The 119,332-nt window shown below is 48.4% G+C and overlaps 2 protein-coding genes across 2 annotated transcripts in view; one reads left to right on the top strand and one right to left on the bottom strand.

The window, feature by feature from the left end:
• The first annotated feature begins 28,092 nt into the window (after window positions 1-28,092).
• On the top strand, window positions 28,093-97,524 carry CLCN1 (chloride voltage-gated channel 1). Its single transcript, XM_024211805.1, is given in 24 exon segments — window positions 28,093-28,219; window positions 32,135-32,188; window positions 33,193-33,211; window positions 35,290-35,315; window positions 51,412-51,483; window positions 53,233-53,364; window positions 55,005-55,133; window positions 55,244-55,377; window positions 57,413-57,490; window positions 62,016-62,094; window positions 62,411-62,536; window positions 66,762-66,846; window positions 71,463-71,564; window positions 74,747-74,831; window positions 75,322-75,471; window positions 77,578-77,647; window positions 79,157-79,267; window positions 79,363-79,576; window positions 79,986-80,119; window positions 81,123-81,349; window positions 94,689-94,727; window positions 95,223-95,327; window positions 96,486-96,572; window positions 97,132-97,524. Coding segments are annotated over 24 exon segments (2,778 nt in total).
• An 18,772-nt stretch (window positions 97,525-116,296) lies between these two features.
• FAM131B (family with sequence similarity 131 member B) overlaps window positions 116,297-119,332 on the bottom strand; it is a 64,257-nt gene continuing 61,221 nt past the window's right edge. Inside the window, exons 4-7 of the mRNA XM_024211811.1 lie at window positions 118,855-118,948; window positions 117,840-118,037; window positions 117,407-117,550; window positions 116,297-116,896 (exon numbers count right to left, since the gene is read on the bottom strand). Coding sequence (XP_024067579.1) covers window positions 116,352-116,896; window positions 117,407-117,550; window positions 117,840-118,037; window positions 118,855-118,948 — 981 coding nt within the window. The 3' untranslated portion in view covers window positions 116,297-116,351. The remainder of the gene's footprint in view (window positions 116,897-117,406; window positions 117,551-117,839; window positions 118,038-118,854; window positions 118,949-119,332) is intronic.

Below are 119,332 nucleotides of genomic sequence, written 5' to 3'. Positions count from 1 at the left end.
CCCTCGAGTGCCGCCCTGCGAACAAAAACAAAAATACTGCGAGCGCCCCCCGCCACCCCAACATTGGCTGCCCCTTATAAGGTGCCGCCCCAAGCACGTGCTTGGTTGGCTGGTGCCTGGAGCTGGCCCTGGCTCCATGACCTTTTGAACAATCCCTTGATTTTTTTTTCTGTCCCACCTTTCTATTTCTCTCCACTCCCTGCATTCCCTTTTTTCTGATTCAGAGGATTGCAGCACTTCCTGGAACATGTCCTCCTTGCTCCGCCTTGGTCGCTTTCTTATCTGGTGGAGGTACTCTGCCAGTGTGTAGGGGGTTCCCCTGAAGGCCACACCTGCAGAAGCACGAGAAACAATGCACAGAAGCATGACTGTTAGTTCATGAACAGCATTGAATCATTACAGTAAAATACACCTCTTGTAACATACCAATCACTTTGTCACTGACCCTTAGAAGCACACATCTTGGCTAACACCCTAAACATGGTGAGTTCTGCCCAAGTGGGTAGAGGACATTTAAGCTGAGGTAAACAGCGATGATGATGATTCAAGGGTAGCAGTATAGGTGACTAGGGACAAAATTGTAAATTCTGATGCCATTTTCCACAGGCAGGGTCATTGAAGTAGATGCCTCACTGCTGAGGGTAAGCAAGGATGCAAGGGTGCATCTACTGCATGCATCTGGCTTCAGACCCAGTCCCTATGCTGCTTGCCTGTGTGCTGCTTTGGTCCCTGCACAAGTGATTGCCGAATAGCATGGGAAAGCAGCTCTGCCAAGAAAGCTTCGGCAGAGAATTACTAAGTGTGACGGGTTGGATCACAGAAACCCCCTTGGGGCTGCCAACTGATGTGCCAAGACTACTTCTGCCCCTGCTTTCCCTGCCAACTTGGGACTCTAGCACTCTGTCTTGTTCAGCCAGACACGCCAGTCTGCTCCAACACAGACCCAGGGTCTGAACCACGTGCCCCAAAGCTGCAGACTTAAGAAGTGTTCCTGTCTTTAACACTCAGATGCTTAACTCCCAATGGGATCCAAACCCCAAATAAATCCGTTTTACCCTGTATAAAGCTTATACAGGGTAAATTCATAAATTGTTCGCCCTCTATAACACTGATAGAGAGATATGCACAGCTGTTTGCCCCCCCAGGTATTAATACATACTCTGGGTTAATTAATAAGTAAAAAGTGATTTTATTAAATACAGAAAGTAGGATTTGAGTGGTTCCAAGTAATAGCAGACAGAACAAAGTGAATTACCAAGTAAAATAACATAAAACACGCAAGTCTGAGTCTAATACAGTAAGAAAACTGAATACAGAAAAAACCTCACCAGTTCCAGTAAGCTTCCTTTTACAGACTAGTCTCCTTCTTGTCTGGGTCCAGCAATCACTCACACCCCCTGTAGTTACTGTCCTTTGTTCCAGTTTCTTTCAGGTATCCTTGGGGGTGGAGAGGCTATCTCTATAGCCAGCTGAAGACAAAATGGAGGGGTCTCCTAGGGGTTTAAGTAGACTTTCTCTTGTGGGTGGAGACCCCCTCCTCTCTCCTATGCAAAGTCCAGCTCCAAGATGGAGTTTTGGAGTCACTTGGGCAAGTCACATGTCCATGCATGACTCAGTTTTTACAGGAAGCAGCCATTGCTCACCTGCTACCTTGAACGTCCTCATGTAGACTTCTTATGTGGATTGGAGCCTTCCAAGATCCATTGTCCCTTAAGTGCTTCTTGATTGGGCACTTAATTTGCACATTGCTTTCTCAAGAAGCTGACCAAATGCTTTACAAAAGCTACTTAAAAAATCAAGTAAGTACACAGCCAATATTCATAACTTCGAATACAAAAATGATACATGCATACAAATAGGATTAATAGATTCAGTAGATCATAACCTTTACAGAGATATGTTACATGGCATATGTAGCATAAAACATATTCTAGTTATGTCATATATACATTCATAAGCATATTTCCATAAAGCCTTATGGGGAACACCGTCACACTAAGTACCTCCAGGAAAGTTTCCTAGAGATCTCTCTGGAGGATTCCGTGAAATCTTGGTGTGCGTCAACAAACTGTTCCACCGCACTGCTCAACTGCACAGGGGACTTTGTAGCACAATGAAACACAGCCAGTCATGTAAACTTCTTGCCCTTCATCCACTTCCACATTACACAAAATAAAGGAAAGTTAAACGTCATATAACTGAGCAGCATCAACTCAAAAAGATCACTTACCGGGGTCTCCTCTCTGGCTTCTTGCTCACCAGAGACGTACTGCTGGGACTGACTAGACATCTCCAAAGTGGAGAAAAGTTCCTGACTAGCTGCCCCACCAGGCAACCCTGCCATGGGCTGCACATCATCCTCCAACTCCACCTCCTCATCCACGACTTCGTCCTCTGGGTTAGGCCAACTTTCTGCCACCTGTAGCAAAAGTATGTACGGGGCTCTTGGTGGGGGTTGCTGCCGAGGATAGCGTCCAGCTCCTTATGGAAGTGGCAAGTCTTTGGTGCAGCTTCGGAGTGATGGTTTGCCTACCTTGCCTTCTGGTATGCCTGCCTCAGCTCCTTTATCTTCGCTCTGCTCTGCACCGTCTCATTCGTAGCTCTTTTCACACAAGACACATGAAATCTGCCTGAAAGTATCGAAATTCCTATGGCTGGAGCGCAGCTGGGACTGCACAGCCTCCTCTCCCCATATACTCGCAGATCCAACAGCTCCGCAGAGGTCCAAGTGGGAGAATGTTTGTTGCATGGCGCCGCCATGGTCAGCTGGGAAGTTCCGATGTGAGCTCTCCACACCAAGCAAACGGGAAGTGGAATTTCAAAAATTCCTGGGGCTTTAAATGGGGAGGGGCAGATGCTTGTTTACCTGGCTGCAGGGCAGCGGAGTTCGAACTGCTGACCAGAGCAGTCATATGGGCATTGTGGGACACCTCCTGGAGACCATTTACAGTGACAAAACCAAGCATGGTGTCTACACTGACACTTTGTCAATAAAGCTTTGCTGAAAAAAAGCCCAATGTCTCTTGTTGAGGTGGTTTTATTTTGTTGCCAAAACAGGAGAGTTTTGTCGCCAAAAGTTGCATTGTAGTGTGTACACCTCCACTGTTTTGTTGGAAAAAAACCTGCCATTTGCTGGCAAAACAGTGTAGTGTAGACAAGGCCTGTGTCTACACTAGAAACCTTACAGCAGCACAACTGTACCGATGCAGCGGCTCCACAGTATGCTGATGTGAGAGTGCCCCACATCCCTTAGCGACCTAGTTATACTGACATGAGTTTGTAATGTAGACCAGGGCTCAGGCTCCAGTCCTCTTTCTCCCATTACACTTTAATTATCTATAAACAGTGGAACAGATTCAACAGGGGAGACTGACATCAGAATAGCTGATAGTTCAGTGGTTAGAGCATTCTCCTGAGAAGTAGGAGACCCCTCTACTTTCCTCAGGCAGAGGGGGAGATTGATGCCTGTGCTCTAGTCACTGGGCTCAAAGAATTAACTCCTCACTTAAAGTCGTCCTGGTTAACGTTGTTTCGTTGTTACGTTGCTGATCAATTAGGGAACATGCTCGTTTAAAGTTGTGCAATGCTCCCTTCTAACGTCATTTGGCAGCCGCCTGCTTTGTCCACTGCCTGCAGGAAGAGCAGCCAGTTGCAGCTAGCTGGTGGGGGCTTGTAACCAGGGTGGACTGGCAGGCCCCCATCAGCTCCCCCATCAGCTCCCCGCTCCTTTAAGTTCCCTGTGCTGCAGTGGCCCAGCAGGCTATCAAGGCAGTTCAGCTGTCCCTCCCCCCACTGCCATGTGCTGCTCCTGCCCTCTGCCTTGGAGCTGCTCCCAGAGACTCCTGCTTGCTGTGCAGGGGGGGTAAGAGGAGGGCTAATGTCAGGGTGTCCCCCTGCTCCTGCACCCCACTTACCCCTTCTCCATATAGAGCAGGGAGGGGACACGGAGGGAGAGAGACAGAGAGAGCTTGGGGCAGCAGCTGCTGTCTCAATTTCCTGATCCACTTAAAAAGACAATGCACTTAAGAGTGGGTCAGCTTACTTAAAGGGGCATTGTGCATCTCTCTCTCTCTCTCTCTCTCTCTCCCATACCCAAAGTGTGTGTCTGTCTCTGTCTGCTATGCTGTCTCCCCTCCCTCCTGTTCATGCTGCCTTGTGTGAGAGGCTACATTAACAACAATGTATTAACTCCTGAGGGCTCAGCCCAGTTCTAGTTCATCATTTAGCAGCAAGGCATTCCCTGGGAAATATCCCTCCCTCTTCCACCCTCTTCCAACCATCATAGCTGTGAACAGTATTAAATTGTTTAAAATGTATACTGTGTGTATATCTATATAATATATCCTTTTTTGTCTGGTAAAAAAAAATTCCCTGGAACTTAACCCCCCCATTTACATTAATTCTTATGGGGAAATTGGATTCGCTTAACATCGTTTTGCTTAAAGTCACATTTTTCAGGAACATAACTACAACATTAAGCGAGGAGTTACTGTATAAAGTAGGCAGCACCCCCACCATTATGTATTGTGCCTCACTCATTCTTACAAGAAATGCCGTAGGTACCTAAGCTGCCTGACTTCAGCAGAGGAGTTCCCAGTTGTGGATCAGAAGTTGAGACAGTGGGGAGGGATAGCTTAGTGGTTTGAGCATTGGCCTGCTAAACCCAGGGTTGTGAGTTCAACTCTTGAGAGGGGCCATTTAGGGATCTGGGTCAAAAATCTGTCTGGGGATTGGTCCTGCTTTGAGCAGGGGGTTGGACTAGATGATCTCCTGAAGTCCCTTCCAACTGTGATATTCTATGATAGACATCTCCCTGCAGCCTGTACTTAGGCACCTATCTCCAAGAGAGGGGTGGTGCTTAGGACACTCTCATTGCCATTTCCTATTGGCTAACCTAGGCAGGAAGTCATCTAGAGTGCTGGCTTTTGCGCATTCTAAGCTGCCTTTCTCTTCCCATTCATTGTACAGGGAGTCTAACTCAGGCTTTGTGGAACACAGTGGCATTCCAGTGATTTTCTAGGTGCCTAGGATACTGAGCATTGCAACGCCTAAGTCCCTTTGTGGATCTGGGCCAAAATGATTCGGCTGTGAGCCAGATAAAGGACTTTTCAGTCATACTATATCATTCCATACATACAGCCCAGTTCTGCCTTTAATCTCACAAGTGCAGTGCCTAGAGAAGTCCGTGTGAGCTGCAGAAGCTCAGCATCTCTGAAAACAAAGTTACCGATTTAGGTGCCTAAATGTGGATATAAACTTTAAGAACCTATGTCCTAGTCTATGCTACAGAATTAGATCGACATAAGGCAGCTTACTTTAACCGAACTCTGTAAGTGTCTACACTAAAATGTTGCTCCCACCGATGTAACTCGCCCAGTCCACTGACTTAAAAACTTCACCTCCGCGAGAGTCCTAAAAGTTAGTGTCGATGTAGTTAGGCTGATGCTGTGTTAGGCTGATCGACTGTTGCTGCCTTTCAGATGCCATCCCACAATGTCCCCCACTGACAGTTAAATCGGTGCAAGCTCTCCTGGTGAGGACATGCATCGCTGACACAAGAAGCATAGTGTGGACATGCAAAAGTGATTTAATTACTGCAGTGGCTGTATGTCGCCGTAACTTAGGTTAACATAATTTTGTAGTGTAGACATACCCTAATTGAACTAACCTCGTTATCTCTAGACTGATTCTTGCCTGCATATTTATACCTGCCCCTGAAAATTTCCACCACATGCGTCTGACAAACTGGGTATTCACCCACGAAAGCTTATGCTCCAATACGTCTGTTAGTCTATAAGGCGCCACAGGACTCTTTCTCACTTTTTACATACCCTAAGTTGAAAATGGTGGTCCTGTTGTTAAGTGTATTGAATATCTAGTTTCAGAGTAGCAACCGTGTTAGTCTGTATCTGCAAAAAGAACAGGAGTACTTGTGGCACCTTAGAGACTAACAAATTTATTAGAGCATAAGCCTTCATGGGCTAAAACCCACTTCATCGGATGCATGCAGTGGAAAATACTTTGGCCTGTGTGCGTATTTTTGAAAAATCAGGTTTGGATCAGTGTTGTAAGTTGTGAGGGGTGAGCGTGAATGGTTAAGGATTATATGGCCATGAAAACACAGTCTCTACACAAAAGAATAATTGGACACAAATCAGACGTCAAGAATTATAACATTCAAAAACCAGTTGGAGAACACTTCAACCTCCCTCATCACTCAATTACAGACCTAAAAGTCGCAATTCTTCAACAAAAAAACTTCAAAAACAGACTCCAACAAGAAACTGCAGAACTGGAATTTGCAAACTGGACACCATTAAATTAGGCTTCAATAAAGACTGGGAGTGGATAGGTCATTACATGAAGTAAAAACTATTTCCCCAAGCTAATTTTCCCCCTACTGTTACTCACACCTTCTTGTCAACTGTTTGAAATGGGCCATCCTGATTATCACTACAAAAGTTTTTTTTTCTCCTGCTGATAATAGCCCACCTTAATTGAATAGTCTAATTAGAGTTGGTATGGCAACACCCATTGTTTCATGTTCTCTGTGTATATATATCTTCCTACTGTATTTTCCACTGCATGCATCCGATGAAGTGGGTTTTAGCCCATGAAAGCTTATGCTCTAATAAATTTGTAAGTCTCTAAGGTGCCACAAGTACTCCTGTTCTTTTTGAATATCTAGTGAAATTCTCAGCCATATCAAGCTGAGGCATGTTTAGGTTCAACTTCCTTCCTTTGATGATTCCCTCTTTTATAAACTTGGCTTTATTTGAGATCCCAGAATTGGGCTGAGTGACTGTACCAGGGACAAACACTGGTGGGCGCTGTAGGGAAAATTTTATCTTAAGAAAGCAAAATTAGGCAGACTAACGACTTGGTAAAAGGCAAGATCACCTTGCTCCCCACCCCAGAAAATACTGTGAAGAAGATGATTACAGTCACCGGGGGCACAGGGAAGGCTGTAAGAGCTAAGGAGCTCCAAGCCTGGTTACCATACAGCATTTAGCAGTAAGCCTGTGTTGTGGTGTCTGGGTCTGACTCTGAATGTTCTCAGATTTAAGGGGATGATGTTGATGTTCTAATTTGATGTTCAGTTGCTACAATTATAATAACATTCACAGGTGTGGAAAGTCAAATGCAGCATTTCACAAGGCTCATTTGTTGCTCTCATCTCACAGCCTGGAGCGAGAGGGAGAGAAGTGCCTAAGGGCTTGTCTACACTACAGGTTGTATCAGTATAACTTATGTGGCTCAGGGCTGAGAATAAGCCACCCTCCTGAGCAAGGTAAGTTCTTCTTTGAGTGATTGTTCACGTCCATTCCAATTAGGTGTGCATGTGCCGTGTGCACAGATGTCGGAAACTTTTTCCCTTAGTAGCTCCCATCAGGATGGCAGGGGAGCCCCCTAGAGTGGTGCCCTTATGGTGGTGTATACAGTACCTTGCCGGCCCAACCCCCCTTCAGTTCCTTCTTTCCGTTCGTGGCGGCGTTGGAACGTTCTCTTTCTCGCGCTTGTGAGTGATCCCTTAGCATTCCAGTCTTCTAGTTAGAGTTGTTCTTAGATAGTTATCAGATAGTTAAATACCATTGTATTCAGGTGTCTGGAAGCTATTTCCAGCACCAGCCATGGGCTGCCGGGCATGCCGCAAGCCCAGGGTTTCAAAGCTTGTGCCACGTGCCGCAAGTCTATGCCTAACAGTGACCCCCACGACTCCTGTCTCTAGTGTTTGGAAGAGGCTCATCAGGCAGAGCTCATCAGCAAGGCCTTCAAGCTGCGCACTAAGAAAGAAAGAAACTTTCGCCTTAAGCAGTTGCTCATGGAGGCTGCGTTACAACCACCGGCCTCAGACTGACCAGCACTGGCATCGGCACTGGCACTGGCACTAGCTTCCTCGGTGCGAAGTACCCCGGCATCCGTGTGCGAACTGGCACCACCCAGGCACAGTAAATCGCTGGCACCGAGACTGGACGACCAACCTCAGCACCGGTCGACCTCTCCGGCACCGACTAAGCGTCCCAAGAAAGGGGAAAGAGGGCGCTCTCCCCAAAGAGCTGCTGAGCAGCTCAAAGAAGCTCCCGGCATACAAAGACAGATTGCAGGCCCGAGCCAAGAACTGGCACCATCAACTCCGGTGCCACATGCCCCATTGAGTCCAGTACTCAGCAAATTCAGTGCCAACGAATGTCTGGAGGAGGTCCTGTAACACCCCTTCATGCCCGACACTTTCGAAGCAGCGAAAGACCTCATTGAGCTGTCAGTGCCAAACCCCCTCCCATGCAGGGAGAAGCCTCCGGCACCGCCCAAGAGGGTGCCATCCAGAGGGAAGCCGGCAATGGTGCTCTACTTGAGGTGACTGTCCTGGCACCGCTCACGGCACTGTTCCCATTTGAGCTCGGTGTCCCGCTACTCCCCGGCACCCGTGATCCAGCACGAGGTTATGGCACTGGAGGCGAACCTACCACCGGTACCTGCGGCGACTACACACCGGTCCATAATGCCATTGGTCGCCTGGCACCGGAGCACAGCACCAACAACCTCACCGGCAACAAGTGAGAGGCAATAGTCCCGAGACTCCTGGTACAGTTCGCAGACCTGATCAGCCAGGCATTGCTCCCCGGCCCGCACCTCACGGCACCCTACGGACGCTCAACGTTCGGCACCACCCTGGTCCTCTCCATCGGCATCCTCCGGTTCCGAGGCCAACTCCCGTCGCTCCAGCTATAGCAGGCATCGGACAGTGGCCAGCAGAGAATCCCACTCAGCATGGCAGCCACAGTGGCCTCCTCTGGGTCAGTGGCCCTTCTGGACCCAATGGGCCTACCATCAACAGCAGGGCACCATCTCCAGAGCCTCCAGGTCCAGGCAGTCCATGCAACACCATTCCAGGTCGCCACACAGACACGCATCAATGACAAGGGAGGCCGCTCTCTCCAGGCCACCCCCGGATCCCCAAGAGCAACCGGCAATGCCAGGCCCAATGCCTGAGGCGGTGCCAAGCACTGTGACAGCCCCGTCGGGCCCTGAAGTGACCCAGGCCTATGGGGACATAGAGGAGGGTCTAGATGAGGGCAATCAGCAGCAACTCACTTCCTCCTCTTCCCCAGACGAGACGGGGTGGGTACATCAGTCTCAGGACCGCCACCAATCGACCAAAGAGCTCACCAGGAGCTACTCCGCAGGATCACCCTCAACATGGGCCTCCAGGCGGAAGAAACAGGTGAGAAATGGTGGACATCCTGGCTCCCAAGACCATACAGACAAATTACAACACTATATGGCAAACCCCAGCCTCCATCACGCCAACGGCCTGGGGGTAGAAAGGAAATACTTCACCCGTTCCAAGGGCTATGAGTTCCTGTTCTGCCATCTGACTCCCTGTTCCCTGGTCGTTTCAGCAGTCAATGAGAAGGAACGACAGGGCCAACAAGCCTCGACCCCAAAGGCCAAGGAGGCCAAGCGTTTGGACCTCTTCGGTAGGAAGGTCTACTCCTCCGGGGGCCTCCAGCTACGCATAGCCAACCAGCAGGCGATCCTTAATAGACATAACTTCAACTCTTGGACGGCCATGTCCAAGTTTAAGGATCGCCTGCCCCAGGCCTCGCACTCTGAGTGTGCTGCGTTAATTGAGGAAGGAAAGGCGGTGGCTAAGACTTCACTACAAGCCTCCCTCGATTCAGCTGACTCTGCGGCCAGAACCATTGCCTCGGGGGTAGTCATGCAACGCTCAGCGTGGCTCCAGGCATTGGGCCTCCCTCCAGAGGTCCAGAACACCCTCCAAGACCTCCACTTCAAGGGCTTGGGCCGTTTCTCGGAGCAAACAGACTCCAGGCTGTATGGCCTTAAGGATTTTAGGGCCACCCAGAAGTCGCTAGGGATGCAACCCAGAGAAAGCCCTTCAGGCCTCAACCTCCACAGCAGAGGCAGTATCAACCCCACCCCAGACAGGAGCCGTATTGCAGGCGGGGCAGAAATAACAGGCGTAGACAGCAGAATAATGTGCCTAACCAAGGCCAGAATAAACCCCAGCCCAGAAACAAGCAAGAGTTTTGAAGGCGTGCTCGAGGACAGTGTACCAACCCAGTACCCAGATCCATCCCCTCAGTTTTTAAACCAGCTATCCCACTTCTAATAACTTGCTAAAAAAATTTGTTGTTCATATTGTCAGGGGGGAGGGGATAGCTCAGTGGTTTGAGCATTGGCCTGCTAAACCCAGGGTTGTGAGTTCAATCCTTGAAGGGGCCACTTAGGGATCTGTGGCAAAATCAGTACTTGGTCCTGCTAGTGAAGGCAGGGGGCTGGACTCAATGACCTTTCAAGGTCTCTTCCAGTTCTAGCAGATAGGATAGGATATCTCACCTACACAATCCCGCAAAGACTGTTAAGCTGTTGAAATATGCATATATTTATAGGGGCACAGAACAAAGAGCAGCGGTATTCAGAGATAAATTAGCTTTGGGCACACAACAAACACCCACCTGAAAGTAAAGTTTAAGAACTTTTTCCCCACCCCAAATCTTGTGTACCCCTTCTGCTAGGTGGTGTCAGCAGCAACAAGGACGCCTCTTAACAGCACAAAACAGAACTGGCTCTAGGCCCCATCCAGAAATCTGGGAAAACTAACCACCCCCCCTGTAAAAAGCAACAGAGGGTCCTGTGGCACCTTTAAGACTAACAGAAGTATTGGGAGCATAAGCTTTCGTGGGTAAGAACCTCACTTCTTCAGATGAAGAACCTCACTTCACCCCCCCTGAGCATCTTCAAGGCAATACTTCCCCTCTTGCAAGCACTGAGCCTGTGTACAACAAAATAAAACTTCTATTAAACCCAGCATTAATTTGTGAAGCCACCACAATCACAATTCAAAAGCATGTAATCCTCAGCAAACACCCACCTCACAGTACATTGGACAGTGTCCCTTGCTTCAGTTTCCCACCATGTGGTGTGAAAGTCCAAGGAATGGATATCCCTTTTGTGACGTTGCACCCCATAATGCTTTCTAGAAATATGCTTATGAATGTAAATATGACATAACTGGAATATGTTTTATGCTACATATGCCATGTAACATATCTCTGCAAAGGTTATATCTATGATTCATTAATCACAAGAGGTATTTCTCAATGGTTCTCCAGGCGCTTGTGGATCACCATGGGTGTTTCACAGATATGAACGCGGGCCGGTCTGGAAAGGTGTATGATGCACACATCTTTCGGAACATCACCTGTTCAGGAAGCTGCAAGCCGGGACTTTCTTCCCGGACCAGAAGATCACTGTAGGGGAAGTCAAAATGCTCGTTGTGATCCTGGGAGACACCACCTACCCCTTAATGCCGTGGATCATGACAGCAGCAAGGAGCGATTCAACAACAAGCTGAGCAAGTGCAGAATGACTGTTGAGTGTGCTTTTGGTCATTTAAAAGCCCGCTGGTGCTGCCTATATGGGAAGCTGGACCTGGCCGATGACAATATTCCTGTGCTTATAGCCGCATGATGTACACTCCATAATATTTGTGACGTGAAGGATGAAAGCTTCACTCAGGGCTGGACCGCAGAGGCACAGCGCCTGGAGGCTGAGTTTGAACAGCCAGAGACCAGGGCCATTAGAGGGGCCATAAGGATTGAGGCAGCGATTTGAAGCTGAAAGACACTAATATTTCTTGCTATGCTCGGGAGTGCAGTGCTTGTAATGCTAGGAGGTGATTGGTGCAGATGATGCAATATGAAGGTTTAACATAATTGTATGTTGCTTTGCAGGGCTCTTTTTGCTTTCAATTAATAGAATAAAGATTGCTTTCAAACCAACACAATTATTTTATTAAAAAACACCAACCGGAGGAGATAGTCAAACCAAAAAAAATATCAGCAGTGAGGGGGATGGGGGATGGGGGAAGGGACAGTCCCAGGAGGAAGAGGAGTCCTGGGACAGCTAAAGATTTGTGTATGTCCAGGGATCATATCCAACCTTCTCCTTTGGAGTACAATGCAGCGGGTACTGTACTTCAGCAGGGCCAAATTTCAGAGGGATGGGTGTTGAGTGCGGTGGGTAGTGGAAGTCCACAGTGCTGGACTGTGAGTGGGGAGGAGTAGAATGCCATGGGTATAGACTGGAGTCAGGAGGTTAATAAGAGTGTGTTGGTGGTGTCTGGGGGGAGCATGGGAAAGAGTTTTGAGACAGCAGCTGCAGGGGAGGGCGGGTGTGGAGCTGCTCGGTTTGAAGAGCTAGTATCGCCTGGAGCATGTCTGCTTGGTGCTCCATAACCTTTAAGAGCTGCTCCTTGGCTTCATTCTGGCATGCCACGTTCCCCTTTTGGTCCCTCTTCTCACTGTCCCGCCACTCCTTCAATTCCTGTTTTTCAATGGCGGAGGGCATCATAACATCATGCAGAAAGTCCTCCTTAGTTCTCCTTGGCCGCTTTCTAATTCTGTGCAGCCGTTCAGCTGCCAATAACAAAGAGGGAGGCTGGGCTCCCAAGGTCATCTCTGCGAAGTTTAAACGCAACATTTTACAGAAGCAGTATTGTTTGCAACACAGAGAACACTGATTCAGTGATTTAAAACACAGCCAGTACTCACACACCTGTCACTAACTGGCTGACCCCAGGCAAGCAAACATGAGCCACAAGACCCCCAAAATGGTGAGTAGCCACAGGATCAGGGTAAATCAGTCTTCCTGGACTCTGCTGTACACTGGGCACGTAGCTCTTGGGGAAAGTCAGCACTGTAAGGGGGCCTGATAATCATTCCTCTCCCCACACTTTCCACAGGCTGTGTTCATTATGGAAGATATCTTGCTGCTACGGGTGAGCAGAGAATCAAGGGAGGGTCTTCTCCAAGCCTGCGGCTTCCACCCTGGCCCTTATGCAGCTCGCCTGTGTGCAGCAATGGTGTCCCCCCCTCCCTCCCTGTGATGGCAGAGTGGCACGGGAAAGTTACCGTTAATGGAACAAGAAAAAAAGCAGCTCTGCCAAAGAACTTGCTGCAGCGGATTGCCCAGTATCTCCATGAGAGTTTCCTGGAGATCTGTGAGGGAGATTACCATGAAGTGAGGGAGTCAATCAACAGCCTGTTCCACCGCTCAGACTAGGCATGCGGTGAGACAAGCCTGCTTTCTCAAACCCTTCTGTCCCCAACAACTTGCTTCAGTGATTCCCAAAATCAAATCCATTTACCAGGGGTGTCTCCTCTCTTGTTTGCGCTTTGCCAACATCCGGCATCTGTGACTGGCTAACCTCCTCCGGGGTAGAAAGGAGTTCCTGGCTGCATGCATCTCTGACCTCCAAGTCATCCTCTGCCTCTGGGTCCCCCTCCCACTCCACATCCTCATCCAAGATTTCCTCCTCCTGGCTTGGTCCACTCTCGACTGGCACACAAGCCACCGAAGTATCCACAGTGGTCTTGGCAGTGGAGGTGGGGTCACCGCCGAGTATCATGTCCAGCTCTTTGTAGAACCAGCAGCTTACCTCCCGTGCCTTGTGGTAGGCGTACCACAGCTCCTTCACTTTGAACCTGCACTGCAATGTGTCCCGGTCATGGCCCCCTTCTGTCATGCATTGTGAAATCTGTCCATAGGTATCATAATTCCTACGGCTGAAGTGTAACTGGGACTGGACAGCCTCCTCTTCCCAAATGCTGATGAGGTCCGGCAGCTCGGCATTGGTTCAAGCAGGGGATTACCTGGTGCGTTGAGCAGGCATGGCCACCTGGAAAGATGTGCTGAGAACACTGCACGCATCACTGAGCAAACAGGAAGGGGACTTTCAAAATTCCAAAGGAATTTACGGGGTGGGGATGACAGTTGGTCACCTGAGGGCAGAGCAGTAGAGGTCAAATCGATGACCACAGAGGCGAGAACAGGCATTGTGGGACACCTCCCGGAGGCCAACTGCAGCGCTGTAATTGACCACGGTGCCTACACGGGCACCGCAGCACTGTAGCCCCGGCACAGAAAGCTGTACGCCTCTTGTTGGGGTGGGTTTTTTAAAGCACTACAACTGTGCAGTTTCTGCACACTAAGCGGCTTGACACTCTGCAAAGTGTCCATGTCCTCATCACTCTCATCACCACGCTGCTGTCGCCTCCTCGCCTTCTTTTGCAGTTTCTGGTGCTGCATACACTGCAGGATAATGCGTGTGGTGTTTACAGTGCTCATAACTGCTGCGGCGATCTGAGCGGGCTCCATGCTTGCCGTGGTATGGCGTCTGCGCAGAAAAAAGGCACGAAACGATTCTCAGCCGTTGCTCTCACTGAGGGAGGGGCGATTGATGACATGGCTTACAGGTTTGGCTTACTGTACTCTTCCCACAGTCTCTGCCACCCATTGGAATTCTGGGTTGCGGTCCCAATGCCTGATGGGGCAAAAACATTGTCGCGGCTGGTTCTGGGTACATGTCGTCAGGCCCCCCCCCCTCCGTGAAAGCAACGGCAAAAAATCCTTTCTCGCCTTTTTTCCTGGGTTACCCGTGCAGACAACATACCACGGCAAGCATGGAGCCCGCTCAGGTCACTATCACCGTATGTCTCCTGGGTGCTGCTGGCAGACGCGGTACTGCAGTGCTACACAGCAGCATCCCCTTGCCTTGCCGTGCGGACAGCAGACAGTACAATACGACTGCTGGCCATCGTCGTCATCCCGCGGGTGCTCCTGGCCAACCTCGGTTAGGTTGGTCGGGGGCGCCTGGACAAAAATGGGAATGACTCCAGGTCATTCTCTTCTTTAAGTTTCATCTAATGGAGATTCAGTCCTGCCTGGAATATCATGCCAGCTGGAGGCTTCTGCCTCAGGCTGCTCTCCCAGATCATTGGGCTCAACGGGTGATCAATGGCTCCATGTCTAGTTGGCAGCCGGTATCAAGCAGAGTGCCCCAAGTGTCAGTCGTGGGGCCGGTTTTGTTCAATATATTCATTAATGATCTGAAGGATGTCATGGATTGCACCCTCAGCAAATTTGCAGATGACACTAAACTGGGAGGAGTGGTAGATACACTAGAGGGTAGGGATAGGATACAGAGGGACCTAGACAAATTAGAGGATTGGGCCAAAATAAATCTGATGAGGTTCAACAAGGACAAGTGCAGAGTCCTGCACTTAGGACGGAAGAATCCCATGCACTGCTACAGACTAGGGACTGGATGGCTAGGCAGCAGTTCTGCAGAAAAGGACCTAGGGGTTACAGTGGACGAGAAGCTGGATATGAGTCAACAGTGTGCCCTTGTTGCCAAGAAGGCTAACGGCATTTTGGGCTGTATCCGTAGGAGCATTGCCAGCAGATCGAGGGACGTGATCATTCCCCTCTATTCAGCATTGGTGAGGCCTCATCTGGAGTACTGTGTCCAGTTTTGGACCCCACACTACAAGAAGGATGTGGACAAATTGGAAAGAGTCCAGCAGAGGGCAACAAAAATGATTAGGGGGCTGCAGCACATGACTTATGAGGAGAGGCTGAGGGAACTGTGATTGTTTAGTCTGCAGAAGAGAAGAATGAGGGGGGATTTGATAGCTGCTTTCAACTACCTGAGGGGGGGTTCCAAAGAGGATGGAGCTTGGCTGTTCTCAGTGGTGGCAGATGACAGAACAAGGAGCAATGGTCTCAAGTTGCAGTGGGGGAGGTCTAGGTTGGATATTAGGAAACACTATTTCACTAGGAGGGTAGTGAAGCACTGGAATGCGTTACCTAGGGAGGTGGTGAAATCTCCTTCCTTAGAGGTTTTTAAGGCCCGGCTTGACAAAGCCCTGGCTGGGATGATTTAGTTGAGAATTGGTCCTGCTTTGAGCAGGGGGTTGGACTAGATGACCTCCTGAGGTCCCTTCCAACCCTGATAGTCTATGATTCTATGATTCTATGAACCAAGCTGTTAACATTACGTAGCATGTGTGCTTTCTTTACAAGGTCGCATTTTGCCTCTTATATTAAGGGCCTGCCGGTTTGGTGTGAGAGATCACACACGCAGGGCCGGCGGGCAGCAGAATTCAGCTTACAGGCAGACATGGTAAGCCCCAGTCTTTTGGCTTCTTTAACCTTCATAACATGTGGGAATGGTTTCAAACAGCAGCACCCTCATGTCCCATACCAAGCACCCGTTGGGTTGGCCATTTAAAAGGAGAGGCTGGGGTTTTCATGTTAACATGCAGCACAAACCCAATTAAACCCCTCCACCCCACCCTATTCTCTGGGATGATCGCTTCACCGCTGCCCGCACTGCGTGGCACACAGCGGGGATAATTTCTGTTCAGCCACAGGCAAACAGCCCAGCAGGAACGGCCACCTCTGAATGTCCCTTTAATAAAATTCCCCTATTTCAACCAGGTGACCATGAATGATATCACTCTCCTGAGGATAACACAGAGAGATAAAGAAAGGATGTTGCTTGAATGCCAGCAAACACCGGGACCATACGCTGCCATGCTTTGTTATGCAATGATTCCAGACTACGTGCTACTGGCCTGGCGTGGTAATGGAGGATGTAATAAGGCTGCCCTCCCCAGAAACCGTTTGCAAAGGCTTTGGGAGTACATCCAGGAAAGCTTCATTGAGATGTCCCTGGAGGATTTACTCTCCATCCCCATACATGTTAACAGACTTTTCCAGTAGCTGTACTGGCCGCGAGTGCATCCCAAGTCTTCAGGGCAAATTAATCATTAAACATGCTTGCTTTTAAACCATGTACAATATTTACAAAGGTACACTCACCAGAGGTCCCTTCTCCGCCTTCTAGGCCTGGGAGCCCATCTTCAGTCGGTTGGGAGGGTACTAGATCCAGGGTGAAAAACAGTTCCTGGCTGTCGGGGAAAATGGTTTCTCTGCTTGCCTGCTGTGCGCTATCTTCAACCTCCTCCTCCTCATCATCTTCCTCGTCCCCAAAATCCTCATCCCTGTTGCGTGACAATCCATTGATGGAGTCCACACACAGGGCTGGGGTAGTTGTAGGGGCACCCCCTAGAATGGCATGCAGCTCATCATAGAAGGGGCATGTCTGGGGCTCTGACCCGGAGTGGCTGTTTGCCTCTCTGTTTTTTTGGTAGGCTTGCCTGAGCTCCTTAAGTTTCACGCGGCACTGCTATGGGTCCCTGTTATAGCCTATGTCCTCCATGCCCTTGGAGATTTTTTCAAATGTTTTGGCATTTCGTCTTTTGGAACGGAGTTCTGATAGCATGGATTCATCTCCCCATATAGCGATCAGATCCAGTACCTCCCGTTCGGTCCATGCTGGAGCTCTTTTGAGATTCTGGGACTCCATGGTCACCTGTGCTGATCAGCTCGCCACGGTGGCCAAACAGGAAATGAAATTCAAAAGTTCACGGGGCTTTTCCTGTCTACCTGGCCAGTGCATCTGAGTTGAGAGTGCTGTCCAGAGCGGTCACAATGGAGCACTCTGGGATAGCTCCCGGAGGCCAATACTGTTGAATTGCGTCCACACTACCCCAAATTCGACCCAGCAGGGTCGATTTCAGCGCTAATCCCCTCGTCAGGGAGGAGTACAGAAATCGATTTTAAGACCCCTTTAAGTCGACAAAAATGGCTTCGTCGTGTGGACGGGTGCAGGGTTAAATCGATCTAACGCTGCTAAATTCGACCTAAACTTGTAGTGTAGACCAGGGCCAAGTCTCTGTTATTGCCACAAACAATCTCGTGTCGTAGCTACTACGCTTGGCAAGATCAATGTCGCACTCCTCTGGCATTTGTAGTTTAAGGAATAACTCCACTGCCACTCGTGACGTGTTGGTCAGAGCGAGCGGCATACTGATCAACAGTTCGGGATCCATTCCTGCAGCCCAAAGAGGCAGGGCGCACAGTACACAAACTGTTGAAAGATGGTGCCAAATGCGGACGGAAGCACAGGGGTTGCTGGGATGTGAAGCAATGCATCATGGGGCATTGGGACAGGACCCAGGATGCCCCGTGACCCCCTCCGCCTTCCCACAACTCTTAGCAGCAGAAGAGAAAGAAGTGCTCTTTGGGCTAGCTGCCCAGAGTGCACTGCTTCGAATACCACTGCAAGTGCCGCAAGTGTGAACATGCTATTGCGCAGGCAGCTGACAGTGTGAACACACAACAGTGGTTTCCCTTCAACGTTCTCTGAGCAGCACTGCAACTCCCGGCGCTGTAACTCTGCCAGTGTAGACATGCCCACATTCTCTGAATCTTGAGAAGTGAAAAAGCAAGATGCCCATCCCAACCTGTAGGCTTCTATTCATCAGCTGTCCTTGAATATAGGGTGTATGAGTCACACTGAAATGGTGATTAAACACCCCCTTACCTCAGCCCCTCATTTGTATCAGATATCAGCTCTTCTGCCAGCTACAGCCCTTGCCCAGAAGTTTTTATCTAGCCTTATCAAGCCCTTTGATAACTGTGTGGATTAGTTCCAAGGTTACAGCTCACTCCACACATACTGTGGGTTCCAGAACATTATGGTTTTGCTTCCCCTTCTTTAAAAAAAAAAGAAGGATTTATGCTTTTATTTGTCTGTTTTCCCTCACTAGTGGGAAGGTTACACAAAAGAGAGACGTGGGGGGTTGCTCACAACTATGGTAATGGATCACAGGGAAAACTTCCTGCTTAGAATATGAATTCAAATCTATTCTTCATGCATGGAAGGGTATGAACCCCTGGACTGAAAGAACATAAAGATCCTTCTAGAATAAGATTGGGAACCCATTAGAAGATTGGGGAGCAGTGGGTAGAAGAGGTCTAACTGTCTCTGCTGCCCCATCCTTTTTCTCTTTGTTCTCTCCCACCCACCACACACATACTTGTTTCTTTATTTTCCCTGCATCTCCTCAAAGGATTGGCTCCCTCAGGGATACACTTGGTGGATTTGAGAGAATTTCTTCAGGAGCATGTCTGCTCTAATCCTTTTCTGACTGGTTCCTGTTGAAATGTGCCACAGACTGACAGCGTGGTAACTGCCCCTGGCATATGTCCCTGAGGTGGATGGGAAGACTCTGAATTGAAGCCAGGAACACATGGCTGGCTCCCAAACACCAGGTTAAAAGCACCCTGACTGATTTTGCTGACCCCTAAGACCAAGTTGATTTGTGAGCTATAAGCAATGTCACTTGAGGTAAACACTCCAACAGGACTTCCAAATCCAGTCTGTTCTCATGTCTGAACTGAGTTTAATAAGTCCAAGCTCTCAATTGCCAAGATAAATGAGACAGAGACAGTTCCCATCACCGTTATTTGCTCTCTGCATTTCCATTTCTGTAGTTCATCCCCGTTCCTCCACCCCTGCCCACACACAGCTCTGCCAATGCCCCTCAATCCTGACGCCTTGTATTCCAGTGCTAGTCCTCAAAGCTCTACCAATGCATCTCAATCTGGACCTGACAGAAGGCTGTCCACATTATCCAGCAGGTGGCTCTCCATCTTGGGTCTGAGATATTCTCAACATCCTCCTCCCCTTTGCAGCAGCCGCAGTCTCTCAGCTCATGCTAGTTAATCTTTAGCAGCTTCAGTTTTATGAGCTCTGCAGAGAAAGCTTTTTTTACAGCCTTAGCTGGTAATGTGGTGACAAAGCTTCATCCAATGCTGCAGCCTCAATTCTGTCTGTCTGCCCACATCCTTCCCCTTCCCCTGCCCTGCCCCAACTCCTCTGAGCTTCCCACTCCTCCCTGAAAGCCCAAAAGCTGGGAGAGGGTCCCACCAACGTCATGCTCTGTCTCACAGTCATCCCCTTATCTGTGGCCAGTGTCAGCTTTCGCAGGAGAAAAGGTTATCACCACGAGAGAATTGCTTTGGCCTCACCCATAATGGATTTATTACACTGGCTGCTTGCTCTTCTCTCTTTCCCTTGTTTCTCATTTCTTGTCACATCATCACTGTGGATCATATTGTGGGAAGCAGGAGAGAGACTCCAGCCCCCTAAGTCTGTGATACATTTGCTGCAGTGAGGTGTGTATCTGTGTGCGTGAGGCCTGGTCAGCACTTTTTAAAAGTTTCACTGACATAAGTGTGGTAAGTGGTGTGATTTTTTTAACCAACGTAACTAGACCAGCCAAGCCCTAGCGTAGATGCAGTAATTCCAGTACAAGTATCAGAGGGGTAGCCGTGTTAGTCTGAATCTGTAAAAAGCAACAGAGGGTCCTGTGGCACCTTTGAGACTAACAGAAGTATTGGGAGCATAAGCTTTCGTGGGTAAGAACCTCACTTCTTGCATCTGAAGAAGTGAGGTTCTTACCCACGAAAGCTTATGCTCCCAATACTTCTGTTAGTCTCAAAGGTGCCACAGGACCCTCTGTTGCTAATTCCAGTACAGTTTATTTTGTCCTGCTGAACTGGAATAAGCATTTTTATACCAGTATAAATGTGTCCACAGGTGAGTGGGTAATATCTTATATTGGACCAACAGAAGCTTTTGAGTTTACAAGACAGAACAAGAAGCAATGGTCTCAAGTTGCAGTGGGGGAGGTCTAGGTTGGATATTAGGAAACACTATTTCACTAGGAGGGTGGTGAAGCACTGGAATCAGTTACCTAGGTTGGTGGTGGAATCTCCTTCCTTAGAGGTTTTTAAGGCCCGGCTTGACAAAGCCCTGGCTGGGATGATTTAATTGGTGTTGGTCCTGCTTTGAGCAGGGAATTGGACTAGATGACCTCCTGAGGTCTCTTCCAACCCTCATATTCTATGATTCTATGATTCTGTGACAGAGCTTACCTTGTCTCTCTAAAAAACCACATCTCCTACCCAACATAGCTATGATTACAAAAACCCTCAGTGTAGATGCAGCTATATCAACAAAGTGCTTCTGCCAGCATACCTACCATCGTTCAGGGAGGTGGTGTGATTATGTGTTGACATATGCTGTGTCTACACAAGGGGGATCTGCCAGTATAGCTGTATCTGCAAAGCTTGTGTAGTTTACACTAGCCCTAAATGCATGTAAGAAAGAGTGAGAGATAGAGCAGGGGTGGGCAAACTTTTTGGCCCGAGGGCCACATCGGGGAATAGAAACTATATGGCGGGCCATGAATGGTCACAAAATTGGGGTTGGGGTGTGGGAGGGGGTGCGGGCTCTGGGGTGGGGCTGGGGATGAGGAGTTTGGAGTGTAGGAGGGTGCTCTGGGCTGGGACCGAGGAGTTCGGAGGGCGGGAGGAGGATCAGAGCTGTGGCAGGGGTGTGGGAAGGGGTGCAGGTTCTGGCTGGGGGTGCGGGCTCTGGGGTGGGGCTGGGGATCAGAGGTTTGGGGTGCAGGAGGGTGCTCCAGGCTGGGATCGAGGGGTTTGGAGAGGGGGAGGGGGATCAGGGCTGGGGCAGGCGGTTGGGGCATGGGGAGAGGCTCAGGGAGTGCAGGCTCCGAGCAGCACTTACTTCAAGCAGCTCCCGGAAGCAGTGGCATGTCCCTTTTCTGGCTCCTATGCGGATGCGCGGCCAGGCGGCTCTGCATGCTGCCCCATACGCAGGCACTGCCCCTGCAGCTCCCAGTGGAGCACGTAGGAGCTGGAGCAGGGCCATGCCACGGCTTCTGGGAGCCGCGTGGTGTGGCCCTGACCCTGCGCCCCATCTGGAGCGCCGCAGCGGGACTGAGCCGCGTAGTGCAGCCCCAACCCAGCGCCCTGGCTGGAGCGGCGGAGTGGGGCTGAGCCACATGGTGTGGCCCTGACCCAGTGCCCCGGCTGGAGCGGGTACCGGTTTAAAATGGCTCTGTAGTTTGCCCACCCCTGCCCTAAAGAATTGTCTTCCACACTTCTGAAAACTGAAATCAAACCAATCACACACCCCTACAGCCCCACCAGATGTGGTTGAAAACCTACACATCTTCAGGTTCACCCTGTTGAAGCTGGACAATTAGCAGTTCCAGAGTCTGGCATGTACGTCAGATCTACTGCACTGTAAAAAGGATTTTTTCTGAATCGTGTCTCCTTTGAAGCAGAGAGCATTGGGTAGTGACCCAGTAGGGATGGTGTTTCAGTCTGAGTTAGTACTGACTCCATTGCTCTACTTGTGTAACCCAACTCTAAAGTGTATATAGGATTCATGGTGGAATGTTGTGTTATAAAGATTTGATCAGCATGGGTCTGGGATGGCAGCATTATCCAACTGCGAAAGGTGCTGCATTGATGGCCCTGGAGACTGAAGTATCCCCACAACAGGTACACAGCTGGTAGTATCACAAGTTTGCACATGTGTCTCTAAGGAAACCAGTCTCTAGGGATGAGTCTGCATGCCCCAGTCAGTCTATGAGCCATTGCTGAGAATACCTGTAAGGGAAGCAATTGAGATGCTGCTGTTTGGAATGTGGATACCTGTCCTACTAGGAAATGGACAAAGACCAACCAAACTCATTTCAAACAGCTCACTGAGCAGTTGTCAGATGGAAACCATTTTCATTCAGTACTGAGTTAGGCTGGATTTGGACTAGTAACCTAGAGTTGAAAGGCTTTCTAGCCTATCACATGATCCCGAGCCATGTCCTCTCCCAACCAGATGCCACGTGTTCATTGCATTCTCCTACTCCCCTTATTTTGCTCCCCTTTTAACCTCCAATTCCATTCTCCTCTCCCTCACCAGCATCACTAATGTCCCCTTCCTGACTAAAGCAAAGGGCTTTTTGCTATGCTTATCCTTCTGGATCTGCCTGCTGCCTTTTCAAGCTCTCTCCTCCCATGCTGTTTCCTCTGGGTTTATGTGGTTCTCTATGCTCCTGGTTCTCCCCCTGATTTACTGACCCCTCCTTCAGTATCTCCTTTCTCCTCATCATTTCTTCCCTACTGGTATTTCCCTAGTTTTGGTCCCCAGACTCCCTTTTTTTTGACAGTTTCAGCATAACTGCACCTGTATTCCCCCTCCATGGTTCACCAAATGCACCTCCTGGCTCCCAGCTGTCACCTCTCTTGGGTGAAAATCCGCATCTCACTCCCTCCTGACTGGGGTTTTAAGGCTGCACAGCTCCCTGGATTACACAGTAATGTCACCAGCAAGCCAGATTGCCTAAACAGGCCAACACCTGTACTTTGCCTTCTCCTCAAGGGCTATGACCAGTGTATTGCCGGCAGTTATAAATTATCACACCGCTCCTTCTAAGCAAGCACATTTACTCTGAATGTAAAAGCATTACAGAGAAAACATAGTAAAACAATAAAGGAACATACACACATGCTAAAAAGCTCAGAAGGGGTCACCCCTCAGTCTTATGGGGCCCCAGTAGGACAAGTCCTTCCAACCCTTCCGCAAGGATTTGATCCCCCTTGATCTGACGATCCTGCACATTTGCTGGATCAGAAAGAAGGCCCTGAGTCAGTTCAAACTCAGGGTATTTATCCAAAAGTCCTTTCTTTGCCTATTGATCTCTGGAGAATCCAGTCTGAATTAGTACATGCGAGTGGTGGTACCTTTTTGGATGTTTCTTCTCATCCTTTCGTCACTTTTGGTTTCAGTCCTCAGATCTTTTTTTCTCCCTTAACATCCTCTCTCCTGCTGACCCCATCTACTCCCATAGCGCTTATCTAGCTACATAGCTACCATCTCTAGGTATATGATTCTTCAAATCTGCTCCACTACCCTCTCTTTTGCTCTGTTCAGTCTGGTGTCCTCTCTGACCTTTCCTCCTGGACACCTTGCTGCCATCCCAGACTCTCCATAACAGAATGCCTTATCTTTCCACCTCCTGCCTTGTCTCCCATCTCTGATAACTCCACTGTCTTTTCAGCCTCATCTTTGACTCATCCTTCATCTCTCCACCTCCAGTCTCTCTCACTATGTCCAGTCATCCCTCTTTAATATCATTTCATATGTATGTAATATCACACAGCCTTTCCTTGCTATGCCCTGCTGAAACCCTTGTCTATACTCTGACCATGCCTTTCTTTCATTACGGTAACTCTCTTCTCACTTTTCCCCTTCCTCTGCTCGACTCTGTCCAAAGTGGTACTAACACTGTCTGATCCAAAGCTCTGATCTCATCACCCACCTCCTTGAACCCTTCCTTGACTTCCTGTCTCATAATACATCAAATTCAAGCACCTCATCCTCACCTTCATAATCTTACATCCACCAGTGTCTATCGCCTACATCTCCCTTGCTTTCTGTGTTTATATCTATCTTTCTTCCTGTAGTACAGTCCACTTTAATTTCTTTGTATTCTTCCTCTCGCTTCCTCCACTCCTTCTAGTCCTCTCTCCTTATTTGACTCTGCCTACTCTCAGCTTTGTGCCTTCTGTCATGTTGCCTGTAATTGTGGGATAGTCTCCCCTTTGTTGTCTACCAGTCTCTCTCGCTCCTTCAAATCCCACCGTTTCCTTCCCTCTCACTGATAATCTCCACAGCTTCTCTTTCTTCACATATCTTGTCTTTGTATTGCATGTTTTAGGATCTGAATGGAGCAAGGAAAGTGCCTTGCTCTGTGTGTGTGTAAAGCTCTGTCTACCTTGCTGGCACTCTGTACAAGTTGTTTTGCATAATAGTAACTCTGCCTCCTCAAATTCTTCCCTCATCTCCCTGAAGTTTTAACTCAATATAGGATTCTTCATCACCCTTTGCTCTAAGCTGTTGTGTAGCATTGCTGAATGACCCACTAAACAGCTGCCATGTTTCATCTGGGAGGTGGCTGCATTCTAATGGGGGGTCCTGAGATTCTTATACACAGAGATTGTAAAACGCTCCAGGGTCTTTTAGAATGAAAGTGCTAGAGAAATGTATGAGGTTGTTATTCCTCTAATCCCTGGTTTGAACAGACGGCTCAGAATCTGGTGTCTGATAACTGTATGGGCAGGGCACAGTGGGTAGTATTAGTCCTGCCCCTGGTGATTGATAGCACTGGGATTTGAGGTAATAAATCTCCTCCAGGACAGGGTTGTGAGAGAGGTGCTAGCACCCAAGGTCGGTCTAGATAGCGCCCCCTCCTCTCACTCCCCTTGAGTGAGAACCTGGGAGGGGAAGTCTCACTGTTTTCATCATAAAGGTGGCAGGTGGGGAGGGTTTGGGTGGGTGAGTGGGTGGGAGACTAGGAACTATATTACAGCAGGTCTAAACAGGTGACTGCAGCATCCTGAGAGACAGAAGAAGGGAGTGTTGGACTGGAGTGAGAGACTGGGGATCAGGCAAGAACGTGGGGCTTGAGAGAGAGCTGGCGAGGAAAGGAGAGAGAGAGAGATGGCTGACAGGAGGAGATTCCCATCTCACGTGAGTGTTCCCTCCATTTCTCTTCCTTTCTGTTTCATGCTGTTTTAAATAAAAATAGAGTACGAGACCATGCTGAGATGGGGGTTTGCAACCTAAGGGGAGTGCCAGGAGCACTGTGCTTTGGGGGAATCCAGAGCTGTCCTCCCAGTGCTGCCAGGCATGCAGAGGGGCCATGCCTGTGAGGGGTTGAGGCATACTAGGACAGGGTGACATTTTTTCAGAGAATAGAAATTTCACCAAAAATGCATTTTTTCAGAGCTCTGAAATGTTTCATGAATTGGATCAAACTGGACAAAACCCCTGATTTTTTCCAAAAATTCAAAATGTTTCTTTTCAACCATTTTGAGACATTTTATTTTGATTTTTTCATTTCAAAATGGCATTTTGTTTTCAAATTTGGCCAATTAAAAAAAAAAACACAAAAGAGGGTGAAGAACCAAAATGGCCCAGTCACAAAATGTCAAATGAACTGAAATGTTTTGGTTGATTCAAAACCAATTTTTTCCTAGTTTTTCAATTTGATGGAAAATGTTGAAAAAATTGATTTCAGTTCAAATCAAACTGGATTTTCCCCCAGATTTTTTAGTTTGGCCCCTGAACCCCAAAATCCATTATTTGCTCAGTTCTACAGCATAAGCCCTCCTGCACAGTCAGCTATCTTGGGTAGATTCTGGAGCAGAATGAGGAGCCACCCCTGAGTTTGTGCTGATAGTGAAGGCTCCTTGTACCGTCCCCTGCTTTGCAAACTTACCCAAAATGAGAAATATTTACTGGTCCTGGGACGGGGTCACATGCGCCACTTGCCAAGCACCACCAGTACAATGCTGCGGTGTCCTGAGGGAAGGGGAGTGATATGCCAAGCAATGACAAAACCAGATAGCAAGGAGGACTGGGAGGGCTGAGGCAGGGGCGGCTCTATGTTTTTTGCCGCCCCAAGCACGGCAGGCAGGCGGCTTTCGGCAGCCCGCCTGCGGGCGGTCCGCTGGTCATGCGGATTCGGCAGCATGCCTGCGGGATGTCCGCCGGTGCTGCACCATTGGTGTCCCTGCCGCCGAATTGCCGCCGAAGTCGCGGGACCGGCGGACCTCCCGCAGGCATGCCGCCAAAAGCCGCCTGCCTACTGCCCTCACAGCGACCGGCAGGCTGCCCCCCGCGGCTTCCCACCCCAGGCACGCTCTTGCTGCGCTGGTGCCTGGAGCTGCCCCTGGGCTGAGGGCAGTAAGAGAGATGGGGGGAGGGAGAGAGACAGAGGGAAACCACTTCAGGGGATACATGGAGGATGAACTGGGGTGATTCACAGCAGAGGTGAGAGGTTGATGGCAAGAGACACAGACAGGGGATGCACACATGAGTCTGGGCAGTTCCGAGCCAGGTGACCATCTATAAGAGTCACATAGGGAGAGAGGGGCTGAGAGATGCAGAGCGGGAATCTCTTCTAGGGGATTCTCACCAGAGTATTTTGGGCAGCTCTGAATAGAACAGAACGAGAGAGGGAAGGGTTGGAAATCTGCAGCGGGGGGGTCTCAAGCTGAGGCTGTGGAATGGAACATTTGGAGACCACAAGCACTGCGGGACTGTTGTGCTGAGCCGATGAAAGGGCTGTCTTCCCTGAAAAGTGGTCCCCAGAGTGAAAAGCTGGGTAATCCTGTTTTCAGGGGGATTGTGTGGGGACTGGGGCAGCCCCTTTATCATGGAGAGAGCAATCAAACCCCAGGAGATACACACAAGAGACTGGGGCCGTTCAGAGAGGCTGACCCTCTCTAGCTTCCACAAGAGGAAGGAAGGGGCTGATAACAGGCATGTGATTTCCTCTTTCCCTGCATGCGATTCCTGCCAAAGAAATATTCCTGGGTTCCTCGCCTCATTAATTAATAGCCCATTAAAAGTCATAAAGTCATTGACAGGCCAATAACAGCATGAAGACCCGCCGCTGGGCCATGTGGAGGAACGTGCTCCCTATTCTTATCACTGGCTGGCAGGCTCAGAGGCCCAGTTCCCCAGCCTGACTGCAAGCAGAGCTGTGAAATGGGAGGCGTGTGTGTGTGTGTGTGTGTGTGTGTGTGTGTGTGTGTGTGTGTGAAGGTCCTAGCTGCTTCCGTCCATGGGAATACATTTCTGAAGGGAGCCAAGGCTGAGCATCCACAAAACTCAGTTCAGTTACATTCTTACAGAGAGTTAATCCTCGGGGCAGTCAGCAGGGATGTGGTTAAAGACTAGTTATAAGTACCTTCAGGAGGTGCTCCAGGACCCCTCTTCCATGTGCTGCTACTCTCACAGCCACTAGGGCCTTGAACACCTATGGGGTTTTGTGCACATTCCCAGTTTGTCCTAGCTGCATGATTCCACACTGGGATCCAGGGTCCCCTTTACCTTTTCATTTTGGTGCGCCAGGCTCTCTTGGGAGCTGGAGAAACATAGGAGAGAGACAACCTACTAACGGGGTACTGTAAATGTGGCACACTCACGACAGGAGAGATGAGCAGGGACAGGGGAGCATTTGGACGGGCACTCCTTCCGTCTCACACTTCCTCCTTCTGTCTCTCTGTACCTCTGGGTCTTTTTTTCACTGTGTAGCTCTCTTTCTCCCTCAGTGCCTTCTTCTCCACTCTTCCCGCTCCTTCAGGATTCCCCCCTCACACACACCTGATACTCAATCCTGGCAGAGTTAATGCCTCTCGCTCAGATCAGATGTGGCACTGGGGGGGTCATGTGACAGAGGAAGGTTGCTATAAATATAGTTAAACTCTGCAATCAGTGCCCCAGATGCCTTTGGGCAGGAAGAGGAGAAAGTAAGAGAGACAGAAGGAGGAGGGTGAGGGGGAAAGAGAGAGAGAGAGAGAGAGAAGGAGTAGGAGTGCAAGACAGGCAGAGACCATACTCTGGGCCAGCGGCTAGGTGATTCAGGGTTGGGCCTAGACCAGCACCATCGTCACAGCTGAGAGTGTGTGTTTGTGGGGGGGAGTAGCATCATGGAGAGTTCCGAACATAAGATGGAGGAGCCCAGATTGGACTCAACCCTGTGGGGTGGTGCTCCCCAGTACATCTATGTCCACTTTGAGAAGTGCACCAGTTACGGGATCCCGTCGGAGGCAGGGTGCGAGGCCAGGGGGACGGGGGATGACCTGCACTACCTGGAGAACTCCCTCAGCCATCCACAGGTAGGGCTGGGCAATAGGGACATTGGGGCAACATAGATCTCTGTGGGGTGACATGGGTGGATGAGACTGAAATGGCTCTGGGGAGTCCTGCTGGAGGTGATGTGGAGCATGCAGCCCTATCAGAGTGCCCTTCCAAACCTCTCCCTCCCCTTGCTCCTTGGCCTGTAGAGCTGGAACTGGCCCTTCCACCAGGCTTCTGTGGTGGCACTTACATTCAGGAATGCTGAATAGTGCTGTCCAGTGTCACTCCCACCTTCAGGGGACACTGAGTACTTAGTGGAGATGGGGAAAGTGGGGTGGGGAAAAGAAAACTTCCCCCATAACACGTGTACAGTGTGATAAGAGAAATTTAGTCTACCACAATAGCATAGCACTGAGACACCACCGTGATAATATTTAGAGAGATCTGGAGAGAGAGAAAAAGAGAAAGAACACATATAGATGTATAGACAAAGACACACACACCGATGCCATGATTTATCCCTACACTAGTGCTGAGCCCAGCACAGGGACCAACAAGAAACAGCTTTCACCACCTCCCCTCCCTGATCCTGGGGCTTCTGGGGGCTGGTTTGATTCCTCGTGCAGATAAAGGTTTATTCAACCCCTAACCCTGCTCTGATTTGCACCCTAGCTGCTGTAGCCACTATGCATATAGTGGCAACAGGAGATAGCCAGGGCATAAATGTGTCCTGGCCATGCCAACCTCCCTCCCCTTGCCATACTCATGACCTGCCCCTGGCATGTCCCCTGCACCAGAGACTCCAGTGGGGGCAGATGAGGGGCTGATTATGCTAGCTCTGTACCTGACAGAAAGGCCCCCTTCACTGGTATTCCTTGGGGAGGTCCTTATATCTGCTTTGCAGCCACTTTGCTCAGGTTTAGCTGGCGGCAAAGGGGCTTTACAATGACAGTGAATTTAGTCCAGTGGTTATAGACAGAAAGAGTGAGAGAGTGAAAGACAGAGTGAGAGAGTGCACAGCTGGAAAGTATTTGCAAACATTTGTTTGAATAAAATGCTGCTGGTTTTTTTAGATGTTTTTTCTGGCCTCTGTGACGTTGCACTCCATATGTTTTATGGAAATATGCTTATGAGTGTAAATATGACGTAACTGGAATATGCTTTATGCAAAAGGTCTCTTGCAGGGTATCATTACAAAGCTTATAATCTACTGAGTGCATTCATCCTATTTGTATGTATGTATCATTCTTGTATCTGAAGCCAGAAATATGAAGTATAACTCTGAAGTCCTATTGTAATTATGCAAAGTGTGGGCCATTAATGGTGGTTTGGAAGTTTCATGGCTCCCATTGACTAGGACAATTGGTTATAAATGGCTCTGTTTACTTGAAAACCTCCCTGGGTATGTGCAGGCCAGCCCTGGAAGAATGAGGTTTCACAGGACATGTGACCATGTCACATGATGCTGAAATCCATCTTAAATCTGCTGCTTTTCCATTTAGAAGGAGGGGTGGGGATCCAGAGAGGCAAAGGGTTCCTGCCTTGGGCCAAAGCTATTAAAGGGGATGGAACAGAACAAACGGGGCTGCCAGTCATGAGAAATCCCCTAGTTACCACCTGAGCTGGAACTAACAAGGACTGTACCAGGGGAAAGGATTGGGTCCACACTAGGAAGGAGTCTAGTCTGTGAAAGAAGCTTATTGGAACATCTCTGAGGGTGAGATTTACCTGTAAACAGTTTCTTAATTTATTAGGCTTAGACTTGCGTGTTTTGTTTTATTTTGCTTGGTAACTTACTTTGTTCTGTCTGTTATTATTTGAAACCACTTAAATCCTACTTTTTATACTTAATAAAATCACTTTTGTTTATTAATTAACCCAGAGTAAGTGATTAATACCCGGGGGAGCAAACAGCTGGGCATATCTCTCGATCAGTGTTATAGAGGGCGGACAATTTATGAATTTACCCTGTATAAGCTTTATACAGAGTAAAATGGATTTATTTGGGGTTTGGATCCCATTGGGAACTGGGTGTCTGGGTGCTGGAGATAGGTGACCTTCTGAGCAGTTTTTGGTTAAAGTCTGCAGCTTTGGGGGCGTGGACCAGACCTGGGTCTGTGTTGCAGCAGGCTAGTGTGTCTGGCTCAACAGGGCAGGGTTCTGGAGTCCCACGCTGGCAGGGAAAATGGGCTCAGAGGTAATCTCAGCACATCAGGTGACAGTCCCAAGGGAGTCTCTGTGACCGAACCTGTCACAGCCTCTTTCTAGTTGTTTTTCATAAATATTTGGATGAGTGATTTTTGCTGGTAGCAGAAAGTGACAATCTGGTGAATATTCATGCATAGCTTCCCATCTTGAGAATGCTTTGATTTCCCTCCTGGATAGAAAGGTGTCAGCCATCCAATCGGGGAACAAGATGCCAGATCATGTGGCTTAGGTGACCAATCACATGGACAAAAATAACAAACTTTCATCAGCAATAGCAGCCACAGCAAAGAGTTACGAGTGGCCCCTAGACTGAACTATATTCACAAAAACTATTTGCTGAATAATTTGGACGAACCAACCAAAATGGAAAAATTGGAAGGTGTCTGCAAACAGAAAAGTGGTCTAAATTTGTGATATATAAATTGTTCTCTTCTAAAGATTGCCCAGTTATAATAAACACACAGAATGAGAGACAGATGGATAAACACATACACACACACACACCCAGATGCTATATAATATATGCATGGTCCATCATCAAAGCACATCCATACAAACACAGGTGCACTAACACACACAACCTCACGCACAAGCAGAGCTACTTAGACACACACAAAGCCACATGCCACCCCCATGCCCACCCGCTCTCACACACAAACAAGCACACAGGGTCACAGACACCACAAACAATGACACCACACACCCTACCAATGCCCTGGTTCCCAGACACTGCATGGAGTTATGAGACACATACCTCAAGTAGTCAAACACACATGTTTTCCCCTCAATGACCTCTACCTGAGTGCACATGCATAAACACACCCTCATGCAAAAAAACAGTATGAAGTCACATGTGTGCATGCACATACACATACATACCCCCCCACATATATATGTGTACATGGTCTCACACATTCTCCTTCAACATCCATACACATGCAGCCACACAGATGTTTGCACGCTCACTGAACACATGCACACACTCAGACACACAGCATTATGTACATAGGTCTTAAACATACAAACATATGCACATGCACACACAGCTTCACAAGAAGATACATTCATGCACAAACATGCCTTGCACACACATCTCTCACATACATATATTCCATGTGCACATCGCCCCGGCATAAATACATAGGTGGATACTCACAGCCTCACACACATACCCTGCACAGACACACATGCATGCACATAACCTCTTGTGCATATATGTGCATGCACACAGCCTCCCACCCTCCCACTCACAGAGTCTCTCTCTCTCTCTTGCTCTCTGCCACATACACACACACACACAGACCCTCATGCACACGCACTGTCTGATGCATGCCCACAAAGAATCATCTATACATGAACACCGCTGCACAGTGGAATTTTGGATCATTCTCTCTCTACATCCGAAATAAGATGCTTTCCCAAGGAAGTTCCAGGTGCTGCAGGGAGTGCAACGAGCAGGTTGTGAGTCACACTAGAGCAGTCTCCCACTCTGAGTCCCCCCACTCGCAGCAGGGAGTTCTCTGAGCAGTGGTGGGCAAGCATAAGGGGAATTGGGAGGTACAATGATTACCAGGAGATTGCTGTGGGAGATATGGTGAATGAGGCAATGACTTTATGTCCCATCTGTTAAGTCTAGAGACTTATCTTGACATTTAAAATTACACATGAAATGAATATGGTGAGGTCTCAAACATCAAGCCCAAGAGGAACTGTGGCCACATCACACTGCTAGTTGAAGTAGGACTGCAAGAAGGGCAGGACTGAGGGGCATTGGGAGGACTGTGCAAGGAGCCCAGCACTGCAATAGCAGGGGGCTGCAGGGCAGGACTGAGGGGCAATGGCAGAGCTGTGTGGGGAGCCCAGGGCTGGAATAGCAGGGGGCTGCAGGGTGGGACTGAGGGGCATTGGCAGAGCTGTGTGGGGAGCCCAGCACTGGGATAGCAGGGGATGAGGAGGCTGCTGTTAAGGCTAAGGTGAATGGGAATCAGTTCGTGTTTTGGACTGAGTTATACTGGCAACTGCGTGCAGTTGCCCAGGACAAGAATAGCAAATCAATAAGTCTTGTGAGATCATCACTATGTACATACATTTTCCCTGGTGCTCTCTCCAGCCTCCCTTAGAATAATTCAAGCCATGAGGCTTCCCCCACTTCCTTTGGGAATCTATTCTATGCTCTACTAGATTATGAGATTTCAGCATTAAAAAATGTTTTCTTATATCCAGCTTGAAATTTACCATTGCCCAATTTCATTTCATTTACTCTTAGCTTCTTTTCCCTCCTCGGTGTTTACACCCTTCAGATATTTGCAGACTGTTATCATGTTCCCTCTTAGTCATCATTTAGCCGAGCTAGACATACTTAACCCTTTTAATCTTTCCTTTCAAGTCCATCCTTCCAGCTGCTTCTCAGGATCCTCTGCAATTTTTCTGGGGTTTTCTGGTACTGAGGTTGCTCCCTGTGCTGAAAAAGTGCAGTCACTGAACTAGTCCCATCCAGAGAGGGACTGTCTCTCTCTCACACGCCCCACCCCCAGTCAATGGCAGGAGACCTGTTGTGCTATTTTTTTACTTATACATCTCTTCTCCCCTGACAGAATGGGGAGTTCCTGGCATATCCCAGTTTTCTAAGTACTAGGAATGCCAGATGCTCTAATTTTCAAGGCTCTGTCCTACTCTTTACTCCTACCCCTTCCTCCTTATGATTTCAGACAATTCCAGAGGTCTGTAGAAGCACCTAGAAGCCTGGATATTTGGCCTGCAGTCAGGAGTGGACATTTAATGTGATTTTTGGTATCTCCTGCTTCCAATTGGGCAGGAACTGTTGTATGAATGGCCTTTCACTTGGGCTATTGCAACCTTTCCGGAGCATCCAGTCTAACCAGCCTGAATCAACTAATTTTTCTAGCCACTACAGGTAGGCTTTTTCACCTGGCCTCTTCTAGTTCAGATTCCTCCTTCTTGCAAGACTCTTCCCCAACAAACACACACTCACACACAAGCTCCAGACAGACTTTAACCCATCCTCACTGGACAGACCTTTCTTCTGAATCCTTTCCCTGCCCCCTGGGACTAACTTATTTTCCTCCAAGTCCTGACTCTTTCATCCTCCTGTCAAATGAGGCTGCCCGGGCAAGTGCAGCAGGAGGCTGACTAGCTGGCAGCAGCACTCAGCTGGGTGGTCCCCTGGGGCTTCTGCTTTCAGGCCTCTTTAGACCCAAGAATCCTGGCTGGACCCTGGTGGAAAGGTACTTGTAAGTGAACTCTAAACAGTCTGGTTTGAGCATCATACATGGCTCAGATTCCAGTTCATAGCTTGAATGCTGTTTATTTGACCTGAACCAATGACAGTCCATCCCTGGTCCATGTGTGATAATGGAGCAAACATTAGGTGAGGTGATCCAGATACACTCAAATCCAGTGGCCGGGTGAAAATCCACATCACGAATGAAAGAAGGTGCATGGTCTGGTGGCCAGAGCAGATAACTGGGAGTCAGAACTCCTGGGTTGTATTTGTGAAGCTGATACTTATTTGCCATGTGAGCAAGTCCCTTTCCTACCTGATGCCTCGGTTTCTCTCTCCGTAACATGGGCTTAATAATATTGATCCACCTTGCCTCAGGAGGCTGTGAGGCATAGTGTCTTCAGGTTTCTACCGTGCTTTGAGATCCTTGGATGGAAATGTCTGACCAGGGAAGCAGTTAGTAATTAAATGAAACTGACCCTCTCTTTCCCAGACCTGCCTGCAGTGAGCTCTGAGCAACTCTGCCCAAGCACATTTATGTTTCATGGTATGGGCAGTTGTCCTTGTGACAACCAGCTGGGGTCTGGAAGAAGAAAAAGGAGGAAGAGATCTTCTTCTGTAACTCAGGGTATGTCTACACTACAAAATTAGGTTGATTTGATAGAAGTTGATTTTTTAGAAATCAATTTGATACAGTCGATTGTGTGTGTCCCCACTAAGCGCATTAAGTCAGCGGTGTGCGTCCACAGTACCGAGGCTAGCGTCAACTTTCGGAGCGTTGCACTGTGGGTAGCTATCCCACAGTTCCCGCAGTCTCCGCCGCCCATTGGAATTCTGGGTTGAGCTCCCAATGCCTGATGGGGCAAAAACATTGTTGCGGGTGCTTCTGAGTACATGTCGTCAGGCCCCCCTCTCTCTGTGAAAGCAACGGCAAACAATCGTTTCTCGCCTTTTTTCCTGGGTTACCCGTGCAGACGACATACCAAGGCAAGCATGGAGCCCGCTCAGCTCACTGTCACCGTACGTCTCCTGGGTGCTGCTGGCAGATGCGGTACTGTAGTGCTACACAGCAGCATCTCCTTGCCTTGCCTTGCCTTGCTGGCAGCAGACGGTGCAATACGACTGTAAACCATCGTCGTCATCTCGTGGATGCTCCTGGCCGACCTCGGTGAGGTCGGTCGGGGGCGCCTGGACAAAAATGGGAATGACTCCAGATCATTCTCTTCTTTAAGTTTCGTCTAATGGAGATTCAGTCCTGCCTGGAATATCATGCCAGCAGGGCCGGCGCAACCCATTAGGTGATCTAGGCAGTCGCCTAGGGCACTAACATTTGGGGGCGGCGACCACAGCGGCCGGATCTTCGGCTGCCCCGGTCGTCGGTGGTATTTCGGGGGCGGGACCTTCCGCCGCCTCTGTCGGGGACAGTATTTCGGGGGCGGGACCTTCCGCCGCCTAGGGCGGCAAAAAAGCTGGCGGCGCTCCTGCATGCCAGCTGGAGGCTTCTGCCTCAGGCTGCTCTCCCAGCCGGCAGCACCGTGCGGTTGCACCTACCCCAGCTTACCTCTTGTTCCCATGGCTCATGAAGCCTGGACAGTAGTAAGGAGCAGTTCAACTATAGGCTGAGCAAATGCAGAATGGTGGTAGAATGTGCCTCTGGATGTTTAAAAGTCCGCTGGCGCTGTTTGCTGACTAGGCTGTTTGCGATTAGATTAGAAAAGCACAGCAGGGCGCGCTGCAAATCAGAGAAGCATTGAAAACCAGCTTCATGACTGGCCAGGCTACGGTGTGAAAGTTCTGTTTGTTTCTCCTTGATGAAAACCTGCCCCCTTGGTTCACTCTACTTCCCTGTAAGCCAAACGCCCTCCCCTCCCCCCTTTGATCTCCACTTGCAGAGGCAATAAAGTCATTGCTGTTTCAAATTCATGCATTCTTTATTAATTCGTCACACAAATGGGGGTATAACTACCAAGATAGCCCGGGAGGGGTGGGGGAGAAGGGAAGCACCGGGAGGGGTGGGGGAGGAGGGGAGGAGGAAAGGACAAGGCCACACTGCACTTCAAAACTTATTGACTGCCAGCTTTGTGTTGCTTGGGCAGTCCTCTGGGGTGGAGTGGTTGGGTGGGCGGAGGCCTCCCACCGCGTTCTTGGGCATCTGAGTGAGGAGGCTATGGAACTTGGGGAGGAGGGCGGTTGGTTACACAGGGGCTGCAGTGGCAGTCTGTGCTCCTGCTGCCTTTCCTGCACCTCAACAATACGACGGAGACTATCAGTTTGATCCTCCAGTAGCCTAAGCATTACTTCCTGCCGCCTCTCATCATGCTGACGCCACCGATCATCTTGATCCCGCCATCTCTCCTCTTGCTCCTGCCACCTGTCCTCATGTTCATTTTGTGCTTTCCTGCACTCTGACAGTGTCTGCCTCCACTCATTCTGCTGGGCTCTTTCAGTGTGGGAGGACTGCATGAGCTCAGAGAACATTTCATCATGAGTGCGTTTTTTTCGCCTTCTAATCTTTGCTATCCGCTGGGACGGAGATGATATGGGGAGCGTTGAAACATTTGCAGCTGCGGGAGGAAAAAACGGGAGAGTAGTATTTAAAAAGACACATTTTAGAAAACAATGGGTAGACTCTTTCACGGTGAACCAAGCTGTTAACATTACATAGCACATGTGCTTTCTTTACAAGGTCGCATTTTGCCTCTTATATTGAGGGCCTGCCAGTTTGGTGTGAGAGATCACACACGCAGGGTCGGCGGGCAACAGAATTCAGCTTGCAGGCAGACATGGTAAGCCACAGTCTTTTGGCTTCTTTAACCTTCATAACATGTGGGGATGGTTTCAAACACCAGTGCCCTCATTTCCCATACCAAGCGCCCGTTGGGTTGGCCATTTAAAATGGGCTGGCCATTTAAAAGGAGGGGCTGCTGTTTTCGGGTTAACGTGCAGCACAAACCCAACTAATCCCCCCCCCACAATTCTCTGGGATGATCGCTTCACCCCTCCCCCCGCCGTGTGGCTAACAGCGGGGATGATTTCTGTTCAGCCACATGCAAACAGCCCAGCAGGAACGGCCACCTCTGAATGTCCCCTTAATAAAATTCCCCTATTTCAACCAGGTGACCCTGGGAGTACATCCAGGAGAGCTTCACTGAGATGTTCCTGGAGGATTTCCACTCCATCCGCATACACGTTAACAGACTTTTCCAGTAGCTGTACTGGCTGCCAATGCATCCCAAGTCTTCAGGGCAAATTAATCATTAAACACGTTTGCTTTTAAACCATGTATTATATTTACAAAGGTACACTCACCAGAGGTCCCTTCTCTGCCTTCAAGTCTGGGAGCCCACCTTGGGTGGGTTGGGAGGGTACTAGATCCAGGACAAAAAACAGTTCCTGGACTTCGGGGAAAACGGTTTCTCCGCTTGCTTGCTGTGCGCTATCTTCAACCTCCTCCTCCTCCTCATCTTCCTCGTCCCCAAAATCTGCATCCCTGTTGCGTGACAATCCATTGAGGGAGTCCACGCACAGGGCTGGGGTAGTTGTTGGGGCACTCCCTAGAATGGCATGCAGCTCATCATAGAAGTGGCATGTCTGGGGCTCTGACCTGGAGCAGCCGTTTGCCTCTCTGGTTCTTTGGTAGGCTTGCCTGAGCTCCTTAAGGTTCACGTGGCACAGCTGTGGGTCCCTGTTATAGCCTCTGTCCTTCATGCCCTTGGAGATTTTTTCAAATATTCCGGCATTTCGTCTTTTGGAACGGCGTTCTGATAGCACGAATTCGTCTCCCCATACAGCGATCAGACCCAGTACCTCCCGTTCGGTCCATGCTGGAGCTCTTTTGCGATTCTGGGACTCCATGGTCACCTGTGCTGATCAGCTCGCCACAGTGGCCAAACAGGAAATGAAATTCAAAGGTTCGCGGGGCTTTTCCTGTCTACCTGGCCAGTGCATCTGAGTTGAGAGTGCTGTCCAGAGCGGTCACAATGGAGCACTCTGGGATAGCTCCCGGAGGCCAATACCGTCAAATTGCATCCACACTACCCAAATTCGACCCAGCAGGGTCGATTTCAGCGCTAATACCCTTGTCGGGGAGGAGTACAGAAATCGATTTTAGGAGCCCTTTAAGTCGACAAAAATGGCTTCGTCATGTGGACGGGTGCAGGGTTAAATCGATCTAACGCTGATAAATTCAACCTAAACTCGTAGTATAGACCAGGGCTTAGTGTGGATTATTCCTGCTCGTGTTAATGGCTGGGGAGATGGATTTATCCTAAAAGACTGGCAGTAAGAATGAAATCCCTTGTTCTAACTCCTTGTCCCTTTCTTCCCTTGTCCATAGACTTGGCTCTATCTCAGCGTACAGACTGCCTCTGCCTCCCAAAAGTGCCCAACCTGGCCCCACTGCAGGTTTCCTTTCCTCAGTTCCCAACCCCCTTCCCACAATGCTGAGTCCTCCAGTTACACAACATCCCCACTACAGAAATGATCTAACACCCTCCAAGTACTCAAGATACATACTAACCCCTCCTCCCCACTCCTTAGCCCTTCCAGCTTCTACTCCTCGCCCACTAGTTCCCTCCTTGTCCCTGAATGGCCTACAGTAGCGTTGCAGCAGACAAGGTGCATTTCTGGGGTGGAGGAGGGATAAGGAGCATTTCCAACAGCAGGGTAGTTAGGAGCATGCCCAGCAGGTGGTGTGGGACCATACAGTGTGCAGGGGGAACTGGGCAGTCTCTGACAGCCAGGAAAACACCTTGGAAAAGCAGTGACTGAGTGAGGGGAGCGTGATAACTGCTTACAAGTGTCTCCAGAGTGTAAACACCAAAGACTCTAGAGAGGGATTGTTCAGGCTGGTACAAGTGGAGATGGCTGAACTTCAGCAAATGGGGGACATTTGGGGCTGGTGAGAGTCCCCAAGGGACGTGATGGAAGCCCCATCTCCTGGGGCACTTACAAATGAGGCTGGACAAACTGTCATGTATGGGGCTCAGGGTAACTCATGATGCTTTATGTCTCTCTCTTTTATATCCTGTGATTCTCCCGCTGAAGTGTCTGGTTCTGTTGTTCCAAGCAGGGCCCATCCCCCTCCTGGCACTCAGAAAATCTTAAAGGACTCTTGTGTGTGTGGGCTGGAGAGGGGGAGGAGGGCTACATTCTGGGAGGTGTGAAGTGCCAAGACCTCAGGACATGCCACCAGCAGGGGAACACGAGCTCCAATAAGCCCTCAGGCCAAAATCGGGTCATTGAAGGGCATGTGACAAGGAGCCGCCTATTCTCAGCTTCTCAAACAAATCGCTCCCCACCCTACTTGCTGAGCCCAGAAGGAGGGAGGGCAGCTACTCCCTCTGGAGCCCGATACCCTACAAGAGAGCACAGCCAGGATCTCTGGAGTTTCCATGTAACCCCTGACTTTCTAAGACTACCTGGTCTCTGAGGACATTAAAGGGTGGGGAAGTCATGCTGTTCTGAGCTGGTCCATCTCCCTCAGCTCAGGTGTGTCCCTGCCTAGAGATCTCTCCATCTCCCTCCTGCTCTCGCTCTTTCTCTCTGTGAGGTGGCATGGCTGCCAAGTTTGGTGCAGCTCCATGTGGGACATTTTATATAAATTATTTAATTTGCATATTTGTAATTAATTTGCACATAGTCTTATACTTTCAAGCAGTGATGGGAATAGGGTGTGGAGCCACACAGAAGTAGGCATCTCTGGTGGAGGAGGTGTGGAGGTGTGTGGGTGCTGCGTAGCGGTCTGGGTGCTGGAGAGTGGTAGGTTGGGTGGGTGCTCAGTTTCTGAGGCCTGTGCTCAGACAGGGCGGTTTGAGGGAGTGGCTGAGGACTGCACTAGGTCTGCCTCACATGTCTCTGCTGATTCTGCCTGTTGTATCCCTCCCCACTGGAATCCAGCAGGGGTAGCTGTGAGAGGGAAGGCAGAGTGGCTGCCACGCTGCCTGCAGGGCAGTCCCACAGCCACCCACCCTGGCAGGAAGAGCAGTTGGAGGCAATACTTGCAGCCATCTGGATGTGTGAGATCTCAGCTGGCTGCAGGGAGGTGTGACGGGGCTGCCTAATGCACGAGGCAGCCCTGAGGGCAGCACCCTGCTGTGAGCTGCACCAGCCCCCTGTATGTATTCCCTAGAGATTCCCCAAATGGTATCTCTCAGCACATCTTTCTCTTCGGCTGAAGAGAGCTGGAGACACTTGTGGTTGCATCTGGTACCTACAGAAGGGGGTCTCAGAGGAGATTGAGGGCTGGCTGGCAGGCGGTGGAAAAAAGACTGAAATACTGAGCAAACCCCTATCCCTGCCACCTTCAGACAAATTTTTTAAAATACCATTTAAAAAATGCACATTCAAGCAGGCAGAGTTGGCTTTAGGCACCTGCAATATCTACACCGAAGCGTGGAGCTTTCGCCTATCCCCAAATTCCCAGGACACCCGCAGGGTTTATGAGTCCCCTGTGGGATAACTAAAGTCGTAAGATAATTTCAAGAGTCCCATGCACACCCACAGCTGCTGCAGCCTCCACACCCTGGGGAGAATGCTGTGTCCTCATGGCATCACAATGCAACAGTGAATGAAAGCCCCATTGCAACTCATGGGATTTCATTTCAATACCTGAGGGCATCTATGTAAGCGGGGGAATGGTCCCGCTATTGTGGGGAACTTTCCTGGCTTATCCACTACCCCAGTGAAGTGGGCTAGCTAAAGGATCTGAGTTATCGCTCCCACTTCCTTTACCCAGAGGCCTGCTTGACCTCAAGGGCTCCCCTTCCACTCTCCTGTGTGGCAGAGTCCTTGTAACCTCAACAAGGCTGGGTCCAGGATTCCTGGGGGGCTCGACCCCCAACCTTGTTGTGGTCACTTAGGGCAGGGGCTAGGATGTTCCCATTCTCGGGTGCTCTCTCTGCACTGGATGCTTCTCTGACCCACTGATCATTTCATACAGTTCAAAGCAAATACAATTTATTAAACAGCAATCAATTTAAAAAAATAAGGAAAAAATGGGAAAGGTTAAAGGAAAACACGTCACCCTGCTCTGTGGCACGGGAACATCACAACCAGCGTCTCTGGAATGACAGGGCAGTTCACAGTCTGTTCATTGTAGGTCCCAGGCTCCTTCTCAGGCCCTGGCTGTGCTGCAGGGATGCTGCAGGTCAGACACTTGCTCTGGTGGTGGTCACACACTCTCAGGCTGTAGGTGGCAGGACCCTTCTTCCCAGCATCGGCCCCGCCCTGTCAGGTTACGATCCCCCTCCAAGTCTGGCCTGCAAGGCGTCTTGGCTGGGGGCATCTTCCTGCACTGGGCCCTCGCTCTCCCCAGCTGCTCACCACACCTGGCTCTGACTGCTCCAGCTCTAGCTCCAGCTTTAGCTCCACCACTCTGCCTCAGCTCCAGCTCCACCATTCTGTCTCAGCACGGCTGCTGCTGCTCTGCCTCCAGCTCCCTGGGCTGCTTCTCTGGCCCCTCTGGCTCTGGTTGCTACAGCTCTCCTCCCAGGACAGGTCTGCTCTGCAGGCTGTTTCTGTGACTCTGCTCCCAGCTCTGACCTGCTTCCTGGGCTGCTTTTCTGGCTCCTCTGGATCTGACACAGCTCTGCTCCCCAGCTCTGCTCGGGCCCCTGCTTTCTCCTTAGCTCGGCCCCATTCTGTCTGACCCAGGCAATTCCAGCTCACATGGAGGATGGACCCCACTGGCCTCCCGACTCCCTGATTAGCCTGTCCGCCCTGTCAATCAGGCTGACCTGGAGCACTGGCCTCTCCCCATTGATTCTGGGGACTGTCAGTCTCAGGGTCCTGATTTCCCATGGACCCTCCCCCTTTCTTTTGGTGCTGGGAGCTAGCCAACCAAAACACCCTCACTGAGTTTTAGTAAGGGGAAAACAGTCCCCTTACGTCTGCACCAATTCCAGGGAGTGTCTGTAACCAGAAGAAATTTCACATTTGATTATACCACACTGTACGTCTCTATATATCCGCTGGCTTATTTGAGTTACCCACACCACTCTATGCAGCACCTGGCCTTTTCAGAAGGTCTCTCCTCCAACTATTACCAGGCATAGCCCAGTTTAGCTTATGGGATTTGCAGAAGTAATAGCACCTGAAAGGGGTATGTGTGCAGACCATGCATTTAGATTAAAATACAGAGGGCTAAATTCAGTCCTGGTGTAAGTGTGTGCTCTTTCAGTGAAACCAACTGCTTTGCATGAGATCTGAATTTGGCCCATCTCTTCTAATAGAGGAAGCAGGGTCACACTAGTCAGCCCCATGCGGTGGAGTGGATCCACAGCTGGGGCATAGGGACAAGGAGTGTGATGTGAGCAGGAGTGGGAACACTAAAGACTTTTGACGGGGGAGTCAGGCCGCCCTGGAGAGGGATCTGAGGATGTATACACCTTTACACTGTATTATTACTATTATTAAGCTCACAACAATACCCTCATGGGCTTTACAGAATGAGACAATGCTTTCCCGGTACGTGGTGCCACGTCTTGCCGAGGCAACACATGCGGGGGTGCATGCAGGGTCACATGTCCACCCCCACCCCCCAAGATTTCTGCCAGGGTTCACGCCACAATGTGGCCAGCAGCAACCTTTTGGCACCTTTTGGCAGACATGCATCCGACAAAGTGGGTATTCACCCACGAAAGCTCATGCTCCAATACATCTGTTAGTCTATAAGGTGCCACAGGACTCTGCTGCTTTTGGCACTGTGCAGGAGGGAAGGGACAGCAGCTGCTTCCAGCTGCAGCAGAGGAGGAGGGGAGGAAGGGATGACCTGGCTATGTCTTTGCAGAGCTCATCTCTTCTTCTTCTCCCCCCCCCCCAGCCCCCAGCTGGAAGCAGCTTGTCCCTTCCTGCCTGCACAGTGTTGAAAGGCAGCTAATACCTCCAGGCTGCTGCTGGGCACCGACATAACCCAGCCACCTCCTGTCCCCCAGCTCCAGCGCGGGTAGGAAGGGGGTAAGCCCTAAGGACATATTGTGCACCAGGGCTAGGGTGACCAGACGTCCCGATATAATCGGGACTGTCCTGATATTTAGGCGTTGGTCCCATGTCCCGACCCAAGTTTTGGCCCGATATTTCGCACTCTGGGTTTTTTTTGCTCCGCCGGCAGCACTCCGCTTTAAAAAAAAATTTTTTTTTTGCTCCGCCAGCGTCCCGATATTTTCTTCCTCTCATCTGGTCACCCTACCCAGGGCCCAGGGAACCTGACTGCAGGGGCTTCAACGAACCAGCCAGAGAGGTGGCTCAGCAGGGGAGGGTACCTAGGGGTCAGAGCAGCCCCGCGCTGCCGGGGGGCAGGACCCAGGGTGGGGGGAGGCAGATGAAGAGGGTGCTAAGCCCCTGCCCCGGGGGGTGCTGTGGAGCCTGCAGGTTCAGGGCAGGAACAGGCTGGAAATCGTTTCCCCCAACACCACAACTCCAGAGCCAGTGGTGGATTAATGATTTTGCCGCCCCTAGGCCCTGAAATAATTGCCGCCCCCGGTGGCTGGCCCCATATGAACTTGTTTTAGTTTTTTTAGTTTTAGTCTGTATAGCGCGGTTTCGGTTATAGCGTGGGACCGTGCATGGATCCAAAATGCCGCGTTCAAGCGGGGGTCCGGTTTTATATCAAATATTTATTTTTTATTTTATGTAGATACAATGAAAGAAATAAAAGTATTTGAGTAGTAAGTAATTACATTTGTTTACGCCTACACCTTTGAGCGGCAAACTTATTAATTAATTCTGTATAATCCAGAGAAGTTGTTAGATCCTTTTCAATTGTCAGGAGAGAAAGGGAGTTTAATTTTTCTTCACTGAGATTAGCCCTCAAATAGTTTTTCACCCTTTTTAATGCCGAAAATGATCATTCCACTGAACAGTTTGTAGCAGGTGTGCAAACGAACATTCGGAAGGCAATATCAAGATTTGGATATACTGAATGAATGTTTCGATTTCGAAGAAGGCTGCAATATCTTATAATTGACTTCTTTTCATTTTCAGGAATTTCGACACCTTCCAAATACGATCGAAAATGTAGACACTCATTCACGAATGATTCTTCTAAATCTCCTTGGTAGCATAGCTGTAATTTTTTAGCATGAACTGTTATATCTGCTGTTGAAGTATTGGTAATGTTAGAGAGAAACTGAAATGTTCCATACATTTCTTGATACGCATTACTTCTGCGTTTCAATTCGGAACATACATGGTCTAGTATTGTTAAAAAGGTATCTACTTTAAATTTATCTCTACCACACATTTCCACTTCAACTTTGCGTGTCTCCTCAGCTTGCAGTTTACGCTTTCTTTTTCGCTTTGTGTCAAAATCGTAGTCTTCAATTTCAGATTTTTCTTTGGCTTTCTCTTCATACATATCAAACAAGTCCCGTATAGAGTTAATGTATCCTATTAGTGAGTTGTAGAGTTCTACAACTGTCTGTATATCAATATAAACATTTTGCAGTTTTTGGCTAGTTATATGAAATCTTTCCACGAGTGAGCTCCAAAATACAGCCATAAAAGCTGCCTCAAGTTGATCAAGTTTTCGCTGCAGGCCTGCAGTTCATTACATGTAACAGGTTTCTCAGTAGCATCTTCCTTTATTGTATTTAGGGCTTTAATTATAGCATTCCAGTTTTCACTCAGATTATGACAAGCTTCCACTCGAGATGACCAGCAAGTCTCAGAAAGTCTTTTTATTACTTTACTGCCTGGCTTCAAATTAGATAGTAAAATCTCCCACCGGTGAGTAGAGGCAGAAAAAAATGAATAAAGATGTTGGACATTTGAGAAAAATGAACATGCTTCTTGACAACTTTCTGCTGTACATACTCCAACCAGATTTAAAGAATGCGCAGAGCAAGGCACATACAGAGCATAAGGATTTATATTCTTAATTCTTGCTTGCAACCCGCTATATACACCAGACATGTTAGTGGCATTGTTGTACGACTGGCCACGGCAGTTTGCGATATCTAATCCATAACAATTCAAAGTTGAAAGTACAGCATCAGCTAACTGTTCTGATTTGTGGCCAGTATTTGGTAAAAAACAAAGAAACCTCTCTACTGGTATGCCATCATCGTTTACATATCTCAGTATAAAAGCCAATTGATCAACATGATATATGTCGGGAGTTGAGTCAACGCTTATCGAGAAATATTTGGCTTCTTTTACTTCTTTAATAATATTTGAGATCACATTTGAAGCCATCAATGTTATATATTCATCACATGTATAGGATGAAAGATAAGATACGTTACCTCAACCTTCATTTCCATAACGTGCAATGTGACTTGCTAAAAATAGGTCGAATTCTGTGACAAGCTCAAGGGCCATCATGTAATTGCCATTATAAGGTGATCCAAATTTTTCCACCTTACCTCTAAATGCAAGTCCTCTGCTTGAAAGTTTCTTTACCACTGCTACAAACCTCTTCAACACATTTCTCCAATACATAACGGCTTCTTCCATTTGAAATTTTAAATTCATATCAATTCTTCCAGATATCTCGCCTCTCTTCACCATTGTCAGTACACACGTTTTATGTTCAGTCAAATTTTCATGTTCACGTAGTCGAGCTGATATGTTTTTCCAGTCATGGTATCCACTCATCGCCAGACTAGAGATCCCTCCGAATAATCGACATGGGGCACAAAACACGGCTCCTTTCCTCTCCGAATATACAAGATATTCCCGTGGCTTTACTTCACCATTTAAAAGATGTCGTTCAAACACATTTTTTGTTAGAACACGCATTTTATCAGTATATTGTCTTTTTGAGTTAGTAAAATCACTATCGATATTTTGTTTAATACCATGCGTTGATAAATACTCAATTGTAGCATCATTCAATATCTATTGGGCCGGGTCATCACTTATGGTAGATATTCCAATGTCAGATTGAATTTCTGATTGATGTGATTCATAAATCTCTGCAGTATTGTCAAAGATATCCAGAGCAACATGATTCCCGGGTAGTCTCTGATACGCTAGTATTTGTAACATTTTCATCAACACTAACCGCAGCCAGAATTTCTTCATTAGTTTTAATATGTACTTTATACACATCAATATTTTCAATATCAACACCAATATTTTCACTTTTTACTTCACTACTTCTTTCAACTTTTTTTTCTGTCTCACTGTCGGCACTAACTGATACAACAAAGGAATCAATTTTGCGCATTTTTGCTATCATTTCATTTTCCCTTTCTTTCTTCTGTATAGCATTTTTTTTTAACTGAGCACCGCTTAATTTCTTCCTTCCGGTCATATTGTTAATTAACGCTTAGGATTGTCGCGACTCCAGTCCTGAGTATGTTGTTTACTAAATGGCGTCTCCGTCGCGCCGTCATTGGTGGTTTCAATACGCGCTATCAGGATTGGTAGAATCGTGGCGTGCGATGTTGCGATTATAAAAATGCTGCCCCTGCAAATTTGCTGCCCTAGGCCTAGGCCTTGTTGGCCTAGGAGATAATACGCCGCTGTCCAGAGCTTAGCTGAGGGGCAGAGAGTGCTAGTGCTATGCGGGGCTTTGGCAGTGGAGGTCGCTCCACTGACCGCTGCCAGTGAGTGCAGGCCCGACCCCTATTGCAGTCCTCAGGGGAGTGGGGGCGGGGCTGGGGCGGAGCAGGGGTGGGAAGAGGCGGGGCTGGGGCAGAGCAGGGGCGGGGACCAGGGAAGAAGCGGAGCAGGGGTTGAAGCAGCATGCAGCTGCGCAGGGCACCAGGAAATATGGTGCCCCAAATTTCTTGGTGCCCTATGCAGCTGCGTACTTTGCGTATGGGTAGTGGGAGAAGGAAGGAGCCTGACGGCCAGGCTGTGGTGAGCTGAGCGCTCCGACCAGGGGCTGGTTCTCCGCACAGTGCTGGGAGCAGACGTGCCCCGCCGGGAGCTTAGGGGGCGAAGGGGCAAAGCAGGGAGAGGACAGTGAGAGTGGGAGCACATAAAGGGCCAATGGGTGGGCAGCAGAGGCGACACGTAACCGGCCGCCGCCTGGTGCTTGCCCACACTCACCAACCACCACAGCTCGCAATGCACAGCAAGTGCTGGCCAGAAATGGGATACAGGGCGGGCCCTGCTGGCTGAAAGCTAGCATGCAGCAGGGGGTTCTGACGGATCAGCAGGGGGAGCAGCTGGCCCCGCACACTGCATCTTTGCTCTGTCACCAGCCTTACACACCCACCCCCATTGTCAGCCACTGGACCCCCTTCCCACTCACTGCTGGTGGGCTGGTGGCTGGCGAGCAGGGATCCAGCCAGCAGCAGGACCCGCCAGTACTGATGATGGGGGGAGACAGAAAATATGGGACAATTTGCACATGTTAAAGAAAAAGTCAGGACACCTGCAGGAGGGCTTAAATATGGGACATCTGGTCACCCTAGTGATTCCCAGCTTGAGTAGACATTCCTGCAATGGCTCTGATTGAGCTAGTGCGCTGAGAATAGAAGTAGTCAGGGTGGTGCAAACGGCAAGCTGCCACAAGTATGATCCCGTCCAAAATGCAAGGCACATACTCTGGGCAGCTAGCCCCTCCCACCACTGCATCTGCACTTCTATTTTTAGCACCCTAGCTCAGTCAGAGCTAGTGCAGGTATGTCTACTTAAGCTGCTAATTACACCTTCAAGCTCAAAGTGTAAACATATCCTTAGTATTTACCATCTCAGTGATTCCAGATGAACTGTACTCCGTTTACAAGTAAAAGAGTTTTCTTTTTAAAAGCAGCATCACAAAATCCCTCTGAGATGTGAGGGTCAAGATGGGGTCTTTTCATGCTGCATAAGAACATAAGAATGGCCATACTGGGTCAGACCAAAGGTCCATCCAGCCCAGTATCCTGTCTACCGACAGTGGCCAATGCCAGGTGCCCCAGAGGGAGTGAACCTAACAGGTAAAGATCAAGTGATCTCTCTCCTGCCATCCATCTCCACCCTCTGACAAACAGAGGCTAGGGACACCATTCCTTACCCATCCTGGCTCATAGCCATTAATGGACTTAACCTCCATGAATTTATCTAGTTCTCTTTTAAACCCTGTTATAGTCCTAGTCTTCACAACCTCCTCAGGCAAGGAGTTCCACAGGTTGACTGTGTGCTGTGTGAAGAAGAACTTCCTATTATTTGTTTTAAACCTGATGCCCATTAATTTCATTTGGTGGCCCCTAGTTCTTATATTATGGGAACAAGTAAATAACTTTTCCTTATTCACTTTCTCCACACCACTCATGATTTTATATACATCTCTCATATTCCCCCTTAGTCTCCTCTTTTCCAAGCTGAAAAGTCCTAGCCTCTTTAATCTCTCCTCATATGGGACACGTTCCAAACCCCTAATCATTTTAGTTGCCCTTTTCTGAACTTTTTCTAATGCCAGTATATCTTTTTTGAGATGAGGAGACCACATCTTTATGCAGTATTCAAGATATGGGCATACCATGTTTATATAAAGGCAATAAGATATTCTCTGCCACTGCACACTGCGTGAACGTCTTCAGAGAACTATCCACCATGACTCCAAGATCTCTTTCCTGATTAGTTGTAGCTAAATTAGCCCCCATCATATTGTATGTATAGTTGGGGTTATTTTTTCCAATGTGCATTACTTTACATTTATTCACATTAAATTTCATTTGCCATTTTGTTGCCCAATAACTTAGTTTTGTGAGATCTTTTTGAAGTTCTTCACAGTCTGCTTTGGTCTTAACTATCTTGAGCAGTTTAGTATCATCTGCAAACTTTGCCACCTCACTGTTTACCTCTGTCTCCAGATCATTTATGAATAAGTTGAATAGGATTGGTCCTAGGATTGACCCTTGGGGAACACCACTCTCCATTCTGAAAATTTACCATTTATTCCTACCCTTGTTCCCTGTCTTTTAACAAGTTCTCAATCCATGAAAGGATCTTCCCTCTTATCCCATGACAACTTAATTTACGTAAGAGCCTTTGGTGAGGGACCTTGTCAAAGGCTTTCTGGAAATCTAAGTACACTATGTCCACTGGATCCCCCTTGTCCACATGTTTGTTGACCCCTTCAAAGAACTCTAATAGATTAGTAAGACATGATTTCCTTTTACAGAAACCATGTTGACTTTTGCCCAACAAGTTATGTTCTTCTATGTGTCTGACAATTTTATTCTTTACTATTGTTTCAACTAATTTGCCTGGCACTGATGTTAGACTTACTGGTCTGTAATTGCCGTGATCACTTCTAGAGCCCTTTTTAAATATTGGCGTTACATTAGCTGTCTTCCAATCATTGGGTACAGAAGCCGATTTAAAGGACAGGTTACAAACCATAGTTAATAGTTCCACAATTTCACATTTGAGTACTTTCAGAACTCTTGGGTGAATGCCATCTGGTCCTGGTGACTTGTTAATGTTAAGTTTATCAATTAATTCCAAAACCTCCTCTAGCGACACTTCAATCTGTGACAATTCCTCAGATTTGTCACCTAGGTTAGGTTTGGGAATCTCCCTAACATCCTCAGCCGTAAAGACTCAAGCAAAGAATTCATTTAGTTTCTCCGCAATAACTTTATCGTCTTTAAGTGCTCCTTTTGTATCTCGATCGTCCAGGGGCCCCACTGGTTGTTTAGCAGGCTTCCTGCTTCTGATGTACTTAAAAAACATTTTGTTATTATCTTTTGAGTTTTTGGCTAGCTGTTCTTCAAACTCCTTTTTGGCATTTCTTATTACATTTTTACACTTAATTTGGCAGTGTTTATGCTCCTTTCTATTTACCTCACTAGGATTAGACTTCCACTTTTTAAAAGATGCCTTTTTATCTCTCACTGCTTCTTTTACATGGTTGTTAAGCCACGGTGGCTCTTTTTTAGTTGTTTTACTGTGTTTTTTAATTTGGGGTATACATTTAAGTTGGGCCTCTATTATGGTGTCTTTGAAAAGTGTCAATGCAGCTTACAGGGATTTCACTCTAGTCACTGTACCTTTTAATTCCTGTTTAACTAACCCCCTCATTTTTCCATAGTTCCCCTTTCTGAAATTAAATGCCACAGTGTTGGGCTGTTGAGGTGTTCTTCCCACCACAGGAATGTTAAATGTTATTATATTATGGTCACTATTTCCAGGGCCGCCGGGGGGAGGGGGGGGCAAGAGGGGCAATTTGCCCCAGGCCTCGGGCCCCACAGGGGCCCCCATGAGAATATAGTATTCTATAGTATTGCAACTTTTTTTTATGGAAGGGGCCCCCGAAATTGCTTTGCCCCAGGCCCCCTGAATCCTCTGGGCGGCCCTGACTATTTCCAAGCAGTCCTGTTATAGTTACCTCTTGGACAAGATCCTGCGCTCCACTCTGGACTAAATTGAGAATTGCCTCTCCCCTTGTGGGTTCCTGTACCAGCTGCTCCAAGAAGCAGTCATTTCAAGTATCAAGAAATTTTGTCTCTGCATTTAATCCTGAGGTGACATGTACCCAGTCAATATGGGGATAATTGAAATCCCCCACTATTATTGAGTTCTTTATTTTGATAGCCTCTCTAATCTCCCTTAGCATTTCATTGTCACTATCACTGTCCTGATCAGGTGGTCGATAATAGATCCCTACTTTTATATTCTTATTAGATCATGAAATTACTATCCATAGAGATGCTATGCACAACATCAACATAATAAAGGTCAAATTAGGATCTCTGTGACACCTTTCGGAGGATGTGGGGGGCAGTTTACAGGCACAAATAAGACTACACTTTGAAGACAATGCGGTTGCACAGGTGTCAGTGAGGACATCGTTTGTGTAGCAGAACCTTTATTATGGTTTATGAAGAGGGAAGGAGCCCAGCTTGACTCTCAAATACCAGGCTGAATGTGCAAAGTTGGCAGCAGGTGAAAATGGTTTTTTACTAGTAAACTGCATATGTTTGATCTGAGAAATGATAAACACGTAGCCCTCTCATGGCATTTATATGGAGATGCTTTTTAAAGCAAGGCCACATTTTAAACCACAGCAGCTTTGATACTATAGTTAAGTCCAGGCAATGGAGAATGATGGTTTGTCACAACTGAGAGATTCAAGCTGAGCTTGAACTATCACTGGTGGTTTAACGATCACAAAATCAATTCTCGCACAATTTGGAGGGAGGATGGGACAGTCAGCAAAAGCCCCATTCTGCTCTAAATGAGCCTGCTGGTCCTTGCTAGGAATGGAAGTTGTTGGGAGTCTGTAGCCCCGGAGTAGGCACTGGATTGTGGCCCGGCCCCAGCAATATGGTGAGAAGAGACAGACATGTTTGAGGGAAGATCAGTCACATGGAGTATTAGTATTCATGCCACCCACAATCCCAGACCACGTTTGGTGTGGAGGGGAGCTGCTCACAGAGATCACGCCCAGTCATAAGTGGCTGGAGATGATGGGGAGAGATTGTAGGCAGGGAACAATGGATCAGTTACTGTGGGTGTGAACTCGTTTTCTCCCAATAGGTAGGGACCAGCAGAGGAGAAGGACAGTGAGACAAATTCTGTCTGTCTGGGTCTTCCTGTGTTTCTGTCTTCTCTGTTTGGGTTTGCTTGGGTCTGTGCATCTGACTGTCTGTGGAACTCTCTGTCCATCTGTGGATCTGTCTCTTTGTCTGTCTGTGAATTGGGATATTAACACTGCTTTTCCCCTCTCATCTTTCCCTCTGCCGGCTCCTCTAGCTCTATGGGCAGTACACAGACCAGCTCTCTGACTTTGCACAGAAGGAAGCGGCAAAACTACTGAGTGAGAAAGAGACCCAAGGGAACAGACAGAGCCCCCAGAAACGGGACAGCCAGACAGAGGTCAAAGAGGAGCGGTACTCCAAATGCCAAGGTAGGACCACTCAGCCCCACTGGACAGACAGGCTCACTTTATTACCAAAAGATGGACAGACTGCCACTGTTCAAGCTGGAGGTGCAGAGGGATGGAATTCAAGTGGGGCAAAAGGGGGACAAGTGAGCCTTGTTCCAAAAGAAGGAGGAAGAAGTCCCACTGGGTGGAAGAGGAGAAGCTAGCAGAGGCTAAATTTCCTTTCCCACTTTCCCCCCAGGAATATGTGTGACAGCAAGGGATAGTTTTTCTCAAAGCAGTCTCTCATTCCATCACACAGTAGGTTACAGATCTCCTGTCCAGGATGGAGAGGCCTTTCTCACACTTGTGGGATTATTTGAGGAGATCTCTCCTTCCAGTGCACAAGAGGTTAAACTCCCCATCCTGCCCATACTGCAGAGGACTTTGCAGTACTGTATAGCGAGAGATAGGTGCCAAGTCCTTCAGCACTCAAACATGATGTTTCCACAGGCGCTGCTTGTGATGGGATCCCCGGGGTGCAGCCTGGAACTGTGGAACCACTGTGCCCCCTGAACTCTCTCCAGCCTGGGCTATCTCTCACAATGCCTTGCTAGCAACCAACAGCAAGTCCCTCCAGGCGCTGTGATCACTCAGCACAACAGCATGTGGAGCCCCACACCCAGCTATATTGCATGAGTGCTCCCAGAGCCACTCATGAATCACACAGAGAAAGGCACCAGAGCCAAATCCCCCCAGCTCCCAGCACTATACCCCAGGAATATACTGTCTTGCACTGCTCAAGACGAGCAATGCTGATTTATTAATTGGTTCACCACTTCATCAATGGAAAGTGGATATACACCAGCCTTTGCAAAACCTGAGCAGATTTACCACACACTTCATACAAACTCGCTGGTAAAGATAAACAATTAAACAAATTTATTGACTACAAAAGATACATTTTAAGTGCTATTAAGTGATAGGCAGAAAGTCACAGTTAGTTACTAAAAGAAATAAAATATAAGCACGCAGTCTAAACTTTCAACCCTATTAGACTGGGCAACATATAGATTAAGCAGTTTTTCTCACCCCACTGGATATTGCAGTCCCTAGTATACAGATTTCACCCTTGAAATCTGGGCCAGTCCCCGCAGTTGGTGTCCTTGTTGCTTGAAGGATAGGTGGGGGCAGGGGAAAGGCCCAGCATGTGGCCACTGAGTTCTGTTTTATACTCTCAGTCCCATGTGCTTGGGGAGCACAAGTCCAGGCATGTCTGGGGGCATTGCAGAGTCGCCAGGCAAGGTTGAGCAATTCCCCTGGTGTGGCCTCATGCAGGTGAGTCATTGCATTGTAGCTCCCTTGCTGGACAATGGTTGTTGATGGGTTGTTTGACATCCCACCCGGAAATTGGTTACTTTCCTTGCTGTTGCCTCTGGGGAGCTAATATCTGGCTGATTCCCCAACTTACAGCATGTTTTAGTGACAACCATACAACACAATCTCACAACTTCATAGGCATTAATTATATACATATATGGATAGAAAAAATGACTTTCAGCAGATTATAACCTTTCCCCTGATACCTCACATGGCTTGCTTTATATGCAAGATCACAATTATATATAAATGAGGAATATGGGGGTTACAGGGTGCTCCCCCAAGGTATAGAATGTCACACTGCTATCTTGCCATACTCAATAAGGGAAAGAAGAGACAGCCAGGGGGCTTCCTCAATATTTCTTGACCCTCCCTGGCTTAACCTCTTGCCTCAAGACTCTTTCTCATCCACAGACTGTGCTAGACACATTCAGAAATATGTTACCAAGAAGCTTGGAGAAGACTGGATATTCCTGGTTCTGTTGGGTCTGGTCATGGCGCTGGTGAGCTGGGGAATGGATTATGCCAGCGCCAAGAGCCTGCAGGGTGGGTCCCATTCAGGTGTTATGAAACTGACTCATAAATCACATGAACAATTCACTTCTATGCCTAATATCCCATGTTCAGCACCAACTCCCTGCAGCACATTGCCCCATAGTGCCATGCTGGGACATTGGGGTCAGTACTAACTCCCAGGGCAGAATATCCCCTAGTTTGTCACCCACACCACTCCCTGAGCACAGCTCTTCTCGCTGGGGCACTGGGATCAGTACTGACCCAGAGGGGAGAGTATCCTCTAAAGCAGGGGTCTCAAACACGCGGCCTGCTGGGCTATTTCCTGCGGCCCGCCGAGCGGCCCGCGCCCGCTCCCCCCGCCTACCTCCAGGCCAGGGGTGGGCAAACTACACCCGCGGGATTGCCCCCCTCGAGCCCCGCGCCGGCTGGCATCACGTCCCTGCGGCCGGGGGGAGAAGCAGAGTGTTGCTCTGGCTTCCAGGCACGCCCCCCCCCCCGCAGCTCCCATTGGCCGGGAACGGGGAACCACGGCCAATGGGAGCTTCGGGGGAGGTACCTGGAGGAGCAGCAAGCAGCGTGAGGAACCCTGCATCCCCCTCTCCCAGGGGCCGCAGGGACATGGTTCCAGCTACTTCCCGGAGTGGAGCAGAGCGGGGCCGGGGCCAGGGCTGGCAGCCTGCCCTGGCCCCGGCCCCGGTGTGCGCCGCTGCCACCCCGGAGCCCGAAGCCCTCCTGCACCCCGCCCCCCCAACTCCCTGCCCTGAGCCCCCTGCTGCACCCCACACCCCAACCCCCTGCTGCATCCCACACTCCTTCTGCACCCCAACTCCCTGCCTTGAGCCCTCTGCCTGCACCCCAGCCCCATGCCCTGAGCCCCCTTCTGCACCCTGAGCCCTCTGCCTGCACCCCAACCCCCTGCTGCACCTCAACTCCCTGCCCTGAGCCCCTGCCACACCCCTCATGCACCCTCTGGGGGCAGGGAGGGGGCGGAGTTGGGGTGCGGACTTCGGGGAAGGGGTTGGAATGGGGGCAGGGAAGGGGTGGGAAGAGGCTGGGCCTCATGGAAGGGGTGGAGTGGGGGCAGGGCTGGGAGCAGTGAGGGGGTGTGTGTCAGTGATGCGGCCCTCGGGCTAATGAACTAGCCCTCATGTGGCCCTCGTGGTCATTTGAGTTTGAGACCCCTGCTCTAAAAGTCACACAGTTGTTGCAGAACATTCATTTTATTTGGAAGTTTCTCCTCAAAACATAGGCCAGACATCCCCTGCTTAGCTTAGGATATTTAACAGTTACAGGCCAAGGTAGAACAGTAAGGCTTGACCATGAAGTCCTGTTAATTTAATATTATATTTCTCCCCTCAAGATACATACATACACACAGCTCCTCTAATCCAGACCCCACATCCTATTTTGGGAGACCCTCTTTCTACTGGGGTGAATTCAGTTTTCAGGTTCATTCACCCTTGTGTTTCACATCCCCCTAATACACACTGCTCCCTGTGACACCTGCCCTCTGCTGGCAGGACCCCTTTCTGCTGAGGGGTTCAGTCCTGGACGTGGTTGGATTGTTCTCGGTTGGGCCAACCCGTGCTTTTGAGCTGGGTTTGTTTGATGCTCATCAACCCCTTTGGGGGCGTGCTGCTCTCGCTGACTCCTGTTCTGTCTGTCCACAGCTTACAAGTGGATGTACAAGGAGCTGCACCCGAGTGTCCCTATGCAGTACCTGGCCTGGGTCACCTACCCCCTCATCCTCATCCTCTTTGCTGCTGTCTTCTGCCACCTCGTCTCCCCACAGGCTGTTGGTGAGAGCAGGGGGCAAGGGAAGATCTGCTTTTGTCTGTCTCTTTTTCTGTATGGCATGTTCCTTGTTTCTATGGCTTATTTACTCATTGTCTGTTCTGGTTTTTTTCAGGGTCTGGGATTCCTGAGCTGAAGACAATCATGCGGGGAGTGGTCCTCAAGGAATACCTCACACTCAAAGCTTTTGTGGCCAAAGTTGTAGGCCTGACAGCTGGGCTGGGGAGTGGCATGCCTATAGGGAAAGAGGTGAGTGTTGCTATTGTGTGTGTGTGCAGTGATGGCCAGGGATGGGGAGGCAGGTATAGGTGTCTCTTTGGGCACTGTGAAGCCCTGGGGAGGAAGGGGCTATAACTATCTTATCTTTTTGGACAAGGGGCCATTTCACTCCACTACCACTGCTCTGCTTTTGTTTCTGAATTTCCCTACAGCATTGACCTCCCATTGGTCATTTTCCTGACTCTGTAAAAGGTTCGATAGAGAAAGGATTAAAGGAAGTGTGAAGTTGCACTCCATAATGTTTTATGGAAATATGCTTATGAGTGTAAATATGATGTAACTGGAATATGCTTTATGCAAAAGATCTATTGTAAGGTATCATTACAAATCTACTGAGTGTGTTCATCCTATTTGTATGTATGTATCATTCTTGTAACTGAAGCTAGAAATATAAAGTATAACTCTGAAGTCCTATCGTAATTATGCAAAGTGTGGGCCATTGATGATGGTTTAGAATCTTGATGGCTCCCATTGACTAGGACAATTGATTGTAAATGTCTCTGTTTACTTGCAAGCCTTCCTGTGTTCATGTAAGCCAGCCCAGGAAGAATGGTGGAATCCATCTTAAACCTGGTGCTTTTCCATTTAGAAGAAGGGGTGGGGATCCAGAGAGACGAAAGATTCCCGCCTTGTGCCAAAGCTATAAAAGGGTGTGGAAGAGAACAAAGAAGGCTGCAGTCATGAGAAAACCATGGAAGGGATGGTCTGATGGGATAGCCTAATTTTGGCAATTAATTGATCTTTGACTATTAGCAATAAATATGCCCAATGGGCTGTGATGGGACACTAGATAGTGTGGGATCTGAGCTACTACAGAGAATTCTTTCCTGGGTGTCTGTCTGGTGAATCTTGCCCACATGCTCAGGGTTTAGCTGATCACCATGTTTGGGATCGGGAAGGAATTTTCCTCCAGGGCAGATTGGCAGAGGCCCTGGGGGTTTTTCGCCTTCCTCTGCAGCATGGGGCACGGGTCACTTGCTAGAGGATTCTCTGCACCTTGAAGTCTTTAAACCACAAGTTGAGGACTTCAATAGCTCAGACATAGGTCAGAGGAGTGGGTGGGTGAGATTCTGTGGCCTGCATTGTGCAGGAGGTCAGACTAGAAGATCATAATGGTCCCTTCTGACCTTAAAGTCTATGAGTAAACCCTAATTACAACCTGAGCTAGAACTAACAAGGATTGTACCAGAGTAAAGGATTGGGCCCAGACTAGGAAGGAGTCTAGTCTTTGAAAGAAGCTTATTGGAACAACTCTGAGGGTGAGATATTATCTGTAATCAGTTTCTTAATGTATTAGACTTAGACTCGTGTGTTTTTGCTTTATTTTACTTGGTAACTTACTTTGTTCTGTCTGTTATTATTTGAATCCACTTAAATCCTACTTTTTATATATAATAAAATCACTTTTGTTTATTAATTAACCCAGAGTAAGTGATTAAAACCTGGGGGAGCAAACAGCTGCATATCTCTCTATAGGTGTTATAGAGGGCGGACAATTTATGAATTTACCCTGTATAAGCTTTATGCAGAGTAAAACAGATTTATTTGGGGTTCGGATCCCATTGGGAACTGGATGTCTGGGTTCTGGAGACAGGAGTACTTGCTGAGCAGTTTTTGGTTAAAGTCTGCACCTTTGGGGGCGAGGACCAGACCTAGGTCTGTGTTGCAGCAGGCTAGCATGTCTAGCTCAACAAGGTAGGGTTCTGGAGTCCCAAGCTGACAGGGAAAACGGGCTCAGAGGTAATTCCAGCATGTCAGGTGACAGTTCACAAGGGTGTCTCTGTGACTGAACCCGTCACAGGAAGATGCTGAGATACCTTCAAATCACTGATTTCCTACCTGAGAGAAAGAGGGGAGAGATGGGGGGAGAGAGGCAGAGATGACCAGAGAGAGAGAGAGAGAGAGGAGAGCGTGCGCCAACATCTGTGTTTATTAAATCCATGTCAGTGGCACAATGTCACTGACCTTCTTTCCTCATCATCTTTCCCCTTCTCTTCTCTAACAGGGTCCCTTCGTGCACATTGCCAGCATCTGTGCTGCTGTGCTCAGCAAGTTCATGTCAATCTTCTGTGGTGTGTATGAGGTAAGGCACAGGTTTCTGCGTGCACTTATCCTGAAGCTCTCCATCTCCTGGGAGAGGCAACATGATTTCTTCTCCAGAGGAGGGCATAGCAGGGGAGGGGGCAGGATATTGGTACAGGGAATGCAGTGAGTTCACCAAGGTGTTACAGACCAGTACATTACATGTACTGGCCAGGATTATGGAGAGTGGCCAGGTATACAGTCCAGTAAGTTATAAGGACTGGCCAGGTATGTGGCCTACTAAGTTACAGAACAGACTGGCTAGGAATATGGTCTGGCAAGTCTGGATTCTGATAGTGCTAAAGCCATAAGCTACCTCATTGTAGTCACCCTCGATGCATAAAGACTTGCCAAGTAGCTTTGCATAAAGACCAGTTTGTCTTAGAATGTGCATGCACAGAGCACTGCTAATCATAGGAGTGGTCTATATGTCTGCTGTAGAAACAGCCTTTGCAGTAAAAAGATCATTGTAGTGATGAGCTGTTTATTAAGACTGGCAGTGTCCCTAGAGGCTAACTATATGCTATATAGAGAGACTGACTCACTGTAATAGAAACAGCTTGTGCAGACTGGCTCACTGCAGAGACTGGCTGTGTAATATAAGATAACTACAGCAGTTGTTTATATAGACCAGATCTGTATAGAGACTGGTGCACAGGAGTAGATTGGTGGCATGCAGGCACCACATCACTTTAGTACAGTTGACCTTGGCTGTACTTAGTGACCAGATCTCCATATTAGAGACAAGCTTATTGTACTAAAGACTGGCAGTGTGTAGAGCCCGGCTCACGATAGCAGAGACGGCTGCATTTGCTGCTGGCTGTTGCTTCATTTCAGAGGATGTGGGGACTAACCCTGTGGCTGTGCTCCCTCTAACCCTGGCATGCCCTTCTCTGGCTGGGCTCTCTGTTCCAGAATGTGTACAGGCAGCTCGAACTCCTGGTGGCGGCTTGCGCGGTTGGAGTTGGATGTTGCTTCGGGGCTCCTCTTGGAGGCAAGTGTATTCTTATATATGACATTTTGTATACATCACCTCAACTCTCTCACTGTGAATCTCCTGCATGAAAACAAGTTCTGCACAGACTTACCTTCTTTCCAGTTCTGTGGTGAAATGTTATTTCTTTTTTCATGTAATCATGGAGGATGAAAGGCAAGGGAGAGGGGAAAGGTGAGGTGGATTATGGGAAAAATGCCACAGAGGAAGTGACATTTGGGCAGGAAGTGTCATCACTAATGGCTGAGCCTATTTAGTCCCCATGTATCAGGCCGAAAGTCCAAAGGTGGGTCCGCCTACACAATCAGTAAAGACCACCTTCCAAAATAGAGAGGAAGGACCAAAAAACATAATGGTGGGGAGTGACATCACTCATGGACAGCAAGTGATAATACTCATGAACAGGAAGTTATATTTTTAGTGCGCAAAATAAACTCTTTATCAGTAAGCTAGAGAATAATATGGCTGTGGAGAAAAATGTGACTGTTAATCACTCACATCTTTGCTTCTGAATCAGAGCCACTCTCTTAAATAACACGTATGACAGAGATATATTTATCCTTCGGCTAGATGGACAAGGCCCAGGGCAACAGTACACAAGGTGCAACAGCCTCCAGTCAAGAGACATAGATCATTTGTCATAGAATGTTTCCCTTTTGATTAGTCCTGAGTGTGTGTCTGAGTGTGCCCACCCCACCTCAAGGCCCTACTCCAATCACCTGGACACTGTGCCCAGGGTAATTTGGAGGGTATTCAAAGTTTGATGGTTGTTCAAATACTGTGTTATTTCCTTGAGGCAAATACTTCACTTCCTGTCTTTAGATGGAATGAGTGAGGGGAGTAATAAACTGTAGCCCAGTCTTGGCTCAGGCCAGCTGAAAGAGATCATTTCATTACTGTTTGCCATAAACAAAAACCAGACAGTTTAGTATCTGGCAAATAGAGGGCTCCTGAATGCTTAGCAGACTGGTAACAGACCTGACATCCAGAGGGCAGGGGATCCTTCTCAGGGAGAGAGACAGAGGTAGGTGTGTGAGAATGGAGCAGCAGGCCGGAGGCAGCTTGAAGTTGGCTTCAGAGGGAAGGCTAGATAGCAGGCAGCCTGAGAGCTGCAACAAGGAGGCTGGATGAGAGCTAGGTGTCTAGCGGAGAAGCAGGCTGTGACTGGCTGAACGGCAGCAGCACCACACAGGAGGAGCCCTGTACAAACAGGAGGCGTGAGACTCTCACTATCTGGATGACAAGAGGACAGTGCAAAGGGGATCCCACCAGACGATGGGCCAGTGGGGTCTGCAGGCCAACACTTAATTACTCCAAAAGAGGGATGGACTAGAGGAGCAACTAGGGGTTAAAGGAGATTAAAACAGCAGAGGGCTCTCTTACAGCACCAGCCAAGGAGCAGGGTGAGCTGTGGAGGGGCACTGCTTACCCAAGCCAGGGGGAAGAGGGGGAGCTCCCTCTGCATTTAGCAGAGGAAGGGGAGAAATGCCCCCACCCCACTCCACTTTAACCCCTGCGGGCAGCCCATTACCTCTCTACTGGACTGTGACATCAGTTAATATACATGTTTAACCCTTGTACCTAGTGTACATGCACCCTTTCTTGTCTCCAAACCCTAGTAAAGAATCCTCCATTGCTCACGCACAATGTGAGCACGGTGCATGGAGCACCTCTAGTGCTGGCCACTGAGCATGCTGTCCGATCTCTAGAAGGGGCTCGGGTACCACAACCCCACAGTGACAATACCTGGGAGGGGATCCAGTACTTCCCATAGGAATATTTTTGTGGGGAAGTGGTAAAAAAAAGCAGAACAGAAACAAATGAAAGTGGCCTCTCCATGGGACAGTCCAGTGTGTGTCTGTGCTTTGCAACAGGCTGCAGAAACTCTGCCTTACAAAAATGGCAGCCACCCCAGCAAATAGCAGATTCCTGGACATGCAGAAGTGCAGCACAGAGGAAACAGGAGTTGCACATAGCAATTACAAAGATAGATACACCACAGGAGAATCCCTTCCCATGGTCTCCTTGCCCCCCAAACTTCATATGTGGAGCTGATAGACTCACAGAAGGAGCAAAAGGCATTTCATTTGGCTTTTGCCAACCTCATTGAGTCTGCTCTGATTGTGGGACCCTCACTGCTTATCAGAGATGTGCATGCACAAAGCAAACACTGCTGGAATGAGCTGGGGGTGCTAGCAGCAGTGAGAGAAACCTCCTTCCAGACTCACAAACTGATTGGGCCCACCAGCCTTGAAGGTGGGGCAAATAAATGCAGAAATACCCAGATGCCATGTTTTCATAATGGCTTTTCTGTCCGTAACCATGATTTAGCTTCCTGTTTCTGCCACGGTAGCAAGTAGAGGTCATTTCTTGTCCTAGCTAGCTCCTTTTGAGGTAATTTCTTGTTCAGATATATGTTTAATGTTATTTCCTGTTTGAATGGATTTGTTCTGAGGTAATTTCCTTTTTGATATATATTTTCCCAAGGAATGGTGTGTTCCTCTCTCCTCATTTTTAAGCAGTGGATTTCAGGGGTTCACATGGGGCAAGATTAAATCAAGATGGGTCCCTAGGCACTTCCCCACTTGGGTGTACCCCGGGCCTTGCTCCTGCACAGGGACCATCCGCACAGGAGTGGTCTGCTGAGCTGGTGTTTGACCCACCAGCGCTCCTCTTTGGGCAAACTGGGGCCTCCCCTGTCTCTAGACCATCACCCCCTCTCTTCAGACAGGCAATAGACAACTGGTGCCTACCCATACTGGAGGGGCACAAGGTAAATGTGAGGTCACGTGACCGCTCCACATGTTTCCCCTGCCCAGTGACCCCTCCCACCCTGAGCCCAGCCCAGGGCCACAGCACTCTCCCCACTCCACATTACCTGTGAGGGGATGGGCTCTCTGCGCCTCCCCCTGCATGTTCTGCTGCTTCTGCTGCTCTCCCTGGTAGCTGCAGCTCCGTCCCACTTCCTGCATGGCTGCCAGGGAGAGAGGCCGAACATGCCAGGTGAGGGGGAGGGGGGAGGCACAGGGAGAGGAGGATAGAGCCCCTCTCACTCCCTGCCCTGCATTTGACCCCTCCATGCTCCCCCACGCGTTGCCTCTGAACTGGAGGAGGAAGGACTTAGCTCCCACTAGTCTGCATATGGGGCCTCTGCTGACACCACACCAGCAGTCATGATGAAGTGGCTGCTGTGAGAGTCCCCACAACACAGAATTCCTGGCTGGGGCATTTTTTCACAACCACAAGGGCTAGAAATACATGTACTTCAATGAAAGCTGAGACTGTGCCTTCATCCCTTGACTAGTGCCTATGCCTTATTCCAGACCCAATTTTACTTCAGTCCCTTTGGATATTTTGGAGGTGTCTAGGAGGGAGGAATGAGAGAGAGATTATGGACATACACCCCACAAGCATTAGTGATAGCGGGTTGGTGACAAACTGTGACACTTGGTCTAATTTTGTGACTCACTCTCCCTTTTCTTTCCTATTGTCTTCTCTCTGTCTGTCTCTCTTCTGTCTCTTCCACCAGTAGCAGCCGTATTATTACACTGATGTCCTGACTGTGGGCTGTGCTGTGGGGGTTGGCTGCTGCTTTGGGACACCACTTGGAGGCAAGTGGCTGCTCCCTTCCTTTGCCTTTCCTCAGGATATCTTCATCCCCAACCCCCAATTCAATGACCATTCCCTATAGTTTCAGCCTCACCCCCACTCATTCCCTAGTATGTCCTCCCCACAGAGAGACAACCTCCAGCAGCAAGAGACTCTGCCCTCTCACTTTTGCCATCCCTTTAACTCTGCCTCCTTTGCAAAACCTTTTTGACCCAAACTTGATGGGAGCAGTGGGCAATGATGGCTGGACAGAATACTAGAAGTTCTGGGGAGATTTCCAGATATATGTCCAGGTGATAACATCTCTGTTTTCTCTAGGGGTGCTCTTCAGCATTGAGGTCACTTCCACCTACTTTGCTGTGCGCAATTACTGGCGTGGTTTCTTCGCAGCCACGTTCAGTGCCTTCATCTTCCGAGTGCTCGCCGTGTGGAACAAGGATGCAGGTAAGGCTAGAACCAAGACCTCTGTGTCTGGTGTCCAGGCCTCTATTGTCTACTTCATCTCCAATTTTGCCTCAATCCAGAAATACAGTGGGGATGTGACATTTCCTCCACCATCTTCCTTGCATACATGACAGGCAGAGAGAGGGAAAGAAGGGGGAGAGTAGCAAACTTATGTCAAAAATTAGCTAACTCCCCGATCCCTCCCAGTCCTAGGTGTGTCAGGGGTTGCCCAAAAAATTCACCATGAGGATACATGAATCCCCAAGAACTGGGAGGATTCTTTAGGTGAGAATTCACAGTTGGTCAATGTAATGTAGGGCTGCATACACAGAGACATGCCATCCCAGAGCAGGGAGGTGACAGTATTTACAGCCTCACACTGGGCTGTCAAGCAGAAAGGTAACAAATTGGAGGGAATTCAGACAAGTGCAATAACCAACTGATTAGGAGGCTGGAAGGACTGATTTATGGGGAAAGATTGAAAGAGCAAAATATACTGGCTAATGATGATGAAAAAGAGCAAAATAACTCTACAGGTAGCAGAAGAGGGTAAATGCATTTTCATGCAGACATTAACACCACAGAGGGTGAGGCTTGTTCAGGATGGTGCAGGGAGGTAAAGGGGAATGTTTCAGATACTGCAGTAATGGAGACAGAGAGAGAGATTAAGTAGCTGGATATGAGGAAAATATCTCCTAATGTTGAGGGGCTGTTAAACTGTGTATGGTCCATCTAGTCCAGTGTCCCATCTCTGACAGTAGCCAGGACCAACTGCTTCAGAGGATGGTATAAGAACACTGCAGTATGCAGATCTGCCCCCCATATTAGGCCTCATCCTAGTCCCTAGTAGTTAGAGACTAAATTAGGGCCTGAAGCATGGGGTTTAACATCCCTTCCAATACTTACTGTCATTAACTATGAAAACCCTGGATATTCTTGTTAATCTTGTCCAGTCTCTTTCTGAATCTTGCTAAGTGCTTGGCCGCAACTACTTCCTGGGGCAGTGATTTCCACAGTGTAATCCCACGTTGGGCAGGAAAGTATTTCCTCTTGTAGTTCTGAATTTCCCACCTTTCAGTGTCATTGAATGTAGCCTTGTTGTTGTGTTAAGTGGCAAGGAGCATAGAAGTTCTTGCTCTACTGTCTCTAGACCAGTCATTATTGCATAGACTTTTATCATGTCCCCTGTTATTTGTCTCCTTTCTAAGATAACAGTCCCAATCTTTTCAATCTCTCTTCATACAAGAATTTTTCCAGGACCGCAATCATTCTCATTGCTCTTCTCTGAGCCCCCTCTAGCTCTTCAATATCCTTTGGAGATGAGGTGACCAGTGCTGCACACACAATCCAGATGAAGCCGCACCATGATTTATATCAAGGCATTATAATGTTCTCCATATCATTCTCCATCCCATTCCTTATGCATTCTAGCATCTTGTTTGCTTTTTTGATTGCAGCTGCACATTGAGAAAAGCTCGCCACTGCTGTCTATGAGACCTGGGTCCCCTTCCTGAGTTGATACAGTTAATTTAGAACCCTACACGGTGTATAAGTTAAAAATTTTCCCTCCACTGTGTGTTACTTTGCATTAATCAACACTGAATTTCATTTGCCACCATGTTGCTCATTCCCCTAGTGTGTTTAGGTCTCTCTGAAGTTCCTCCCAGTCCTCTTTGGTCCTGACTAACTCAAATAATTCTGTCATCTTCAGATTCTGCTACTTCATTACTCACCCTCTTTTCCAGATCATAATATATTAAACTGCACAGAACCTATTACAGAACTTTGTGGCCCCCACTGTTAATCTTTAGCCATGATGAAAATTGACCATTTACTCCTAATCTTTGCTATCAGTCTTGTAGACAGTTTTTGCTCCATGAGAACACTTCGCCTCTTACCATCTTGTGCGGGACCTTGTCAAGGGCCTTCTGAAAGTCTAAATAAATTTCAACCGGCCCCTACTTTACTGACATGTTCAAAGAATTCTAAGAGATCAATGAGACATGACTTGCCTTTGTAGAATCCATGCAGGTTACAACCTGTCAGATCATAAACTTTGATATTGTTTTTAATGATAATTTCAACAAGTTTATCAGGCATGGAGCTAAGGCTAATTCCCCAGAGCACCCTTAGAGCTTTTTTAAAATATAGGTACATTTGCTACCCTCCAATCTTTGGAAGCAGTGGCTGTTGTTAATGAGAGAGAGTGTATTTTTTATTAACAACTCATCCACTTCATCTTTAAACTATTTCAGAACTCTTGCATGTAATCATCTAAGCCTGGTGACTTATTGCCTTTGAAATTATCAGTTTGTTCCAGCACCTCTTCTCTGACACCTCAATCTCTGAGACCTCATCTCTAATGCTAGGAAAGAGCAGGTCAGGGTCAAAATCTCCCCAACATTCTCAGTAGCAAAGACAGATGCATCTTACCTTCTCAGCCAAGTCTTCCTTAATTTCTTCCTTTAACTCCTGGGGGTGAGCCATGGGACCCACCAATTCTTTCTCCAGTTTTCTGCTTCCCCTATACTGGTTTTTACACCTTCAGCTATTCGCTCTTCGAACTCCATTTTGGCCCTTCTAATTTCCCTCCCACTTAATGCCTGCTATAGTTTGTTTTCCTGTTTACTGGCTTCACTAGGGTCAGATTTTCAAATTTTGAAGGATTTTTGTTTGGCTTGAATAGGCTCTCAAGCCTTGCCTGAAGCTATATTTGTTTACTCCTTGCCTTCCTGGTTGTCTTTTGTTCAGTGGTGCACATGTCTTCTGAGAGTACTATTGTTTCTTTAAATTGCATCCATTCCACCTGGAGGGCTTTTACTTCCTTTACTTTCAACTTTAGGGCCTTTTGACTAACCATCTCATTTATTGAAGTCTCCCTTTTTAAAGTTTAGTGTCACTTTTTGGTACCTTACTTGCCCCTGGGATGTTGAGCCTCATACTGTGGTCACTGTTACTTAGTGACTCAGCTACTGTCACTTCTTGAATTAGCAACTCTGTTTCATAAGAGTAAGCTGGGAATAACCTCTCTTCACTTGTGGTCTAGAACTAACTGTTTCAAGAAGCAATCACCCCAGTGTCAAGAAATTGTTTCTCTAAATTTGGTCATGTTGTGCTGTTTGACCAGTTTATATGTAGGTAGCTAAAGTCCCCCCATTATCTCCATTTATTAGGTTTTCCTGCCTCTGATCTCTCTCCACATTGTGCACTCAATTTCCTTTGCTTGATCAGGAGGCCAGTAGTACATTCTTACATTTTGGGATTTGTATCCCTAGAGATTTAGCTGTGTGGTTCTGTCCACTCTACATTTGTATGTCTCCAGATTCTATGGAAACCTTTAGACATAAAGCTACTCCCCCACCTCTTCAGCCTAGTTTGCCTTTCCTGTATAGTTTATAATCAGATATTGCAGTATCACATGAATTTTTGTCATTCCAACATGTTTCCATAAAGCCTATTGTATCAAAATCCTCATCGGCTGCAAGACCTTCTTAGTTCACTGATTCTAGCTTTTGAACGTTTTGCATTAGTACCGGTATATAGATATCTATAGTTTTAACTCTTGGGAAGGTGGCTCCAAGGGAAGAGGTGGAAACCCCATCACTTGAGTCATTTAAAACTAAAGTGGAACACAGTGAGGGTTGGGGAGCAGAAGGGTAGGAAGGGGCTGGTGGATACGATGGGACCTAATTGGTCTCTTCCCTCTCTGATTTCAATGACTGTGATAATTCCTTCTGTACCTCTTATGAGAACTGGGTAAATGCAGTTCCCAGAGAGGAGCCCAGCTTTGTCCCCATGAGGTGATCTTGTCAGTTTGTGACAGGGATGATCTTATCAGGGGCTGACTGAGATACAGTGAATAGAAAGGAAAATTCTCATTTATCTTCTGAGGATAAGAAACTATTCCCAAGCAGAAAACTTTGACAAACTGAAGTTAGATTGAAAGTACATCTCTTCCATTAACCCTCTACCCTCCCTCTCCACACAAATTAAAAGAACATTAAGGATGCAAACTGAAGCACTCAAAATGCAGGAAATGCCCAAGTTAAAGCTGTCTGCACACACTTAATTTGGCGTGTGCATTGCCATGCAGTCTTTAATTACCCAAGCCCATGCTGCTATTTCCCCACAGATCCTATCTCATATTCTCATTCAGTAATGCAGACTGGACTTTCTCACCCTTTTTTCCCCCTTCCCATCTCTTGCTCTCTCTTCTCTCACACAGTCACCATCACGGCCCTGTTCAGAACTAACTTTCGAATGGATTTCCCCTTTGATCTGCAGGAGCTGCCAGCCTTTGCTGTGATAGGGTAAGTCCAAAGGGACTCAACAAATTGCAGTACTAAACTGATATCAAGCGGACTCCATTGCAAATCTTCACTTAAAATGGAGTGACCGTCTGTTTAGACCATAGAACTCTTTCTGGAGGCTTGCCCTTAGAGATATTGCAACACAACCACTTTTGAGTGATCATGGAAACCCAGTCCCAGTTCTTTGACTGTTCACAGGGTCTGAACCCAGAGCCCATTCGAAGAACGCAGAAATCCAGTTCACGTTCTTCACCTTCTTTTGGGAGGCTGCACCAAAATCCATTCTAGGGGATTACAGAACTGCAGTGGGATTTTCAAAAGCACCTAATGTCTGCACTTCAAGCTGGAGGTGTACCTCCTGCTAGTGTAAGGGGACTGTTTTATTAACATTCAGTGGGGGTGTTTTGGTTGGCTAGCTCCCAGTACCAAAAGGGGAAGGGTCAATGGGAAATCAGGCCCCTGAGACTGACAGTCCCCCAGACTGGGGAGAGGCCAGTTCTCCAGGTCAGCCTGATTGATAGGGCGGGCAGGCTAATCAGGGAGTCAGGTTGCCAGGGGGGTCCTGTCCTCTGTGTGAGCTGGAATTGCCTGGGTCAGACAGAGTGGGGCGGAGCTAAGGAAAGAGCAGATCCTGTGCTGGGAGCAGGGCTGCAGCCACAGAGCCAGAGGGGCCAGAGAAGCAGCCCAGGGGGCTGGAGGCAGAGCAGCTGCATCAGTGCTGAGGCAGAGTGGAGCCAGAGCTAAAACAGTGGAGCTGGGGCTGGAGCTGGAGCAGTCTGAAACCGGGTGTGGTGAGCAACTGGGGCCAGCCAAGGGGGGACCCTGGGCAAAGGGCCCAGCGCAGATAAACACCCCCAACCAAGGGTACTTGCAGGCCAGACTGGGAGGCGGATCTTAACCCGAGGGGGGCCGACGCAGGGAAGAAGGGTCCCACCACCCAAAGCCCGGAGGTGTGTGGCCACCACCAAAGCAAGTGTCCAACCCCCAGCATCCCTGCAGCACAACCAGGGTCTGAGAAGGAGGCCTGGGACCTACAAGAAACAGACTGTAAACTGACATTCCAGAGGCACTGTTTGTAATGTTCCCTGCCACAGAGCGGGGTAATGTGTTTTCCTTTAACCTTTACCATTTTTCCTTATTCCTTTTTAAATTAATTGCTGATTAAATGAATTGTATTTGCTTTAAATTGTATGTAATGATCAGTGGGTCAGGGAAATGTCCAGTGCAAAAAGAGTACCCTGAAGTGGGGACACCCTCGCCCCTGTCCTAGGTGTCCACAGCAAGGTTGGGGGTCGAGCCTTGGAATCCTGGGCCCAGCCTTGTTGGGGTTACAAGGACTCTGCCAGACAGGGGAGTGGAAGGGGAGTCCTCGAGGGTAGGCAGGCCTCTGGGTAAAGGAAGTGGGAGCGAGGACTCAGATCCTTCCACTAGCCAATTTTGCTGGGGTAGTGGATAAGCCGGGAAAGTTCCCCACAATAGGGGAACCATTCCCCCGCTTACACGAGGTCTGACTGAGCTAGCACACTAAAAATAGAGTGTAGCTGCAGGCACAAGCGATGGGAGGGGCTAGCTGCTTGAGTACGTATGTACCCATCTGAGATACTAGGCACATACTGGGGGCAGCTAGCCTCTCCTACTGCTCATGCCCATCCGTGCTGGAACTAGGGGTGCTGAAGTGGTTTCCATCATATACAGGGTTTACAGTTGGGTTCAATGGCTCTCAGCACCCACACTTCACAAATTGTTCCAGCACTTCTGGCTGTGCCACTGTGGCAACACTCTATTTGTAGTGCACTAGCTCTGATGTGTCTACCCAAGCTCGAATTTACACCTCCAGCTCACAGTGTGGACATACCCATAGTGAGCTAGGAACACAAGTCCCACTGAAAGTCACTTAGGCACTTTTGAAAATCCCACTCATCCAGTTCGTTCTCCTGCTTCTAAGGCTGCCTTGCAAAGGTTCACTCACTTACTGACTGTAGGTGAGTCCATTTGTTTGGGTGGGCAAAGGGAAATTGGCTCTTTAACTTTGAAACTGTAGGACTGTGACAGTTCCAGCAGCTGCCTTTTGAGTGCTTCAGACTGTAGTTCTGTTCTTCTCCAGCACCATCCCTCTACTGGGAAAGGGGTGTACTGATGGGACACTAAAAAAAAACTTCGGAGATTGAAAAGGAGTGTCAGAAATCACAGCGATGGGTGTGGTATAAAGGGAGACAACAACCTCCCCTGGAGGAAGCCAGGTGCCACCTTGGAACTCACAAGCACTCACAAAGCTCATTGCAGCATAACTTTAATCCCCCACCCATTTAGAAATGCATTCTCCCCACCCTAGCAAATTCCCGCCTCCCCCTCTCTCTTCCTTTCCAGCCAGCATCTTTCCTCACTTTCAGGCAGCACAAAAAAGACACAAGTCCAGGCAACATGGGTGAACAGATTTTGTTTTCCTGGGCTTGTAAATGTACAAGACTGTTCTAAGAGGAGCAACACCTCCCCTCAGTGCTGGGGTGGTGGGGAGGAGAGCACAGAAATCCACTTCATATTAGAGAGAGCACCACCTGAGTCCACCACAGGGAATTTGTTTTCTATTAAAACCAGAAAATAAACAAATGTTACATACATAGTGTAGACAACACGTGATTTTATTATGTCTCATGCTGTTTGGCACTTCTGTTAAAACATCAGGTCCTGGAGTTATATGATTTCACAAGAATTTCTGCTTTTATTGAAATACAGTAAGTTTCTAGCCATTGTGATTTCAAAGAAAAGCTTGAAAAGGCACCTGAGTGCACATTGAAGGCTCCAAAACTGGAAGGCCAAGAAATACAGCTCCCCTGTTTATTGTTTTAAAATCTCATGATTTTTAAGCCAATCTCAAGATTTTTGGGGCCTGACTCATGAGTTTTGAGTGCTTGGGGTTGGCAGTAAGATTACATTTTCCTTGTGGCTATACCCAGAAAATAGTTTAGAGCTTGGTTAAAGGGCTGGTTGTAAAAATATTTCTCTCTTGAGTAAAGGCAGCTGGTCAACATTTTCAGAACAAAACACTTTTTAATTGAAAAATGGTCTTATTTTAAAAATGAACATTTTGGTGACAGTTTCCTGATTAGGGTTTTTCTTCTTTTGAAAACTATGGACAGACGCTGTATGTGAAACACTCAGTTGCTGGTGTTTTTGTCTTTATTTTGTGTAGGGCTGTTGGTGTTTGTGGTGTGGCAGGTGTGGCCCGTGCAGCTTGGCCAGAGGTTCTTTGTGGCCTGTGAGGCCCAGTGGTTGGTTGTGGGTGGTTTTTGTTTCCATTGCCAGTATTGATTGGTGGGGCCAGTCACATAGCTGGAATTTTTCAAAATGACATGTATCTTTTTGTCATTTTTCAATTTTGAAATAAAAAATAATATTTGGAATGACTGAGTTGGAAATTAAAAAGACAAAAAATTCTATAGAAAATTTCATAAAATGAAAAATTCATCAATTTTAAAAATGCATGCAATGAAAAGTGAGTTCTCGACAATATCTTTTGGCAATGAATTCCCCAGCTTAATTATGTGCTGTGAAAACAGTATTTCCTTTTACCAGTTTCCAGTGTGTTGCCTTTTAACTTCATTGGGTGAATGAGATGCAACCCTGTCTATCAGGTTACATTCCCTGGTCCTGATTACAGCAGGAAGTACAGAGGCCAATGCTAGCACAGAGAGTCCATCACACTTTTTGGTTAAATAATGAATAATTAGGAACATAGGCTTCAGTTCAGCAAAGCACGTAAGCATGTGCTTACCTTTAAGCACATGAGTGGTACCATTACTTTGCTGAATCAGGGCCAGAGTCCCTGTATACTCAGTATGATTGTATTTCCTGGTCCAATCTTCTGGCCAGATTGGTCCTCCACCTTGGCCCGGATCCCCTCTTTCATCCCCCAGTTAGATCTGTCAAACTCTCTTAGTTTCTTACACCTCTCCCATCACCCTGGTCTCTGAGCAACTAGTTGGTTGCTTGTACACATAGCTACAGTGATGTGCAGTGTGGTTCGTCTCCATCTTGGTAAATGCCAAGTGGAACCTCTGACAAGTCTTACATTCCACTGTTGAGCAAAAGCGGTATCCTCTTCATTCCATTGGATTCCTGCAACCAACATAACACAGACTAACTGTGGGGTTTTTCCATGGGGCAGTGGGGTGTGTGTGCCTCCAGAAAGCATCTTTGGAGGCCTCTGTAACAGATGGCACCCTCCAAAAAAATAAATAAAAAGCTGGAAAGCAGCAGACAAAAGACTGGAACACCCTTGGGAGGTTCCTGTGCCACACAGGGCTGGACATCCCCTTCTAACACATATTCTGGATCCCCTTTTGGACATGGGAATGTTTAAGATATAAAGTGGGGGAGAAGGGGGTTCAAATACATTTTTTCTCCCTTTACCAGAAACCCCAGTGACATCAGTAAGTGGCTGCTCTGACTGAGATACGCAGCCTTAGGTGCAAACTTTGATTCTGCCCATTTGTTGCCATTTAAAAGGCCAGGTGAATATCCATATGTGAAAAATACTTAGGCTTTATTCCCTGGTGGATAAATGGCATTTTGTGGATTGTGCTTCATGTCTTTTTATTTCATTTCCTCCACTTTAGGATCTGTTGTGGGTTCCTTGGAGCCTTTTTCGTTTACCTCAATCGCCAGGTGGTTCTGTGTGTCCGACGGCATACGGCTCTGAGCCAATTTCTCACCAAATAGTGAGTGTGCTTGAGCAGCAGTATTCTGCCTTAGAGGCCATTACCCTTCCTGACACTGGATAATACCTGTGGAGTTAGGTGCTACTCAATTACCAGAATCTGGCCCCAAGAGTCTAATTCAGGGGTGGGCAAATTTTTTGGCCCGAGGGCCACATCGGGGTTGCGCAACTGTATGGAGGGCCAGGTAGGGAAGGCTGTGCCTCCCCAAACAGCCTGGCCCCCGCCCCCTATCCGCTCCCTCCCACTTCCTGCCCCCTGACTGCCCCCCTCAGAACTCCCACCCATCCAACTCCCCTTGCTTGTCCCCTGACTGCCCCCTCCCGGGACACCCACCCCCTATCCAACCCCCCTGCTCCCTGTCCCCTGACTGCCCTCCCGACCCCATCCACATCCCCGCCCCCTGACAGGCCCCCCGGGACTCCCACTCCCAACCCTCCCTGTTTCCTATCCCCTGACTCCCCCCCCAGAACCTCCGCCCCATCCAACCATCCCCTCCTCCCTGACTGCCCCCCAGGATCCCCTGCTCCCTTACCCAACCCCTCCCCCCCCGCTCCCGGCCCCCTTACCAGCAGCAGGAGCTCGCAGCCGCGACACCCTGCCAGAGCCAGCTGCTCTACCTATGCTGCCCAGCGGGAGCGGCGGGCCAGAGCACGGCCCGTGAAGTGGCATGGCTGCAGGGGAGGGGAGATAGCGGGGGAGGGGCCAGGAACTAGGCTCCCCGGCCGGGAGCTCAGGGGCCGGACAGGACGGTCCCGCGGGCTGGATGTGGCCCGCGGGCCGTAGTTTGCCCACGTCTGGTCTAATTCATGTTAAGATATTTTTATCTGCAGGGAAGAAAATCTCTTCTGGGCTGAACTTTTGTCTTTACAAGCCATAAACAGCTTCTTGGTCCAGGAGAGACAGTCTAACATCTCCCTGCAATTTTTATTAGGAGGAGAAAATATAACTGGTTAGACAGGAAATGTTCTTAAAGTAGAAAATCAATAATTTCTTCATAAGAGTCACAGTTTATTTTTTGAATATATCAAAGAGAAAATGCCAGTTGAAATCTGACCCAGTATTTCAGTTTTGTAAAACAAACATTTATAAAATTAGGGCTGACAGAAATATTTCCACGTTCTTGGTCCCAGCTGAAAGACATATTTAAAGGAAAGATAACACAGAGCTTTAAAATAATCAGAGGGGTAGCCGTGTTAGTCTGGATCTGTAAAAAGCGACAAAGTGTCCTGTGGCACCTTATAGACTAACAGAAGTATTACAGCATAAGCTTTCGTGGGTGAATACCCACTTCATCAGACGCATGTGGTGGAAATTTCCAGAGGCAGGTATAAATATGCAGGCAAGAATCAGTCTAGAGATAACGAGGTTGGTTCAGTCAGGGAGGATGAGGCCCTCTTCTAGCAGTTGAGGTGTGAACACCAAGGGAGGAGAAACTGCTTTTGTAGTTGGCTAGCCATTCACAGTCTTTGTTTAATCCTGAGCTGATGGTGTCAAATTTCAAATGAACTGAAGTTCAGCAGTTTCCTTTTATGTAGGGAATATGTAAAAAGCGACAAAGTGTCCTGTGAAAGGATAAATGGACACAAGTCAGATATTAGGAATGGGAATATACAAAAACCTGTAGGAGAACACTTCAACCTCCCTGGACACACAATAGCAGATTTAAAGGTAGCCATCCTGCAGCAAAAAAACTTCAGGACCAGACTCCAAAGAGAAACTGCTGAACTTCAGTTCATTTGCAAATTTGACGCCATCAGCTCAGGATTAAATTTCCACCACATGCGTCTGATGAAGTGGGTATTCACCCACGAAAGCTTATGCTCCAATACTTCTGTTAGTCTATAAGGTGCCACAGGACACTTTGTCGCTTTAAAATAATGACATTTGTGTAGGACATTTTGAAATATCTTTCACCTCTAATAAATCCTAAATTATTATTACCAACACAGAGAAAGAAACATGTCTGTTTGCAACATGTGGGTTTTAAGTGAGCATTGTTCCTTTAAAGAATAAATAAAATATTGTATTGCCTCCTAAAATTTTTAAGGGCCTTACTCTGTGAGTTGCTGAGTGGTCTCAACAGCTAGCAATTTGCAGGTCTGAGTAGTGAGGAGCTCCTAGCTAAAGGAAAATAGTGACATTTTCCCTTTACGTGTCAAAAGAACCGGATTCATAGAATATCAGGGTTGGAAGGGACCTTAGGATGTCATCTAGTCCAACCCCCTGACAGATTTTTGGCCCAGATCTCTAAATGGCCCCCTCAAGGATTGAACTTACAACCCCTGGGTTTAGCAGGCTAATGCTCAAACCACTGAGCTAGCCCTCCCCCCATGAGCTAGCCTATTAATGATGTGGAGGCAGAATCTTCTCTCGCTGATTCATTATGGCACCTTTTGCTGGCTTACCATCAGAATAATCGACAGTATGACAAAGTAAGCGTAAAAGGTGAGCAGAGCCTGAGAAGCACGTAGTTTAATTTATATTTGTGAACAACTTTTACATAGATTCATAGAGTTTAAGGCCAGAAGGGACCATTACATCATCTAGTTTGATCTCCTGTATATCACAGGCCATAGAATTTCACCCAGTTACTCCTGTATTGAGCCCAGTAACCTCTGTTTAATACTAAAAGCTGCATGGGAGGAATTCAGAAAAGTGTGATGAATAACAATATCTTGCACTGAAATAATATTTTTGCCCCAAAGGATTCCATTGCCTCAACTTTACATCTCAGCTAAGCAACATACTTCCCTTTAGTACCATACTAGGGCATTGGGATTAGTACTGATTCAGCGGGGAGGGCACCCACCCCACTCCCTGCAGCACAGCACCCACTGGCACCTTGGGGTCAGTGCTGACTCAGAGGGGAGAGCATTCCCTAGTGAGTTATCCTCTGTAGTCTGTCTAGCACCTTAGTTGTTGACTCTTCTGCAAGCATTATGAACATAAGAACAGCCATACCGGGGCAGAACAATGGTCCATCTAGCCCAGTATCCTGTCTTCCGACAATGGCCTGTGCCAGATGCTTCAGAGGGAGTGAACAGAACAGTGCAAATTATTGAGTGATTTCCCAGGCCCACTCATGCTTGTATGATCTGACACAGTCACAGCCAAGGAAATAGGACTGCAGGAAAATAAACTGTAATATTGTGTTCAACTTCTTTCATTCTTTCCTGTTTCAGCCACCTTGTATACCCAGGAGTAATAACCTTCCTGATAGCAACGGTGACCTTCCCGCCGGGGTTCGGGCAGTTCATGGCTGGAGAGGTGAGAGAAGTTATAAAGGAGTAAATGTGTAATTCTGAAAGAAACACATGTAACCGTCTCCCCAATCCCCAGATCAACAAACACACACCATGGTGAGTGAGAAGGACTCTGAGGTGTCCCCTTCCTAAATCTCTCCCTGCCTCCTGCTCGGGAAGAGTTTGACCTCTCCTGGGCTGGAAGGAGAGATTTCTCTGAGAGTAATAATCTCCAAGCTCCCCTTCAGGCAGATCTGGGGAAGGTCCCTCCACTCCCACCTAGGGGGTTTAGGCAGGGAAATGTAACCCCTTGAACACTAGAGGAGATTAACTAGATTCTCCTCCATCCAAAGCCCTCTCTCTTTTCTGAGCAGGTTAAGGTTTAACTCTTCATATTCTAGAAGGAAATATCCAAAGAGAATCAGATCCTCTCTGGTGGGGAACCTGTGTATAACATTGACCCCATTTAATCTTTTGAGAATCACTGACACTTTTTGTGCCTTCTTTATTTGTAGCTGATGCCCAGGGAAGCCATCAGCTCCCTGTTTGATAATTACACCTGGGCAAAGCACATGGGGGACCCACAAATCCTAGGGAAATCTGCCATCTGGATCCACCCCAAAGTCAGTGTCTTTGTTATCATCCTGCTCTTCTTCGTCATGAAGGTAGGAAGCCCACCCATCCTGGACTGTCAGTGTGTCTCCCCTCTTGTGGGGATCAGAGCTCTTGACACCACCCTGCTGTTTGTAAAGTGCTTTGAGATCTGCTGATGACAAAGTTCTACCTGAGAGAAGAGATTGAGACTGAAAGAGAAAAAATCTCCAAAATAGGAACTAGCAAGAATGAGATTTTCTTACATAAAAATAGTGATGAGGGCAAACTGTGTGTTATCCTGGGGGAAGGAAGAGAGACAGCATCCCCCAGATCAGGACTGGACAATAATGGCCAGTGGACACAGGGGTCCCAATACACTATCCTGGGCAGACTGTATGTACTTCCAACGGACGCTAACAGGTTCTGCTTTTTTGGTAATGCTGGGATTGTTTGTCATGCAGATAAAGGTTTTTTTATTTGAACTGAGAGACGGTGGGCCATGGGGAGTAGCGGTGCAGTGTACATCTGATCTGCAATGCAAGAAACGTATCCTTCTAGAGTCACGGGAATGTTCACATATAGTCTGATAGGTCATTCCTGCCTCTAGATTCTTTGCTGCTGTGACAAACTGCTAGAGTAGCTGTTTCAGGCTGCTTATTTTGCTGTTGGTTGTGTTAGAGAGGAGCAGGCTACGCAAAGAAGCCCTGCCTCTGTGGCTCTGGCCAAAGGTTGGGCCTGATCATGGGTGGCGCGTGAACCACCAGCTGGGGGAGGCTAGCCCCAGCCCCAGCCCCACCCCTTCCGCCCGAGGCCCCGCCCCTTCCGCCCCCCTCCACCGCAGCCACCCGCCCCAGGCCCAAAGGAGTGCCGGGAGGGCAGGTGGCGTGGCCCCAGCCTCCCCAGCTGGAGCACTGGGGGTTTAAGGACTGGAGCCACACACAGGGAGCAGTGGTAAGCAGGGGGTGGGGTCACACCTGGCTGTTTGGGGAGGCAAAGCCTCTCCCAGTCTATGCAACCTGCCGCCCATGGGCCTGATTCTCCACTGCATTGCATCTTGGCCCCAATACTCAGCTGCATATGGGCTGAGTTTGGCACTACTCAGTGGAAAGGGAGCAGAGCTGGTTGTACTCCTCTGTTGCAGCTCCCTAGATTCTGGAACCAGCCAAGACTCTGTGTTAGAGTAGCCACAGGGCTGCTGCCCATTGCAGCAGCCAAGAATAGCCAGAGTGTGGAGGTGCTCAGGCCATGGCTACTCTCCCCTAGCATGTCGCTACACTAGAAGCTGTAGAGCTGTTCTGCTGGTTCTATACCACTTGGAGGTTCTCCGTCTGCTGGGGGTGTGGCTGGATCTACTGGCTTTATGGCCTGTTTACATCGACTACCCTGCACAAAGCTACCCTTGAAAGGCACTCAGCAACTACATGATGCAGAGTGTGTCACACCCACTCTCTGAAGCACTTACTGACTTTCAGCTCTCCTAGAGGAAATTCAAGGTGTTGCTCTCTGGATACCATAGAGATCGCCTCTCTCCCTAGGAACAGTACTTCAGCAGCTGAGATCTGCTGGGCCACACCTGCTGAGAATCCCTTGATGTGAGCTCTCTGGGGACGGGTGGCAGGGTTCTCTGTGGAGCCCTCAATGGTAGAATCCACTCACCCTTTTAATCTGATGAAGGCCAAGTGTGCTGGCCGTCAGGGCATGGGACAAGGCTGGTATGTTTCCTGAGGAAGGTGACTGTGAGATCAGCTAGGGAGAGGTTTAGGGGTTCCCAGTTCCAGCATGATAGTTTGTTGTGGCTCTGCCAGAGGTTGTGGCCTGCACCATTTTATAAATAAGTAAAACTTCCTGCGGCAAGGGGGGACCCCATCTTTGTGGATCAAAGGGAAGGTAATTCTCCATGTTCATCCCATCCCTTATGGATTAGCTTCTCCACCAGCACAACAGTCCCTAGGAAGCTCTGTGCAGTAGACAGTCTCTGGGAGGTGTTGATGGTTTGCATGAATTTCTCCCACTCTCCTTTGCTCCCCACATTCCCAGCTGCCCTTGGCTTCCTTGCTGAGTCTGTCAGATTCCCCAAAAGGCATTTCCTCATAAGAAGGCAGGCTGGAGGGTGTGGTGCAGCTGCAGGAGATGCTGTTACTACAGACTAACTATCACCCCATATCCCTCTGTCCTAGTTCTGGATGTCTGTCGTCGCCACTACCATGCCGATACCTTGTGGAGGCTTCATGCCTGTTTTTGTACTGGGTGAGTTTTAACCTCCTTCTTGGGCTTCTGAAAGAGAGAGAGAGAGAAATTATCATTGACAGGGAGACAGAGAGAGCAAGCTCACAATGGTGTTTCTAAGAGGGAATTCAGATTATGGCACCCACAAGCTGTCTATGAGGAGCTTCATTAACAGTCCAGTTGCCCAGCCTCTGACCTTCTGCTCCTCTCCCTTTCTTCCCAAACTCACAAATGCTGATCTGGAAATTCCTGCAGTTTCTCCACATAATGGACTGCGCACTGCAAACAACAGACATAGTTACTAGATAAACCAGACACAGGGTCAGGACTTGAACCCTGACACTTCAGTTCCAAAATCTCATGTCCCTGCCTCTTGAGCTGAAGAAAAGCTCCCCTCACTGGTACCAATAGTAGGCCCCCTGTCGTCTCTGTGGCCCCAGCTATAAGACAGCAACATCAAGCCTTCACTCAGAACCAGTACGTTACAACCTCAGCCATGGATTATTAAGTGACTCATGACAAGTGGTTGATGACTGATTAATGATTGTTAATCCTAAAACAGAAAAAAATATGTTAAAATGTCATTAGTATTGAGAGTACATATTAGTCCAGTAGAATCTCAGAGTTACGAACACCAGAGTTACAAACTGATCAATCAATCACACCCCTCATTTAGAACTGGAAGTACACAATAAGGCAGCAGCAGAAACAATACAAAAACAAACAAAAAAAGCAAATACAATACAGTACTGTGTTAAATGTAAACTACTAAAAAAAATGTTTAAAAAGGGAAAGCAGCATTTTTCTTCTGCTTATTAAAGTTTAAAGCTGTATCGAGTCAATTCAGTTGTAAATTTTTAGAAGAACAATAATGTTTTATTCAGAGTTACGAACATTTCAGAGTTATGAATAACTTCCATTCCTGAGGTGTTCATAACTCTGAGGTTCTACTGTAATTTAGAGTAACATGTTGTAATTATCCCAAAACCAAGCATTGCAATGCCAGGAAATTCAGTTATGGTTGCACTTAAAAGATATCCAAACGTGTCTGGACACGCACAGTTTGGACACCCTTAACTTTGCACTATATGGACACCATTTAAAATATGATCCAAAAATCAGTTTCGTCCAGTCTGGGACCACAGACTCACAGTAATCATAATTGTATGGTCATTGCATGGTGTCACTACAGGGCAGAGTTAAGGTTATTGGGGTGGCTTAACTGTGCATTTTCAGACTTGAACATATTTGGATTTATTTTAAGTGTAAACTTAACTCTGAATTTCCAGGATTTGTATTTCTGTGTTTTGGGATAAATACACCCTTCCTGGAGTGGTTTTTGCCCTTTTATTACTGATACAAAATCTCTATCTTAACTCCATCATAATGTAGTTTTTGTTTTCACATATAAGCACTAGTAAATTACCAATGGCTTTTATCAGCAGAGATCACACATATTCCCTGCCCTGAAGCGCACAGCCATTTTGGGTGGATGGGTGTTAACCCGTGACTTCATGTGATGCTTTCCAGGGGCTGCATTTGGCCGTCTCGTTGGTGAAATCATGGCATCACTCTTCCCTGATGGGATCCTCTTTGATGGCATTGTTTACAAAATCTTACCTGGAGGATACGCCGTCATTGGTGAGTCTCCATGTCTTTCTTTTTTCTATCCCGACCTGCACGAATCTCCTGGTCCACCTGACACTGTCTTTCCTCTTCCCCCACAACTGGGAAAGGTGCAGCAGCCCTGACAGGAGCAGTGAGCCACACCGTCTCCACAGCAGTGATCTGCTTTGAGTTGACGGGTCAGATCTCCCACATCCTGCCCATGATGGTCGCTGTCATCCTTGCCAACATGGTGGCTCAGAGTTTGCAGCCCAGTCTCTATGACAGCATCATCCAGGTGAAGAAGCTGCCTTACCTGCCTGACCTGGGCTGGAATTACATAAGGTGTGGTACCACCAGTGGGGATTGGGGAGAGGAGGGGAAACACAGCAGAAGAAATGGCAATGGGAAACCAAGGGGTATAGGCTAGGCCAGAAAGAAATGGAGCAGGGATGGGGGGTGGCAGACACATAAATAGAGTGGGAGGAGGCTGTGAAACAGCAGGAGGGCAGTGGAGAAGGAGGGGCTCATCCATGATGGGCGGGAGCAGAACCTTGCCTGAGTGGAAACCCAGTTGGTTTGTGGATGGTCTCACTTCCCCTGTAGTTACTCCCACTTGCAAGTATGTATTTGGCTGTATAAAACACATATCTGAAAGTGCTCTTCTTTTGTTTTTTCCTCTTTGGGAAGTTTTTCTTTTAGACCTATTTGAATGATATGTTAACCCCACTCTTTATTTTCTTTGTTCCTCTAGCAAATACAATATCTTTGTTGAGGATATTATGGTCTGTGATGTGAAATTCATCTCCTCTACTTGTACATACCAGGACCTGCAGACCCTGCTTCAGAGCACAACTGTCAAGACCTTGCCTCTAGTGGATTCACCAGGTAAGCAGTATGGGGAATCTGACCTTTTCTGAAGCTGGCCTTGGTTGAAAGAGTCTGTCTCCAGAGGTATGTAGTTTGGAAGATAGGGAACCAGCCTAGGAAACCAGAGATGTGACCCTAGCTCTGCTGCTGATTTGTTGTATGGCCTTGTCCAAAAAACCACCACCCTCTCCATTCCTCAGTTTCCCTATCTGTAAAATGGGAGTGATATCCACATGGATAAAGTGTTTTGAGATCTTTCGATGAAGAGCATGATTAGTTTCCTGCTTTGGTTGGAATGGATGTCAATTGTCCATTGTGGTAGAGAGACAGGATTTGGCTGTAATGCCATACAGGGGATTCTCTGCTGAGGCTGTTGGACAGATAGATCCTGTTGTTCTCTCTGGCTCTGTAGCTCCCAGATTGACAAACACCGCCTGTGCTGCCTTGTGTCACCACACAGGGATTCCCCTGTCACGGAAGAGACTGGTGACTATAATATCTCTAGTTGTCTGGGACGGAAAAAACTCAGGCCTGAGCACTTTTGAGAGGAGGGGGTTGCAAGGAGGGTTTGGCAGCTGGGAGTGGGATAGGCATTTGTTGTGGGGGTTGTGAGGGCAGCTTGGCAGGGTGGGGCACTGGGGAGTGAGTGGTGAGGGCAGCAGGAGGGGGCAATGATTCCATGGTAGGAAGGTTTGGCTGCAGGGATGGGTGTTGTATTTAAGAAGGCGGCTGATCTGATTTGTTGTCAGGCAGAGACAGGGCTCAGCAGCAATTCGGACTTATGGGAGGTCAGTTGGCTGGGGTGTCATGTCAGGGCCATCTGTTGGGTAGCAGGAGGGAGAAGGAGTCAGGAGTGTTTTGCAGAGGCCTCGAGCTGGGATGAGTATGGGCTATGCATCCAGGGGAGGACCTCTCGCCACACCATCTTTGGGATCCTCAGGGCTAACGTGGCCAGTTTGGGCAGGGAGTGTTGGCTCACACACGTCCTTCGACTGGCTCCCCATGTTATCTCCTCCTGCAGAGTCCATGATCCTGCTGGGCTCAGTAGAGCGGTCGGAGCTGCAGGCCCTTCTCCAGAGGCATATTGGCCAGGAGCGGCGCCTGCGCATCATCAAAGAGATGGAGCAGAAGCTGGCTGAGGCGCCCTACGATGGGCACAGCAAAGGCCAGTGGGCAGCCATGCCCAGTTGGAAGCGCGAATCTTTTGCTTTCGTGGATGAGGATGAGGATGAAGAGGAGAAGGCTGAGGTAAGCGGGAGGGGGGGGGAGGGAGAGAGACTGAGGTGGGGAGATGCGGGGGAGAGTGAGCCCTGGTCTACACTAGAAACTTATGTCTGTATAACTCCGTCACTCAGGGGTATGGAAAATCCACACCCCGGGTGACTCAGTTATACTGACTGAACTCCCAATGTAGACAGTGCTATGTCCCTGGGAGGGATTCTCCCATCGCTGGCATAGCTACTGCTCTCAGGGAGATGGAGTACCTACACTGAGGGGAGAGCTTCTCCCGACAGCGTATGCAGCGTCGTCACTATGCGCTACAGCAGCACTTGTACGCGTACACGAGCCCTGAAGCAGAGAGGCACTGGGAAAGGGAGGGAAAGGAGCTATTCAGGGTGATTCTTGTTTTATTTCCTTTCCTTCGGTAGCCACCTCAGCAACTCTCTCCTGCTCCCAGTCACCCTGAAGAACCCAATGGCCCAGTGGCTCCTCATAAACCAATGCCAGAAACACCGGGGCCCCAGGAAACCCCAGGTATGATGACCTCCAGAGTGCCCCAGCTTGCCACATCCCAGTCAGCACTGGGAAAGCCACACTGCCTATTGCTTGTGTGAGTGTGAGGGGCTGAGGCTAGAAAATTTTCACAGGAAAAACTATTTCAACAAAACTGTTTTTTGTTTTTTTTTTAACCAAATTGTGTCAGTTTTGACAAAATTTACTACAGAAATTTTTTTCAAAAAAATTTTTTTGTTTCATTTTGAATTTTTGTTTCAAATGTTATTTTTTTTCATTTTTATATTATTTTTACTGTTTTTATAGTGTGTTCTGACATGTCCATATGAATAGTACATATAATGCACTACTGTTATTGACATGTCATAATATGACATAATATAATAGAGGAACTATTTTATTTTTTAAAGTAGCAGCTGCACTTAATGATTTTAACAATATTATGCACAACTACTACTGACATGTCAGGAAGTAAGGTAAAAAATGCATACAAATGAAAAATAAAATAAAATTCAAAATGAAAGTTTGACATTTGAAATGAAGATTCACAGTTCCAAAACAAAAGTCCAAAACTTTCTGAAATGCAGATTTTCCAAAATGGACATTGTATAGACATTTGTTTCATGGGAAAAGCACACAAATTTTGAATATATTTGTTTTGTTCCAATTCAGAATGAAAACAAATTTAAAAATGTGGAAATTTCTTGCAAAATGAAAATTGTGAGGTTTGACCAGCTGTATCTGAGACCCTGTATCTGGGTGTATGAGTGATGTGGGGGAGGTGCTGGCTGCTGTGAGCTCATCTGCTCTCCTCATGTTAAGGGGATTGTGTTGAAATTACTCTCTGCAATGTGCCTTGTTACCATATACAAAAAGCATGTGGCTTCCTCTGTAGCCTTTCGTAGACTTGTGATGGTGTGAGCAGATCAGGCTCGCAAGTCTGGCTCCCTCACATTGCAGGACTCATCACACCGTCTTTCTCACTAATATCTCTTCTAGCCAGCTCTAGAGAATCTGTCGTGAAGTTGCCGCCACCACCACTTGCCCACCCGCTCCACATTGTCCTGAATGTGGAGACTCTTGTCCTGACATCTTACTCTACATTTTCATCCTTAATAGCTTAGACTATCTCCTTAGTGCATCTCCTGAGGCTGAATATACACACATCTTTACTGATCCAGCTCCGTCCGTGGGGTGTATGTACAGTGACATATTGTCTTCCCCTGTTTGGAACCATATAAGCTGAGCTCTCCTGACTCTAGTCATGTCTCTCCTCTGATCCCTGAATCACTTTTGTTGCTCCATGATGTAATTTCTCTCTGTGCCTCCTGAACTGCACAGAGAGAGCCTGATGGTGGACAGCCCCCGAGGGTGAGCAAGGAAGACAGGGCTCTTGGCTAGTGCTTGTAGCCGCCCAAAAGGGAAGAGGGGAGGCGGGACCATAGTCTCACTCTCCAGCCCACCCTGGCCAGTAGAGTCGGCTGGCCAGGGATGAGAGCACTTCCTCGCTGCACCCCTTTGGGGGTGTAGCATTGGGCACACTCCCCTTTCTGCAGCACCACCAATGTGGGCCAGTGCCTTTAAGGCACAATAGGGTCCCTTATATGCTAAGTGTGGTTGCAGAGCAGTATACCAGCTAATCCCCCTACTTACCAGATGGCAAAGGTCTATTTGTCTGGGGAATAGTCACCCCAAGAGAAATGGGGGGGGGGCATCGCTTGAGCCATTTTAAACAAGACTAGACAAAGCCCTGCAGAATAGACTGCAGGGAGCCATCCTGAGGTGGCGTGAGGAACAGGGGACGGAGCAGATGTGCCCTAACAGGGCTTTCCCCTCTCTCATTTTTATTCCTGGGTGTTCCCCCATCAGCTTAAACTCTGCGTAGCAATATCATCTCTCCTTTCTTCTACTTCCCATCAGGATGAATAATCCATGGTCCTTTCCATTCCCAGCCTCAGGCCCATGGTGTCATCCTTGACCCCCTCTCCTTCACCCCTCACTTTCAGACTGTTGACCAATTCAGCAGCTGCTTTGTCTATGACAGCAGCTCTAGATCCCATCCTGCCCTTTCTGTCCCTGCTGCCCAAACCAAATTCCTGTCCCTGATGCATCCATTTTGGTCCCCTGTAATTTAACCAAAATGCTGCCAGACTCATGTTCCTCACCCTCACCCTCTGACATCAAATCAAGGCTTTGGAGTGGAGCCCGGAGGTGGAGCATGGAGCAGCTCCGGAGCAGTGGAGCTGCAGGTTTTTGCCTGGAGCTGGAGCAGAGCCGGAGCACAGCTCCAAAGCCCTGGACATCATCACCCCTCTTTACAAGTCCTCTCAGGGTTTCCACAACCCTTTCTGTGTGAACAGCATGGCACTGGGACCTTGCATGTGAGTGGCCTACTGCTTCTGGCTCCTCCTTGGAATCATTGCTCTCTGGATAGCCAACCTCCAAGGCTCTCTCTGTGCAGGTTTAGTTCCCCTCCATAGGTAGGGGATATTGCATGGATTAGTGTGATTGATTTCTGCCTGTCCCAGATCTTGCCCAGTCAGCAATGGAATGGTGTGTTCTGACTGGCTGGGCCCTTTCATACTAACACCAAATTCTCCCCAGCCTGCCTTGGGCGAGGGGATAGGCCTGGTGCCTTGTGTTTAGTCTCTCACTTGTCCTCATTTTTTCTCCTCTTTATTCATTCTCTTCCTGCAGCCAGGAGTTTCTGGAGCTTGAGGCAGCTGATCCAGCAGCTTTTGTGCCATTACAACCGGCCACCAGAGATGGAGAGCGTTGCCCAGGTTAGGGGCCCAGAGAGCTCAGCTGCGCAGTAATGAGAGACATAGGCGCCAACTCCGTGGGTGTTCCGGGGCTGGAGCACCCACGGGGAAAAATTAGTGGGTGCTCTGCACCCACTGGCAGCCAAGGTCCCCGCCCCGCCCCACCTCACCTCCGCCTCCTCCCCGGAGCGTGCCGTGTCCCCGCTCCTCTGCCTACCTCCCAGTGCTTGCCGCCACCACACAGCTGTTGCAAGCTCTGGGAGGGAGGTGGCGCGTTCAGGGGAGGAGGTGGGGAAGAGGCGGGGCTGGGGCCGGGATTTGGGGAAGGAGTCGGAATAGGGGCAGGGAGGGGGTGGAGTTGGGGCGGGGACTTTGGGGAAGGGGTTGGAATGGGGACGGGAGGGGGCGGGGCAGGGATGGAGTCAGGACGGGGCCGGAGGCAGACGGGGGGGTCGAGCACCCACCGGCGCCAGTAGAAGTCGGCGCCTATGATGAGGGAGGGAAGGTGAAGGAAAGAAGGCTCCCTCTGAGAGATCTTGGCCATAGGGTGGGGGCAGTGGTGTCAGACAGGGAGATGCATGAATGATGCTGAGTGTCACGGAGTCACTGGGACAGTGCTCGGGAACTACTCCAAATGAAGCCAGTCAGGACTCTGGAGTAGCATGCCTCCTCTCTCTGAGCATACTGTTGCCAGGGCAAGAAGCTTACACAGCTTCGAACTTCCTGGATTTGACCTCAGAGCATTCAGCATCCCCTTCCACACCGTGCACTTCCCATAGTGAGTCCGCCTGTGCAGGGCTCCTCGGGAAGCCGGAGGGCTCTGCACCCCAACTCCGCAGTCAGCAGTAACTCTCAACCAGCATAAAACGGAAGGTTTATTAGTCGACAGGAACACAGTGTAGAACAGAACTTATTAGCACGGAAATCAGTGACTTTCAGACAAGTCCATCTTGGGGGAATCCCAGGCCAGATGCCCTGGACTCCCCCCTCCAGTCCCCGCAAGCAGACTGCACAGCTACCAGCGACCCGACCTCAGACACCCCTGTCGCTCCTCCCCCTGGTGAGTGTCTCACTTCCTAGGCAATATGTCACCTGGTTGCATTCCCCTCCTGGGTCTCAGGTTACGAAGGGCACCGGCCATAGCCTACATGCAGACAGCTGGAGCAGCCTCACCTGCCCCTGAGGGTCTCAGCCAAAGTCACACACCCTTATTCCCACCACCTAGGCATTGGTGCAGCACAGAGGGAAACTGAGGCACACACAGTATTAATGCAAAACAGTAAGACTCACATATGCTCACATACAACATAACAAGGGAAAATCCCCACTTCGTCACATCTCTCCCCTCTTTGAGACCGAACTGAGTGGGGTCACTTTAGCCAGTGACCTGGGGAAGCTCAGGCCTCCCTCTATGGGACAAAGCATCGGCTATAACATTTGCACTCCTTTTAACATGGACCACCTCCATGTCATAATCCTGGAGAGATAGACTCCACCTCAGGAGCTTGGCATTGGCTCCTTTCATCTGGTGAGCTATGGCATGGGCAAGTGGTCAGTGTACACAATGAAGTGATGCCCAAATAGATCCGGCTGCAGCCCTTTGAGTCCACACCATGGCGAGGCATTCCTTTTCTATGGCCGCATAGCTCTGCTCCTGGGGCAGCAGCTTCCGGCTCAGGTACACGATGGGGTGTTTGCACCAGTGTGCATTGGCACCATGCCCAGCCCTTTGTCTGAGGCATCTGTGAACACCATATAGAGCTTATCAAAGTCTGGGTTTACCAGCACCAGGCCCTTGACCAGATCCTCCTTCAGCGTGCAGAGAGCCCTCTGGCACTGCTCAGTCCAGACCACCTTGTCTGGCTTACCCTTCTTGCATAACTCCATTATGGGAACTGACCCAGAGCTAAAGTGGGGCACAAACCTCCGGTAGTACTCTGCCATCCCTATAAAGGCCTGGGCTTGTTTTTGGGGTGCAGGGCAATCTCTGATTGCCTCCATCTTGGTTGGCTCTGGCTTTAGGCAGCCGCTCCCCACCTTGTGGCCCAGGTACGACACCTCTGTCATCCCCACCTTGCACTTCCCAACTTTTCAGTCAGCCCTGCATCCTGGAGGCGTTCCAGGCCCCTCTTCACCTGGGACATATGGTCCTCCCCGGTCTGGCTAACGACACAAATATCAATGTATGCTTGGGTAAAATTCTCCATCCCCCTCAGTAACTGATTCATCTGGCGCGGGCAGGTGACCAGTGCCTCCTTGAGGCTGAAAGGTAGGACCAGGGATTTGTACAGCCCCAAAGGGGTGACAAAAACAGATTTCAACCTGGCATCTGGCTCCAAAGGCACCTGCCAGTAGCCTTTGGTGAGATCCCTGGTAGTGGGGTACTGAGTCCCCCCCCTTCATCAGGCATAGTTATGGGGCAGGCACCAGACATGGTGATGGCATTGAGCTTCCGATAGGCCACACAGAATGGGATCACCCATTTTTCCTGGGACCAGCACCATGGGAGAGGCCCCGGGGCTGGTGGATGGCTGGATTACCCCTAAAGCCATCATGTCTCTGACATCACTTTCCAGAGCCTGGGCTGTGTTCCCAGTGACTCTAAATGGGAAACACCTGATGAGAGGGCTGGCTCCAGTCTCCACCCAATGGACAGTGCGGTCAGTAAGCCCAGGCCGGTTGGAAAACAGCTGCAAGTAGGAACGCAGCACCTCTCTGATCTCTGCCTGCTGGGCAGGGGGTTACCTGGTCAGAGAAGGGAATTGATTCCAGCAAGGGGCCGGCTCCTGTCTCAGAGAACAGACCCACCAGGGGATCTTCTCCCTTCTCCCACTGACCACACATGGCCAGTACCAGCCTCTCCCTGTCACAGTACGGCTCCATAAGAACATAAGAACGGCCATACTGGGTCAGACCAAAGGTCCATCAAGCCCAGTATCCTGTCCTCTGACAGTGGCCAATGGCAGGTGCCCCAAAGGGAATGAACAGACAGTTTATCATCAAGTGATCCATGGCATCACCCAATCCCAGCTTCTGGCAAACAGAGGCTAGGGACACCATTCCTGCCCATCCTGGCTAATAGCCATTGATGGACCTATCTTCCATGAATCTATGTAGCTCCCTTTTGAACCCTGTTATAGTATTGGCCTTCACAACACCCTCTGGCAAGGAGTTCCAGAGGTTGACAGTGCGTTGCATGAAAAAATACTTTCTTGTGTTTGTTTTAAACCTGCTACCTATTAATTTCATTTGGTGGCCCCTTGTTCTTGTATTATGAGAAGGAGTAAATAACACTTCCTTATTTACTTTCTCTATACCACTCATGATTTTATAGCCCTCTGTCATATCCCCCGTTAGTCACCTCTTTTCCAAGCTGAAAAGTCCCAGTCTTATTACTCTCTCCTCATATGGAAGCCGTTCTATACCCCTAATCATTTTTGTTGCTCTTTTCTGAAGCTTTTACAATTCCAATATATCTTTTTTGAGATGGGGCGACCACATCTGCACGCAGTATTCAAGGTGTGGGCATACCATGGATTTATACAGAGGCAATATGATATTTTCTGTCTTATTATCTATCCTTTTCTTGATGATTCCCAACATTCTGTTTGCCTTTTTGACTGCCACTGCACATTGAGTGGATGATTTCAGAGAACTATCCACAATGACTCCAAGATCTCTTTCTTGAGTGGTAACAGCTAATTTAGACCCCATCATTTTATATGTATAGTTAGGATTATGTTTTCCAATGTGCATTACTTTGCATTTATCAGCATTAAATTTCATCTGCCATTTTGTTGCCCAGTCACCCAGTTTTGTGAGATGTTTTGTAGCTCTTCACAGTCTGCCTGGGACTTAATTATCTTGAGTAGTTTTGTATCATCTGCAAATTTTGCCACCTCGCTGTTTACTCCTTTTTCCAGATCGTTTATGAATATGTTAAAAAGGACTGAGCCCAGTACAGATCCCTGGGGGACACCACTATTTACCTCTCTCCATTCTGAAAACTGACCATTTATTCCTACCCTTTGTTTCCTATCTTTTAACTAGTTACTAATCCATGAGAGAACCTTCCCTCTTAGCCCATGACTGCTTATTTTGCTTAAGAGCCTTTGGTGAGGGACCTTGTCAAAGGCTTTCTGAAAATCTAAATACACTATATCCATTGGATCTCCTTTGTCCGCATGCTTGTTGACCCCCTCAAAGAATTCTAGTAGATTGCTGAGGCCTGATTTCCCTTTACAAAAACCATGTTGATTATTTCCCAACAAATTATGTTCATCTATGTGTCTGACAATTTTGTTCTTTAGGATAGTTTCAACCAATTTGCACGGTACTGAAGTGAGGCTTACTGGCCTGTAGTTGCCAGGGTCACCTTTGGAGCCCTTTCTAAAAATTGGCGTCACATTAGCTATCCTCCAGTCATTTGGTACAGAAGCTGATTTAAATGTTAGGTTACAGATGACAGTTAGTAGTCCTGCAATTTCACATTTGAGTTCCTTCAGAACTCTTGGGTGAATGCCATCAGGTCCTGGAGACTTATTACTGTTTAGTTTATCAATTTGTTCTAAAACCTCCTCTAATGACACCTCAATTTGGATCAGTTCCTCAGATCTGTCACCCAAAAAGAATGGCTCAGGTTTGGGAATCTCCCTCACATCCTCAACAGTGAAGACCGATGCAAAGAATTCATTTAGTTTCTCTGCAATGGCCTTATCGTCTTTGAGTGCTCCTTTAGCATCTCGATCTTCCAGTGGCCCCACTGGTTGTTTAGCAGGCTTTCTGCTTCTGATGTATTTAAAAAAAAATTTGCTATTACTTTTGGAGTCTTTGGCTAGCTGTTCTTCAAATTCTTTTTTGGTCTTTCTAATTATATTTTTACACTTCATTTGCCAGAGTTTATGCTCTTTTCTATTTTCCTCATTAGGATTTATCTTCTACTTCTTCAAGGATGCCTTTTTGCCTCTCACTGCTTCTTTTACTTTGTTGTTTAACCATGGTGGCTCTTTTTTGGTTCTCTTACTATGCTTTTTAAATTGGGGTATACATTTAAGTTAAGCCTCTATTATGGTGTCTTTAAAAAGTTTCCACGCAGCTTGCAGGGATTTTACTTTTGGCGCTGTGGAGTTTTTCCCGCCACAGAGATATTAAATTTAATTATATTATGGTCACTATTACCAAGCAGTCCAGCTTATACACCTCTTGGACCTGATCCTGTGCTCCACTTAGGACTAAATCAAGAATTGCCTCTCCATTTGTGGGTTCCAGGACCAGCTGCTCCAAGAAGTTGTCATTTAAGGTGTCAAGAAACTTTATCTCAGCATCCCTTCCTGAGGTGACATATACCCAGTCAATATGCGGATAGGTGAAATCCCCCATTATTATTTTGAGTTTTTTATTTTAATAGCCTCTCTAATCTCCCTGAGCATTTCAGAGTCACTAACACCATCCTGGTCAGGTGGTCTGTAATATAGCCCTACTCCTATATTCTTATTTTTCAAGCATGGAATTACTATCCATAGAGATTCTGTAGTACAATGTAGTTCATTTAAGATTTTTATTTCATTTGATTCTACACTTTCTTTCACATATAGTGCCACTCCGCCCCCTGCACGACCTGTTCTGTCCTTCCAATATATTTTGTATCCTGGTATTACTGTGTCCCATTGATTATCCTCATTCCACCAGGTTTCTGTGATGCCTATTATATCAATATCCTCATTTAATACTAGGCACTCATGTTGACATGGTACACTCGGTGGCTGTGAGCCCAGTTGGGCAGTTCCACCACATCGTTCATCTCATTCAGCTGGGTGATGACCTTAAAGGGCCCGTCCCAGGCAGCTTGCAGCTTATTCTTCCTCACTGGGATGAGACCCCTCACCTGGTCCCCGGTGCCATAGGAGCAGGTGAGGAGTCATACCAGACCTTTTGCCTCCCTTGGCTAGGTTCTCCTGGGCCAGACCCATGAGCTCAGCAAGCTTTCCCTGGAAAGTCAGTACATTCTCCACCACTGATTTTTCATCAGGAGAGGCCTTCCCCTCCCATTCGTCCCTCACCAAGTCCAGGGGTCCCCTCACTCTCCTCCCATACAGAAACTGCAAAGGAGAGAACCCCATGGGTTCCTGGGGTACTTCCCTGTACGCGAACAGCAGGTGGGGTAAATAATTGTCCCAGATGCTGGTCCAGGAACCTTTTCAGCATCATCTTCAGGGTCCCATTAAATCTCTACTCCAGCTGGTTGGACTGAGGGTGATACGCCAAGGCCCAGGTGTGTTGGACCCCACACTTCTCCCACAAGCACTGGAGCCGGGCTGACATGAAGTTGGACCCCTGGTCTGTAAGGATCTCCTTGGGGAACCCCACTCTGCTGAAAACTGTCAGCAGCACATCTGCTACAGTGTCTGCCTCAATAGAGGATAGAGCCACCGCCTCTGAGTAACAGGTACCGAAATCTACCCTCACCAGAATGTATTTCTTCCCTGCCAGAGTCGCCTTGCTGAGGGGCCCCACTATGTCCATGGCCACCTTCTGAAAAGGCTTCTCTATAACAGGCAGGTGTCTCAAGGCTGCTTTACTCTTGTCTCGGGCCTTCCCCACCCTCTGGCAGGGGTTGCAGGACCTGCAGTACTGCTGGATGGCGTCGCAGACTCCGGGCCAGTAAAAGTTCTGTAGCAGCCTCTGCCTGGTGCACTGGTTCCCCTGGTGTCCCGAGAGAGGGACATCGTGGACCAGGTACAGCAGCCTGTGGCGGTACTTCTGGGGGACCACCAGCTGCCTCCAGATCCCCCACAGTTCCACTTCCCCTGGCAGAGCCCATTCCCGGTACAGGAATCCCTTCTCCCATTGGAATCTTTCCCGGCAGTCTTCCCCCAGGGTTTGCACTGGGCTGTGGCTAGAAAGTTCCTTCAGCTTCTCTAAGGAGTGGTCCTTCCACAGCTCGGCCCGGAATTCAACGGCTGTAGAGGGGAGTGAAACCAGTTTCCTCTCGCTGCCTGCAGTCACAGCCCTCCAGATGGGAGCGCTGGGATTCGGGCTCTCTTGGTAAAGAGCCCCCATCTTGATCTTGGCCACCCTCTGACCAGGCGTCTCTGTCACCAGTAGTGCCCTTTTAGCTGCTTCCCACTTCCCTGGGGTCTCCTGCACCTATAGACAAGGCAGCCCTGGTTGGCAGCTGTCCCGCCCTGGCTGTGGTTCCCCACACTCAGCTGGGGTCTCTGATCCCCCTGGGCTCAGCTTCGCCCCTGCTGTCCCAGAGAGGGCAGGCAGTGATCCTGCTGCTTTGGTCACAGTATCAGAGCCAGCATGAGCCACCTCCCCCCCACCCCCGCCACTCCGTGCAAAGGGGCAGGGAGCATCTCTCTGTCCCACTCAGCTCCAGGGGTCTGGTTACAGACAGGCAGGGCACCTGAGCTTAGCAACTCCTCCTCTCTGCCATTTGCATTTACACTGACCACTTCAGTCTCAGCTGATTGGTTCCCTGGATTCAAATTAAATCCTCGACCGTTACAGGAGCAGGGCCTGGATCCCCTGGACAGGTCCCTCTACCTCTCAGCTCAGCCATCGCCAGTTCCTGCTGCCACTGTCTCTCCTGCTGTTCTGCCTCATGCCTTCCCTGTCTCTCACAGTCCTCTGACTCCTTTGATATCAGCTCCAATTCCATCCCTCTCAGATCCACCAGCAGGGAATCCGGTGGAGACCCCTTGCTGGTCGGGGACACGGGTCTCAGGGGCACCCAGCTGCTCCCAACCTCTCTTGCGGCCACAGCTGGATCAGGAACCGATGTGGGCCCTCGGGCTGCCTGGCTGCTCCCAGCCTCTCTCGTGGCCCCAGTTGGGTCAAGAACCGGTTCCTTAGAGCGATCATCCTTTTCCAGCTGAGCCATTAGCTGTGCCTTGGTGAACTTTCCAATGCGCAGCCCTCTCTTTCTCTGCAAAGCTGTACAATGTTCTTCTGAAGGAGATGGTTATAGGCCATCTCTTCGCTGTTCCCAAGTTGTCAGGGACTCACAGGCCTGTGCTCTCTCAGCTCCCCATGGTCCCTGGGAGGAACCCCTTCAGTGCGACAGCACTTCTTAGGGGTCACAATCTCTCTCGGGGGTTAAGCTGTAGGCTCCTCTGCCTCCTGGAACCACACCTCACTGAGCCTTTTGCACGCCTATCTCCCGTGAATCCCACCTTAATTTTACTGCTCCCCAGTCACTTACTGCAGGATGCACTGTCCACCGGGTGCAGTTTATCCCACCGCTCCCACCAGTTGTTAAAGAGTCACCGGGCCAATGCTCTGGAACTACTCCATAGGAAGCCAGCCAGGACTCTGGGGGAGCATGCCTCCTCTCTCTGAGCATACTGTCGCCAGGGCAAGAAGCTTACACAGCTACGACCTTCCTGACCTTGGAGCATTCAACATCCCCTTCCACACCGTGCGCTTCCTGTAGTGAGTCTGCCCATGCATGGCTCCTGGGGAAGCGAGAGGGCCCTGTACCCCAACTCCGCAGTCAGCAGTGACTCTCAACCAGCATAAAACGGAAGGTTTATTAGTCGACAGGAACACAGTGTAGAACAGAACTTGTTAGCACAGAAATCAGTGACTTTCAGCCAAGTCCATCTTGGGGGAATCCTGGGCCAGATGCCCTGGACTCCCCCCTGCAGCCCCCCAAGCAGACCGCCCAGCTACCAGCGACCCGATCTCAGACACCCCCGTTCCTCCTCCTTCTGGTCTTTGTCTTGCTTCCCAGGCAATGTGTCACCTGGTTGCATTCCCCTCCTGGGTCTCAGGTTACGAAGGGCACCGGCCATAGCCTACATGCAGGCAACTGAAGCAGCCTCACCTGCCCCTGAGGGTCTCAGCCAAAGTCACACACCCTTATTCCCACCACCTAGGCATTGGTGCAGCACAGAGGGAAACTGAGGCACACACAGTAAGACTCACATAGGCTCAACAGTAAGATTCACATACACTCACATACAACATAACAAGGAAAAATCCTCACTTTGTTACACTGAGCTCCTGGTAAAGGATTAGGGATTTCCGCAGAAGAGGATGGCCATGGCATGCATGGGGAAGTGAGGATCCTTCTGGCTAGGTGCTGTCTGTGCTGCTAGTACTGAGAGAGACAAGGTGGGTGAGGTCATATCTTTTACTGGACCAACTTCTGTTGGTGGAAGGTACAAGCTTTCAAGCTACACAGAGCTCTTCACCAACTCTGGGGAAGGAAGCAGACAGAAAACTGCAGGTACTGAGGCAGGCTTCATGATGATCTGTTCAGATCTAAGGCTACGTCTACACTACCCGCCTGAATCGGCGGGTAGAAATCGATCTCTCGGGGATTGAATTATCGCGTCTCGTCGGGACGCGACATTCGATTTCCGAATCGACGCTTGTACTCCACCAGGGGAGGTAGGAGTAAGCGCCGTCGACGGGGGAGCCGCAGAGGTCGATTTGCTGCTGTCCTCACAGCGGGGTAAGTCGACTCCGATACGTCGAATTCAGCTACGCTATTCGCGTAGCTGAATTTGCGTATCTTAAATCGACCCCCCCCCCCGTAGTGAGGACGTAGCCTAAGAAAGTGTAGGCCAAGGGGGCTGTCCAAAAGGCATCAAGAGTAGACTAAGCAAAACCCCACACCAAACCAGGACCTGCACCCGTGTGCAGGTCAGTAGCATCCCAGTGCACAGATTCCACCGTCCATGACAATGACACCCAGGGAAAGATGGGGGTCCCTGAGTATCTGGGGGGTGCACAGTGGGATTAGGAGTGAGCGGGAAGTAGGGTGACCAGATGTCCCGATTTTATAGGGACAGTCCCGATTTTTGGGTCTTTTTCTTATATAGGCTCCTATTACCACCCCCATCCCGATTTTTCACATTTGCTGTCTGGGTCACCCTAGCAGGAAGAGAGGGACCCTGAGTATAATGGCTACTTTCTGGGCTTAGGGATGAGTGGGGGGGGGGAAGGGAGGGTTAGTTGCTGGAAAGTGGGCGATACAGCTGAGATTAGGAATAAGGGGGTCTTGCACTCCAGGGTTTTGCTGTGGAGTTAGGGCTGTGTACTCTTTCGCTGACCGTGGCTGTGTTTTCTGTTCTCCCCAGGAGTATGTAGAGGTTATAGATACAATGAAGCCAGAGGAGGTAAGTCTGGATGAGGACTGGGGGGCTGGTTCTCCTCTCATCCCTGGAAGCTGTCTCCTTCCTGGGAAGGTCCAGTGGCCAGGATATGCTCATATGCTGCAAGGAGAAGCCATCCTGAGAGAAACTATCCCCTCAACCCATGGAAATGGGGCAGCCTATCCTGAAGTGACTGGGGCAGGGAGAGCTCAGGAAGGAGAGACAGGGAGCTCTCATCCCCTCTAAGCAGGCCTGAGGAAGCCCTCACCTTCCTGGCTACTGTGTCACCCTTGCTGGGGGCATGTCAATCAATGGCACCTCTAGTACTGCAGCACCACCACGTTTCCAAGGGGAGGCCCCAGCTCATGCTGGAGGGATGGGAAACCTCAGAGGAATAATATAGTGGGGGCGGCAGATGAGGAGGAGGGGGAAACAGCAGCAGGAGACCGGGGCGGCTTGGAGTATGGGCTGGGAGCAGTGTTGGTCACTGTGAGTGTGATCCCCTCTTCCCTGTGTCAGATAGATGCATGGAAGCAGGACGAGCTGAATAAGGAGGTGTGCTTTGACAGCTGCCGCATAGACCCCTCCCCTTTTCAGCTAGTGGAGAGGACTTCCCTGCACAAGGTGGGTCTGACCTCCCTCCCAGCTACTGTCCATCCTTCTCCAACTTGTCTGTCTCTGTGCTAGCCCACCCTAGGGCTCATCCCCTTCCCTCTCCCTGTCTCCCTCCCCTCGCTTTGCATTTTTCTCTCTCTTGCTCTCTCTCTGTCGCCATCTCTATCTGAGAAGCTCACTGAACTCCCATCAGCACAGTGTCTGACTGCAGTCTCCTGGAACATGAGCAGATTAGTTTAATAAAAGAGCTTCAGAGAACCACACTAGGATCCGCCAGCCATTGCATTAGTGTTGGAATTCCCTCTCCCAGCCTCTGGGGGCTGTCTAGATACACACACATTAGCACTGGGATTCCCACTCCTAGGCACGGAGTGCAGCAGCAGCCTCAGATGTTTGTGAAAGCAATGATACAATAATGATGGGTTTCATACATTAGCCATCTGAGTGCTGCAAGATCCATATGCAGCAGTGGGGGTGGGATTCACACTCCTGGCCCCTCTGGGACCAGGGACCTCCATCCCAGCACATGAATACTGGGATTCACACTCCCTGCCTCAGAGTGCAATGGGATCTGCATGCCTCTATCACTGTATTTATTAGGGGTCTGTCACTGATTATATCATTGCTGGGATCCACTATCCGCTCCAAAGCACAGCAGGATCTACCCCACTGTGCATTGGTCCTTGAGTGGACTGGGATCTGCACCCTCGTAGCCATATGCCAGGTGTGGGGATGTGAGTTGGTGTGAGAATGTTCTGGGTGTCCCTAAAGCCCTCCAAGCTTGCACCAGTGTGACCTGAGGGGAGTCCTGGCTGATTAGAAGTCCCAGGAATAAAAGGAATATTTAAGCTGTATGGGACTGCTGCTCTGGGCTAACTACAGGTATATACCAGGAGTTCCAGGTCCCCCGGAGTCCCACTAACCACTCTGCAAGTGCAGTGAGGCTACTCACTGAGGATTAGCATTAAATTTCCCACTCCTAGGGCAGCTTCTTACCAGGGTGGAGCCAAACCCAAAGGAATTTGAGTTGGGATTCCCACTTCTAGCTTTGGAGCCCAGAGGGGATCTCAGGCCTAGGCTTAGCGCCAAGACTCTCATTCCCAGCCTTTGAGGACATCAAGCCCTAGGTGACTGGTAATGGAGATTCTCTTGTGTTTTCTCCCACAGACACACACCTTGTTCTCCTTGCTGGGCCTCAGCCATGCCTATGTGACCAGTAAGGGGAAGCTGAAGGGAGTGCTGGCATTGGAAGAGGTAAATACAGTCAAGTTTTCATGCAGACACTCCCACCTCCTGCTCAGCCCCAGACGTTCTCTGTGTTATCGCAATATCCCACAGCAGACGAGAACCAGCTTTGGGATGGAAGTTTCAGCTCTGCAGTCAGTACATTTCCAGGCATTCCAGTTTCAAGTCCTGGCAGCACTGACTTAGTCATTTTCCCTTCTGAGGGGAGAAATTGTGTTCCTGGATGTGAGTTTTTCAGAAGGAGCCTTAACAAACCAAGGGCCTGTCTGCTTTACATGGATATTAAAGATCCCCTAGTGACAGTCCTTTTTGTGAGAGACGGGCTCTTACCTGTGTGGCCCGTGCCGGATCCGTTTAGCCAGTGTCCCTCCCAGAAGTGGCTACACTGAGGTTTGGAGTTTGCCAAGTGCTGTGGGATGAAAGGCACTATAGCAATGCAAAATCTGATCTCTCCAGGGGCTAGTCTCCTGCCCCGTTATTTTGGAGAGTAGCTGAACTGTTGTGCTGTGGTTTATCAGCTGCCCTTTAATTCCCTCTCTGTTCTTCTGACCTTCTGCCCCTCCAATAGCTCCAGAAGGCAATTGAGGGCTCCACGCGCTCTGGCGTCCGCCTCCGTCCGCCCCTCGCCAGCTTCCGAGACACCAATCGGACCTCGGTCAGCAATGAGCAGAGTAGCCAGGTTTCACAGGTGTGGAGCCGGCAGGACAGCTGTGTGGTGCCTGTGAGAGGAGCTGCGGACTCAGGGATGGGGAGCCCACTGCCCTCCAGCTCCCCCTCCCCACAGCCCCCGCCCTTCCCTGAGGAGGGGAAGGGGCTGCACTCTGTCTCAGCTGCTGACGCTGAGCTGGAGGAAATGGAGCTGTCTGGCCCTGCTGCTGAGAACATCTCAGACATCCTCAAGGACCTGAGCCTGCGCTCCACGGACCTGGAGGAGGACGATGAAGAGGATGTGCCCCTATAACCGGTGGGAGGAGGGGATGTCAGTGAGCCAGCCCTGCTACACATGCTCCTCAGGGGGAAGCCTGAGGACTCTCTCACCAATGCTCCAGCATCCGCAGTAGCTTAGTTGGGGGAGGGATCACAGGTCTGCCCTTCTGCTGCCCTCACTGCCTGGAGTGTTGTGCTACCTGGGACAGATGGGGGTGCATGTGTGATGGGGGAGATGGACTCCCCCAGGTGGCAAGAGGGCTGCTGGGATTAAGGGCCCTACTCTTTCTCTCCCAGCACTTATGGTGAGCATATGGGGGAGGGAGGCAGCAGGAACCATAATGAGGCATGGACCCCACTGGCTGCAGGGACAGATGCTCTGAACAGATTGTGCCATTGTGAGAGAGTGGTGGGGAGTGGATGGGGGCCACAGCCCTGCCTCTTTTCCATTCTCAGAACACCCTGAAGAACAGCATGACTTTCTCTGCTTCCCCTGCCCCCTAACAGTTCCTGCAGGAACCTTCCCACAACCCAGGATTTCTGACTAGTGAAAATTCTCAGGGGCAGGGGGATTGTGCAGGCAATGAGAGGGGAGAGGGCAAGCCCCCCGAACACCCTCCTGTACAATCCACCGAGCCACAGCTGTATCCCTGAAGATTCTGGGTTGAGCCAGCCTGGCACCTAGAGACACCCAGCATCCCTGGGGTAATAATAGCTTTATATACAGTGGCTCATTCATTAGCACAACACCCCTCCCTGCAGTTCCTAAGGGTGGTCACCATCTTCCCAAACACCTCACAAATACACACGCTTCCCACACTTGTATCTAGAAGCAACTTTCCATCTCAGAATCCCACCACCCCATGCCCCTGTAGCCCCTTCAAGCCCCTCTCCCATCCTGCGCACCAAGAACATTCTTGTCCAGAAACACTGGGTCTTGTTCTGGATTCTCCCTCTGGTATTTTCGTTGGTGGGAGGAATGCTGGGGGCTTGTCCTGGGCCTGCCAGCGCTGCCACGAAGAGGGAGGTTTCTTACTGCTCCCACAAGCATGGTTGGGAGGGAGGAAAGGCTGCCTGATCTTTGTCACGGTTCTTTAATATACTCAGGACTTTAAAAAAGAATTGGACGGGAGGAAAGACTTGTTTTCCGGTTGGCTCACTGAAGTCTTTAAGCAGAATGGCCAAGATTGGAGTGGGTTGGTCAGAGGTCACAAAGGCATGGACGAATGAGCAGTAAGACTGTATATATGTTTCTATCTTTCAGATATTTATGTGTTTGTCTCTGAACCACTATCGGCAATTTCTATGAAGTTATAGTCTTAAAATATAAGAATGCCCACATAAGAATGGCCATACTGGGTCAGACCAAAGGTCCATCCAGCCCAGTATCCTGTCTACCGACAGTGGCCAATGCCAGGTGCCCCAGAGGGAGTGAACCTAACAGGTAAAGATCAAGTGATCTCTCTCCTGCCATCCATCTCCACCCTCTGACAAACAGAGGCTAGGGACACCATTCCTTACCCATCCTGACTAATAGCCATTAATGGACTTAACCTCCATGAATTTATCTAGTTCTCTTTTAAACCTTGTTATAGTCCTAGCCTTCACAACGTCCTCAAGCAAGGAGTTCCACAGGTTGACTGTGCGCTGTGTGAAGAACTTCCTTTGTTTTAAACCTGCTGCCCATTAATTTCAATTGGTGCCCCCTAGTTCTTATATTATGGGAACAAGTAAATAACATTTCCTTATTCACTTTCTTCACACCACTCATGGTTTTATATACCTCTATCATATTCCCCCTCTTTTCCAAGCTGAAAAGTCCTAGCCTCTTTAATCTCTCCTCATATAGGACCCGTTCCAAACCCCTAATCATTTTAGTTGCCCTTTTCTGAACTTTTTCTAATGCCAGTATATCTTTTTTGAGATGAAGAGACGACATCTGTACACAGTATTCAAGATGTGTGCGTACCGTGGATTTATATAAGGGCAATAAGATAGTTTCCGTCTTATTCGCTATCCCTTTTTTAATGATTCGTAACATCCTGTTTGCTTTTTTGACTGCTGCTGCACACTGCGTGGACGTCTTCAGAGAACTATTCACAATGACTCCAAGATATCTTTCCTGATTAGTTGTAGCTAAATTAGCCCCCATCATATTGTATGTATACTTGGGGTTATTTTTTCCAATGTGCATTACTTTACAATCCCCCATGGAGGGAGATTGTGGGCTGAGAGCAGGCTGATGAGAGAGAAATGAGAAACGGCAGAGAGAAGCCGCTCCCCTGCCTTCCCCTTTGCTAGCACAGGAAGGCCCCTCTCTTTAAACACTGCTTTCCTGCTACTTCAGGACTGGGTACCCTCCACACAGCTCTGCCAATACATCTCAATTGTAACTCGGAGCACCCTTTGCTATTCCATCTTCAGCTGTGTCCAGAGGAGAGATGCTGCAGCAGCTTGGTGCATGCATGTGATACCCTGACATTCAGAGATGAGACTGCCAGGCTAACTCACTATTCCTGCCAGATTTTCTCAGTACGATAGCAAAATTCAGTGTTGTAGAGTCTGCAGATTTCCCCAGCCATTGTGCAGCTTTCTACTGTAAAATTTTCATCAAAGAAACCAGGTAGCAGTCCCTGGGGCTCTGCCAGACACAATCCCACTCATCAGGCTGTGAGGAGAGGAGATCCCAGGCACTTTATGATATGTCCTGATGCCTGGCCAGGTGCACCTCCACGAGCTGGCTGCCTGGAGGCTATGACAAAGCCAGAGGCAGCATGGTTCCCAGTTCCTGCCCTGTTCGTGCAACTGGGAGACACCAACTATGTTGGGTTTGCCAAGCTTATTTAAGCAGATGGTTCCACTGCAGTGCTCCAGAGGCAGGTAAAAATCCTGGAGCACCTGCCAATATACTAGTGAGAATTTCTCCTTGGCCTCAATTCTAGCAATTAGGCTTGTACATGTAAACAAGAACCCTTTCTGAAGCTAGGGGTTTCCATTGTGATCTGGCCTGCCCTGTGTTCAGCTGGGGGCAGTAATGGTATATTTTAAAGCATGGGGAAGGGGGAAAGAAAGAAAACAATAAAAGCTTATCTTCTCGTAAAGTACCTGCAACTATCTGGCGTGTCATGCCCCATCAGCACTAGGGCTCTGTGAGCTGCCACCAAGCCTGGGTCCCTACCTCTTTGGGAGGGCAAGGTCTGTGGCTTGAGCTGATGTTGAAGCTGGCTTTTTAAATAAAAAAAATCGAAGAAAGGGAGAGAGTTGTGTGCATGAAAGCAAGACAGAGACAGATACAGACAGAGAAGAGAGAGTTAAGTCCCAGGCAGACTGTGAAGAGCTACAAAAGGATCTCTCAAAATTGGGTGACTGGGCAACAAAATGGCAGATGAAATTCAGTGTTGATAAATACTAAGTAATGCACATTGGAAAACATAATCCCAACTATACATATAAAATGAAAGGATCTAAATTAGCTGTTACCACTCAAGAAAGAGATCTTGGAGTCATTGTGGATAGTTCTCTGAAAACAGCCACTCAATGTGCAGCAGCAGTCAAAAAAGTGAACAGAAAGTTGGGAATCATTTAGAAAGAGATAGATAATAAGACAGAAAATATTATATTGCCTCTATATAAATCCATAGTACACCCACATCTTGAATACTGCGTGCAGATGTGGTCGCCCCATCTAAAAAAATATATAGTGGAATTGGAAAAGGTTCAGAAAAGGGGTATGGAACGGCTTCCATATGAAAAGCGATTAATAAGACTTGGACTTTTCAGCTTGGAAAAGAGACAACTAAAGGGGGATATGATTGAGGTCTATAAAATCATGAATGGTGTGGAGAAAGTAAATAAGGAAGTGTTATTTACTCATAACACAACTAGGGGTCATCAAATGAAATTAACAGGCAGCAGGTTTAATACAAAAGGAAGTATTTTTTCACACAATGCACAGTCAACCTGTGGAACTCCTTGCCAGAGGATGTTGTGAAGGCCAAGACTATAACAGGGTTCAAAAAAGAACTAGATAAATTCATGGAAGATAGGTCCATCAATGGCTATTTGCCAGGATGGGCAGGAATGGTGTCCCTAGCCTCTGTTTGCCAGAAGTTGGGAATGAGCGACAGGGAATGGATCACTTGATGGTTACCTGTTCTTTTCATTCCCTCTGGGGCATCTGGCATTGCCCACTGTTGGAAAACAGATACTGGGCTAGATGGACCTTTGGTCTGACCCAGTATGGCTGTTCTTATGGTCTTAAGATGGGGACCAAGTAATACAAGGAGGGGGAATCTTGGGATGATGCACACAAGGGGCTGGGGCAGCTCAAAATAAGGCCTCATCTACACTTAAAGAGTTTTTGTCTGTGGGTTAGGAGTGTGAAAAACTCACACCCTGAAATAGCTAACTGTCTAGATGGTAGTACCGCTGGAAAGGTCTGGAGGTTATATTGGATCACAAGTTGAATACAAGTCAACAATGTGATGCAGTTGTGAAAAAGGCTAATAGCATTCTGGGATGTATTTACAGGAGTGTTGTATATTAGACACAAGAGGCCTCAACTGGAGTCTTGTGTCCATTTCTAGGCACCACACTTTAGGAAAAATGTGGACAAATGAGAGAGAACCCAGAGGAGAACAACAAAAATGATAAAAGCTTTAGAAAACCTGACCTCTGAGGAAAGATTAGAAAAACTGGCCATGTTCTGTCTTAGAAAAGACACACGAGGGAGAATATGCTAACTGTCTTCAAATGTGGTAAGGGCTGTTATAAAGAGGATGGTGATCAGTTGTTCTCCATGTCCACTGAAGGTAGGACAAGTAGTAATGGTCTTAATCTGCAGCAAGGGAGATTTAAATTTGATGTTAGGATAAACTTTCTAACTATGTGGGATAGTTTAAGCTCAAACAGGCTTCCAAGGGAGGTTGTGGAATCCCCCACACTGGAGGTTTTAAGAATAGGCTGGACAAACACCTGTCAGGGGTGGTCTAAGTATATTTGGCCCTGCCTCAGTGCAGGGGACTGGACTAGTTGACCTACTGAGGACCCTTACAGCCCTACATTTCTATGATAGCTATGCTACAAAAGCCCTAGTGTACATGCAGATATATCAGCAAAAAGTGATTTTGCAGGTATAAGCTGCATCTCTATCAAGGGTTTGCTGGTATAGCTGTACCAATACAGTAGCCTAAGATGCATTTGAACACCTGGAATAGTCTTTCACTGCAACCCTTGGGCAAAAAAGTAGAACTGGTTGCAGATTTGTATACCCCAGGATACAGCATTGGTGAGCCCATTACTGGAATACTGGCTCCAGTTCTGTTATCCACTTTGAAAATGATGTTGAAGAATTGGAAAGGACTCAGAAAAGACCTACAAGAATAATTAGAGGTCTGGAAAACCTGCCTTACAGTAAGAGCCATAAGAAGCTAACTATTGAGTTTATCCAAGAGAACGCTAAGAGGTCACTTGGTTGGTTCACGGGAAGATATTTTTGATCTAGCATAAAGCATAAAAAGATCCAGTGGTTGGAACCTGAAGCTAGACAAATTCAGGCTAGAACTCAGGCACACATTTTTAACTCTGAAGGTAACTTACCAAGGGATTCGGTGAGTTTTCCATCACTTGGCATTTTTAAATGAAGACTTGATGACTTTCTAAAAGGTACATTCTAGCTCATCCAGAAGTTATGGGTTCAATGCAGAAACTATTGGGTGGGTTCTCTGGACTGTGTTATGGAGGAGTTCAGTCTAGATTATCATAATGGCTCCTTCTGGCCTTAAAAGTATAAGAAACCATTTCTATGCCCTGCTGAGAAGGGGATTCATCCTCTTGCAGTACTGAGACCAGCAAATAGAACAAGGGGAGGAAGCTTGTGTCTGCTTGATCCTGGGGGCCAGTTCAGTCCTTGAGCTAGTAAGATCAGACCCCAGATCTATCTCAATATGCACCTCAGCTGCTGTAGTCCCTAAGGGCCTTGTTGAAGCTGGGGAATAATCAGGCGTAGGAATCCTTGGTCCATGACTCCTCCTGCCCTTGGCCCAGAATGCCCCCAGCACTGGTGAATCCTGCAGGGCATCTGCAGAGCTCTTATGGGGTCCCATGTACCCGGGTATTCCTCAGGAATCCTAAAGGCTACTCTACAGCCCCTTTGCACCATGTAGCCAGCACACAGGTGCTGTAGAGCAGTGAAGGATTCCCCCAAGTGCTAGTCTCTGACTCTGCCCAGGCTTCCCGTTACATGCTGTAAATATTCTGGGCAGTAAAGGCACCACACTCCCTTCTTAGACCTGTTTTTTTTTCTGGATACCTTTCTCCATTGAAGTGGTCCTGTGTGCTGTACAGGAAGCCATAGGCGCCGACTCCGTGGGTGCTCTAGGGCTGGAGCACCCATGGGGAAAAATGGTGGGTGCTGCAGCAGCCAGCTTCCCACTCCCTCCTAGTGCCACCCACCCATCGCAATCAGCTGTTCCATGGCATGCAGGAGGCACTGGGGGGAAGGAGAAGCGAGGACTGGGCAGCTTGGGGGAGGGGGTGGAATGTGGCGTGGGGCAGGAAGAGGTGAGGCGGAGGTGGGGGTTTGGAGGAAGAGGTAGAGTGGGGGCAGGGCAGGAGCGGAGCGGTGGTGGGAAGAGGCGGAGTGGGGGTGGGGCTTGCAGGAAGAGGTGGGGTGGGGTCTGGGGCAGAGCTACAGGGTCGAGCACCCCCTGGTATATTAGAAAGTTGATGCCTCTGCAGGAAACCTCAAAGTTTTACCTGGAAACCTTTGCTCCACAACATGAATCCCAAACCTTCACCCCAGAACCTGAATCTCCAGCTTCTACCCCATAAAACACACACAGGGAGCTTTACTTTAAAACCAAAATCTTTTCCCAAAACCTGTAAACTTCATCCCACAATTGAACCATCACCAAAGCCTTGAACTTTCTCTACACATTCAAATCTAGGTCTATATGCCCAAACTTCATCTAGAAAACTGAACCCTTCAAAGCCAAGAAGCCCTGGAGCATATGGAATTGAAAACAGATTGTCTCTCTCCCTAGCACCACCTTGCCCTGCCCAACTCCCCTAGCCTTTCTATATCTCTGTGCTTTCCCGTTTCCCCACTTGAAGGATGCAATACTCCACATGCTCGGAGTGGCCTGTTGTCACTGGATGTTGCCAGCCCAGTGCTTAGCCAGGGAGCACTGCAGTAAGGGGAGGGTGAGAGAAACTGAATCTGGGCGATTTCCTCAGCCCTTTTCTCTCCAGAGCAGACAGACAACCCCACCCAGACTTCTGGCTCCTGCTAGTGGACTAGTGTCCTGGGAGGGGATATTGTCAGTAACAAGGCAGTGTGGAGGGAGGCACTGAGGGAGGGAGGGAGCTGAGCAGCGGTACTTGCTGCAGCTGAAAGACAGATATAGCATGTGTTCCCCACAGGCCTGCACTTCCACAATGGCTGGTATATGGGGCGGAAGGGAAGCCAGGCCTTCTCCACGTCTCCCCACTTCCCTCTATGCCCAGAAACATCCCACCCCAGTGCACTCTGAGAACACAGGCAGCAGTAGCATTTTGGCAGCCGCCTCCTGCCAAGGTGTGCTAAGGGGTAGACAGTGCTCCTGGGGCCTCCTTCTCCTTCCCACACACAACTCAGTGGATTCACACAGAGCAGCCATAACAGAACCAGTCTCCACTCCATTCCTCAGTGTTCCCCACCTATACAGTGGGGAGAATTATAGTTACCAATGGTACCTTCACAGAGGCATTGTGAGGCTCAGTTCATTAATGTTAAGGCCTCAAAGTTCCTGAGCTGGAAGATGCTAAAGGAAGAACTTGGCTACTACTGTGATGACTAATCAGTATAAATACCTAGAAAGAGACAAACTTGGAGAGAGAGGGCATGAGAGAGCTATTACTGACTTTATTTTCCAATCAATAAAAAATTTTAAAACAACCATAATGAAGACAGATTTTAAAATGTAAACTATTTATTTGTATATAAATAAATGTCTTAAAGCTGCCCAGTAATAAATGGCAAAGTCATCTGTGACTCTGAATAATGAAGGAAAATGAAAGAAAAAATCTAGGTAGAAAAAGGAAAATCACTAACATAAGGTCAGCATTTCAGCCACACAAGCTGAAGCTACAATTCCTCAAAACCTAACATCTAATCCCAAGTGCAACAGAACTGTGAGCAAAAGGCAGCACTGAAGATTTATGAAGAATAAGTTGCCAACAAACTTGGCTGTCTTTTGCTCCTGAGATATACAATATAAATGGTTACAGAGAAAACAGGAGTTGTATCATACTTGGATTTTGATCCAATATTTTATGAGGTGTTTGTGTGATTCACCAACCTAACCCCCAGTGTAAACAGTGCTATGTTGAGGGAAGAGCTTCTCCCATCAACATAGCTACTGCCTCTTGCAGAGGTGAATTAACTACACCAACGGGAGAAGCTCTCCTGTCAGCATAGTAGCAGCTTCACTAAAGTGCTGCAGCTTTATAAGTGTAGACCTGCCCTCACTCTCAGTCATAATTCAAAGTGACTGGGATATGAGAACTGCTATGTGCAGCTAAGAACTGTCTGAAGAACTGTAAAGAAATCATGCTGGCAAATGGCAAAGTAGAAGGTGGGGAGGTGTCGAGCAGGACTGTTCCAGGTCCAATCTTATTTAAAATCTTCATGAATAATCTGGAAGAGGAAGTAAATGGCATGGCTAATGAAACGCACAGACGATAACTAGGGAAGAGCAGTGAATACCAGACAGGACAGAGAAATAATAAGAAAGAGACCTACAGAGAGCTGAGACTGGGACAGAAAATAACAGGATAATAAAATAGCAGGAAAACACAGCTAACTTGTCTGGGGAAAAGAATCCAAAATACACTCAGTGGGAGGAGAATCCTAGGACAGAGAGATGCTTAAAAAGACCTTGAAAGGCTACAGCAGACAGCAAATTAAACATCTGTGTGTAGTGTAACAGGCAGTAAAAAGGCCAATATAGTTTTGGTATATGCAGAGGCATCACTTCATGAGTCAGGAAAGTGATAGCCCTCTTCTGTGCCTCTGGTGCAAGCACACTTGGAGTATTTCAACTCTGAGCACCACATTTCAAGAATAACTACTGGCAAACTGGAGGTAGTTCAGAGAAAAGTACCAGAAATGGTTAGGTGGCTGGAGGGACTCATTGACAAGGAAAGACTAGAGGCATTAACGATGTATGTTTTGTGAAAGCAACATCTAAGGTAAAGGGGCACAATAGTACAGACATATCTGCAGGGTGTTCACACCAAGGAAGAGAGAAATTATATTAGGTGGCAAAGGGGGTACAACTAGAAGTATTGGGATGAAACTAAGGTAAAAATCATTTAGAATGAATAGCAGCAAACCCTTCCTGACAGTGAGATGTATCAGGCCATTAGTTTTTCAAGTGTTGGAAGCTATGTTGGTTGTCAGATGTAAACCAGATTGGAAAAGCTGCAAGGAGATGGCAGCAATGTTGGCGACTCCATAGGGGTATGTCCCCTCTGAGTGAACATTAAACCACTACCCCAATACACTGGTAGGGGCATCATGCAGCTAGAAGTGCAGTTTTTTGGATTAGATGTAAAGCCAATGTCTGGATTACTCAAGGTCATTATAGATCTCATCCTGCTTAAACCTTCCCTGTGGTTTCATCTGACTGCTGGATTTTTCTGCATGTTCTGTCTTAACCTGCTGTCTAGCATGTTGTGAACCATCTCAAAGATGGCAGCATTTCATTGGTAATTGAATGACTCTTATATGTACAGTCTGTAACATGCTTTGAGATGAAAGACTCTGGAGAAATATCAGCATGAAAATGAATTCCGCAGCTAAATGAAAAGATGAGGGAAGAGGGCAGCAGTGTCAGGACAGACATTGTTGGGCTTGCACAATGACCTCTGTTCTGTGACACAATGGCTGCAGATGAAGTGTCATCTTTTTATAGTGGAGTGCAAAAAGCTCTCTCACCTGCCCAGAATGAGATACTGCCCCTATCCTTGTATATGTCTCCAGCATGCTCTGGCTTTACTCCTATCAATGATTTTGTACCTCCACTCCTGCTAGGATACTGTTTCCTCAGACGCAAGTCCCTTGGATCCTCCCCCCAGAAATAAAACACTTCCACCAGCCAGAATGGCAAGACCACATTCTGTTTAATAATAACGCCATAAGGACTGTACATGCCATTTTGGCCTACATCCTCTCCTTTTTCAGTGGCTGCTGCCACACATAGGTATGGAGGTGTGTAGTGCCATATAGTTTCCTATGTCCGTATGTATAATTTATATATATATATATAATATATATTATATATATAGAGAGAGATAGATAGATATTTATAGATAGGGTATATATATATATATATATTTATAGAGATTTTTTTTCATAAGTCATATTATCAAAACATGCGAAGAATAACCAGCGAAAAGATTTCACACAAAGAAGTTTTGGAGCTGGAAGACCAAAGGCAAATCAGTTTTGTTTTTGTTTATTTGGGGGTGGCATGGGACAAGGCAGGGGTAGGAGAGTTATAATGACAGACCCCCTTCTCTTCCTGCTCTTTCTTTCCCCATGAAGAGCCATGGCCCTCCACAAAATGCATCCTTGAGGGATGAAAAGAATCTCCATTCAGTCCCCCACAAAATCACACACAGCTGGGGAAGAGGGTCTTTACATTGCCCTGCTACAACCCCTCTTTGTCCTGTCCCCTTATGCAAAAGCAGTTTCATATGTTGAGAATACAAAATCTTAAGCCCCAAACCTTTGGTTGCTTTTAAACGTGCTTCAAGACACCACTCCCCATTCTCCCACCCACCCATACCACCCAGAGATCACTGTACCTCCCACTCCCCAGCCCTTACCCACCCAACCCCGAAAAGAGCTTTTAAAAAAAGCCCTGCTCATTGTAAAATGATTTTTGAGGCTCATTCTGTAGTTTGGAGGATCCTGGGGACCCACTAGTGACTCCCCCAATCATGCAAGACACCCACAAAACCAGAGAAGATAAACAGAAACCATCAAACAAAATACACCTGCAAAGCTGCTTCTGCTTTTCACACTGCTCATCTGCGCACTACACGGAAACTGTGGATGGAAGTGGAGTGGATGCCTATGCTTGCCTGGAATGGACTGTGCACAGCATTTAGGTCAAGAACCTAAATGGGATTTGTGACCTCTAGAAAGGGAGCAGGGCAACAAGGGGGAATGCTTTTACTGGTTTTCTATCCCTCCTGCAAAGGCCTCTGGGGTTCAGGTGAACCTGGACTGGATGGCTGTGTTATCCTGGAATTAACTGTCAGTGCATGACCTTTCTCCTGGGTGGAGAAGAACTTTGCCTGACAGGATGGACACTAGTTGTACCCTTGGGAGGAGCAGAACCAAGACTGGATTTCTGAAGACACCGAGCATTGACTCAGTGCAAGGTGGAAGTGGAGGCTGAGTTCCCACCCAACCAGTGATAGAAAGATAGCAACCCTCCCTTCTTAAGTGTACCACTTAGCTTAACCAGAAGCCCTTACCATCATTCTAGAACAGGCAGGTGCCTTGTTGACTGCCCTGGGGAGCAACATTCATGACTGAACAGATAACCTGTCAGTCCCTACATTTCCAGGAGAAATCCTAGGGTCTGGGTGGAAATATTGTCCAAAACAGGGGTCTGGTCTGGTTACATTGCTTCAATTCCAATCCAGATCTGTCTGTGCTGGGGAAATACAATGCACAACCCCAGTTGGTCCATATTACTCTTGTACAGACCTGTTCATATCCATACAAGGGAAGGACAAAAATGTCCCAAAAAGGCCTAACTGGTACACATCACGCACACCTGTACATATCTTGCACTGTCTGTGCTAGGAAGAGCCATATATATAACAAAGACCCAGATGGTCTCTATGCTCCAATGCAGACCCTGCCATATCTGTGCTGGTAACACAGTGAACATCTGGTCTGTATCACTTCCCAACAAACCTACAGAGCTGTCTGTGCTTGCAGGGGCCTGTGATCTCCGGCAAGGGGCCAGACATTCTGCATAGTGAGAAACACTGTGCTGGGGAGAGAGACAGAAAGATACTGATCTGGCACAGATGTCTATCACTCTCCTACAGATCCAGCCCTATCTATCTCACCTGGGGAGCGACTGAAATGAAAGAGGGCCCCATCTGGCTTCCATTCATAACTGACACTGCCTCTGCTGTGCTATCTAATGGGTGCACATGAGATCCATATTCTACATATCACTCTGTTTATCCTTCCCTTCCCTGAGTTAAGGCACAGCACATCCCTGTCAGACTCCCTCTTCTGTGCTCCAGCTAAACAGCGAATGTTAGTTCCTCTCCACTTCTCTCAAGACAACATTAAATATGCTGATTGCAGATCACTGGCGATCGCTGTATTTGAAAGGCTCTTTTGGTAATAGCAGCTTAAAATGACATTTCCCATTATTTAGAAATGTCTGAACCAAGCCATGAGGAAAATCCAAAGTGGGGTGAGATGGAGAAACTTTCCCTCATACCAGCTAGTGTGAGATAGTCTGAGTTGGCAGGAAGGAACAGTTCTAGGCTGTGAGAGAGCAAGGACCTTCTCCTTACATGGGAAGGCTGAGGTGACACCTTTCTGGATTGTGCAGCTAAGCTTAATGCCAGCCTGTGCTACGCTCCAGAGTATTGAGGGGTGTTTACTTTTTACTTATCTTTTCCTCTATCAGGACAATTAATCTGACATTTAAGCTAAATGGGACTGAGTCTGGTGATTCAGGGCCTCACCCTGCTCCCACAAAGGCAAAGTCTCAGCTGACTTCAGATGGAGCAGGATTGGGCTCTTACTTGGGGCAGTTGCAGTATTCTGGCTGTTCAGGGGAGACAAGGAAAGAAGTAGGTAACTTCTTGAGTGTGGAGAAATCTCCCCCCCTCCCCCTCCTTGTCTTCCAGAAGCGCGAGCTAGATGGCCTATGCATAGGCTTGGAAGGATTAGATTTTTATTGGTAATGGTCAGTAAATGCTGATTTCACTGTACACACACAAACTAATGAAAAAATATTTCCATTGACAAATGAAATTTACAGCTAGGCAAAGTAAGAAAAATGCTGCTTGAGAACTTTGAGTTTGATCTAAAGATATTTACTTTGTATAGTTTGACATGACACGTTGACAATTTGTGTTTTAACACTTATGAAGCTATATAACTTTTTGAATCTCAACATCTGTCATTAAATAATCATTGTCTGACCTCCCTCATTTTCACCCCCCCATAATTTCATGCAACTGTGAAAACTGAAATAGATAAAACTAGAAAAAATGATTTAAAATAATATTGATATTATCCATCAAAATTATATATTAAAAATCGAATTCTGCCAAGCCTACTTATGCAGTACCAAGCTCTGTAACAGCACTTGAGCTACATACACCAGGTTGGGAGAGTCTCTTTCTTATTCTGTGATTAACTCCTCCAGCTCCTTTGCAGGGGTGTTATTTTTTAAAAAGCTTTTCTCATCTTTTTTGCTGACATATTTCCTCTACTCCCTCCTTTTCCCTGCTGCCTCCCGCCCCTCTCCAACACACACACCTTTTCAGATTTAGAAAATAGTGTCCTTTTCCCTGGCTGTCCTGCCGGCTCCACAGACAATTTCCATTTGCTGGACACAGTAAGGATGGTCCAGGCTTTAGCCATGCATGTGGCCAGCCTATACATCTCAGGGCTATTCCAAAACTCAAGTTACCTTGGAACTGGCATGAAAATAGGCATGTACCCTGGCTGCAGAAGCTGTATTACCCCAGGAACCCACCACAGTGCCCAATACTTCCCACAGACTTGCCCCTGCCCTACAATCACAGGACAGGACTTAGCAGTGGTGCTTACCTTTCCCTGTCAGCTCTGAAGTCCCAGCGTAGTCAAAGAAAAAGGGTGGAATTGGCAAGGGTGATTAGCCATTGCCTGAGATCTGCCAATTCACATGGAAACTGAAGAGCTGCCAGATGGGAATGACTGTCAGTCACTACAAAGTAGGAACAGATTGGAACCAGTCATCTAGAAGTGATAAGATCTGTGCCCCCTTCCTCAACTCCCTGAGCCATTTCCCCAGACCTAAGGATGTATCGGAACTGATACCCTACAGATGAAAGGCACCTTCCCCTTGTCCCATTCATCCAGCCAGTTCTCCCAACCTGGAGCCAAATTGAAAATTGTGCTTTAGAGATGAAAGACCCTATATCCCACTTCATGATTCCCCTGAGCCAGCCGCTCACAGGGACACACTGGAACTGGTGCCCTAGAGGCAAAGACTCCATATCCCATTACTCTGGACTAGCCAGTTCTTACCTACCCTGCAGGGCTGGCTCCAGGCACCAGCTTACCAAGCAGGTGCTTGGGGCGGGCACTCCGGAGAGGGGCGGCACGTCCAGCTATTCGGCAATTGCGGTCGCGGCTTTTTTTTTTTTTTTTTTTTTGCGCCGCTTGGGGCGGCAAAAACCCTGGAGCCGGCCCTGCTACCCTGTCCCCCCACAGTCAACTCAGCCCAACCCATGAACAACTTGTAGGTTTAACAACAGTAATGTGAACTGGCCAGATGGTGGCAGTAGAGGGCACAGGAGTGAGAACAAGCTCTGTCTGTCTGAGAGCTGATTCAACTACTAGAGTCACCCATGTTTAAAGAGACACTTCTGTGTTCAGCAAAGAACAGAAGTCATGGCTCCTACTAAAGTCTTAATGGCTTTATGGCAAACAAAGGCAGGGAACCCTCTAGCTACACTGCTTCAAGCAATTTCAGAAATATTTCATGAGTGCAGCTCTGCTCACAAGTGACGACTCCAGATCAAACTTGCTTACTTGACAAATAAAAAGATGTTTGTTTCTGACGGTCAGCCCTGCAAACTCAGCCTGGGCTCTGAGAGTCAAGCTGGACTCTTTCCAGATCATCCCCTAGAATAAAGAATCTGCAAGTCAAATTGTGCCCCCAATGACACCTGTGGTAACCCCATGGCCCTCAGGAGGTTTGCACAGGTGTGACTAATTAGAACATAGAAAACAATTCTGCAGATGCTGCACAAGAAGGAATAGGTTCCATTACCCTCTTTCTGAGCTAGGCTGGCTCTGCAGGGATAACTTGAGTAAAAACCAAGTCAAAGTCTAGGCCCAAGATTTTCAAAAGGGACTAGTAACTTTGCATTCCTCAGTTTTTGGATACTTTCAGTAGACCTGATTTTCAGAAAGTGCCAAAAATCAGGGAGCCTTAAGGCATCTGAAATTGGGCCCCCCAAAACTGATGAATCCAAAACCATGTGTCACTTCTGAAAACCTTAGCAATGTGAGAAGATCTGATTCTGGATACAGGCAGGGTGCAAGTCTGTTGCATAAGAAAAGCCCATTTTTATACAGTCACTTTTTAAGGTAGAATCACATTTTGCAGGAGACTCAAAGTGACCTATCAGTTTGTGATTAATATTGTCCATTTGGGCCTCACTTAGGCAATGATTGGAGGCCATGGGAATGCGGTGTCCAGTCAGGTTCCTGGCAATGAGAAAGGCATGTGTGTTCTTGGATGGTGGGGACATCAGGGTAAGGTTTTTTTTGTGTGTGCAAAAAAGGTAAGATCTTTATTTGCAAAAAAGCAAGATATTTATGGAAAAATCTTATAGAATTTAATAACTTGAAAATAATAGGTTTCTGTAGAAATTACTCTAAACACCTGTAGGATTTAATAGACAATGAGATCCCATCTATAAGCTTTTTGAAACGGGGCTATAGAATTCTGTAGCAGAAGTATAATTCTCTAGCGGTCAGAAAACTCTGTGGGAAGGTTTTCACTTGCTATTACATTCTGTGGGATTTTCATAAGGTAAATTTCTTTTCTTTTTCTTTTTTAGTCTTCGTTTTCCATGTAATGTGTGTCCCTCTGTGACTTCTCTCCTATGGAGAAAATGCACCTCATACATTTGTCACACATCTTACCAAATGCACAACTTGTCTTCATTAAAAAAAAATAGACCTAACCAAGATTACCCCCTTGTCCTGGTCCTGTGAATGACAAGGTGGGAGCAGGATACATTTGAAGATACACTGAAATATAGTTACCGTAAACATCCAGGTTGGTCCTTGCTAGGCCCTCAGGGCAGAATGGTTCGGAAAAATAAGAAGCAGGCTTATCGAACCTTCCTCACCCCAAAAGAAACACCCCAAAGAAACACAACTTCATTTTCCCTGAAGGTTCAAAAAAAAAATTGGGTTAACTTTCATTTGTATATCATCTGCGGCAGTGCCCATGCACTTTCCCAGTTTCTCTGTTCTTGCTAGTGAGACTTCCCCAATCCATGCAGCAGCCAGACCAAAGCAATTCAGATAAACTCAGGATAATGAGTCCTCCCAGGATTTTGGGAGGTGCTTTATCCAACCTTCTCAACCTTGGGAGAGTGGCACCAGAATGTGTAAACATATTTAAGTAGATATAGAAACCTCATCACCCAGGAAAGGAGCAACCTCCCCTGGGAGAGACAGGGAAGCTCCAAAAAAATGGGGACAAAGAGGTGGTAACAAATGCTTTTGTCTCATATCCACCTCCAAGCGTCAGCCTCACGTAATCCTCCCAAACACTCCTCCCAGTGGCGTTTCCATTAGAGGTGCAGTGGAGAGGGAAGACAGGTCCTCTTGAAATGGAGCTTGCCAGAGAGACTCAGAAGTTCACTGTGGAGTTTCCTATAATCCCAATTGCCAGTAGGAAAGGTGTGTGGGCAGAAATACCATCTTCAAGGCTCCATGTCTAATTCACCCTCCTCTTGACTCCTGGACATGATCCACTTCTGTTTTCCTGTGGCTGTCTCAGCTCCTAGCCTCCTGGATAATATTCCTGCTACATTCTCCTCTCCTGATATGTACTCCTTCCCTGCTACATGGGTTGGGTTCCAAACCTGGATCAGAAGAGGAACATACCTCACTCTCCCATCCTGCAAGCAGCAATACCAATTCTACCATCAGGGAGGAGAAGACAGAGAGGAGACAAACGTCTGTATTCCAGTTGAACAGAATGGCGCTGGCTTGGAGCAAGTGGGGCAGAGATGCCTCCGGGGTAGTGCAGAAAGAGGGCAATCTCCAGCTTGGTTCATTTATCCAGTCCCCCACCCTTAACTTGCCCTTTGTGGGCATTTCTTTGCTCATACACTGCCCATATTTCAGTGAACACCCAACACTTCTACTATCCCCTGCTGGTCATGTTCTGCTGTCTGAACAATGATTGCCCCCACACAATTTTTGTCTCCTGTTTATTCCCTAGCAAGAGCAGAGAGGAAACAATTGGTTAAATACTTATTTAAAGTCCCTTCTCCTGCAGTATATCTGCAGCAACAAGAAGGGGAATCACATGGGATCAAAACCCCTTCAGTCCATGAATCATAAATTTTGTTAACAAAAATACAGAACCCGTACAAATGGGGAAAAACCCCCAAAACCCAGCCTTCCCCACCCCTGAAAGAGAGATGGGAGGAATGAGAAAAAAAGAAAACAGTGCCAAGGAATATTTACATTGTCAAGAAAAAACAGAAAATGTAAAGCAGGAAAGAGAAATGAACAGGAGGGAGGAGAAAAATTCCCCTCCCACCCCCTTTCCTCCATCCACATTTGGCACCACAGAGGGACCGGGGACACTGAGAATGGTATGGTAGTTATGGTCAGTGGTGGCCAGCCCACAGGCCTTTCCCTCTGTTAACCACTGTGTTTAGAACCATTACCCGGCAATATAAAACTGTAGAAAAAGAAACAGCAACAAAACTCCAATATAAACTGGAAAATGGTGATACTGTTTGTTCCTGCTGTTCCTGGCCTCCATGAAGAGGAAAAGAGGGAAGGATTCAGGCAGCAGCAAAGAGGTGGACAAACTCCCAAATCCTCCAGGAAAGTCAGCTTTATGTTACCGTGTCTATATAGTAGAAAATGGCAGGTGACCCCTCCCCATGCATGTAGTGCCCAACACCATGTGGAAATATCTTTCCTCACTCTCCCCCTGCAGCTCCCAGGCAGACAGACATGTCAGAGGGAGCAAAAGAAAAATGTTTCAAAGAGACTGAAGCACAGCTGTTGCCATATAGGTTTAGGTCTGTATCCACAGAGCCTCACCATCCATACCAGAGCACAGCCCGTGTCCACAGAGCTACACCATCCGTACCAGAGCACAGCCCGTGTCCACAGAGCCACACCATCCGTACCAGAGCACAGCCCGTGTCCACAGAGCCTCACCATCCGTACCATAACACAGCCTGTAACCACAGAGCCTTGGTTCTCATATCAAAGAACTGTACAGTATTTATCCATATAGCTCATCCATCCTATTAGTGCAGTGGCTATATCCATAAGCCTTATCCTGTATATCAGCCATAATCCCTGTATCAGTGCAACCTATATCCGCACAGTCTTGTGCCCTGTTCAAAACAAACTCTGTATTCACATATCACATGGATCAAAGCAGATTGTAGCCCCAAAACAACATCCATTTTGCCAAGATAGATCCTATCCATACAGCCATATCCCTGTATCAAGCCATTGTTTGTATCTTAGGAGCCACATCCCAGCATCTGAGCAATCTGAAACCAGAGCCAAACCCTTGTATCAAAAAGATTTAAAGTCCAGAGTTCCCTGAGCCCCCAGCATGCTGTCCAGAACAGGGGGCCACGGGATCAGTCCATGATGGTGGGCAAGGAGGGCTCTGCCCCTGTCAAACACCTCCAGTCCTTTACTTCCCTTTTGTTAAAAATTAAATGTCAGAATGACAGGTGTGTCCGTCTGGAAACCTGGGGAGAGGTTTTCCTGTCATTTCATTCTCCCCTCCCCTCTCCCATTTGGTAGTAGTGACTGATTCCTCACTGGCAGCATCAATTGTTTGCTTCCCCCTCCTCCTCATCAAAGGACTGCACCCCGGACGAGGTGACATCCGAGACCTTGCGGCTGAGTGCGGCATGTTCCAACTCTTCCCGAGGTGACAGCGACTCCAGGTCCCGGCATACAGCATCGTCCTCCTCTGGAGAGGTCTTCTTGTTTAGCAGCGGGGCCTTCTCCAGTAGTGGGTTCCCTTCCTCCTCTGTATGCACCCCCATGTATGTGCTGGATTCAGCCCCACCACCACCCCCTGCGGCAGTCTGAGGGGGCCACATGTCAACGAGCCCTGGGTTCTGGAGCAGGGCCTGTGGTTGCTGCTGCTGCATCTGATGCTGCTGGATGAGGCTACTCTGAATCAATGTGCTCTCCTGCAGGTTGGACTGGGTCTCCTCAAAGTTCTGGCCTAGGTAGGAGCCGGTAGCCGGGGAAGCAATGAGGGACTGGTCGCTGGTCTCCCACGCATCAGAGGAGCCCAGGCAATACATGCCCTGAGAGACATAGGAGTGAGGCCAGCTGTCATACTGTGTCTGGGCCATGTGATCTGCAGAAAGAGAAGGGGAGAGAAAGGGGGAGAGTGAAGGGAGAAAAGAAAGAGTGCAAAGGGAGAAATTGGAGAGAGAGAATGAGAAAGAGAGTGAGACAGGACAACAGAAACAGGGAGAGACAGAGGGGGCAGTGGAGAACAGAGAGAGGTGTCGGGGAGGACAGGAAAAGAGAGGGAGGGCAAGATGGGAGCCACTGGAAATGGCAGACAGACAAATCTGCAGAACCTGTGTATAACAGGTGATTGATTCCAGCAGATGCTGGCCTCCCCTGCTGTGCCCAGAGGCCCAGGAGAATGGGGTCTGGAGCTTGTCTGCTGGGCCCTGACTCTATAGGAAGCTCCATGAGTGGGGAATATTCCTCTCTCTGCCAGATCTCAACTCACGAGAAAGGGCAATGGTGACCCCCACAGAGGATAAAGAAACTAGTAGGGATGGAAAGGAACCTGGCAGCAAGGATGGGAGAAGACAGGGATGTCCCAGGACCAGTAGGAGGGGGTAGGGCTCACCCTGGTTCTCCATCAGCTCCTGGTAGTTCTCACTGTAGTTGCTTGCTGGGTTCTCCTGGTTGGAGTTGACACTCACATCCTCACCATCCATGGAGGACCAGGCCATGAGAGTGGCCTCAGAGATGGCAAACTGCTCCATCACCCCTGCGCCAAAGAGAGACAGTGGAGACATGAGGAGCTCCCCACGTACCCCCACCTCATAGACACCCCTGAAACACTGATTCTACCTATTCCTGCCTCAATGATATCCCCTGCTCTGACCTGCCCCTCCTCGCCATGCATATCCCCCAGTGAGTCCCCCCTGCCTTCATCTGAGCTGCACCTCCCCACTCCATCTGTGTGCATTCCCCAGCAATTCCCTTCTCCGGCTCTCTCAGGCTCCCCTTTCTCTCTCTGCTCTCAGGCACCCCAGTGTGGGGGAAGTCAGGACTACCTGCAAGGAATCGGGCCTCCTTCTCGCCGTCACTTAGGTCTGAGTAGGCATCAGCATCCTTGCGCACCGCTTCATGTGTATGCTGCTGTTGCTGGCTGTTACCTTTGTCCCACCCTTGCCACTCAATCATGTGAGCTACACGACCCTGTCCCATAGCCGTTGGCTTCGTGACGTGATCCTTCATGCTGCGGGATATCCCTAAGGGGCCAGACATCAGAAAACAAGGAGGGGCTATTACACAGCTCCAAGGTTATTTGTCACTCTATTCACCCTTCCCTGGAAAGGGGCTCCCCCATAGTCCCCGGACTCCTTCCCTTAGATGGTGCCCCCTCCCTCCCTTGCTGTGGGGCTCAAAAGGCCTATTAAGCAACTCCAGGAGTTGTAATTGCTCTCCATACCCCTCCCTGATATTTCATGGATGGGGTCCCACTGGGGGCGCAGTAAGGAAAGGAAGAAAAACCCAGAAGTGAAAGAGCCCGGAGAAAGAATTCTCTTTTTTGCCCAGCATAGAGTTCGGTGTTAGGGGAACAGTGGGTACAAGGGGCAAATCCCAGAACTGGATGATCTAGGAGACTGAAAAAGGGTCTCCTCCCAGGGCAGTCTTGAGGGAAAGAAATTGAAGCGGTCTGAGCATGGGGGCACAGTGAGAAGAGCCGGAGGGGTATGAGACAAACTTGAAGTTTTAAGAGGCAACAACTGAGATAGGCCTGAGGCTAGGCAGTTGCGGATCAGAGAGGTCTCGAGTTGGGCAGAGCAGTGAGGAGAGGACAAGGGTTAAGGGGCAGCAATTAGAAGAACAGTGAGGAGAGGCCTCAGATTAGGGGGCAGCAGTTGGGAGAACAGCAAGTAGAAGAGGCTTCGGGTTATGGGGCAATGGTAAGGAGAGGTCTCAGGTTGAACAGAGAGTGGGGAGACACCTGGGTTTGTGAGGCAGCAGCAGGGAAAACAATGGGGAGAGGCCCAAGGTCAAAGGGAGAGGAGCAGTGGCAAATAAACCCAGGTTTGAGGTTCTCACCAGAGAAAGATGACTTAGCCAGAGCCCCAATTCCATAAGCATTGGAGTTCCGCTTCAGCTTGGGGAGAATGGAGGTTGTGTCTTCCATGGACAGCTGAAAAAAGAGAGAGCATGAAGGTGTGAAAGAGAGGGAAAGATGAAGGAAAAAGAAAACGAGAGAAGGAGAAGAAGGGGATGGAAATGAGAGATCAGTTGAAGAGTTCAGGAAGGCAGAGGAAAGATGGGAAGCAGAAGAAAATGACAAGAGAAGGAATACAAAGGGAAGGGAAAAAGGGGATGCAATATAATCTGGACAAAGAATCTGCATGACTCCCTTTGCAGGGCCGCATGAGGTAAGAGCACGGTTGCGGGCAGGGCCGGCTCCAGGCACCAGGCACCCAAGCTGGTGCTTGGGGCGGCACCTGGAGGGGGGCGGCGGGGCGCTCCGGGCGCCGGGGAGAGCGGGGCCACAGCCGGGCTCGCCGCCCTCCCCCCCCCG

Source organism: Terrapene carolina, unplaced genomic scaffold, assembly GCF_002925995.2.
Source record: "Terrapene carolina triunguis isolate 2854851 unplaced genomic scaffold, T_m_triunguis-2.0 Scaffold740, whole genome shotgun sequence".
NCBI classification, from domain to species: domain Eukaryota; kingdom Metazoa; phylum Chordata; order Testudines; family Emydidae; genus Terrapene; species Terrapene triunguis.
This window is presented reverse-complemented; position numbering and strand designations above follow the sequence as displayed.